A 144179-nucleotide genomic window follows, 5' to 3' on the forward strand; every position below is an offset into this window, starting at 1 on the left:
TATACTCAATGGTTGATAAAGAAATGACGCAAAGAACAAATAATAAACATAATAAAATTTTATCATAGATCTTGTATCTTTTAAACTCCAATATATGTTGGATGGTGATAAAAAATATTCATGACAATTACATTAAATTTTTATATTGTAGTAAATAAAAATTATTTATACAATTATAGTGAAAAACTTAAAGTATGATTGTAATGAGTTAGAAAATAAAAAATAATTAGATAAAATTTATCGAAATAGTATTCTACATGATGAAAATAAACAAAAAAAATATTAAAAAATTAATAAATGTGTGTCTTATAAACAATTTGGAGACTATTGGAAGGAATCACACAAAAGAAAACAAATATATAATTAAGGGTATGATAAGATGAAAAATATCTTAAAGATCTAAGAAAACTTTTCAAATATCAACATATATACTCAATGGTTGATAAAAAAAATGACGCAAAGAACAAATAATAAACATAATAAAATTTTATCATAGATATTGTATCTTTTAAACTCCAATATATGTTGGAGGGTGATAAAAAAATATTCATGGCAATTACATTAAATTTTTATATTGTAGTAAATAAAAATTATTTATACAATTATAGTGAAAAAATTAAAGTATGATTGTAATGAGTTAGAAAATAAAAAATAATTAGATAAAAATTATCGAAATAGTATTCTACATGATGAAAATAAACAAAAATAAAAATATTAAAAAATTAACAAATGTGTGTCTTATAAACAATATGGAGACGATTGGAAAGAATTGCACAAAGAAAAAACAAATGTATAATTAAGGATATGATAAGACGAAAAATATCTTAGAGATCTAAGAAAACTTTTCAAATATCAACATATATACTCAATGGTTGAAAAATAACAAAAATTGTTTTACCGAAATAAAAGAGTTATTGAAATGAAATAAAAATTAATAATAATAAGAAAATATTTTTTTATATTACCAAGTAAATGAAATGTTTATGCTATTGAACACTTAAATTAAGAGTATTAAACATTCTCATGTGAAAGGAAAATATACAATAAATAAAAATATTAAAAAATAATAGAAATATTCAAATGTTAGACATAATTTTTTTTTTAATTGACATACATCATTTTAACATAATTACATAAAGATTATGATAAGATAAAAAATATATTGGAGATGCGAATAAGTTTCATGACAAACCAAATATTTAGAAGAAATAAAAATAAAAAGAATATATAGGGTTACTTAATTAATTGTGAATATTTTAATAATTTAAACGATGATGGAAATATGGCGGGGACGGGTATTATGGCGGGGATATATTCATCCCCATCCCCATCCCCATACCCAATTGAAAAAATCGGGGATTCCCCATACCCATACCCATACCCAGTCAATGCGGGGATTCCCGTCAAAACGAGAACGGGTTCGGGCAATACCCACGGGGACGGGTTTATTTGCCATCTCTATCCATGGATACACACGGTTATCAACGGGTATTTACAAAAAAAATTAAAAATTAAAAATATATTTTAATCGTAAATTCAAATAAAATACAATACATAACATTCATAAATTTTAAACAAAGTTCAAATAACTCATTTAAATAGTGTTGAATGACAGTTTACAAATAAATGAATTTTTTAATACTAATTGATAAAAAAGTAACTCATTCAAAATCAATATATTAATATTTTAATCATGTTTTTTGTTAATTTAAATTAGAGTATATTGGGTACGGGTATCCATGGGTATGAATACTATGATACTCATACTCGTCCCGTGAACAAGTGGATATTAAAAATACACGTACCCGTTATCTGCGAGTATCCATTTAAAATATTCATTTCCTATTCGTTATAAATTTTATCCACAGATACCCGCAGATACATGTTTTTTTGACATCCCTAGTCCTTACATAATTTTCCTCTAATTCTACAATCTCATTATCAAAAACCATGTCACGTGTTTTTGTTCAAAGTTTTCGAATTATAGACTTGGCAAAGAGTATCTGCAAAATACCACAAATCCAAGTTTTAAATTTGAAATATAAAAAAAAAAGGCTTGGTCCCCTAATTTGTTGGTTTGGTTCATTTGGGTCTCCTTATTATTTTTTGATTCAATTTGGTCATCCTCTAATTCTTAAAAAAGGTTCAATTTGGTCCCTGCCGTTAAGTTGACGTTAACACTGTCTCCGTATATTCCACGTGTCATTGTGTGGAATTTTGTAATTTTTAAAATTTCTTTAAATTTTTTTTTAAAAAAAATAAATTGCCACGTGTCACTTTATGGTTATGACACGTATCAATTTGAGATTGTTTTATTTAAAAAAAAAAATTATTGCCACGTGACAAGTCATGATTTACCACGTGTCAAGCTAACATTAGTTGTTTTCAATTTAGTCCTCAATTAAGCCTAAAAAAAATTATCCAAAATGTAAAATATTGTAATAAATTTTAAATCCTTCCCTTATCCGATAAGACAAAACCTACTATCTTAGTGATGCAAGAAGATTAAGGTAACAAAAAATGTTGGAACTTATTAAAAGTTGGCTTAAAGCTTAAGGCTTATAAGGAAAGTTTCATCCCACTTATATATTATATGTTAGAAGTGAACTTAAAATCTAACTCAATCTCACAACAATTAATTTGTAAGGTGAAATTTGCACTCACTTATATATTATGAAATTGTCACTTATATATTATGAAATTGTCTTATCTTTTGTCGATATGGAACTTTCAACTGAGATTTAAAAAATAATTTAATAATTTGTATTTTTAGCTAAAACTCAAGAAGAATCTATAAAGTTGAGTTTCATGCAAAAGTAATTGAAGATTACCAACCAATGTTCGAATGGTTTTTTTTTTTTTTTTTGATGAAAATTTACTCTTTACACGAGATTTGATGTATTTAAAAAAAAATTCAAGTTGTACTAGTCTTCTAATCTTTTTTTCTAGTAGGAATATAAATTCAAGGTTCGTTTTCATATTTTATGAACCAAGGAAAAATTAATCAATAAAAATATTTTTTGCATGCACATATAAAAGCTGACTTATATTTTATTTTATCTTTTGTGTGGGATACCCTAATATTATCAATAAAGATGACAAAATGAGTTTAACTCATGAACCAACTCAACATGGTTAGCGTTATAACGGATTGAAAAAAAATCAAAAAAATCAATTATTTTTAATGTGAGTTGGTTTGAGTTTGACTCACTTACCGTTAAAGAAGTTCTAGTTGGGTTGAAGGTGAATTAACCCATAACCCACCAACAACACCGTTTATAAATATTTTTACCATTTTATATTAATTATTTTTTCTACTTTTAATTATATAGGTTTACAATTTGATCTTTTTAAGTACTAGAATATTGTTTAGAAATATTTAAATAATTTAGATATTTGATTTATTAGTTTGACAAGTTATATATGTTCATAGTTTAATTTTTAACTATTATCTTTATAATAACTAGTGTAACACATGCTTTCTTGCACACATTTTTAAAATATATCAATTAAATTTTAAAAGTAGTAATTAAAAGAGTATATTGAAAAAACAAAAGATGTTTATAGTTATAGATAAAATTAATTTTAATTTTTAAAATAAAATGTATTATAATTAATATTGTGTAAATAATATTATGAGTGATTATTTAAATTTGAAAAAGTAATTAGTAAAATGATAAAATAGTAAATAATTATTTTATAATGAGTAATTATTTGAATTAAAAAAAATAGTTACTAAAATGATAATACTCAAAAATAATTTTTTTATTACAAATAATTATTTAAATTTAAAAAGTAGTAATTTAAGATGGTAAAATTGGAAAAACAAAAATAGGAAACCAAAAAGATATATATAAATATTTGGAGAACAAGGTAAAATCTTTGATTTCACTACTATAAAAACTACGAATAGAGTCAATTGAATATAGTCAATCAACTTTTATTGTACTACAATCAAGATATAAAATAAATTGAAAAAATAAAACATTAGTAAGTGAGTCAACCCACTAACCCGTGATGGGTCAAATCTCGTTACAAAATTTCAGGTTCACTAAAAAGCAAGTTGAGATTGTACTGACCCCTTTTAATTCAATCAGTGTGAGTTGGATTGACTCAAATTGACACCTATAGGAGTTGCTTAGAGTGAAATTTGGTGAATACAAAGCGTGGTTGATTAGATGACAACAAAGGTGATGTTAATTTAAATGTAATGGTTATTTTTCGAATTGTGGTGGTTAAATTGATGAAGCTTATGGATATATTCAATGTATTTTTTACATATTAAAATTAAGGCTTAAATGGTACTTTGGTTACTATTTTCGTCAAATTTGTTTAATGTGGTTCTCTTTTTCCTTTGTGTGTTCAATAATGTCTAAATTTTCGTCAATTTTATTAAATTTAGTCCTATTTGGTAACACTATTTAAATCGTTGATGGGATGTGAATATTGTATGCCACGTTTCCGCTCATGGTTTTTTATACTTTATTTTTTCTTAATTTAAACAAAAAATTGTACACATGTCAAGTAGTATCGTATCACATGTGAAGTCAGTATCATTGCCACATGTAAAATAAGTGTCACAGCCACATGTCAAGTCAATATTAATGTCATATGTTAGTGTCAGTGTCACGTGTCAATGCCTTATATTCGATTCAGTCCCAATTTTCGTTAATTATTTTTAATTCAATTCAAATTTTTTTTCAAAATGGAGCAATTTTGGCCTTTTCCGAATTGAGACCAAATTTAATTTTTATATAAATGTTATACAGAGTTTTTATTAAAATACACATTTTTATTAAATATTTCTTTCATTGTTTTTAAACAAACTCTAATTATATTATTAAAGTATAATTATTAAATTTATGTTTGATTTTTGTTACATGTAAAAAATAGGGTTACAGTTGGTTTAAAAATAATAAAGAATTTTCATTCTAATTTTAAACTAACTCTAATCCTAATTTTTTTAACCAAGTCTAACCCTAATTTTAAACTAACTCTACCCATACTTTTCGCATGTAGAAAATTCAAACATAAATCTAATAGTTATATTATAATAATATAGTTAGAGTTTGTTAAAGATAATGAAATAAATACTTAATAAAAAAGTGAATTTTAACAAAAATTTAGTATAACATTTACATAAAAATTAAATTTGGTCCCAATTTGAAAAAGATGACAAAATTGCTCCATTTTGAAAAAAATTTGGAAGTGAGTTGAACAAAATTAACAAAATTAGAATGAAATTGAATATAAGATACTAACACGTGACACTAAAATTGATAAGTGACACTGACACTAACATGTGACACTGGCATTGACATTGATAATGTCACGTGACAGTGACACTTTCATTATCATGGTCACGGTCTCGCAACACGATACTTTTATATGTAGACATTTTCTAAATTAACAAAAAAAACTCACACATAACTTACATTGTTCAAATCCTTTAATAATTTAAACACCGTTATAAAAAAATAATCAAATTGAATAGAATTAACAAAATTGGGGACTTGGTTAAACACATAAAAAAAATTACATTAAAAACAAATTTGACGAAAATAAAAACTAAAGTAATATTTAAGCCTAAAATTTAGGTTTTGTTCTTTTGAGATGAATGATTAGAGGGAAAGGGAGAAGAAGAGATGGTAAGGATTAGAGGGTGAAGTTGGTGTTATTTCTTTTAAGTGATTTTAGAGTGGATTAGAGAGTGAAGTGTGTGAAAGTTTGTAACTGAATTGACTAATGTGATATATTAAAAAAAAAATTAATAGAAAAAAAGTTAGATTATCAAAATGTCCCTATTGTTATATGTAATATAAAATTATATATAAATAATTTTAAATTATTTTATAAATTTTATTGAATGATTGAAAATAGAAAACAAATATTTATAAAAAATGAATAATACAATATATTTTGTATAAAAAAAAATTAATATATAAGGTGAAAAATAATTAATTTACATGAAAACTTTTTTTCTTTTTAATAGTAATTTTAGAAGTAATAATTTTTTATTATAACCATAATCAATTATTATTACCGTTAACATATAATTAAGAAAGTGAACTAAAATCACCACGTGTATTGATTTTAACTGCTAAATCACATATAACAAAAATTAAATAATGAAGGGTAATTTTGTAAATCCAGTTGTGTCATCCTCTAATCTCACTCTAGATGGTGAGATTTAATTTTTAGTCCATCCTTCTAATCATCTCCTCACATCACCTTATATCACCTTCAAAAACATACACTACTCACCTCCTAATAATTTCTTTCCATTCCTTGTGAATAGTAGATTCACTCAAAAGAACATAGCCTTAAAGATAATGATATTTTGATCAATTTTTTTGATGCACTTTTAACATGTCATTCCAATCATTCTTCATTTTTCACATCACACCACTCAATAAAATCAATCAAAATAAATAATTGAATGATGATTGAAGTAATGGATTATTAGGTCAAAAAATGATCAAAATATCATTATTCAAAATTTAATATAGAAATAAATGTTCAAAATATATTTTTTTGTCGAAGAAAATTTTATAAAATCAATTAATTGATGGGTATTAAACGAGTGTTTATTGAATACACTATTCAAATCTATATAAATAAATTTACACGGACTAATCTTATAGGGTCACATTACAAAGTTGTTTTCCTTAAAAATAAAATAAAATCTAAAGTCAAACGTGAAGACAAGAATTAGGTTTGTGATTACAATGAGCCCTGTATTTTGCTGGTGAAATTGAAGAATCAAACGGAAAAAGAAATCAAAAACAGTTCATTGAACCTGTTTGTTTATCATCACTGAGGATATCATTACATTACGCCTGTATTTTTATCATCAAGATTCTCACGAGCTGATTCACCAAGGACCCCTCCGAATTTCAGGTACCTTATTTGAAATTAATTCAATTCACCCTTTTTGTTTTCAATCTTTTTCCGCACCGTCAATAGCTGAATGTTGTGATCCCCGTGATAGGTTCGGCGATATCGTGTTGCGCTAGGGTTTTCAATCCTCAAAACTTGCTTGATTGAATAGTAACCATCAATGAAGGGGGAAGTACAGCTTCAGCCTCCACCGGTCATGCAAAACCCTAGTGATTCGGACCCTTTGCTCCCTAATCAGGAGGAGGAGGAGTCACCGGGAAGCTCCGGTGAGATCAAGGATGACGAAGAAGACGTTGAGGCAGGATTACTCCCCTGTTGTCGAATTTGCCTCGAAAGCGATTCTGACCCAGGTGAAAATTCCTCCAAAAGCTTTCAAATTTATGCCGAATTTTGTCATTTTCGGTTGGAATTGTTAAATTGTGAAATATGAGCATTTGGGCATTTCCCTGTAAATAAAATAGAGTCTTCACAAGTAAGTGGCTTAGGAGAGTGCAGTTAGAGTCCTCAGAATATGAACCAGTGTATCGTCGTCATTATCAAAATTTGTGACATTGTGATCAAATACGATATTTGTGGTTTTCAGTTTTTTCCTTTCCACTGTGAATTGTATTTGTAGAATTGTAGTGTCTGAAATTGTTCCTTGTTGTAACTTTTGTTCTTTCTGAACAAGCTATGATTTTGTTTTTACTGTACAATCGAAAACTAATGTCATGTAATTTCACCTTCCATTTAATTTTGCTTACTGTCAAACTAGAAGTTTGTGTTTTGACATTTCTTGTTCTACACGCCTTGACAGTGGAGGCTGAAATTAGAAAATTTAGCTGTTCGAGTTCTGTATGATGATACTTGGAATTATTTTCACTTTAATGCTTGAAATCATTTTCTTTTTAATTTATTTTGGTTAATGAAAGGGGATTCGATAAAATAAACTTGGCTAAGGAATTCTGAAATATATTGACATTTTATTTAAAATGTTTGCTGTTGAATTCATGCACGAACTTGTGTCCCATTCCCAAATGCTTTATGCAGTGCTTAAATTTAATAAACAACAGCAAAAAGAACTTTCTGTGCTGCACTTTCTCATTTTCTGTCAATGTTGTTAAATGGCTGTGCCATTGCCACCTTGACAGAATGATGTGGTGATTGTTTGCCATCTGCCATTGATAATAATTTCAGCACTGAATAATGTGATTAGAATTTAGAAGAAGACCAATGATCTTATTTGTCAAGCAAAAATTTGGAAGATAAAATGATGATAGGGCTATCTATTATTGAGACGTGGGCATTTCCTGTACCTTGACTCCAAACCTGGGCAACTCATCAGATTAGTGCTACATGATGTTAGCAAACAACAATATGGATGTTATTGTTTGGGTGGTGGTATTCTTCGCAAAGCTAATTGTGGGTTTGATTTTGTAGAGGATGAATTGATATCTCCATGCATGTGCAAAGGTACTCAACAGTTTGTTCACCGCTCGTGTCTTGATCATTGGCGCTCTGTAAAGGTGTATAATTTGATGCTTGTCTTCATGTATTTTTAACTGCTAGTATTAACTTGTTGAGAGATCATATAATAATCTGGTGAACTTTTATTTTTGTTGCCTTTTAGGAAGGATTTGCCTTCTCTCACTGCACCACTTGCAAAGCCCAATTTCATCTTAGAGTTGAATTGTTTGAGGACAACTCTTGGCGAAAAATAAAGTTCAGACTTTTTGTGGCAAGGGATGTTTTCCTTGTTTTTCTGGCTGTACAGACTGTGAGCATTCTTAGCTCTTCCTTATCCTTCATATTCATGATTATGTTTTCCTTGTTTTTATTAAGCTATCTCAAGTCAGATGTTCTTTGTTTAGAATATCTCATTTTCAAGTCACTCCTACATATGTTGCCATGATGAAATTTTGTTAGTTATATCTTGTAAACACTCGTTTTTTTTAGAAAGAAGATTGTGCCTACACCGTAGGATCGTTAAACTGGACTTTCGTAAATGTTTATTTGCATTGGCGTAGCAACAATAGATATGTAACGGATACTAGTGGAAAGACAGGCTTTTGGTCTACATTTTTTAATTTTTGAATTGGTATAGTTTATGGAGAGAAAAGTAACTGAAGTGGGAGGTTGGAATATAACAGTGAGGTGGTTTCTCTGGTATCAATTGAAAGTGCAAAGAAGTCAAAAAAATGTGGAATCCAAAATAGGATATCACATATTATTATTGTTTTGTATAATTATGGTAATGAGCAAGGTGACATACTCGAGAGTGTACTTAACCTTGTGAAACTTTCATATACTTGACTTGTAGATTTAACTCATAAATTCGTAAGATTTTACCTAATATAAAAAAATATTGATGATGTATAAGATAATACTCATAATACAACAATAGTTCAATATTTCCACTTCATAAGAAAGAAAAGTAGCAAATCCCAACAATAAAGTATGATAGTACAATAGTGCTAAATACGATTAAACTACATAGATGATTATATCGTATATAAATTCATGAAAGCATAAGTTCTTAATGTGAAAATAATTCAAACAAGGAGTTATTTTCTTCAAAAATTGAGTTTTAATGAAACATTGTCATTATGGCTTAAAAGCCAAGCAAAAAACATTTGATTTTAAACTCTTTGTCTCACTTCTTGACTTGAGAGTTTAGTTAAAAAAGGGTTTGATAATGGATTAGTTAATTTTCTCTATCTCAGATCTTAATCTCCTAAAAGTTGAAATGTTAATTTGAGATTTTGACAACCTTGGATGACACCAATTTATATGAGATGACGGTATTTTAGTTTCAAGAGTCTTTTAATTGCTAGGATTTTTTTTTGTAGAGATGAATTTTTGTAGTTCGTATCTATTGTAGTCAAATGCTCAAGCTAACTTGTATACTGTAACGAGTTAAAAAAAACATGTTAATTCACTATCAAACTTTTTTTGAGTAAAATCTTGTAAATCCGCATACACTCCCAAGTTAAGAACAGTGTTGTCATATGGTGGTTCCTGTGGTGCCGTCAAGGAATGGAATGGCGGTTTTGCTAGTCTCTGCCATTTGCTATTCTGAAGGATATGACATCTTTGCCATTTCCATTGTGGTACCAGCTACAGGCATGGCAACTATGGCACATTATCTGCATTTTCGTTTTATTTTTGTTTATTAAAGACATGATTTTGGGCTTGGTCCATTCTAAAATAACCCCAAGCTTTGACATGGGTGAGAACGAGCCCTCTTTTAAAATAGCCTTCTCCGTCGTTGAGTCTCCTTTGAGTTGTCTATGACAATAACTTACTTTGGTGACTTGAACTGCAGCGGACCCTAAGCTCTGATGACCTAAACCTTGAAACTAAGTATTTTTTTTTTCTATTTTTTTCATGTTTCCTCGATTTGTTTTATTTTCTTTTCCTTCTCATTTATTCCTCTCTTCTTTGCTCATCTTCTCGTCTTTTCACATGTTTGTCTTCATCTAGATGTCTGTTTTATAGTTTTCTTTTCTTTTTTCAAAATTTCAGAACCAGTTATTTGCTTGTTGCTCTTATGCTTGCTTGTAAAACATTGTTCCCAATTATTCTCCATTTATAGGATAATGTCAAGTACCAGAAACCCAAGCAATGCATCCTAAAGTTACTAAATGAAATCTCAAGTGTTTTTATGAGTTATGTTTAGAACTTTATGTGATGACAATCATGAGAATTTTGTAAATGTTATAAAATTAGTTTGTCATTATGATTTTCTTAACATATTCGTCATTTATATTTAGTGTGTGTGTGTACATTTTTCTGCCATGACTTTCTTTCTGCCACAGCCCCCGTGCATTCATGATATTTATATGCTGGATATTTGGCTCACCACCATAAAATACATTGACCCAACAATGACAGTGTTTTATGCTTGTGATGCATTGTTCTTGAAGACAATGTAAATGTAGCATTGTTACTATGGGGCCATGTCATTCCAAGAAGTTAACTTTTTCTAAATCTTTTCACTTAAGGAACTTGTGTTTTTATGAATTTGTGTATGATTTGGTCAATATTTAGTTTGATCTTGTTTAGTACTAATGTACTATCTTACTTTATTATTGTGGTTACTACTTTCCCATATAATGGGGTTGAAATGTTGAGTTATTGCTGTGTTAAAGTATCATGTTATAATATGCATACGTGTCATTACTAGATTTGTCGATATTATCTTTTTATATAGGTAAACTCTTTTCAAGTTTGGAAGTCAAGTCTACGGAAGCTTAACGAGTTTATTATGTAAACTCTCTAGTTTAACAATCTTGTCATAGCTGATAAACGAACTAGCTGTCACGGTCAATGTCCATATTTTTACATTTTTTTCCCAATCTTGTGTCAATATTGATAATTAAGGTCTTGTAAATTAACGTTTTTTATACTTTTAGTTTTTGTTTTGAAAATTGGTTGATGTACCTTTATTTGTATGGAACATATTGTCATATAATGCTTACTTGCAAGTTTTGTCTTAAGCTGTGTTCTATTTATTTGATAGGTGATTGCAGCTATTGGTGGCTTTGCGTACATCATGGACAAAGATGGTTCGTTCAGGAACTCATTTGATGATGGCTGGGATAGGATACTGTCAAAGCATCCAATTCCATTTTATTATTGTATTGGTAAGCTTTTTTGGTCATCCAAGTTATTTGTTGTTAACCAATGGCCAAAATTCCTCTGTCTGTCTTATTTATGCTGTCAGCTTTTGTGAAATTAAGTAATCATATTTCTCCATATCGTCATGTAATCCGCTTTGATATTTGCCTCATCCTTAATGTTTAATGTTAATCTCAAAAGAGTTGCTAAGAGATTATTGTTCATACTGTATTTGAGTGGAATTTGGATCCATTCATTCATGTTACACTGTAGTCATGTCGGAGAGACAAAGACACATAACCAGACTAGTTAAGTTTGATTCGAATTAAACTACATATCAAATAACACGGGAGGATCCAAGCCTATTAAAGTCATTAATAGAAATAGTATACTCCATCCCTGTTTAATGGCTTTATGGAGGGGAAAAAGAGGAACACCATGATAGAAAGTTAGTTTTAACGTGTATAACATTGTATCTGGGCTATTTTGTTTGCATGTTCCTTAAAGGGTTCAAATTGTAATATCTATACAAATTTCATTAATGGACCTATTTTCACATTTAGTTAATTAATCCGTCGGTAGTAATAATTGTTTGGAAGCTCTAGCTTTTGCTTCCTGTTTCTCTCTCTCTGATGGTTTATATTTGTATGTCAGGTGTGCTGGCCTTTTTTGTACTGATTGGGTTTTTTGGTCTCATACTGCATTGCTCCTCCCTCAACACCAATGACCCCAGAATGGCTGGTTGTCAGAACTGTTGTTATGGATGGGGAATCCTGGATTGCTTTCCCGCTTCAATGGAGGCATGCTTTGCTCTTGTGGTTGTTTTCGTTGTCATCTTTGCAATTCTTGGTATAGCGTATGGTTTTCTTGCTGCCACCATGGCCATTCAAAGAATTTGGCAGAGGCACTACCATATCCTCACCAAGAGGGAACTTACAAAGGTAGTATACTGATATATTGAATGTCCATGAATCAGCTGCCGGAAATGATTTTTCATATTTACTACATTTGGTACTTTCTGTCTTACATTTATTGTTGTAAATATTTACAGGAATACATAGTAGAGGATCTTCGTGGCTGTTATTTCCCACCAAAGTTGGACCCAGAACATGAAGGCCGCTTGAAAATGCTCAAGCTTTTGTGATTACAAAGCACTTATCTGTAAAAATGCTTTTGAATGATTACGGTATCAAGTTGTTGCTTTATTTGACTTTTACAGTCATCGCTCTCTTCTCTTTTAAGCAAAGAATCTGGATCTTGCCAGATTCTGTATACTTCAAATCTGACTGAAAAATGATAAAAATGATTAGTGGACCTCTCCAAATACCTTATTAGTTTATATCGCTGTCTATATTTCTTTGTATCACATCACATATGCCCTCCTTTTCAATAAAAAAAGCTTCTTGGTATCCACAGATAATTTTTGTTGTTATATAAGGTTTGGAGGGCCACGGCAATTTTACATGCTTACCCAGAATAAGTCTAGTGTGTTGTTGTGATGAATCACTTTATCCGTTTTTATGTTGAGGTGGGGGAGAATGATGGCTAGTGGCTGCAAGAGTGCTCTGATAAGTGATGTACATCTCTAACCAATTCATAACAGTGCACTGGATATAGCTCATGTACAAGAGTGCACTCAGTTTTTAATCCAATTGATGACAGTGCCGTATGTTTTTGTAGTCTCGTGTTTTTGTCTACACAATTTAGAAAACAAGGTGGGGGAACACTACTTTGCGTGCCCCCCTTACATCTTCCCTCTTCACAGTAATCGTAACTTCCAAAAAAGTAAAGCTTTGTGTAAAGTAACAGAAGGGGAAAATATTTTATTCCACATAAGAAAAATTGATAAGAGGGCTAAAAGATTTACATTTGAGATCAAAATATAAGACCGGGAAAAAATTACAGTGATAGTAAAGACGTTTCTTATACGCATACGCATACTCTACACATGCATGCCATCCTAAAGTGGTGCTGGAGTTGGACACTTGGATTCTACAACTCACCAGCACCGAGAAAGACCAGATGATCACCATCTCTAATAACCTCTAAATCTTCAATTTGACCTCCATCTTTGCAAACAACCTTGGCAGGATAGAAACCAAATTTTTTGGCTCCAATCTCAAGCAGCTCTTGAAAGCTTCCAGGTAGTAAAACAAGCTTCCCCACAACCTCACCCCTCTCAGGGCAACTAATAATCACTCTAGCTGGACTACTACTCTTCATGCCATTGCTTCCCGTGTTATTCATGTCAAGAGGCAAAAGCAGGTCCTTTTCCCCATTATGTGCTGCCACCATTATCCCCAAGAGTGAATTATGATAATTGCTGCTCCTACGCCTTGGACGGTTCTGGCTCTGTCTCTGGCTCTGGCTCAAAGAGGCATCCGCTCCATGAAATGAACCCTCAAGGGGTAAAGGCATGGTTGGCTCACTAGTGAACCTTCCAAGGAACCTGAACGCACTCTGCTTCTCGGGAATGGAAAGGGAAGAGTGAACCTTAGGGTCCCCAGTAGAGTCAAAAATGGCTTTTATTTCTGTATGTGATTGCTGATCTGCCAGACCTCTGGCGGTCCAGCCATGCTTGTCCGGCTTGTCAATGCTTGCCCCGTGATCCAAAAGGTATTTCACCATTTCAACGTTGCCCTCCGACACTGCAACGTGCAATGCTGTGGTCCCACTGTTGATGCTCGGAAGGGTGATATCTCCTCCGTACCGCTTTATCTCCTTCAGCAACTTCAAATTGTTCTGCTCAACAGCGCTACATGCAAACTGGCCCACATCCCCGCATTGCAAGTTAGCTCCGTTTTCTGCCAACACCTTCCTCACTGACTCATGTTCTCCCACCATAGCCTCCCATAGTGCCACATTACCGTCCAAATCTGCACGTACCATTATTACCTTCTTCAGTTTTTTCTTTTTCTTTTTCTTATCAGTACTATCACTAAAAGAAACAAACCCAGGAAAAATGTTTTAAATGGTTTAAAGCAACTTGTTGGTCTAATTCTTTTTTCCCACTGCACTCCATGCACATGCATGTCATTTGATAACGACTTCTTGATAAGATTTAGATATTATTGTGTCATGAGGGGAGTGGGTGTTACAAGGTCCACCTACAGCTTGTTTGATTTGCATCGATAATTAATTACTTAAATAATGACATTCTATATTCTAATACGAAATTCGTGATAGAAAATTAATTACAATCCACGAATCGGCTCTGAATTTTTCGCAACTTGTGAATAAGATAACATGGAAAATGCCATCTCTCTATTTTTAATTTAACGAAGACTTCTGCGCACTTCTTTTTCAACGAAATAAAAAATTCAAGTAGAGACGAACACCACCAAATAGCAAAAATTTTATTACTTTTTGGACACCAAAAGAGGCGTCGATCATTCCGCTTTGGTGACCATATACGGCTCTTCGACTTCTCGTAATAGTATGTTGATTTACAATTAGTTGGTTACCGACCATGAGAGACTTTAGTTTTCTAATAGGAGACATGCATAATGCACTCTCTTTCCTATTATTATCAAATTAATAACATCATTTTCTATTATTGGTCATTACATTGCAATTGACCTTTTTCCCTCTTCAACCTCACATTGTTTGCTAAGGACCACTAGAATGTTGACAAATATTAAATATCACAAAGTGAGGACACAGACTATGCAACGATAGATAATTTAAGTATATTAATCCTACACGAAATATGAGCACATGGGTGTAGAAAATTCAAAGATATTAAAATTTATGAGTATGGTGACCTCACACGGCACAACTTGATTGGTTTAGTGGTAATTGTTAAATAAGTTGTAGAAATCCAAATACAGGAAATCTATGCTACGTTTCCAAGAAAAGGAATTATCACACACTGACGACTATCAAAGATAGGCATGTGAGCCATAGGTTATTTATTTAAATGGTGTAACATCATGCTGATGCTAGGGACATTAAAGTTTTGGAAAATAAAGGAAATGATAAACCAAGTTTCTGTTTTTAATTTAGCAATGAAAACATTCTATTTTTGTACATATAATAGCCCTCTAATGTTTAAAAAAAAAATCTTCATTTAAATAATCACTGATTCCGAGTCCTGGGCAGTGGGACAAACGTCTAATGTGGCAGACTTAAAATAATAGGCAAGAATACAAATGCTTATTAGTTAACTTTGAAATCCTGACTTTGTAGGAATTGTCATGCATAGAAGTCTTCATTTTCCACAGTTCTTCAAAATTTTGGTACGTATTCGAATCAAAGTAATTTTTATCGTTTGATCTAAGAACATGTCTAATAGTGTAAGCGTGTAACCAATATAATTTAAGTGGTAAGAAATATGTACCTGTAATGTTAGGATCCGCCCCATAATCCAACAGAAGCAGAACACAGTTTTCTTTCCCTTGAGATGCTGCTATGTGCTGATTTTGCAAAACAAAAAAAAGCACTGTAGATTAGAAGAAATAGAAAATAAAAACCATGTAAAGAAGGTCAAAAACAAAATTATAACTATTCACCCACCAAAGCTGTCCTTCGATTGTTGTCGGATTCGTTTGGATCCATTCCTCGTTTCAGCAACTGATGTAACAACAAGTCATCCCCTCTTGCTGCCGCAAAGCACACACTCACTGGTAGGTCCATTCTACCACGAGCTAACATGGTCTCAATCTCCACCAAAACTCCCTCCATGATTGGATCGTTGAGGTCTTTTAAATGCTGCTTACCATAATAAGTCCACATACATAAATTTACTCATTGCTCTGTTGAATAAGATACTTAATATCTCTTAAAAAAAACAAGTTTTTTTACATTCGATTATTATATTTGAACAAACCTATGTACAATATATAGCAGGGCCCAGGAGATATACTACTCTGATATTGCAAGGCTATTTAACTAAATTATGAAAATGTGTGCTATTTTTCATTGTCAATATGCAATGAATGATCATGATGTTATGCAGACCTGAAGCAGATTATTCATGATAATGGTTCCGTCTCCCACGTTGGCCTGAACAATATTCAAGAAAGTAGTCCGATTTAGCCTCAGCAACTGGCTCAGTCGCTTCGTTCGAACGGTGAAAAGCTGTGGCTTGTAACAGAGCACACCAATCTCACCACAAAGATCACCAGTTTTGGCCTCTCCAACAACCTGAAATCAGTTACTAACATTACTTAGTGTCATACTATGCATTCCATCATTCTTTCTCATCATGTATTAATAAGTGAACTTGCCTGTTCAACCCCATTTTTAAGAACTACCAGTTCCTGTCAAACAATTAAGACATTATTAGAAACCATTTTTTGTAAGATTGCTTCAGAGGAAGAAAAATCTCATATTGTGTTACAATAAATACTAAATTTTGAAAGTCGGATACACTATTCACATAAATAAGTTGGACAATTACCACGGCACCAGTGACCAGTATATAAAAGTCAGTGGGGGCTTCATTTTGCAAGATAACATCTTCTTTGGGTGGAAAATATTCAGCTTTCATCTCTGACACCTTTTATAGTGAGTCAAAAATAGGGCCCTCAGTACAAATTGAAGATTAAAATTAATATTAATATTTGTATCAATTGTGAGCAGGGACAAAAGAATTGCATTTACCAATTGAAAGAGCAAGTCATTCGAAACCCCGTGAAACAAGTAGACCTTATCGATCAGAGAATAGAAAAGATAATGTGAAATGCTGGATCTGATGGCCTTAGGAAGAGAATCAAGTGTCTCTTGCTGCTGCAAACCTTCCGAGTCTGTTCTATACTTCAAACACAAGTGGGCAAGCATTTGGTCTTGCAACCGATGAGGCAATTGATTCCTTTGCGCAAAATTTGAGGCAGCTTGGATGGTATCTCTCTGATAATTGAGAAAAGTCATATAACTTTTACATATTCGTGATATTAAAATTACTAACTGGGACTACATCCTTATACTTACAAATTTTCTGGTTCGACTTGTGCCATGGACAACCAAATTGGTCATATTACCAATCAAATACGCTGTTAACCCCAGATTAAAGAGCATATAAAAGATGTCAAAGGTCATCTCCCTTGAATTCACTGGATGCAAATCTCCATAACCGACAGTTGTTAAGGTAGTAATAGACCAGTAAATAGACATCACGTATCTTGACCACAAGCTGTGTTGAAGGAAATTATCCATCGTTGAACCAATCCACGTCTTCTTTGGATCATGATAACGTGCAGCAATAAGATAATAGAAACACCCAGCACAATGAACAGCGAAGAGGGTAACCTATAAAAATCACTCACACAATCAGTGTACTGTTGAACATGTCAAATTCATCTTCCTTTTTTATAAAGATGATAAATATAATAAGTTTAGAAACTTACAGAAATAAGCTTGGCACACCGAACCCAAAAATAGTTATAGTTTCTGTCCTTCTCAAGCCTACTCAAAAATGTATTATTCATATTCACAGTTACAAGCCAAATAAATGAGAAATTTTTTTTGGAAAACATTGCATCATTGGAAAACAGTCAATATTACCGAGAAAACAAAGCACTGACTCTCCGAAGACGCCATAGGCGAAGCATGTTGAATAAACCGTAAGATTGAAGAGGAGAAGGTGATATCTTTTGTATAAGCTCTGAAGGAATGATGGAGATAACATCGAAGGCCAGCCAAGTCCTTCCATATTTCCAAGCAATCTGTTTCCGATCATCCACGATCAAATAGGTGCTTTTGTCAATGTAAGCCACAAAGAAGGTCAGAACTATATCCACGAAAAAAAATCCATTCACAATATTGTCCGTAATGGAAAGCGGTGGTTCTGGCTTCTTCAAGAATCCGAATTCGAAGGGAGAAACCCAGGCAGTATAAAATACCAGAATAATAAGGAAAGTTTCCCATATCCTGCAAAATCCAACAAATTTTATTTACCTAATACCAGTGTTACTCATCTGCGTTGGAAAACACAGAAAAGAAAAATATTTTTATACACCAAATCTCAGTTTCAATTACAGAGTCAACAACAAAACATATTTATAAGGAGTTTTGAATTATCCCTTGACACTTATTTTCGGTGGAATTCAATGCGAACTCTTCCATTGCATGCACAACAACCACCAGACTCTAGTTGTTTCAAATCCAAAGAAACAAAGTCAAACTTCACAGTTTGACTACTGCCAGATGGAAGCTCGTGCCTCTGCCTTTGAAAACTCAAGTTCAACAAAGTAAACCAAAACCGAAAACATTGTTTTTTTTTTTATATATAGATTGATACGTTAGTCAGAATGTGATTTTTGTAGCCGACCTCAAATGAGAAGGCCGTTGCAATTGGTGTATGATTTTTAATGAATTGAATAGATCTCAATGGAAGCACAATTTCTAAGAGACAAAGCAATGAAACTATTATTAAAAAAAAGAAAATGAAACGTAAAAGAAAATGAAAGGAGCGAAATTGCTCTTTCTGTAATCAGCAGGGATCACAAGGAAGAGATCCAGTGCGGTCAATTCAGGTTATGAACAACACGGAAAACGACACAGTAATAAAAACACAGGAACCCGTCAAAAGAAAACCGACAGATATTACCATTCAGCAATTAGAAAAATTATAGAATCAAGAAGAGGCCACAAAATTGAAAAAAGAAAAGAAAAAGAACGTGAATACTCGACATTGAGGAAGGAAGGAAAGGCCAGAATACTATCAAAGCAGGATTTAAGAATGGAATAGAACAAAAAAATAGCATCTAATGAAAAACAATTTAAAAGTGCAACAAAACAACTCAACAAGCTTCGCTCCGGGGAAAACAAAGAAACAGCAGCAAGTAAGCATGAACGCCATAAGTCCTTGTTTTCTTTCCCCTTCTCTCTCGAGAAGAAAAAAAAAATGTAAAAAATATATTGAAACGATGCAGAAACAAAATCTGTTAAGACAGCATTTAAACAAAGAAAACGCAATGAACATTGAATTTGAAAAATAAAAATTAAAAACCTGTAACGGCGGTCGTAGGGCGATAGAATAAAGCGGCGCAGCTTGATTCTGCGGTTGCTTTTGGCTCCGAGAGACGGAAGTATTCCGGTGGAGAGACTGTAGTGGCTGCCATCCCGTGACAGTTCAATCTCTTCTTGGCCGCAGCCCAACATTTTTGTTTATTTGTGTTTTGTAGAGTTTGGTGGTGGCTGTGTTGAGACCGTGTGTGACTTTTTACTGAAATGTTAGTGAAAAGAGAGTTTTGGTCGGCATGCTATTGGGAAGCGGTTATGAACGTGCTTTTGTTCGGAAGCGATTCTCGGTTGGAGAATGGTGGCAACTGGCAATGAACCACAGCGTCTCGTGTCCTTTATATACACACCAGGCCAACTCAAATCCGGAAACTCTCGTGGATTTTTTTTTTTAACAATATTTATTGAAATTAATTAAATATATTTGTAGTAATCATTTTCAACAATTAGAACTGGCACGTTTTTATTTTGAAAAATAAATTTATTACATTTTTACACTTTTATGTAATAAATTTTACATTAAAAAAATATTAATTTGAATGCTTAGTATCAATTTTAATTAGGATGGTAACGTGCGGTTGATCCGACGAACCTGAATGCTTAGTATCAATTTTAAGATATTTAATTAAAGAGATTGAATCTATCATTTCTGCAAAATAAAGAGTGGTAATTGATCTTGTAAACCTTTTCTTTTTATTTTATTGAATACTCGTGTTATTCCTTCAACGTATATATAAGACTTTGTTTAGAAGATTCTGCTTTTTTGGGGATTATTTTTCTAAAATTCCACTTTATTAAATATTATTATAGAAAATTTTATTATAATTGAAAAGGATGAATAAATGAATACTATTTATGTAATTATTATTCTCTTATTTATTTATTATTATTATTATGGATAAATAATTATTTGATTTTTAAATTAATAAAGCATGGTAGATTTAATTTCTAATTGGTAAAAAATCTATAATTATGTCATTATGTTAAATTTTATGGAACTATTTTATTATTCAAATATAACTTAAAAATTTAATAATAAATTAGTACTATTTTATCCTTAAATTATACCAGTACTGACCAATTTGACTTTTTTTCCACGTTCAAAGTTAAATCAGTTTCTTTGGTTAAACTGATAGAGTCTCACGTATGTAATGACTAAATTGATTATTTATTTTAATAAAATCATTATTTTCATACACATATTCAAATTATCTGTGAAAGGTGACCGTCGGATTATATGACTCTGATTTTTTTTATTTATAAAATTGAAAAATTATCTTTGTGTGTGGAAGTCTTTTATAAGTATTTAATATTTCATATGTAAATACATTATCCTACAAAATACTTATATCTAAGCCGATGAATTTTCAATAACTCCTTTATATAATATACTAGTGAAACACAGACGGTGTTGTTATCTACGTGTTTGTATTTTTTAATTTTTTTATAAATTTGAATTAAGATTAATAAAAAAATATATAATTAACTTTTAAAATAGTTATTAAATATAAAATTTAAAAAATAAAATATGTAAAAAGTAATAATTGTTAAAGAAATAAATAAATTTTTAGAATAATAATCTATTTTGGAATATAATATATATTATGAAAATTTTCTTAAGACACTAATTGAATTTGAGTCTTAAAGGTAAAATATGTGTTATTATATTTCTTAACGATTTTCTATCGGTTTTTTTATTAATAATTGTTATGTATATATTTTAAATTAAATTGAAGTATACTAATTATTAATTCACTAGGATATCACTTTTTCAATTTGTAGATTATCTGCAAAGAAATAATATCTGACATTGTTTAAAAAAAGAAATAATTCACTAATTATTAATTCACTAGGATATTACTTTTTCTATTTGTAGATTATCTGCAAAGAAATAATATCTGACATTGTTTAAAAAAATACTTAAAATATTTTTTATATAAATAAATGATTGGGTAATTCGAAATATATATTAAAAATGTACTGAGCCGTGTTCAATACATATTAACACAATATCCTTAAAACAATATACTCAAATTGATACAATTTTTTAATACAATCATTAAATTTTCTTTTTTCATTAGAGACGAAATAGAACATGTTTAAAAAGTAGTGTACAATAAGTAATCTTAAAAAAAATCATGCAGTACATGTTTTCTTTATCAACGATCAGGATAGTAGGATCTTCACAGCATCATTAGGATCAATTATTACAATATAGTTGAGGTATTGAGAAATTGTCTACTTTAGAACATTAAACTTCGTCATAGTTTTATTTTTTTAAAACTATCTCAAAAAGTAAAAGGAAAAAGAAGTATTTAAAATGGATTTGACCATGATTCCTACACAATTAAGACTATTAGATGTAGGGGAACATAAAAAATTATTAGATATTAATATTTTACATGTATATTTTTATTTTATTGTTTTTCATACATAAAACTCATATTTATTACACATGACTTTTATTTTGTCAAATATTTTGTGTGTTTAAATCATGACTTTAATTAATAAAAAAAATTGAAAGTTGTGTTCACCAAACAGAACTTTAGTAAACAAGAATAGTAAACAATATAATGTTGTTCAATAATATTTGAATAGATTGAATGTTTAATTAATTTGTTTATCAAGTTATATACATTGATATTTTAGTCTTTAACTATTATCTTAATAATAATATTTTAAGAATTAGATGAACACTTTGAATCCATTATTATAAAAAATAATTAAATCAATTCACTATAATTTTAATACAATAAATATAAAAAAAAATTACAAAAAAAAAATCGTAAGTAAGTCAACCCACTAACCCATGCTGAGTGAGTCAAGTTGCAAAATTTATGACTCACAAAAAAATGAGCGATATTGAACTGGTCATTTTTTAACTCAATTTATCTGAGCAAGATTGACTTATTCTGACACTCCTACGTAATGATGATGTATATCACATTTAGATAATCATAAAACTATGGTATTTTTCTTAAAGAACTTTATATTATACTTAGATGTTGATTTGAATTATTCTAATGAAGAATGATTATACATAAAGACACCTCTTTATATATATTAACTCTGGCATCAATCAAGTGGTCTAAAAATTTTATATCTTCAGAAATTTTGGATTATTACGCAAATAAATTACATCTTGCTAATTAATTTTTTTTTCAAATTATGTTCTTGATAAGAGTTATATAATTTAGAATGATTAGAAAGGTTTATGTAGATGAAATTAGATAAAGATTTTGATATGAATTATGGTAACTTTATTAAATGAATGTATATAATATCGGTTGGATTATTGAAATGATATGTTGAGTCAGAATTTTGAATTAAGTGCATAAAATATTACTCAAGTAAGATATTGTTTTACATATATATATATATATATATATATATATATAACATATTATTAATTAGCCTTTTTAAGCATTTTGAGTATTAATTTTTTTTTATTCGTAATTGAGCTTTAATGCATGCTTTGATATATAATAAATAATAGGAACTAAGGGGTGTTGCCACATTAAATTAAATCATGAATGAAAAGATATTTCTTTTTTTAAAAAAAGTTAGAGTAGTTTTTCTTTTCAAAATAATATTACCAAAATACAATTTTTTTTCACTACTTAGTTAAAAAATAGTAGCACTCATACAGAGGTTTTTTTATCTTTAAATGATATTACCAAACTTCAAATTCTTTATTTATTATAGAATATTAGTATTGTCATGTTCCAAGTTCCAACACCTCCAAATGCAACCCATCCTTTTGGCACTTCTGAATTCAGTCTCACCACTAGATGCATTTTATACTTTTCTTTATTAAAATTAAATAATAAAAAACTTATCACATTTAATAGCTTATCTACTCTGGTCAGAATATTTTTTTTTTATTTTAATTAAACCTCCGGGTTGACTTTAACTATTTTTCTTTCATTTATTGTGTGGCACTGATGTTCTGGGTCCCGACTTTCCACACAATCAAAATAGTAAATAGAATCATAGAAGTCAGCGTAAATTTATTACTGCTTTCCCATTCTTTTAAATATAACTGCTTCTATTTAATTATGGTTTTTCAAGTTGAGAAAACTCTTATCTTATTTATATATTTATTATTTTTATAATTTTGAATTTTTGATAGATTTTAAAAATTTTAATTGAATTTCTATAAATTTTTATGATTTATTGACTTTTTAAATTTTATAAAACTTTTGTTATTGATTGTTAATTTTGTGGTTTGACAAATTTATAAAATTTTTTAATTGAATTTTTAAACATTGTTATTAATTTTGTGGCTTGTTAGTTAATTTGTATTATTATTTTCTTATTCTCATCAATGTCGTTATATAATATTTTATTGTAAAAATAAAAAAAATGACAAATTTTTTTCTAAATATTTAATATATTTAAATAAATTTATTTTTAAATTTAATTAAAATTATAAAATTAAAGATAAAAAATATAAAATTATAAAAATATAAAATATATAATTATAAAATAAAAAAACTAAAAAATATAAAAATAATATATTGAATATTTAAAATTAAAATCTCTGATAATACTACAACTACCCGTAACATTTACTTTCATACTACATGTCGTCCATAAACATAGTTATTATCACATAATATCATATGTTACTGTATCACTGTATTTATAACAGTTTCTCAAATATATATATATATATATATATATATATATATATATATATATATAAAAGTTAATTCAAATTTAAACATCTCACACATATGTAATGCGTATCAATTTCATCACATTATTACTAACAAGTTTTATATCATAAATTATGATGGAAACACTCACCAAGATGTAAAATTTATCAACCATATCCTTGATGAAGATTAAAAATTTTCAATTGAAACCTTCCAAAAAAAACCTTGTATACCGTACTTTACCAAGGACCATAACCTAATTCATAAAAAGCATAGTTTCATCGTCACTTGAGTGTTGAATGGTGAGTCACCCTATAAGTGACTACATTCGATATCATAGTTTCTTATTTAACAAACAATTAAACACAAATTCGTAAATCATAATCAAATCTAAAATAAATAATAACTATTCTAATAATAAACTCCAAATGAATTAATATTATTATATAGACTAAATATGTTCTTAGTTGTTAAATTTATATATGTGAAATTAAAATTATTTATTGTTTTAAATTTTGATACGTTTTTGTCTTCAAATTTTAAAAATTAATGGATATAATTTTTAACATAATTGAGTTAAATTATTAGACATGTCAAACACATTTTAGAATGATGTTTAAATTATTTATACTATTTTGACACATTATTTCTCATATGTATGTTTGTAACATTGTTTAACAAACAACAAAAATAATGTCATTAGGTTAAAAATACTATATATCCATTTATTTACAAATATTAAGATAAAAAATGTATCAAATTTAGAAAAAGATACTAATTTTAATTTCGCATCCAAATTTAAAAATTAAAAACATATTTAATCTTATTACATCTTATTATATACACTTCACCTACTCTAAAATCACATATATATATATATATATATATATATATATATATATATATATATATATATATATATATATATCATTTTCTATATACATAGTAATTCAAATGTGTGCCATTCACCATCTAGACAACCACTTTCATTTATGAAATGCGAATACTAATTCCCTTTGCATTGAGGTAAGGCAAAGCTATAAATATTAAAGCCTTCTCATCTACCAAAGTCTTCTCATTTAAACAACATACCCTTTAGCAAAGTCTTCTTATCTACCAAATTTAAGGTAAATCTATAAATATTAAACACCGACAAAATCTCCTAACATTCAAACCAAAAAAAGAAAATAAATATAGTCATTAATGAAATTATAATTATTTTTTAAACTCAAAAATAGTTAAAAAGATAAATCTTAAAATGTAAAATTCTTAATTAAACAGAGAATGAACATCTATATATATACTTTATTTCTCTGTAGATTTTTTATTTTTTACTAATTTCATTTTTCCTATAAAGAAATATTAAAAACTCAACTAACTAAAAAAAACATCAACCCACGAACTTTCTTTTATAAAAAAAAAACAGATAACTTTGATTTTTTTTAATTAGGTATAAAAGAGAAAACTCAGCCCGGCTATGAAGATGAAAAAAAGTTAATAATCATAATATTTTTATTTTTTAAAAATAATAAAATCTATTTAATAATAAAAACATTTACTTTACAAAAAGATTGGCAAAAATATTTTAAAATTATATTAACTTTTGTCAGGTCTTTAAACACTAAATAAAATTTAAAGTTACCGATGAAATTTTATCGACAAAAATAAATTTATCGGTAAATTTAAATTACCAATATATTTTATCAACAGATTTATTAAAGATTTTAAATTTTCATTTATTCGTGATATACAGTTTTCAATTAAAATTTATTGACAATTACATGTCCTAAAATCTGTCGATAAAATTTATCAGTAATTTAAAATTATTATTTTTGACGGATTTCAATTACCAACGAATATATTTGTTAGTAATTACATATCTTAAAATTCATTGGTTAAAATTTTCGATAATTTAAAATTCTTGTTACTGACAAATTCTTCCATCGATAAATTTGTTAGTAAAAATAGAGACATAATTTTCGCCCAAAATTAGCATCAATAATTTAAAATTATTATTATTGATTGATTTTTTCATCAATAAATTCGTCGATACAAAAAAGAACGATAAATTTCTCATCCCAATCCAAAAATAAATTTGTTGTTAATTAAGTAAGTGGGTGTGAAGTAGAAGAAAAGAAAGATAAAAAGGGAAGAAAAGAATGAGGAGTAGTTCCCAAAGGCGGGACAAGTGTGGAGGAGGAGAAAGGAGGTAAAGAATGAGAAACAAGATGAGGAGGAGCAGGAAGAGTCATTAGCAACACCATTAGAAAATGACGGTGTTGGCAACGACAAAGGAAAAGGAGGATTGAAGAATTGGAAGAAGAGGAGGGATGATAGTAATTTTTACCGACAAATTTTACCTATGGATATTTTACGAACAAAATTTTCATCAGTAATTACTCACATCTATTTATTGACAGATTTTTTGTTGGTAATTATTGATGAAATTTTTGTTCCCTCCATATAATTTAACAATAGTGATGGAATCCATTGGTAATTATCCATAGATTTTACCCTTTTTTATCAAAAATTACCCAAAAATATTTTTTAACGAATTTTTTTGTCAGTAATTATTGATAAAACTTTAGTTTTGTCAGTAAAATTTACCGATGAAAAATTATTGGCTGATTTTTTTATCATCTTTAGGTCATCAATAATTACAATTAAGTGACATTTTTTAAGAGTTACATCAAATTTTTGTGATAAATAATATCAATTGTTTTTGTAATTAAACAAGAGTAAAATTTACATAAATAAAGCTCCCTTCAAATTTAAAATATTAACACAAATAAATATTTAAAATATTAAGTGAATTGATATGTAAGTTCTTTTTATGTGTTGCTTAAATTTTTAATTACTATTTAATATAAAACTTTGACTCAAATTTTAAAATTTAATAATTTTTTACATATTAAATGTGAGTATTATTATTGATATCAGTATAAGAATTTGACTCAAATTTAAATTTTTAATATTTTTTTTACATCTTATATGCAAGTATCTTACCATTGAAATGAGTTAGCATATTCTTTTAGGTAGAATTGATTCCCAAATTAAAACTTAATTTCAACTTATTTTTCTTTAATATTTTTTGCAAATTAAATCTTAGTTCCAAATAATTTATTAATTTTCTTTAATAAACTTAATGAAAACTCTTTTCTTTTTTATATCTTTTTACAATCTAATGGTGTCCTTTGTTATCACGCCAGTATGTTATCACTTCAAAAGTTAAGTACTTATATTTCAATTTTATTTATTTTCCCTTTGTTTCTTCTCCCAAACAGAACAATTTACCAATGTCAACACAACACCTAACTGCGGTAATAAGTTGAGTAAGTTGGTGGGTAGGTAGGAAGCGTGCACATTATTTAGTTACTTGAAAAAATTGATCTTCTCAAAGTCAATTTTACAATAATATCTGACATATTTAATGACTAAGCATGCCTTATTCCCTGTCATAAATAAAGTCATTGTTTCAGTAAAAAAAATTTATATAATTTGATTTTATTAGTACAAAGCATTATTGATTTTACTGATAATTAACCCAATAAAAAAATATCAATGGCTTCTTAACAATTAAAAGTCAACGTTTTTTAATAAATTTTAGATTAAATTATACTTTTAGTCCCTATTTTCGTAGCAAAATTTGAATTTGATTCCTAAATTAATTTTTATCTCAATCTGGTCCCTATTTTAGGATATTTGACCCAATCAAGTCCCTTCCGTTAGTGGTGGAGTAACGGTGTTAAATGGGGTGCCACGTGTCAGCTTTTGGATTTTTAGAATTTTTTAGAATTTTTTTTTATTAATTTTTTTAAAATTTTTAAAAAAATTAAAAATTTTGCCACGTGTCAAGTTGACATCGTGCCACGTGGCAGTGACAGTGCCACGTGTCACTATTTGGGAGGTGTCATTTTCTCATTCTCAATTTGGTCCCTGTATTTTATTTTTTGTCTCAATTTAGTCCCAATTTTTATAAAAATTATGCAATCTCGTCCCCCTCCAAATTGAAACAAAAATTATAAAATGTTATACAAATATTTTTATTAAATTTGATTTTTTTATTCAAATTGATATTTTTATTATATATTTTCAATAAAACCAAGTTTCTTTAAATTTGTTTTACATTAAATTTTACTTAAAATTGTTTTCAAATTTTAAATTTATTTGTTTTTTATTGTTACATAAACTAGTTAATTTTTCTTAAATTATATAATTTTTATTTTTATACTAACTAAAATATTTGTATAGAAATTATTGAATTTTACACATTTTAAAAATATACAATTATTTAAAATATAAATTCAAATAGAAAACAATATTAAAGTATAATGTAATAAAATATCAATATAATTTATGAATTTTTTTATTAACATTATTTTCTATTAACAACTTTAAAACAATTTTAAATAAAGTTTTACGTAAAATATAAATTAAAATAAACTTAATCTTGTTAAAACCATTTACTTGAAATATCAATTTTGATAGAAATATTTGTGCATATTTATATAGAAATTAAATTTGGTTTCAATTTGGAGAGGGACAAAATTGCACAATTTTTACAAAAATTGGGACTAAATTGAGACAAAAAATAAAATACAGGAACCAAATTGAGAATGAGAAAATGACAACTCCCAAATAGTGACACGTGACACTGTCACTGCCACGTGGCAGTAACAGTGTCACGTGTCACGATGTCAGCTTGACACGTGACAAAATTTTAATTTTTTAAAAAATTTAAAAAAATTAATAAAAAATAAAAATAAATTCAAAAAATAAAAATAAAAATAAAAAATTCAAAAAATCCAGAAGCTGACACGTGGCACCCCATTTAACACCGTTACTCTACCACTAACGGAAAGGACTTGATTGGGTCAAATTTCCCAAAATAGGGACCATATTGAGATAAAAAAATAATTGAGGGATCAAATTCAAATTTTGCTACGAAAATAGGGACTAAAAGTATAATTTAACCTAAATTTTAATAGTGAACAAAGTTAATAAATGTTTTTAACCATAATATAGTATTTTGTTTTAGATTATACTGGTTAAAGTATAATTAATTATTTTTAATTTTATTATTTTTATATTGGAAATTAAAATAATTAATTTTATTAATTAAAATAATATAAATTTATATAATAAATTTTATAAAGACAAAAATATATTTTAGATTTTTTTTATACAATAATTTCAATAATTTAGACAAATATTTTTTTTATACAATATTTTAGACAAAAATGTGTAAAATTCAATAATTTCTATAAAAATATTTTTATTAAATTTGATTTTTTTATTCAAATTGATATTTTTATTATATATTTTCAATAAAACCAAGTTTCTTTAAATTTGTTTTACATTAAATTTTACTTAAAATTGTTTTCAAATTTTAAATTTATTTGTTTTTTATTGTTACATAAACTAGTTAATTTTTCTTAAATTATATAATTTTTATTTTTATACTAACTAAAATATTTGTATAGAAATTATTGAATTTTACACATTTTAAAAATATACAATTATTTAAAATATAAATTCAAATAGAAAACAATATTAAAGTATTATGTAATAAAATATCAATATAATTTATGAATTTTTTTATTAACATTATTTTCTATTAACAACTTTAAAACAATTTTAAATAAAGTTTTACGTAAAATATAAATTAAAATAAACTTAATCTTGTTAAAACCATTTACTTGAAATATCAATTTTGATAGAAATATTTGTGCATATTTATATAGAAATTAAATTTGGTTTCAATTTGGAGAGGGACAAAATTGCACAATTTTTACAAAAATTGGGACTAAATTGAGACAAAAAATAAAATACAGGAACCAAATTGAGAATGAGAAAATGACAACTCCCAAATAGTGACACGTGACACTGTCACTGCCACGTGGCAGTAACAGTGTCACGTGTCACGATGTCAGCTTGACACGTGGCAAAATTTTAATTTTTTAAAAAATTTAAAAAAATTAATAAAAAATAAAAATAAATTCAAAAAATAAAAATAAAAATAAAAAATTCAAAAAATCCAGAAGCTGACACGTGGCACCCCATTTAACACCGTTACTCTACCACTAACGGAAAGGACTTGATTGGGTCAAATTTCCCAAAATAGGGACCATATTGAGATAAAAAAATAATTGAGGGATCAAATTCAAATTTTGCTACGAAAATAGGGACTAAAAGTATAATTTAACCTAAATTTTAATAGTGAACAAAGTTAATAAATGTTTTTAACCATAATATAGTATTTTGTTTTAGATTATACTGGTTAAAGTATAATTAATTATTTTTAATTTTATTATTTTTATATTGGAAATTAAAATAATTAATTTTATTAATTAAAATAATATAAATTTATATAATAAATTTTATAAAGACAAAAATATATTTTAGATTTTTTTTATACAATAATTTCAATAATTTAGACAAATATTTTTTTTATACAATATTTTAGACAAAAATGTGTAAAATTCAATAATTTCTATAAAAATATTTTTATTAAATTTGATTTTTTTATTCAAATTGATATTTTTATTATATATTTTCAATAAAACCAAGTTTCTTTAAATTTGTTTTACATTAAATTTTACTTAAAATTGTTTTCAAATTTTAAATTTATTTGTTTTTTATTGTTACATAAACTAGTTAATTTTTCTTAAATTATATAATTTTTATTTTTATACTAACTAAAATATTTGTATAGAAATTATTGAATTTTACACATTTTAAAAATATACAATTATTTAAAATATAAATTCAAATAGAAAACAATATTAAAGTATAATGTAATAAAATATCAATATAATTTATGAATTTTTTTATTAACATTATTTTCTATTAACAACTTTAAAACAATTTTAAATAAAGTTTTACGTAAAATATAAATTAAAATAAACTTAATCTTGTTAAAACCATTTACTTGAAATATCAATTTTGATAGAAATATTTGTGCATATTTATATAGAAATTAAATTTGGTTTCAATTTGGAGAGGGACAAAATTGCACAATTTTTACAAAAATTGGGACTAAATTGAGACAAAAAATAAAATACAGGAACCAAATTGAGAATGAGAAAATGACAACTCCCAAATAGTGACACGTGACACTGTCACTGCCACGTGGCAGTAACAGTGTCACGTGTCACGATGTCAGCTTGACACGTGGCAAAATTTTAATTTTTTAAAAAATTTAAAAAAATTAATAAAAAATAAAAATAAATTCAAAAAATAAAAATAAAAATAAAAAATTCAAAAAATCCAGAAGCTGACACGTGGCACCCCATTTAACACCGTTACTCTACCACTAACGGAAAGGACTTGATTGGGTCAAATTTCCCAAAATAGGGACCATATTGAGATAAAAAAATAATTGAGGGATCAAATTCAAATTTTGCTACGAAAATAGGGACTAAAAGTATAATTTAACCTAAATTTTAATAGTGAACAAAGTTAATAAATGTTTTTAACCATAATATAGTATTTTGTTTTAGATTATACTGGTTAAAGTATAATTAATTATTTTTAATTTTATTATTTTTATATTGGAAATTAAAATAATTAATTTTATTAATTAAAATAATATAAATTTATATAATAAATTTTATAAAGACAAAAATATATTTTAGATTTTTTTTAAAATATATATGATACAAAATAAATATTTTGAAATTTCTGCGATCTTACTAAAATGCAAGAAAATATATCTCTAACATTTGAAGAGTCTCTCGGTGGAAGCTTGAAATATTTGAAAAATGTCATCTTTAATTTTTGCAAAAAAAAAAATCTCTTTGAGATTTATAATCCTTTTTAAATTATTCTATGATGAAAATATTTCTCCTTTCTTCATAATATATTTTATCACCCCTTCAAATTAATTTTCTTCTTTTACGTTTAATTATATTTTAATTTTTAATAATATTAAAATATAATTATTTACTTATTTAATTATTTTTTAATTTTTTATAAGTGTAGATCAAATAAATTATTAATTAGAGTTGTATATCACTTATAGGTATCTTCATCCTTTAAACAAAATAAAATTACATTGATGATTACGTCAAAATTCATTTAATATTACAGTTAACTATATAATTTTATAAAATTTAATACATATTAATTATTCTTAATCACTGTCAGGTCACTGGTTAGCAAGACTCCTTTTTTTTTTAACGGTGATCCTGGTGCTTTAAAGACATTGTTTAAAGTATAATTAATGAACATTGAATTTTGTAAAAGTTTATAAAGAACTAAACATATTAAATGGAGTTTGACCTTAACAATTATTAGTACATTTTCAATTTATTCAAAGGACAAAAATGTCCATAAATATTATACATCTATAATTGATAATTTAATTTTAACACAAATAAAAAATAATAAAAATGTTATATTTTAATATTACTGAAAATTAAATTATAATTCAACATAAAAAAAATAAATTAACAGAAAATAAAATATTGTTTGTTCTTCTAATAAAAAAAATAACCAACACAATATTGTTTATATTAAAAAAATAAATAATAAATTATTTTCTGTTAATTTAAGTTTTTTTATGTTTAATAATTTTTTGGCAATATTAAAATATAAAAATTTTATTATTTATTTTTTTTTATTAAACAAATTATCAGTTACAAATATATAACATTTATGAACATTTTTGTCTCTAAATAAAATAAAAGTACATTGATAATTATTTATGATATATTTAATATTATAGTTACTTATAAACTTTTACAAAATTTAATATTTATTAATTACCTTGAACAATGTTGTAAGGGCACCGACGATCTGTATTATCTTCTTTTTTATTTTTTAAGGTCATCTTTGTAGTATAACAAACAATTAATTAATGCGCATTGATTTTACTTATTTTATATTTTATATTGAAAACTGAAATAATTAACTCTATTAATTAAAATAATATAAATACATATAACAAATTTTATAAAGACAAAAATACTTTTAAAATTTCTAAACAATAACTTTCTCGTATAAAATAAACATTTTGAAAACTCAATAAAGTCTTAAATTGATACAGTATATTGTTTTTCAATCTTCTATATGCTTAACACTATTTTTTGTTGTTTTTTCTGTTAATTTAATTTTTTTAAGTTTAGTTATATTTTATTCTTTAATAACATTAAAATATAATTATTTTAGTAATTTATTATTTTTTCAATGTTTAACTGTAAATATTAAATAAAATATTAATAAAATTATACAATACTTATATACATTTTTATTTTTTAAATAAAATAAAAATACATTAATTATTGTTAAGTCAAATTTCATTTAATAAAAAGAAACTTCACCCAATATTAACTTAAAAAACCCTAAAGCCACATTTAAATATGTTGTATACTTATAACTAGTTCTTTAATGATATCTGGTAATATTCATTATTTTTATTTATTTCATTTGGTAATATATATATATATATATATATATATATATATATATATATATATATATATATATATATATATATATATATATATATATATATATATATCCACTTGATAAGAGCGTGTGCTTGAATAATTAGAGGTAGGTTATGTTAATTATATTTACTAAATAATTAAGTTCAAAATAATCATTTGAGTTTGAATTTATTTTTGGTCTTCTAGCTTCAATATTTTTCCTATAGTTTACGAATGTGCAATTTTAATCCTTATAAAATAATTTGGCAATTTCTATTACTCACAAACTAAAATAGATATGTATGTTGAACTTTGTAATGATTATTCCAAAAACTTTGTTATCAAAAAATATTATTATAAATTTATTTTTATTGTTTCGCACTATAAAAAATTATGCCGAAAGTACATGGTTATTTAACTCTAAGTATAGTAAACTAATAGTATAGAAAAAGTAAAACAATTTTATTTATTTTATTCCATGACACATAATTATACTTTTCTTAATTTTCATAATAATTACATTAAGTGTAATATTAGTGATGACTTTTATTGATTCACAATTTCAAACTTTTTAAACTAGAAGTTCATTATCATTAATTTCTTATAAAAAATTTTGCATGTAGAGTTTAGGGTATTGATGAATTAGACCATTTTAATTTTTGATTTTACTATTCAGTTGGTTTGATTTAAAATTTAAGCCTCGTTTAATTTGGTTTAAAAAAAGATTCCAAGAATTAATTATTTATCCTTTAATATATTATAATTTATAAAAAAAAGAAAAAAAGACTAACTATATACAAGTTTAGTTGAAATTGATTCAGGAGAATATAGACTTAATTAAAGAGAGTATGTAATACAAAAGAAAATTAAAACATATATCTATCTATTCAGGAAAGCAATTTCATATTTAATTTTGTCTCTACATCACGTTTTGGTTTTGTCTCTCAATCTGTTTACTCTGATAAGGAAAATGAAGATATTTCACATTTTTCAGGTAATAAAATTTGAGCTCAAGACTTTATTTAAAAAAAAAAATCAAATTTCATTCAACCCAAATAAATTATATTGATGTGTCGTACTTCTGTTGTAGTTTGTATTTCTTAAATAATGTTTTTAAATATAAAACTTAATAGGTACTAAAAATTTGAAAAGCAAGTATAAATCATTAAAATTCAGAGAAAGTGAAACACGTGAAATTGAAAGATCAAGAGTAATTGAGAAGAAGAAGAAGAAAACACTGAATTTGATAAATCTCCGTAGAATCAGTTTCCACTTTGCTTGCCACAAAAAATATATCAACTTTAGCATCATCAATTCATTGAACAATTCATATTAGTCTTCCATACATACACATGTCATTCCTCTATGCGTCTCCAACATAATAATAATAATAATAATTAGTACTTTAACACGCGATTAAAAAAAGTCATATGATTAAACTTTATTATCTCTAAACCTCAAAGTTCAATCCAATTGAAGCAACCAACTCCTCTGACTCTTGTTTTTTTTTTTTTTCTATGGTTGTTTTTTTATTCCTCGATATCTATGTTGCGATTTGTGACATTTTGTTCTTAATTTTTCTTTCTTGTTTTGCCCTTTTTTTATTTGTTTGTAGATAGAGACAATTTTAATATTTAAACGTTGTTTTCGAACACTTAATGGACGGAAATCTAAGAGTTTAGATTCAAATATTCATTATCCACATGTATTCAATTGTAATATTTAGATTAGCCATAAGTGACTATATTTATAAATACGTGTACTTATGCCTTTTAAAAAAAATCCTTACAACTTGTTTAATACAAATATAGAAGAGGAACTTAACAGAAAATTTCCACCCTTATTTAAAGACGAGTGTCATTTTCTTTGATTTGACTAATTTGTGATAAAAACTGAAAAATATATATTGGGTTACAAATTTTGAGTGTGAATTATGCGTATTTAAAGTATGGGGAAATGGAGAAGATATTTTTGAGATGATATTTGTGAAATGTAAAAGTAAAGGTATTGGGTTTACTGAGGTTGACTGCAACATCATAATTGGTCATCCTTTTGAGGAAGTGAAAGTGGTCCATGATCCAATTCAATCCTTCTTCTCTTTCTAACTTAACATGCATCCACTACTACGTAGAGCCAAGAAAGTTTATCCACCACCATGTGTCAGCATAATAACTTTTCTGAATCTTAAGATTTTCCATCCCAAAGTTTCTCAATGTCTAACAATGCACTTCTCAAGAGAGGAGGGAGGAGTGAAAGAAACGAAAAACAGTACTACGGAAACAAATTTAAACCTACCATTATCTTAGAAATCATAATTTTATCGCACTTCTTTGCATTAAAGTGTACGGGTCTTTCAATAGCTATCTAATAACCATTGGTAGGATAGATTTCCTGATTTTAGCTCAACGGTATCTTATTTGAAGTCTTTCTACATCTTTTCACAATATATATGAAAATGAGCATTAAAAATGATAATAACTAATATACAGGTTAAATTAAAATATGCAAAAAAGTAAAACAAATTATACAATTTTAAATTAAAATTGAAAAGTATATATTATATATTATATAAGACCGATGTCATCTTGATTATGATCAAGAGAGTTATATACAAGTAGTGATCATACCGATCAAAATGATCGACATTACCCAGTAATGAGTCTATTCAACATCACAATATGACATTTATTAGTATTTATTTGAAGATTAAAACCTTCCTAAAATAGGATGACATACCTAGGTAGTGTTTATTTATGATGATGAATTCTCATGCGATGCGAATTTGCCATAAAAGTTCAAAAATCAATGTAGTTGAACACAAAAAACGAAACAATTTTATTTTATAATATATTAATAAAAATTAATTTTAAAAATATATTTAATTTATTATATCTATCATATTACTTACAAACTCTCACAAATTTCCCTTTTAAAACCCTTTAGTCATCCCTTCAAATTCCTTAATTCAAAAATACCATATTCCTTTCTTTCATTCACTCACTCACCCTCACAAATTCATTCACTCACTCACCCTCACATCCACTTCCCAATCCAAATACAACCTTAATGTAGAGGGTCAGTCTAACTAGATAAGATAAGATCCAAAATAATGAAGTATATAAATGTGATTTCTTTCTTGCCAAAAGATATCTTAAAAATCTATATTACTAGGTTATCTTAACGACATTAGTTTATTTAAGTACCATAGTATTTGCAAATACCTACTCTCTAGTTCATTCAAGGATTACAAAGAAACATCTCAATCAATTAAACAATGAGAGACGGACATACCAGATCTTACCGGACCGTTCAATTTTATACAAGAACATATATTTTTCGAAAAAAAAAAAAAGAGATTATTTTTCTGAATAAAAAAAAAGTCCTTTATTAACAACTTTTTTACCCGTCTAAAAATCGTTTTAAACAGAAACAAATGCGTTGGTGGAAGTGCATTGATGAAAATTAATGATTACTCGCGAAAGATGAAAATAAAATTGCTTAAATGGTGATTATGGAAAACAATCAAGTTAAATCCAATAATGAATGGAAAGAGAGGGGACAAAAGGGAAGGGGGGAGGAAAGTTGCAAGTTATGGGCCCCAATTTGATTTCATGGCCCATGCACATTCAAATGTTTCACACAACCCTTTTCTTTCCCTCATTATCTGGATCTCTCATTTCCTTCAAAATTCCTATTATTTTGTTTTACTAGTGAGACAAAGCTCCATAATTCATGAATCTTCCGCGATGGGGTTCAGAATAAATAAAATACAAAAGCGTAGAGCTTTTTTAAAATAAAAGTCAAATTAAGTTGAATTGAAAAGTAAAAAATAGGTTAAAGTATAGAGTAAGGGCCACTTATTTTGGACCAGGTGATTCTGGTTCTCTCGTTAGTGCAGTGGTGTTTTGGTTTTCCTTTCCGTGGAATAAACTATAAAGTATACATGTTTTCTTTGCCCCGGAAAACGAAGGCCGTCGCTGAAAATTTCTTGGAACCACTTGAACATGGAGACATTACACTAGGGTTTGGTGGTAGAGTAAACCACAATAAATATTGAAACTAAAAGTTATATGGAATGAATAATAGTATTTTTAATATAAGAAAAATTTTGAAACACTCTAATGGTTCCTTGTTCAATTTTTATTTGTGTGTGAAAACTCATTTATTCATTTGATTAGTTACTTGATACTAATTATTTAAGTGAAATTAATTAATGCTACAATAAACTATAAAAAAAATAGCGGTTAATTAGGGGAACAAAAGTAGAGGAGTGAGTGGGCGTTGGCAAGAAAAAGGTGGTAGCGGTGCATTATTGAGAGAAATGTTTGGACAAACTGTTTCTTAGAAATTAAGAGAGCTAACTGTAAGTAACAAAACCACGTGAATTAAACTCACTCAGAAACAAAGTCATTGTAAAGCACTAAGAGAGTGTTAACTGTAACTAACAAGAGCATGTGAAATGCACTAATTAGTTAAAAGGTCCATGTGAGGTGGACTAGCCACCGTTTTCGGCCAATCTTGGACCGCAATTAGGTGTGAAAGACAAAAAGCCTATGGACATTTGCAGTCACTACTAGGGACAGGACAAAACCTAAGTGTAATTTTTAAGCGTTTTGCATTATTTTTAATTTAAATTAAAGGAATCTTCCACACTTATGAGGTAGATGTTTTCGGGGGAGTACTACTAGCATATTTATATTCGGTGCTAGCTTTGTATAAAAAAAGGAAGTGTTTATTTGTGGGAAATGGACAAAATCTAGGTGTAATTTTAAGTGTTTTATATTATTTTTAATTAAAATTAAAGGAGTATTTAATATGAAAATTTAGACACTTACGATGTGCTTGTTTCTTGGGGAGTAATATTCATACAAAAAGAAAGACTAGTAATTCTCTATTTGTGTTCGATGTTTTGTGAAGAAGACAAATAAAGTTGTCAAAATGAGTTGGAACACACGAGCCAACTCAGTTTATTACGAGTTCAGATTAGGTTGGGTTAAATTTTTTTTATAGATTTCGATACGGGTTGATTTTTGACCTGATTCACGTAGAATCCAGCTTATCCGGATTGAACCCGTGGTGAGCCGAGTTGACTCACCAATCCGCAGATAAAGAGTCACACAAGTGTTTTTTATTAAGTTGAGCTTTGTATTTGGGTCAAGTTAGGTTGTATTTTGTAGCGAATACATAAATAATTTGTATTTTTTGTGATTTTAGTTTGTATTTGGATTGTATTGAAGTTTATTTATATTTTAATTAGAATTATAATTTAGTTTTGACTAAAAAAAAAAATGTACTTTTTTAATTAAGTGAGTCAGTGAGTCAACCCGTTTAACCCACTAACCTGTGGTGGGCCGGATTGGATTCAAATTTTTTTTAACTCGTTAATAAGTGAGTCAAGATTGGTTTGGTTCACTAAGTGATCAATCCATGGTGAATCAAACCAGATCGAATCGGATTATCTATTTTGACAACTCTAAAAACAAATAATGATTTACAAAGAAATGAACTTTGAACTTGTCCTCCCAGATTTTAAGAAACGGGTAAAAGCTAGCTAGAGGGAAATGATTATTCATTCACTTTTATTTGTTTATGAATAATAGTGTTGATAAATGTATATTACTAAAATTTGTGTATATTAATTTAATATTTTTAATTTTATTTTGATTCGTAATAATATCAAGTTATCTAAAACAATGTATTAATTTAATTAGACTGTTGTAGTTTTAAAACAAATGAAAATATCATATTTTTTTTTATCGTAATCGGTCGATAATTAATTTTTCATGTGAGATAATTATGAAGTTTAGAAGACTTTTAATAGTTATGCATGTTGTAATTATATATTAATTTAAATATAAAATTAATTATTAATTATATTATTTTAATCAAAATATTATATTTATTTAACCAACACGGTAAAAATAACCTTTGTGGACATTTATTATTTTTCTATTTTCTTGGTATTGTTGCAATACTCACGTGGTTTGATTCCGCGGTAACTGAATTTATGTTGTGTTTGTTTTGTATGATTTACTATTTCCAATAGTAAAGTATTTTTTCTATAAATTTGATACAAATGGAGTCGTCAAAATGCGAAGATGAAACACTGGATGACCCTCAAGTGTGTGAATAGATTAACAAAAAAAGTCACGTCATGAGTAAATATCATATTTGACCTTTAGTTTTAACAATAATACGCAATTATATGCTTTGATTTGAAAAATATCAATGAAAAAAGGACAATTGATTATCTTCTCTCCAATGGTCGATTCATACCCTCATGCAAAATCACATAATTCATAAATGTAAAAAAAATAAAAATCAATTTGATTATTATTATTATTATATATATATAAAGAATATTTTTTATTCTATGTATATAATATAAATAATATAATAAAATAATAATAACAAAATAAATAATAATTAATTATATTATTTTAATTAATATTTAAATTTATCATATTTATTTTTAATGATAAAATATTAATCATTTAATTTTATCTATTAAAATATATTTTTAATATTTATTATATAGTGTACAAATTTTCATCTCAAATACACTCGTATCACATATTTATTTTAATCTAAAAAATTTCACATTATCCTCTTTTTTCACTTCAATTCACTTCCTCAAATTCATCAAATTATAATTTCTGGATCCTCACCACTATTGCTTTATTCTTCCTCTGAAGCCTTTCTTCCTTCGTGTTTTGACATAATAGGTCAATTGTATTAATAGGTTCTTCATTTACTCATGTTCCATTCATAACGCTTTAGTTTTTTACATAAAGCCTTTATGACTCTTTTGTCGTGTTACTCCAATGTTGTTATGTTTGTTCTTTAGAACTTAAACCTCATCGATTATATACTGAATGTAATAAATTATGCTACAATATAATCGAATATAATTCCATATAATATAATAAAATAATGTTTTAAATATAAATATAGTTTATATATTAATAATATTAATAGTAAACTAAAAAAATAGTAATGAAAGTAAATAATAATAAATAAAAATTACTATTATAATAACAACAATAAAATAATAACAATACTTAAAATATTAATAAAAATAAAATTGAAATTAATATTTAAAAAAATACAACATTTATTTTGCAAAAATTTCGATTAATTTTCTTTAATATGTTATATAATTAAATCATTCTTAAATATTTCCTTCATTTTCTATTTTTTTTCTCTTAATTCAAACAATATCCCTTTTTATTTTTTATTTTTTTTTAATTCTTTCATTATTTATACTCCCTCAAATCACTTCCCAATCCAAAAAAGTGTATGATTCAACTAGTTCTTAGAATATCATACGTGTTTTTACTTAAATTTTATAAATCATTATAAATTTAAGGATTAAATATGTTTTTAGTTTCTTGAACTTTGACGCGAAATTAGTATTTGTTTATGTTCGAAACTTTGATATATCTTGGTTTCAAAATTTTAAAAATGAATGAAAATATATATTTTTAACAACTCAATTATGTTAAATTGTGGCAACATGTCAAACGCATGCTAACATTTGAGTTATTTACATTATTTAACACATTTTCACTTCAATGTTAACTGAAAAATGAATTTGACACATAAAAAAAAATGTAACATAATTGAGTTAAAATGACCACATCTATCAATTTTTAAAATTGAGAAAAAAAATATATCAAAGTTTCAAACAATAAAAAATTTCAATTTTATATTAAAGTTCGAAGAGTGAAAATATATTTAACCCTAAATTTAATTACTTTATACAAAACTACCAATACAACCAATTGGGATCATATAATAATTTCAAGTTGTTTGGTCATAGACTTTAAATTTGGTTAGATTTATTTTTAATATATTTTTTGGACAAAAAGAGGAACTTAAACCTATATTCTTTTAAGAACATCTTTTATGTTTAGTAGAAAGAATTTAAAATTTAAAAGTTAGATTAAAAAAACAAAAAAAATTTAAAAAATATTATGAACTGTTTTCTCTATATTAGTTTATAAGATCAGAATTTTCTCTATGTAAAATAAAAATATATTATAAACTAATTTCTAAAGTAAATATATATATATATATATATATATATATATATATATATATATAAAATAAAGTGGATCTCCAACAATAATATAAACTACAGAAAAAAATGCCGACATTAGGTAGGCAACAGGAAGAAAATGATGTCAAAAAAAGTCATAAACAAAAGCTTGAATTGCGCCTCCTGTCACAAAATCTTGATTTTGTGCTGGGATTAATTTGAGAACATCTGAAGAAGTTAGAGTGTAAAATTTTATTGTATTAAATTAATTTGATAGAATTAAATTAAATTTGAATTCTACTTTTCAATAGAATATTATAATTTATTACAAATTTATCTATTATCGAGTTCTCAAACTTAATGTCTTTCAGGTGGACAAGAAAAAAAAAAAAAAATGAAGATTCGTGCATGTGGAATTGAAGGTGGTCAAAATTTCTTGACCGACATACCGTGTTACTGATTCCAACACAATTCAACTCTTAAAAAACTACCCATAATGGGTTGGTTGGTTGGTCCATCGAAACTGCCTCCATCCACCGATTTTTTCTACAATAATTATTATTTAATTACTTGTTTACAAATTATTATTTAACAGTTTTCATTCCAACTTTACTTTTTAACAAATTATTAAATTTTTATTCTCTGTGTTATTACTCTCTAATTCTATATACTATACTAAAATAAATAATTATTAGTGACAAAAATTAATTAATTATTATAATAGCTAATTCAAATATTAATTTATAAATTAAAAACTATTAATAATAAAAATAACTTTTTAAATTGATCACTAAAAAATTAGTATTTAAGTTAATTATTAATATTACTTATTAAGATTTTAACTACTAAATTAGTTATCTATTTATATTCCAGTCTTATAACCAATTTATCTAGAGACTAATTTAAAATTTATTTTAATTACCAATCCTATATTTTATTATATTTTATAAATTGGTTTAAATTAATTATTATAGTGATTGATTATTTTTTGTTACTAAGGATAATTATTTAAAAAATTTCTTATCGTGGTATCAATAAAAAAATGTTTTTTTTTAAAGACCAGTACCTTTTTTTTTAACTTTTCTAAATATTACTTTATATCATTATCTTTTTAACTAAAATATTATAGTAAATGTAATAAAAGGATTAAAACAAACAAAAAATTATTAAAAAAGAAGAAGAAAAGGTTTCAAAGTGTAAACAATTAAGTGCAATATTGATGGTGCAATTTTTCTTCAACAAAACTTCATGAGTGTTGGTGTGTGTCTTGAGAGTGGAAGGGGTCAATTCTTTCAAGCAAAAATATTATTGCATTAAGGAACAATGGTTGATAGAACTCAACATCTATAATGCCATGCCATGCCATGCCATTAAAAGAGCTTGATTGAGTGGTGGAAAATCTACACATCAACAACAATGGTGATTCAGAGTTGCTATATTGATTTACAAAACGTATACTTATTTTTAGTAATATTTCAAATTCACCAAGTAACTTTTTGTGGGAGACAAACTAATCCACTCACACTTTAACTAAAATGTTTAGATCCTATGCTACTAAGTAACCATACTTTCATCACCTTCCTATTTTTTTCTTTCTTTGGATCATAAATAATGACATAAATTTTTTTGTAAAAAGTTATATCAATAAAAAAAAATTAAAAAGAGGTTCCGTGCAATCAAGTTTGTCTAGGTTGGAAAAAAATATTTCAAAACTGAGTTAATTGTATTAATGTAATTAGAATTTAAAGTAAAAAAATAAATAAATCAGTTATTATTATTAGTATGTCATTTAAATCGGTCAACGATTTTTAATATTATCTTAATATATATTCACTAATTTAGAAAGAGTTTAATAGCTGCTTACATGGCTTTTAAGATAACGAATAACATTTTTCTTTATTTATTATTTTTAATGCAGATAAAATGTTATAATAATTTAAGTTATTTTATTTAAATATAATTTTTTTACATCATAATCCATAAAAAGCTTGCAAACGAGTCGAAAATATCACTTCATTTTTTTCCTTTACCAAATCAAATATACAAACTCTGGCTTAGTTGAAGTGTAATTTTTCACAAATAAGAGTGGAAGTTAATCCAGACTTAAAACAAAGAAAGTCAACGTCAGTTTATTATTTTTAAATAAAACACCTAGCGTTTTTTAAAATTAAAAGTCAATTGATAGCGAATTTTAATTTTTGACTCAAAATTATTTATATTTAAACAATTCTAACATGTGTCATCCAAATAGTATATGTATTTAGAATTACCGTAAACAATGATTATTTTAATATTAATGCTCATCAATTTGTTTTGAGCAAAATATAAATAAATATAATTTATAGTGTTATTTTAAATTAAAAGATTTTTCTTTTATAATTAGTGAGTATTTTCAAATGTAAACGTTCAAAGATAATATTTATATCCTCGATTCACTAGAAAGAACCTTTAAAGAAAAGAAAGAACTTTGGATGAAATTGAAAATAAAAATCGAAGAGATACATAATACCGAAAGTAATTATGTTTTTATTTTTTTTTGTTTTTGGAGTATTATAGAGATTATATATTACAAATGTATATTCTTGGGTTTTAATTCTTCTATGAAATTATATTTACAGAGTTACAATGTAGTACTCACTACTTTTTAACTTTGACTCTATTTGTGCTAATTTTATTTTAGTTGTTATTTACATTTAACATGGTCCTTATCTTTTTGACAACCTCCATATAACTGTTTTATGAAATATTATACATATACTTTTATTTTCGACTTTTTTTAGCGAAACCACTTTTTAAGTACATTTCGTTGAAATCACTTATCATAAAGTTTTGAGATTCGAATTCATTATTAATACGTTAATGAAAACACATGAACGCATGTTTAATTTTTTCTATGATAATAAAAATTAATAAATATATTATTATTATTAATGTTATTATAATTATAAAATTAAATTAAATATTTTTTATAACTTTATTGTAAACAAATTTTATTTATTTTTGCAAGTAGTTTTATAATTAAAAAAATACTTAACTTTAAAAAAAACATAAAAAAAAGAAACTGTTAAATTAAAAAAAATTATGTAAAAAACAATATAAAATCAAAGACTGTTTTAAATTCAATTATTCGGATACATGCATTTAATGTTAGAATCACTTGAGACATGCACATATAGTGACATTTACTGCTCTGCTGAGTCATTTTTAATGAGTTTCATCCTACTACTCATAAGGTTAATCTACTTCGCGTCTCAGACCACTATCATGTTTTCAGATGATAGGACCTCCTACTACTTTAGCCACATAACTCATTTTATCCTATATGAGTATGAATGGTTATTAAAGTGTTAGGATAATCTCCTTACTTGAAATCATACATCAATGCATATACTACAAAAAACACAATAGAATTTTCTCCATGAAATTCCTTTTAATTTCACAAACTTATATATCTACTACAACCTTGTCATTATCAACTCTATCCATCATTAAAACCATGAACAATAATAATATAAAAAAAATAGAACAATCAAAACCAGTTAAAAATACAGCAAACAGTGTGTCAAAACATACAACAAAACTGACACTCAACTGTAACAAGGTGCGCTTCATGCTAAAGCTCACAAGGGCTCATTATCAAAAGAGCGCTCAATAACCAAAACTTAGAGCTCTCTGACTTGAGAATGCTTAGCAGCAAGAATCACCGCTCAACGTCCTATCACAGAAAATGTCACTAATTTAAGATTTTAAAGTTGGCGCTCAGCACCACGAGTGGTGGATCTTGATAAAAAAATTTGAAGGAGCCAAAATAATATACTCAAAATTTATATATTTAATCATTAATACTAATTTAACAAAAGTATATATATTGTACTATTGATATCTCTTTGTATGTTTCTCTTTGGAAAAATGATAATTTTGAAGTTGTATTTGATAGAAAACCCATTTTAGATAAGCTTTCTAATTTCATCACTCATTGAATATTTCCACATTTGAGAACGAAACGTAATTACTAAAAGTAAAAATATATGATAATCGAGTCACATTTAAAAAATAGTTATGAAAAAATATATAGTACATAATTTTTCCTTCTATAGTCATGTAAAAATATACAAAAACTCATGAGATGAAAAAAATATTAAATATCAAACTAATATTTCACTAAGATACAAGAGAGAGTTACCTTTTCAATCTTTAAAAATGAAAGAGCACTGATCAGAAATGAGAGCAGAGAAAAATAAATTTGTATCTAACTTTTTACTTTTTTATTAAAAAATAAAAAAAATATTTACAAGAGTAAAAGATTAATACAATAAAACAATGAGAGAGAAAAAAAATATCTCAATAAATTTAATTTTTCTCTATTATATTTAATTTTATATTTAATTATTTATTAACATTAAATATTATATTTTATAAATAAAAATCTATCTAAAATATTTTTTTTGAAAAAATAAAAAAAAAACTTAAACATATATTTTAAAAAAAAGTTACAAATTTTTTGGGGGGGAGAGGGGGCATGGCCCCCCAAAAACCCTATTAACATCTGCCTCTGAGCACCACTATGCTACTGCTTAGTGCCATGACATCAAAATTATAAAATTGACAGAATTTAGTTTACTCAATTCCTCAAATTAGCACTTCTAACTCTGTATAGTTATTACAAAATACTTCTCAAATAGCACCAATTTTGACCAATTGTTCAACCTAAAATTCTTCAATTCACAAAAAACCAAAATCACTCGACAAATCAAACAACACAATTTAACATCACTTAATTACATGTTATATGACATATTCAACAAACAAAGTGCACTACCATTCCAACCAAAGCAAAATTCCCAATCCAAGTTCACAATATGAAATTACAAACCTTACAATAACACATAATATATAAAATGCGAGAATTAGCTCCCTCACATCACATATAAAACACCTCAAACAACTTTAGATTCTCAAAACACATCTAGGTTCAATGGATATCTATATCTATATATAGAAACATTACAAAATCGATCAAGATATATTGTTTTGATCACTGATTAATATAGACTCATACTGATGATTCAAATAGCACATACAAACATGAAAAGTCCATATGCAAGACAAAACAATTTGGACAATGAAAAAAAATAGAAAAATCCACTTACACAATTGTAGAAATTGATCGGTCCAAATAGAAGAGTTAGTCACGAGAATCACTCATACGATCTAACATCTTTAATCAGATGAACACTAAGCGAGAAATAAAGAAGAGATGTCAAATAAATATTTAAATAAAATAATTGAGTCTCATTATTTTAAAACCACTATCAATTCTAAAATATCATTTTTCTATATTTTTACATGAGTTATATAAAATGTCTCGAAATCTATATATTTACAAATTTGTCAATATTTTTTTTCTGTTTTAGTATTACTAAGATGAATGGATATTTCTATCATGAATGTTTTCTCTTCTAATAATAATACATAAGTTTAAAAGTTTATTTATACATAAATAATGAAAATTTATCTCTAAAACATCCTTAGTGTATCCACTTAAAAGTAATTATTGAGTTAATTATTCTAAATAAATATTTTAAAATATTTATTCTCTCTTCTTTATTAAAAAAATAATGACAAAATTGCAAAAACAAGTTATATTTAACTAGTTTAAATCCACTCTCATCTTAAACGAGAAACTCAAACTTTTTAAAAGATAATTACGTGTTAGTTTATGTTACTTATTACTCGGATTTGATTTATCGTTACTATTTTTAATTCTTATTGATGAAGAGAAAAGTCTAGTCTATTTAAAGCTTAGACTTTGTTTTCCTCGTGATTTTAGAAGTTTTATTTATTTCATCTTCGACCAAAACGACATTCAAATACAACGAAAAAGGATGGATTCCATTTTTCTTGATTTTTCACAAACAAAACTACACCAACCCGTGCTGTTTTGGAAAAGCAAGACAATTCATAGTCAAAGATTCAACTTGTAAATACTAACTCATATTAAGCCTAAAATATTTAGTTATTTCTTGATGAGTTTCTCAAGATCCTATTATTCCAACCCAAAACTTCTAAAGTCTTATAATACTTTTCTCTCTTTCAACTACTTCTAACCTCCTTATTTTTTTAATTATTTATATATTTTTTCGTAGGCCACTTAAAATGATGGTGTTCATAATTCAAAGATTACGTTGCAGTTTCTTTATTTATTTTTTGTTAGGTGCACATTCTAGGTATTCATAAGTTCAAGGAAAGCGTATAATTTTCTTGCGTAAAAGCTGAGACTGGTTGGTGAAATGAAAAAGCACTTTCTCGCTTGAGAAAAATTCATTTAATCTCGTCAGATCAAAAAATGCCTTTTTAAGAAAAGTGGATAATGAGTGCACAAATTAAAGATGGACACTACCAAAAGCGCGTAAGGCTTGGGTTGAATTTGAACCGCACAGGACTTTGCACTTACATGAAGCCTTATTGGTTTCAAACTTCAATTTTTTTTTTTTCTGAGAAAAGACTACTTAACAATCAATGGGCTAAAAATCTGAAAGCTTAATCCGTGGCGTTGAATATAATTTTTTATTTGCATAAAGTAGACCTTTTTAATTTTATTTAACAATTTTCATTAGTTACAATCATATTTTTAAATTTGTTCTTTGGGTGCAAAATATTTCAAGATTGAAGCAACTCTCTGTATATATAACAAAGCTAATTTATAAGTTAAAACACGGAAAGAATTTGAAAAGAGATATATGAAGATCATTTAACTGAAATGTAAAAGCACATAAATGTTAGTATAACTCTTTTAATGTAAGTCTATTCCATTAATTTTTATTTATATATTTGATGCATTTTAGCAATGATCTACTTGATACATTTTATAATTTTATGACTTTTAGAATGCACTAGGTCTAATGGAAGAAAATAAAGAACATATAATGAATATGTTGCAAGAGCAATATAAGAATAAACATCATCATCATCATTTGTATCAAACATTCATCCACGAAAAAGGTAGATCAAATGATCTACACTCTCATGATTAGAATTGGTTAATAAATAACAAGTGGAATGATTAAAGTTTAAGATAAAGTTATTTCCTTTATATATACTTGTGACATTCCATTTAGTCAAAAATTTCAATAAATAATACATCACATAATTATAGTAAAACAGAGCATGCGACAGAAAGTATATCAGAATTAACTATTACAGTTATCCAAAATATACCAAAATTAACAGAAGTACCATGGGCAAAAAATAATGCTATAAACACGTCTTAAAAGTAGAACAGTTTGGCAAAAGATTGCCCAACAGAGCAAAGAAATATGTAAGAAAAGCAGTTCTTCAAAAGATGCTCAACAAAGAGCAAGATTTAACATCCTAAACTAAACGGCAAAATCTCCACGGTCTTGATTATCACTAGGGATCTTCACATATGCTCACACCAAAATTGGTGATCATCGCAAAAAGAAAAACACAACATGGAACCAAACACAGAAAGAAAGAAGAGTAAGCTAGAGAGAAGTCATTTTTTTAACAGACAATAGACAATCAAGTTATTAAGCACATGCAACATGTGATAGCAAACCAACCATCACAGACCCTCCAACTCAATTATCTAGATACACGTAATGAAATCAGATTTACTGGTTACTTGCACTTGTGGTGACTTCTACTCTACTGCTCTGCAGAGCCATTGTCAATGAGTTTCACCCTACCACATATAAGGTCAATCTATGATCATCTAAGACCATTATCCTACCAGAAACTAGGACCTCCTGCTACTCTCACCACATGAACTAGTCTACTCTATGTGAGTCTGACTGATTCATTATAGTGTCAAGACGCAACCTTACTTGAATCCTCATTTCATTACATACACTACAATAACACCACCATAAAATCTTCTTGTGAGACTCATAGAATTACGTCAAGCACATACTATGTATATATTCTCACACATCCATTATCATCACATACCAAGCACAACAAATTTCAGTCTTATTACATCACATAAAATGCACATGACATCATATTTCATGCTTTAAGGGGTAAATCAATCAATTATAGAGGCAATCAAGTAATTAAAATAGTTATGTTGTCAATCTCGCTCATTCTAATAAAGAGTTCTCGCTCAAGTGATAGGAGTATCTCACTTAAGCCATTGGAACATCTACGAGTTCTCTCGCTTAAGCTAACCCATCTCGCTTAGGTGAGATTATTCTCGCTTAGGCAAAAAGTCTTTGTTCAAGCGACAACTCGAGGTAGAGAGCAGCGACAAGTTTCTGCTATTCTGAAAGCTTCTCACTTAGGCGAGGGTTTCTCGTTTGGACGAAAACTCCTCACTTAGATGAGAATAACACATTCTCACCTGCGCTCACACATGCAAAGCCAAAAACTAGAGTAGAAACACTTTCAATGTAAACATCAATCCAACAACAAAGAACGCATAAAAGGACTAAAACAAGCAAATCATTCTGAGAACTTATAAGCCATGCTTCCTTTACCTTGACAGATGCTAACCCAGTAAAAGCCCCAACGGAAGAGTACCACAACAAGACTACAACTTTAGGAGTTGGCAAACAAGAACAGAGGCAGAAAACAATGAGGTCCATGACCAAAAACAGAATCAGATCAGAACTTCAAAACTGAAGAGACAAAAGAAACGGAGGTTTGAAGTTCAACTTACTTGGGAGAATAAGATGTTCGGTTTGATCTTTAGAGAACTCTAAACAATCTCAGTCTTAGCCTCTGTTTGAATGAGTGGAAGCAACTGTATTAGAGAAAAAAGGAAGAACAAAAAATGTTAAGTGGGCTGACTTTGGACCTTTTTAATTTAACTTGACCTATACATATGAATTAAAAATGGGTCTTACAATACTAATGAAAACACATGCGCTACACATATTAATGTTTAAAATTTTTTATGATAATAAAAATTAATTAAATTATAATTATAAAAATAAATACAAATAATTTTTATAATTTAATTATAGGTAGTTTTTATTTATTTAGTAGATGATGTTTATTTATTTACTAAATGATTTTTATTTATATAATTTAGAAAATAGTTAAAATTAAAAAAAAATGGTTAAATTTAAATATCAGTTACATTTAAATAAAACGATAACTTGAATGATAAAAACAAATATAATATTAAATTACTTCTACATTTATGAGAAGTGAGCTTAAAAAATAAAAAATAAAGTTAATTGAAATAGACAAAAGATTAAATCAGTTGGCACAAAATCAACTGTTCAAAAGGAATTTGAGATGATAATACCTTTTATGTTTTATTTGTGCAAATTTATGCATAAATTTTATATGATTTTTTTTCCACATATAAGTTTTTTTTCTTCTATTTAATCTATCATCATATCATATTATTTTATTTATTTTTTAGAAGAAAGAAAGATTAAAAAGTGACCAATGACAAGTACATCAGAAGTATGGAAGGCTAGACTTATAAATAAAACTTGGTTTATTCCAATTAAGAAGAAGTTATGATAAACAAAAGTTTTATTTTAATAAATAAAAGTTATGTTTTTTTCTTGTTAACGTTTAAAATTTGATTATAAATATTTGAATTATGGGTACAAATTTTTTAAGTTGAAACATGTTAAGATGATCAAATATGAGAATACTTAGAGACATAAGTTATTTTATGATTTATTTTATATGTTGACATTTTGAGTGTCATAGTACCATTAAAATTATTTTATATTTGGAATCTTTTTATATTTGATCTAATTATATTTATAACACTTCTATTATACTATTATGAAATATTTCAAATATTAATTATTTTGTCTTAATATTTTGCATGATAAATTGAAAAAATGTGAATGTAATAAAGAAAAATATAGATAGACAATTTGTTCAAACTCCATGTAGAATGCACAACAAAAAGACAAATGATTTTAAGTTAGAAGTGCAAAAGTTGAACAAACCTATTCAAAAACAACAAAAACAAACATTCAACTTTCAAGATCAATTAATTGAAGTTGCAAAATTTGCTATAAAAACTAAGCACGATCACATAAAACAAGATATCAAAAGAGTTAAAACACCAAATGACTAGAAAGTTTATTATTTAATGATTCAAATGTTCCTTCAAATGAATATGGAGTAAGTTATAATATTAATATTTATTGTTTTTATAATTAACATATATAATTACATCTTTACATTTCTAAAATATTATTAATTATTTTTTTATTAACATTAATGATTTTTTTACAAGGATTAAAATCCTTGAAGATACCATATTTATTATTTATTGTTATTTTTTAAAAGTCTATTTAATTTAATTATTTTAAAGTATAATTAGATCTCATTTTACCTATACAGTTTGTATTTATTGTTTAATATTTTAGTTTTTCATTTTAAATGCAATGGATATTTTATATTTATATTTATATTTTATGTTGATTTATTTTAATTGATATTTATTTTTAATTTTTACATATTATTGCAATTTCTAATAATAATGATAAAATATTAATAATTAAAAATAATTAATAAGTAATTGTCACATAAACTTAACTATTGTCACAACATATTATTAATTTTAGTGGTGAATATTTATATTACTATAACTAATTTTTTTGTAATTGTCATATACTGAACATATTCTTAATTTTAATGATGAATATTTATATTACTATAACTATTTTTTTTTTCTGTATGAGAACTCCCATATTTTATACAATAATCTAATAACCATATTATTGAGCCCCCAGCAGGACACAGTAGGATAAATTATTAGTTGGAATTTGTGGTCCTTATAAACTTTTACATGTACATTAGTAATTTTATAAAAATAAAAATATATAGTTGTTTTTTATGCAGGAATTGAGTACATAACTTGGAAGTGTATAATAATTTATTGAATATGACTTCCATACAATGGAAATTGGAAGGTTGGTGTGAGAACAGGGAAATATGAACACAACTTTGAATGGGTGGAGCTTGAGGGAGAGACAAGATTTTTTCATAAGAACAGGATGGGGTATTTTCATTAATGGAAAGTATGAACAGAAATGGTGATGAAAAAAAAAAAAATCTAAGGAGCAAGGATGATGTGTCCCAAGATGTTAGGAGCTTTTGAAGTGAAGACAAAGGGATAGGGTTGCGGTTGAAAGATAAGGTCGCACGTGTCATTTAGAAGCAAAAGAGGAAGAAGAAAATCTGGTTTCTCACTCTTAAGACGCTCTTCCTTCTGTTTTGGCATATTCTTAGTTCCTTAGTCGGATGCGATGGTTGGGTTGATGGAGTCAAAAGTTGTCAATTAACGTTCCAAGCAATGAGACATGTGTAATTCGTTACTGTAGATTGCAGTTCCACGTTATCTTCGTGGTCGAAGCTGTTCCAGATGCATTTTCCTTTCCTAAAAACGACAAACCGAGGAAGGGGCATGGCAATTGGCAATGACAGCGAGTGGGATTGTCATCCTCGGTTGGGTTTGTCTAATTTTAATCAAAAAGCCCAGGCCCAAGGCCCATTCAAACACGTTCCTCGTCACTGACACGCGAATCCGTTATTATCTAAATAAAACTCGTTAGAAAAGCGTGTAAGTGTAAGGAGACAACCCTACCGGCAACTTTCCCTTTCCTATCACGACGCCACGTGTTCTATCTTATCCTTTTCTTCTTCGCACACGCTATAAATACCTCCCGCGGTACCCCATCAAACCCTAACTGTTACTCAACTGTTTACAAACAGAAATCCAATACAAAACTCTAAAAATGGCCGCCACTTCGATCCCCATCCGAGTCGCCGGAATCCAAGCCTGCGCTACTTCCGGCCACCGCAGGAGCGATGCAGATCGCCGGAAAAACTCCTCCGCCAACTGGTGGATCCCGCTCTTCGGCTGGTCCTCCGAACCGGACTACATTGAGTCCAGCAGCAAAGCATCGAGTACGCAGCCAGCCAAGCTAGAAGCTGTTGTGAAGGATTCGAAACGGCCTAAACCGCGCTTCGCCGGTGGCTTCACGGAGGAGAAGGCGAAGCAGTTCCGGATGATGACCGCGGAGTCCTTTCACGATACTATGTATCACTCCGCGATCGCTTCTCGACTAGCCTCAGACTTCAAAGCCCGCACCGATCTTTAGCATTTCGCATAGTCTTTTTTCAGGCGGATTGTATGTAGGCAAATTATAGGGTTTCAATGTACGTAACCCTTGGTGCAAAGTGATGAAAAATGATTAGACTACGAACTGCTACAGCTATGGTGTATATGTAACAAGGATGTAATATGAATATAATTGACTATTACTTGATGAAGTATGATTCGATTCATTGCGGTGATTCTGGTTTTGCGAGTTCAGTTTTATTTGTATGATCGATTTGTATTCTTTTTTTTTTTTTTGCGTGGAGTATGGAGGAAGTGTGTGATGGCATCAGCAATGGCTGTTGGTGGGGCCAATCTGACTCGGATGCAGCGATAAGCAGACAACGGTAACTAGTTAAGCAACGTTGATAAGGAATAAATTATTAGTTAATTGAGTTCTTGGGTGCAACGCAGTTAGTGAAGGTGCACGTAGAAATAGGAGTGGAATCTTTGAGAAAATAAAATGATTTAATTTTAGGAAAATGCTGCCTTAAGCATCCGTCCAGGGAATATACTCAGGCTCTGCCTCCGGGTGTCTCTGTCTGTTAATAATATTGCCATGTTAGTGGGATGTATAAAACAAATTAACCTTGTTTGGATTTACTGTAGAGGCAAATTGCCAACGGGATCGTTAAGGAATATTTCCACTTGCAGTTGCCGTGAAAAAAATGCTGACTGCAAAATAGGGGGAAACGAAAAAAACAAAACAAAAGAAACGAATGATGAAAAACATAAACTGGCAAAATGTCACGACGTCAACTTGTATTAGCGTCAAAATAAGGCAAAAGAAAAAGCAGGAGCAATGTGGAACGAAAACTTAGACAGAGACTCATACCAGAAAAGAAATCGTTTTTATATGCATTATGAACATTTTTTCAGGCTGCTGCAGAAACATACAAAGTGGTGGAGCCATTTACTTTCTACACCTTATTTTCTATCTACTCCAATTTTTTTCAAATATCCATTTTACCTTTTGTAATTTATGCATCCATACTTGAACATGGCACCTTGTGAACACGCATACTTCAAATTATAGTGCATGTTTTTGTCCAAATGCTTTACTCCTTTATAGGCCAAAGAAAATAAACTTCCGATCCAAGAAAATTTTGATATTTTGACATTTTTCACAGTAATGTGTAGAAAGGAAACCTGAAGGTGCAGGAAGCAATTGTCAGTGGCCTTAAACTTGAAGGCCCAAAAAAGTCTAAGGGCCAGCAAAACTGCAACCACCTACGTTTTGGTTGAAGATGTTAGGAAGGCTCAAAAGAATCATGAAATCTTTGATATAATTACCAATTTCCAGTTCGTGTTTTTACATTTAAATTTAAAAACAGAATAACGTTAGCATAAAATTGAATTAGTTTTTAACTCAATTTGAAAATACTTTTACCTCAATTGTTTGAGAAAAAATCACAAGAATTTTAGCTTAAGTTACCAAAATAAATCATTCAACTGTTATTTCTCATATAGACATGTAATTAATTACTCTCTACATCACCACTAAAAATTAAATGTCGTACAACTATAAACACGACTTACCATGACTGGCCAATGGGCATCATCATGCCCACTACTCTAGCCTCATCGGTCTTTCAACACCATTGCCACCCCCTTAACATTGTCATCCAGGATCACAACAGTAGTCAACCATGGTCATTTCCGTAGTTAAACATGTTATTCTTATCATCTCTGTCATTATAGCATTCGTTACTATTACCACAACCACACCAACTCCATCACGACAAGTCGATTATCATCATATCCCCACCCTCAATTGTCTCTTACCTTTATTATAAACTTGAATTCAGAAAATCGATCTGTTTAGTTTGTATTTAATTTTGTATAGTTTTAAAACTATCAATCATATCAAATAAGGACTTGACTTTACACTCTCAAACTTAAATGTAGTGATGAAAAAAATAAGGTTTAATTACTCTTTTGATCCCTATTTTTGTTCAAAATTTTAATTTGATCCTCCAGTTTTTTTAAGTTTCAATCTGGTCTCAATTTTTAAAAATTTGATGCAATTTAGTCCTTTTTGTTAAATTTCTTAAAATGAATCAATGATTTGTTATCAAAATTGACACTATAATTATATTAATTACATCAATAAAGCAAATCATTCTTATTAACAACTTCAATTTTGATGAAAAATCTTTGATTTGTTTTAAGAAATTTAACCAAAAGATCCAAATTGCATCATTTTTTTAAAAATAAGGACCAAATTGAAACTTAAAAAGATTGGAGGACCAATTTGACATTTTTGGACAAAAAGAGGGACCAAAAGAGTAATTAAACCAAAAAATAATATCTTAAGTCACTCAAAAATGAAAAACTTAATCCAATTTATCCTTTTTTCTAATATCTCAATCCAAACATAGCTTAATTTCGATCAATGTGTTGTTTAACCAACGTGTAACTCATCTGTTCCACTGAAAATGGAGGGGAGAATCAGTGCAGTTAACCAACTTGACAGAAACACCAAGCGATCATATATATTCACACTAGACACTAGTTTACTGTGATTTGTTAAATTGGTACAGCAGTGACAGACGCGGTGCCACTTAAATAAAGCACAAACCAAAATTAAATCCGAACAGTAGCTAACCTACTCATCTCTTCATGTAAAATGATGACACAAGACATCTAATCCAGCATTTTTTTTTTCATTGGACAAATAAATCAGATCCAATCCAACTACAACTACATGAAATATGAACGGAATTCACGGTGATAATGTTATCCATAATGATCCTCAAAATTCACTTATGCCATCTTATTATCCACAAATCAACATCTAGCTGACAAGAAATAGCATTGATATCAAAAGAGACAAATGGGATAAGTTTGTTTCATTCACAACACTAGAAGATCAAAGAAAGGTCTCCTGAATTCCATATTTATTCTACAGAAAGTAAAATCCGCAAGACAAGATGCAATTTTTAAAGCGTAAAGAGCATAATAATTCCAAACTAATGACACATGTTGAAAATTGGCCTATCCAACTTAAGATATTACCAGGATGTTGAGCCGCAAAAGGTGGTCAAAAAAATTTATTGAGGACAAAGAGTTGTGATATAAATGATACTTATGAAATGTCTGAAACATGCTCTGCATAATCACTTGCTCTCTTTATCATAGAGGTCTGTTCTGGATATATCCATTAGGGAGAAACAAGATAAGACAACGACAAAGTATGTTTATATCATTATGTAAGACTGGCTACATGAATCACACAACACCATTCGGCACAGTTACAAACAAAAGGAAAATATAAAAATCAAGGGAGGATGTTTCTCACACCAATTAATGTAATTACTAAGGAATTCAATAGTTATACAATTAACAAGAAATTATAGCTTGGGACTTTGGTAAAACATGTATGCGGAGAACAAAAAGTCTTCCGCCCAAACATATTGCTATTTAGTAGTTACTATACTCTAAGAGATAAAATCTTTTAAACTCCAAACTTGACAAAGAACTAACATCTATGTATTTCTCTGGCTTGCACATGTCCAATTTACTGTCATAATTTCATAAAGGTTTGTTTGTGGTTCTAACAACAAAATTTTACATTCATAAACTGATCCTTAACTTCAATGTAAAAATGCCAAACTAGCATCTTATTTGCCTTTGATCTGGGAATGCCCTTACAGTACAGATAGGCTAGTTCGCCAGAACACATAATCCGCATCTAGTGTTGATACCATAACCAAATAAAATGGAGTAGCCCTATAATGTTATTTGTCCCTTCCCAGTTTTCTGACACGAACTAATAAATCTGAAAGTTAATTATACCCACAAGAGATACTAAGGGAGTGTTTAGAAGAGTTTATACAGAGCTTATTCGGTCTTATGAAAGTGATCTATGACTCCATAAGTTCTTGTAAGATCATTTAGCTCATTGAAAAGTTTCCTGATGAAGCTTAATCAAAAGAAGCTCTTCATAAGATCTTATGACATACGACCCCATTGAATAAATACTTAATTAAGCTGCTCATCCAAATTCGCCATAATTCGTTAGAAGCCTTTGCTATCATAATGACTCGACCAATACAATCTCTAGCACTCTCGGAAAAGAAATAACAACTTCAGTTTTTTTTTTAAAAAAAAGAAGCGACATTAAAACCCTAAAATGCATACAATCTAAAAATACAGCACACCCCATAACCATGTTCAAATCTTCGGAATCATTTAGCAATCCTACATACCAAACTCCAACCATCAGTTTCTTAACTCTTGCTGACATTTCCAAACATGCAATGACCCAAATTAAATCACACAAAAAGTCACGATGGATATGGTAAGATTAAAAGTAATGAAAGCATTAAAGTATACACAACAATACCATTGTAGCAGGACCACGAAGATCAAGAAAAAAGGATACATCAAATAGAAACCATGAGCAAAACCCCCAGCCAACACAGCTGTAAACAAGCGATCTCTCAAGACGGGTTTATGCCGCAGCGTTAGGCGAACTGAAAAAAGAAAAAAGAAATAAAAATAACCCCGATAAGAAAAAACGAATAAAGAAAATGTTTGAAAGAGAAGGGGGTGAAGGGAATGTGAAAAGTAACATACTTAGAGGGAGCACAGGGGCATATATGAGAGGAATAAGGAACTTAATTGGGGGTCCGTTGTTCTTCCTTCTGACAACAGCTTCTCTGTGGAGGTTAAAGTAAAAGGTGAAAACAGAATTGAGGAGATGAAGTTGAAAGTAATGTTAGAATATGAGAGTGAAAGGGGCAGGGCAAAGGCTTACTGGTTTGAAGGATCTGACGGCGTGGCCATGGCGGAATCGAGGGATTGGAAATTGGAATCTGGGTCGTTTGATCAGAGGCCACCGCGTAAAGAAAATTTCCAAGTTCAAAGAAAAGTCATATAACATAACCTAATCAATCACTAATAGTTTTATTCTTTGGATTGGTAAAACTTAGCTGCAAATAATTAGGTGATTTCAGTGATATATTATAACTAGAATTTTAATTATAATTATATTTTGATAATATATATACATATATATATATATATATAATTAATTGTAATGTACATATTTAAGACCAATGTATCATACATAACATGTTAAATGCAAGACAAAATTAAAATTTTATTACCCTGATTTTATTGTTTGTTTTTTTATTGTCCTTTTAATTATAATTAATGGATAATATAAACAGGGATTTAGAAAATAATTTAAGAGTATAAATAGTTTAATAAATGATACTTAAATATTTTATTAAAAAGTTTTATTTTGTAAAATTCACCTCAATCTTTTTATCTAAGATATTTTCTTAATCATTATTTTGTTTTTTTAACTTCTGACTCCATTCTTTGTGGTATTAATTTGTACCAACGAGAATATTTTGTTTTTTTTAGACTTCTGACTCCATTCTTTGTGGTATTAATTTGTACCAACGAGAACAAAAGCTATCATGATTATGTATTTGTATTTTTTAATTTTTACAAAAATTTAAGTTAAAATCAATTAATAATATATAATTAATTTTTAAAATAGTTGTTGAATATAAAATTAAAAAAATAAAATATGTATGAAAAAAAAAATTAAACTAAATGTTAAAATAAAAAAAAGGAATTTTTAGAATAATGATTAAAGATAACTTATTTATAAAATAATTAACAAAAATATAGGTGTTACTACACGTTTGTATGTTTGCATTTTTTTAATTTACATAGAAATTTGAATTAAAATTATTAAAGAATATATTATTATTAAAATTAAAAAAAATAAACATATATAAATAATAAGTTTTTAAAATAATGATTAAAGAGAAAATAAGTTCTTACAATGGTTACAAATAAACTATTTATAAAATAATTAATTTTTAAAATAATAATGTATATGCATTTTTGTTATATATTATATTATATTATTATATTATTATAATATATTATATTATATTATTATAGATAAGAAAATGTATCTCTTTATATATTATTATACATATATTGTTATAGATGTTCAAATTGGGGTAACAAAATGGGTCAATCCTATTCATTTTTGTCCATCCATCCTTGACCCACCAAAAATGGACTCAAACGAGTTAGCTCACCACTGCAAAATGGGTCAAAAACTTCAACTCGTCCCTTGTCCTACCACATGTTCCTTGTTCCACCACATAACAGGTCAACAGGACGGAACATGTATCATTAGGTATTGATCTAACGGACTGGCCACCATTTTTTTTATTTATAAAATTGTTATATATATATATATATATATATATATATATATATATATATATATATATATATATAAATATTTAAAATATATTTAATTATATAAATATTTTTTAAGATTTTAATTGATCAATTAATATATTTAATTAGATAAATTAAAATAATTATTATATTTACATGTTAAGTTACTCTATTATAACTAATAATTGAAACTTATTTGGTAAGTGTCAATTATTTAAATTATAATAATAATGCATATTTATATTTATACAAAATTATAATATAGAAAATTTAATTTTTTTAATTATTTTTAATTTAAGAAAAATGAAAAAAACAAAAAATAAATAAAAACGAGTCATCGGGCTGAGGGTTGTCCTGCCAGTTAGCATGGTAATTAGTTTTAAACTCATGAATGCATGCATTGATGTTTATTTATGTGTGTTTTTTATGTTAGCAAATATATTAAATTAAAAAACATTTAGATATATCATATTTAGAGGTTGACAAAAAATTAATAATATATATTTTTAAGTTTATAATTAAATTTTGAATAGAATAAATGTGAAGATTATTCAAAAGTTTAGAAAGTCAATATATAAGTAAAAATGTAAATAGTAGATTTTGTAAAAATATAAAAGATATAACATGTGAAAAAATATAGAGTAAACTCTCTAAAAATATAAAGGATAAAGACTATGCAAAATTACGTAAAGTATATTCGTTCTAAATACAAACTAGTGTATGGACATATTGATCTAATGTGTATTGCTAAACTTGTAAAATTAGTATATCGACATATTCATCTAATATTTAACGCTAGACTCATATAATCATATATGGACACACTTATCTAATGTGTATGGAGAGACTCGTCTATTGTGTATTGTAAAACACGTGTAAACAAAGAATGGATAAAATTATTTAATGTGTATTAATAGACTGGTATATTATATGTATAAACAGACTCCCCTAATGGATATAATGTCTAATGTATATTGATAAGGTTATCTTATTAATGTATGTTATCGATAGAGTCATCAAATTCGTGTTTAGACAGACTCCTTTTAATGAGTATTCATAGACTTGTGTAATCAATGTATGAGATGTCTCGTTTAATGTTTCTTGCTATACTTGTTTATTGATTTTATGTACAAACTCGATTAATGAATATTGTTAGACTTGTTTAATCAATTCATCGACATACCCATTTTTTGTTATATTTGTTTTTTTGTTATATTTGTTTAACTAATGAATGAGTTTACTCATCTAATATTTTTTGCTATACTCATCCAATTCCTACATGGACATACTCATATAATTATATTACTATACTTGTCTAATGTATTTTGTTATACTAATCTAATCAGTATATGGACATATTGGGCTAACATGTATTGCAAGACCCATTTAATAACTTTTGTTATATTCATCTAATTAATGAATAAAACGATTCATCTAATGTTTTTTGTTATAATCATCCACTATTAAAAATTCTCATATTGCATGAGATTTTCTTGCAAATTTGTTAAAAAAAACTGCAAGAAAAGACTTTTTTCTGTTATTTTTGTTAAGAATCTTAATTGACATGTAATTCTTTTGTGTGTAATTATTTTCTACAAAATTATAAAATTTGTAAGTATTTCTTACAAAATTTGTTGTGAAAAGTGTTTTATACAAAATATTTTGCAAAAATAATGGCAACAATTTTTTGTAATTTCTTTTTTCATAACAAAATTTATAAGTATTTCTTTTGAAAAAAAATTCAACAAAATTGATAGGAAATATGTATTTTTTTAGTAGTGATCTAATTAGTATACAGATAGTTTTGTCCAATGTATACTACTGGACTTGTCTAATTTTTTTATAATCATTTTAATCAATGCATGAATATAAATTACCATGTGCATTGTTAAACTCATATATATTTTTTTTCTATACTCATCTAATGTGTGTTTCTAGACTCATCTCAATCAATGTATGTTTGATGTATGTTTTGAGACTCATTTAATAATAATATAAATACATAGTAATATTTTAAGATAATTAGTTTGTTAACTTTTATCTTTTGATTCGGTCTTACTAGAATTATAAGTTGTTATATTTTTTAAGTTTAAAATTGTAAAAAAAAACTAAAAATGCAGAATAAAAATTATAATTCGAGGAAGTCTGATTTTTTTATTACAAATATATTTTTATAGCTTTGAAATGAATTGTTGAGTAAAATACGCATCGTATATTATGTCGTGTAACTTTTTAAATATATTTTTTAAATCACTACACTCTTCATTAAAATATTATATGCGGTTATGATTGAGATCTTATATATTTAAGTTTTGTTTTATAAATATTTATAATCTTTCAAAAAAATAAGAATTTTTAGAATTTTTTAGTAAGAAGTAATATTAATATTATTTTGAAAAGGGATAAGTTAACCTTTTTAGCATGCTAATAAGGTGTCAAAATGAGTTTAAGTAGGTATTTAAATATATATATATATATATATATATATATATATATATATATATATATATATATATATATATACCGGTTTCCAAAAATAACATATTTTTATTTTTAGTTTAAATATAATTATTTAAAATATAAATTAGATAACTAATTTTAAGTTAAAATTAAAATAAAATTTTATAATAACTTTTAAGAAAAACGATTTAGTTGAGTTGCATTACAAAATATTAACTTTAAAAAATTGAACTTCAATTTCATTAGTTTAAATAAAAAATATAAATACATGAAATTAAATTCTAAATAATTTTTAATATTTAATATTTAATATTTAATATTATTTGTACTAATAAATTTATTGTTTAATTTAAAGAAAATTCAAATAACATCAACATGCTGGAAACTATAATAGTCATGTTCATTATTTGAAGTATTCATATATATATATATATATATATATATATATTATCAATTTTTCTCTTTAATTATCTTTTATTTATTAGTCAACTAAAGTTTTCCTTCTCCAAAAACGTGTTGATGAATACTTAAGATAAAAGTAAAAAATATTTTAAGCGTTGATTTTTTTAATAAAAGTAGAATTTAAAATACATTAATTTATAATATAATTAAGATTTGATTATGGCTATTTAGATTTATAATCGACGGAAGAGATGTGAATAAAGTAAGAGAGAGTTTGAAAAAGCAAAGGAGCGCGTAAATCTTAAGCCGCGATGTAGTTGGTGCTTTCTCCACATAACTGAATAATGTAATGCCAGGGGCATTTATATGGCGTGAGATTGAAGCCAATTGTGCGTGATTTTCAAGTCCAAACCCCTCTCATAGCAAACTTTATAAGCATCAACATTCCCCTCCTAACTCCATCTCACACACATCACCCTCTCCTTCTCTAACGTTATTCAGTCATCATGGTATCGAGAGTTTGCATGCTTCATTTTCATCTTCGTCTTCCTTCTATATATCTTTAACCTTCTTACTTTTCTCTTCTGTATATACACAGGCTTTGCCACAGCATCAACCGGTTGATTATCCCAGTTTCAAGCTCGTCATCGTCGGCGATGGAGGAACCGGTCATATTTCCCTCTCTGCAATCTCATCAATCACTTATTTTTCTATATAAATTGGTTTTTCAAATGAAACTTAACATACATGTGTTGGTTATGCAGGGAAAACCACTTTTGTGAAGAGACACATAACTGGGGAGTTTGAGAAGAAATATGAACGTAATAATAATTCTTTCCCTTTTTCTGCTCTTCTTTAACTTTTTACCATGCCTAACATTTCTTTTTTGGATGTTTATTTTATTTTACAATAGCAACCATCGGCGTGGAGGTTCATCCACTAGACTTTCACACCAACTGTGGAAGAATTCGCTTTTACTGCTGGGACACTGCTGGCCAAGAAAAATTTGGTGGTCTCAGAGATGGTTACTAGTAAGTTTAAACAACGCTCCATGGGATGCGCTTCTTTGATCTCAATCCTCATTTATTTCCATCCAATTTCAATTCGTAATTATTAATTTCATGATTCATAATTGTTTAAACATTTTCTTGTGTTTATTATAACGTTATCTTCTAACTTCAACCACCTAGTACTTTTAATATTCTTATAAGCGAGCATATAGAAAGTAATAGTATGGATATATGAAAATTTTACCAGATCGCTATTACAATATATATTAACTCATGTACTGAAATGTGAAAGAACAGAGGAAAATGGAATAGTAGAAAATTGTTTGACAGGTTTATATAATTGTGTTGAGGGTTTCTGATGTTATTAGTCAATTCCGAATTGTGTTCTTTTATTTTGTTTTCCTAGCATGTAACCTTCAGCGTGTTCTAAGTTCTAACCCTGTTCAATAGTTGTTAAGTTATTTGGCTTCATTGCTAACAGAACATTCCTACATTTTGTTTATAAATTTATTGGAAGATTGTTTTGATTTCCTAATGAAAACCTTTGAATTATGTGTAGCATTCATGGTCAGTGTGCGATCATTATGTTCGATGTAACGGCTCGCTTGACGTACAAGAATGTTCCTACATGGCACAGAGATCTCTGTCGGTGAGCTGAGTATATTTTTCACAAATAGCTTTGGCGTTGCAATGTGTTTCTATGTTGAGTATGTCACTCTTTCTTGTTAATCATCCATAGGGTGTGTGAGAACATACCTATTGTTCTCTGCGGAAACAAGGTTGATGTGAAGAATAGACAGGTTAAAGCAAAGCAGGTTACATTTCACAGGAAGAAGAATCTGCAGTACTATGAGATATCTGCAAAGAGTAACTACAATTTCGAAAAGCCCTTTTTATACCTCGCCAAAAAACTTGCAGGGTACGTAACAGAATGGTTGATTGTTGTTTATTTTATTGTTAATACGTCAATCTCACGAAATTATTGGGTTTGTGATTCCAGGGATGCTGGTCTTCATTTTGTGGAGATGCCTGCTCTTGCTCCACCAGACGTAGTCATTGATCTAGTTACACAACAATTGTAAGAAAACTTGATGTGTTATATGAATGATTTATTCACATTAGGCAGTTGTGCCTCACTCTAGTTATTTTTTCTTTGGTTGATTCAATCTCATATGCAATACAGGAATGAAGAAGAGCTAGCTAGGGCGGCTGCTCAGCCTCTTCCAGATGACGATGATGAAACGTTTGACTAAAGTTTTAGGCTTTCCAGAAAATAGCTGATGAAAAAGAATGATATTTCCTCTGGTTTGATGCATTGCAACCTTGGGGGCAGTTTCATGAAATAGAAAGCAGGAGTAAGGGTGGGGATCTGTTTAGCAGAGGCATAAATAAGCAGTAGTTCTTAGTTCTGTTCCTGCTGTTACGCTATGGATTATAGTAATGAATTGCCTTCTTCTGTCTTTAAACTTTGGAGTGATATAGATTCCATTTCCTAATTTTTAGCTCAATGTTCCGTGGATGAAAGGGAGTATTAGACCTCATTAACCACCGCAGCGCAACAGTTAACTAGTATACAATTAAGTGTTAAATGTTTAATTGCGATGGAATATGAATCCACGAATTACCGTCGAATGATGTTATCTCAATTTTAAAAAATTTCAATCACCCAGTTTAATGCCAAACTTTGAGGTTCTATGTATTCAAGGTCATAAGAACAAACAACATCAGATTTAATGGTTTATCAGTGCCAATCTTTTTGTATGCATATCATTGAGATCCTATTAGATTTTCCATTTTTACTATGATTGATTCAGTGCTTTCCCTAATTACTGTAATTAGCCTACCTGTTATTATATCTGTAACAAATCTGTAGTTATGTCTTAAAAATATTTAGCGATGATTTGAATAAATCTAAGTCTACCATCTGTAAATTTGGTGTAAATATATATTTGATCTATACAGCAAGGAAAAGGCAATATTTGCATTTCAAATTCTTCTGTACATATTAAAAAGATTAGTTGTGGTTCATGAAGTCAAGGTTAAGACTGCAAAACTAAGATCAGAACGAGTTCCAGAGAAAGTTGATGACAATATAGCGAAAGAAGAAGGGAAATTTTGAAAACTTCTGTTGTTCAGATGGGTAAAGACACTATGGTGATTCACTCCTTTTCAGTCATGTTGCACACGACTTGCAGTTCTGATGTAAGGGCATAGTTTATCGTTTTACAATGCTTAAGGGACATTTCTGATGATTTGATGCTTAACATTTAATAATACTCGCTAACTTTTACTTTAAAAGTAAAATCTAACCTGAATTCTATAAACTTATTTTTAACATGACTCACAAAAGTTTAGAAAATAGATTTTAAATTTTAAGAAACCTTAGTGGTACGTGGTGACTGGTATAAGAACTTGTACGAAATTTATAACAGCTCATTTTGTCCAATGATGTTCTCAAGTAGCTCAACTTTAACAATCTAACTACGTAAGTAACCAATTGGAGATACCCTTAGAGGGATGCAAACGTACACTGCAAATAATTACTGCTGGTTACACGTAAAAAGAAAAAAAGAACAAACTGAAGAGAAATATCTGGTTAGTCTTAACCAAACAGGCAGCGAACAGTTTCTTATGTCTCACATGAAAGCAACAGGCGCCTAACCGTTGCAGCATGTAATTTGAAACATTCCAGTTGTAGGATGTTTCACTTGGTTTGGTTGTTGAAGGAGAAAAAGGTGACGTGTATATTTAATTTTCGATGGTACGGCAGCACCTTGCATTCTGTGTTGAAATGTGTTTTCCTGCAGCTTGGTAATAAGTAGTAAACCCTTGATACAAGGCAATAAATGATGTGTTAGATTAGGGTAGCAGTGTTTCGGTGGTTACTGGTAAGTAATGATTGGAAAAGAGTTGATTTTTATTAGGTGTTGGGATGAAAAGCTAGAAATCTGATAATACATTGAACCTTGAGTAATAGAATAATAGGGGTGTTGATTGAAGTAGAAGAAGGGTTTCCTTGTTAGTTAACTAGGTACGACCGTTTAGGTTGTTTGGTGAAAAGCAGGGCTGAAGTGGGAAATCCCATTTATGAGTGTAGCACATGGTCAATAAATTTGTGGCTTATCAGAGTCACGTGAATCTGAAGAGCGTAACACGAATTAGCACATGAGCGATGGCACCACAGCACACAGAGGAGAAAACACAAGACAACAGAGGTCACTATATATGATTATTATGCAGTAGTAGTTTCATGAAGACACACACAGAGAAACTTGGCAATTGCCATGTCTCCATAAGTTGTTACCTGGTGCAAGGTAGGCGTGCCCTAATGGGCCAAAGATGTTGATGGCTCCCTCCCTCACGTCCGAAGCTGAGGGTGTTGAGCTCCATTTGCCACAGGAGTTGTCCCTTTCCTTGTCGGTTCTAACCCACACCTACAGTCCCATTTTGCCATTACTACTCTACATACTGTAGTCACACTATGTGGCCACTAAGCAGGGGTAGGAACCCACCGGTGGGGCATGTGAAAGCTGGTCTTGACCATTGCCACCAGCAGCAGCAGCAGCATGTCTAAGAATGAATGTGAGTGAGTGTGGTGATAATAGAGAATTTTGACCAGTGTCCAAATTTTCAGGAGCTGGTTAGTGGTTACCTCTTACAACTTGTTAACTAGGCCCCAATGTAAAATTCATCTTTAAAAGGCAGAGTCAGAAGGGTGGCTTTCGATGTCGGTTGAGTGGTCGAAGTTGGGCTAGCTAGGGCCTATTTAGTTGTTATCTATTCCTCTTTCTATCTATCTATCTATCTATCTATCTCATATTCATATCATCATATATCACTCCCAGGCCCTTACTATTTCTCATTCCATTTTTCCCTTTGGTTTTGGAACTCATCTTTTCTCTTGCTGTTCCTGAACGGGGCTCACTTTCCCATGTGGCCCATCCTGTCTTCCATCCTTTTTTCTCACTGCCTATTCTTTTCTCTCCTGTTAATGCTCTCCATATGCACCTGTTCTCTGTGTCTCCTAGTTTTCTTCACTATCATGCATTTTCATCACCATTAAATACTATCCCCATCACTTATATCCTTACAGCTGCCCACCTTAATCCTCAAATCATCAATTCTCTTCAAATCAATTAATGTATGTCTACCCTTTTTATAATACCATGCATGCATGTATCTATATTCATTCCACTCTATATATTAACATTCAACGTATCCAATCAGATCTCAATTAGTCTAAACACTGGTAGGTGAGGATGAGGGATTATTTTAGGGAATAGGAACATGAGTGGTGTAAAAACTTAATAATGTTCTCTGAATTGATTATGGATAGACGTAACATAAGATCCTGGTTAAGTTGCCATAAATTTGCCTGTTAATGATAAATGTAAAACAGCAGGAGTCCCACGTTTACCCTAACCCCCAACATGAGAGGAAAGCTATAAGTGGGAAAACTGGAATGAGGAGCAATAGAATAGTAATAAGAATGTGACTTATCATCACATGGGCTATGAAGTGAGGATACATATTTACAACAAATATATATGGGGAGCCCCTCATGGGTAGGGTAGGGAGAATGGTAAAGGGAGAAATAAGACTGATTATAGCTTATTTTCATGTAAATCTGTAACAGGACATGTTCTGCAAAGGAACCATGTGCTTACACATAAACGGTAGGGGCATCAATAGGAGGATAGGTAGCAAGTGTCACTGTCTATGCCATATGCACCTAGTGGTGATGGGAATTAGAGAGTAGGGGAAACCTGAATTTATTGCCACTTCATTTTTTGCCTCTCACTCTCACTCTCTCTCTCAGCCTCGTTTTGATGATTTCGATTCTCTTCCTCTAGTACTTTTCACTTTCATATCACTTCAAAACTCATCTCCCTGTACTCTTCTAATATCATCTCAAATACACACTCATTATTGCTCCGCTTTATTTATGTTCTATCTATATTAACAGATAATCAAGTGCAGTCTGAGTTCAACTTTTGTATTAATTCAAAACTCAAATTACAAGTCATATGTTGTTTTGTATGTCCTTATCCAAACACAGACTGTCATTTAAGGGAATAACGAAACCAAACAACCCATGAAGGATACTTTTCCTGCCCCTTTATTAATTACATTATGCCACTCGAGAATGGAAAAAAAGGTAGAAGATTCCACTGTCAAAAGTTGAGGGCTGAAAGTTAGTTGTTACAAGCTAGAATTCAATTCATAAAGGTTAGCCACCAAAAATTGAAATTGGAAATATCAGTCAAATCTGCTCCTCGTTTTTTTAGCATTAACGTGCGTCACATAATTCAACTCCACCTTTTCTTTTAATATTTCAACGTAGAGTTTTGAATTCGTCACCATTAATTATGTTAAGACTACTTCACACAGTTTTAATCCTCCTACCTGATGGTCAAATCTCATAAACTACTTTTTTGAAATTTATTTCATATATGTTAAGTCTAAAAGGGTTTGAGACAGAAAAAAATGAGAAACAAAACTGAATAGGATTATTTGAAAATGAAAAGGATAATTCAAAGCTCACATATATTAAGATTTGACGAGATTACATATCCACTTTATGCATATAAATTCAGTATATATACTGTTATAAGGGTTAAATAACTATGAGTTCCATATATTTAAAACAGTATTGTGTATGTTTTTGCTGTTTAAAATGTCTAACCATCCATTGAAGACAATTTATCACGATAATTTATTTTGTCCAAGTGCCATTGAAAGTTTTTTTTTTTTTTTTTTTGTTAACAGTGTATTGGAAGTTACGAGACTTCAAACTAGACAAGCTATCAAGAATTTATCCTTTACAATACCCAGCCATCGAAAATATTATTTTCAAAGAGTTAATATCAAATATGACTTTAATGAATAACTTGAAGTAGTTTCCTTTTATTTGTGGTAGAGTAACTCCTCAAGATTGTTTTTTTTTTTTTTTGAAGATTTTCGTTTTCACAAATAGTAAAGTTTACTTCGATTATTATCGAATGGCATTTTTTTCTTTCTCATATATAGGTCAACTTCAAACTCTAAATTAGTCAATAAGAGAAAGGAAAATAAATGGTATAATAAGGGACGAAATTTAGGTGCAACTTTAAAAAAAACAGTTTAGTTGTAAACAAAACTAAGTTTTGTCTTTATATTGACAGGAATTTTATTTAACTTTCATTAAGTTTATCACACGTGAACTTGTCAATTTGAACACACGTAAGTTAAGGTTAAAAAAGTTCACAAGACTAAAATGTTCACATAAAGAAAAATTCATATGACTAAAACAATCTCAAAAGTTTCATAGGTGAGGACCAACCCACGGGTTAGTCTATGTGAATTGGTCTAAGATTAAGATAGATAGTATTGGATTAGACTTGTGTTGAGTCGACTTTATCCTTGATGCAAGCCAACTCAACTATACCATTCAGGTTGGGCCAATTCACATTGATTCTCGATCCAAGTTGACTTGGATAGACCTTTAGACAAGATGACTTGACTCAACCTTCGTCCTGTGTTTGGTTTAACCAGATGACTTGGTTTATATCGTGTTTGACATTCATCTTGGCCCGTTCGATTTGACCTTTGACTCGAGTCCTACTCGACCTTTATCATGGCTTGACTTGACTTGGTCATACTTTGAACTTCAATTTGGACAAATTTAGTTTAAATTTTGATCTGGACAAACTTAGGTCAACTTTGAAGTTAGGATGAATCTTTTCTATCTTTGACCCATGATGAAATATTTAGGAATTAATTAAAATCTTATTGTTGGACCAAATCCACTTTGATTCTAACTCTAATCCACTTTAAGAGGAGGCTTTGGGAGTTTGGAATATGATTTTGGCCCTCTTATTTGGTGGTTCTATAAAAGAAAACTTATTTATAAGTGGGTTAAGATTGACCTATAAATTATGAATCAAATTGATACCTATAGGTTGTTGAGGATTACTTAATAGAAGAATAAAAAACAATATTTTCAAGTACAAATCAGAGCATAAAATTTAAATTAAAATATACAAGAAATTTAAAATGGTTTCACACCTTAAGACCTACCTCTATAAATCTTTAACATGTATTTTTTTTTTTGGAAAAAACGGTAAAGTACAATTTTCTTTTTTTGCAAAAATTGCAATATTTCTCGTGGAGCAAACCGTCTCTTAAAATTTTTTTGAAAAAATTGTTTTACAATTTCTTTGTTAAAAAACTTTGTACAATTTTTCTCGTAAACTCTCAACAAAAATTGCAAATTCTTACACAACTGCTCTGGTCTCTGTGACGACAACTCAACTACCCATACCCAATGTATATAAAAGAGAATTGTGGTAACAACTAAGAAATCCATTCTTTTATACTTCAAATATTTATTTTATTTCAATATGACTCCATGAATAACAAACGCTGAAAAAGTCTTGAAATAAATAATAGACACTGAAAATAGTATAGTAACTTTTTTCATTATTACTTTATTTTTTGTATATTCTGACAAAACTAGTATTTTTACTAAATTATCTTCTTTCTTAAACAACACTGGTTGGAGCCGAAGTGCAAACATTATTTTATAAGACAAATTCATGAGTTGAAATTAAATTCTTAAATAATATGATAATTTTATTGTAGTTATATTTAAAGGAAATTGATATCGTAATAGGATAAAATTGAATAAAGGATAAGTGAGGTGGATTTGGGGTGAAGAGAATGCAGAAGCTTGAGGATTGTGGTGTAGGGGGGGCCTGATTGAACATTGGAAATGGAGAAATCCTGATGATGCATTGTAAAAATCCATTGACATATAAAAGAGTACAATATTATTGATTCAATTCAATCATTTAATTTTTAGAGTCCAGTTTGTCCTTTTGCGGCATAAAATCCTTCGTTGCATCAACTCAGGTCAGGTTTGTCCAGTTCCACAGTTTGCTCATAACTTGTTTGTTTCTTTGCCACGCATCTTTACCATTTTGACCTATCACAGATAGTTAGGAATTCAAGGAATTCAAGTGTGAGTCTAAGTCTCATATTGACCAGAAATGAGAAAGTAAAGCACTATATAAAAATAAAGACCCATTACCTTAAAGTTTTGGGTTGAGAGTGATGTCAGTGTCTTATGAAGTTAGACTCAGATCTCATTGGTGTTGTTCTCCCCAGTGAAACCCCCTCTGTAAAACCTGACAAGTGATATCAAAACCAATGATTACCAATATAGTTGAAGGGACTCACCCTTAAAAAAAAGATTGTTAGGAATCCAAGTATGACTCCTCTGTAAAACCTGACTCAGATATCTATCATTCTGAAAAGAAAATATCAAATTTGATCAGAAATTGTTGCAACAGAATAAACAATGGTAGATACTGGTATGAAAGAGGGTAAATATGGAAATGAAAGGGGTCCAAAGAAAGAAAAAAAGGTATTGAAGTCACATGGTCCCAAAATGTAATAGTATATAGTATTTTGATGGCATCCACAGGGAGAGAGAGAGAGAGAAAGTACAACAGAGGAGTGCAGAGTGAGGTTTGTTTTGGAGTGCACAAAGATAACAACCTCTGGCAGTAGAAGTGATATATGAGAATCACAGACAGAAGGCAAAAATCCGTACTATGAATGGTAGCATATTTGTGCAGATAATGTAGACAGACCAATAATATAATAATAGTGGTGTGATGTATTGTATATTTCGACTCATCTTAACCCTCGTGAATCGAGGGGCAGTGTTTGCACTTTTTCAGTTAAAAACAGTTATCTGTGGTGACCAACTTTACTTTTTCTCCACCATCCCCAAGATTTTATTTCTTCGCACCAAGCAATACAGTAATTTATTCAACTTCTTCATATGCATGTCTGCTTTTATGCACAAATGAAGAAGCTGAACACCAAGTACTACGTTTTATGCTGTGTGTTTTGTCCCATTAAAACCATCCTTGTCCACTTATGTCTCTTCCCAATGCCCCCTCATCCTATGTTTAACATTTACTTTTTTTTTTCTTTCTTTATTCCATTAATTAACCCCTTCCTTCTTTCCTTTAACTATGGTAAATAAAGTTAGTCTATACAAATCTTATCGTTTCCGTAGGTTTGCTTGCTTCATCATTTTGCGGATCATGGCTTTTAACCTACTCTCACTAATTTATGATTATTTAATTTAAATGTATGACGCTTTTGTTTTTATATTCTTTGCTTTTAACTTTTCATTTTTTGGATTTTTATCGGGCCCACTCATTTTATTTATTTTTTAAAATTTGTATTTCATGACTTTTATATTTAAGGCTGTTTCTTTTTTTGTCGATCCTCGTTTTACTCATTTATTTGTTAATACATGATTTTTTTTTCAACAAAAAAATCTAGTTTAGATGACTTTTTTAAATATATAAAATAAACGTCAATTAATATGTTGCAGTCGAATAATTAATATAAAGTTACAAAGACGTAGAAGCTTAATTAAAAGAACATTTGGAATGTTATGATTTTATTTTTCATCTTTCATGAACTTTTTTATTTAATGAATTTTTATAAATAGTTTTGTAAAAGGGTTAGAATACCTCAAATACTCTACTATTAATATATTTTTTGATGATAAAAAAAATGTATTGTTTTGAATTAGAAGGGTATACTGAAACCTTTGAGTTTGATAAGAAAGTTGAATTTGATATATTGTAGTTATATTGATTAGATGAATATTTACAAGTGATTGTATTGTTGATATTAAATTATATAGGTAATATTGAAAAGAATGTTTTGTGTAAATGTTTACGTTGATGATTGGGCAAGGTTTATATAACCCTTTGATATTATATTTGTGTGGAAAAATTTAGCAAAGATTATATAAAATGATAAATTTCTATTTTTGTGAATAAATTGAATATTTGTTTTGACTTGAATTAAAGTAGATATATTTTTGAGATAGACCGGTGGATAAATATTTTCTTTTTTTGTCAAATAAGATAAAAATTTATCTTAGATAAATTGTTTTTAGTAATATCACTCGAGTCATATATAAATGATGATTTTAATGTTTATGACATAACATTATTTTTTAAGCCATCGTTTGGTGATTAAATGATAGAGTTTTTTGTTCAAGTGAGGAAGATATTGATTTAATTCTCTCCTCATTGAGATTTTATATGTTTAAACACTCATTTGCACATTCAAGTTATGAAAAGAGTGTGTCGATTCTCTCATGCAAGGGTCAAATTATTTTTTTCTTCTCCAAAGATATATCGCTCAAATGTAATTGAATTAATATTCAAGTTTGACATGTCCTACCATTTAAGGGATGGAAAAATAACCTATACTAATTTTTTTTCTCCCCTCAGGAATGTCACTTGAGCAACATAAGACACACCTCTCGAATTTAAAAAGCTATATACAATGAATTTAAATATTTAATTGAGATAAAGATGTGTAATAATGAATGAGTATGACATTCTTGATTGAATGTGTTATGTTATGTGGTGTGGAGAAAGCTCCTTAATAAAAGAGATATGTTGACTTAACTCATTGTTTAAATAATATATCAAATTATTGAAGGAGGTTGTTGTATTAAGTTTTCTTAAGCATGTATAATGAACTACCTTGATTGTATCGGGGCTATTATCGTAATAGAAGATTTTGACATAAGTTAGATATTGGTCTTTGGTAAAATTTACGTTATATATATATATATATATATATATATATATATATATATATATATATATATATATATATATATATATATATATATATATATATATATATATATATATATATATAATATTATACTCTTCTCACTTCAATTACTTTATTATTTTTATTATAATTTTAGATATGTAATCATTTATACATATATGATAATATAGTTGAAATTTCATTATATATTACACACCTAAATTATTAAAAATAAAATCAGCCAAATTTCATTCAGCTCGTTTTGTTTGTCTTAAATACATACATTATGTTAGGAATAGTCCAAGTCTGAGTCAAAAAGTCCCACATTGGATATAATAGACAAAGTTAAACACTATATAAGAATAAAAACTCATAACACCATTATCTTAAGATTTTGGGTTAAAGTGATGTGAAATGTTTTATATGTGTAAGACTAATGTCATATAACCATGTGGAACCACAGTCTCTAAATAACTATAACCATAATCCATATATAACAAAAACATATGAAATAATATATAACCCAACCCATTCTAATGTCAGTCTGATATGAACAAAGACATAAGAATTGTTTAGACAATGTTTTCTATAAATGTTTTTAAATAAAGAAGAAATAAAATAAATTAATATTTTTTATAAATTCAAATTAACTTATAGACAAGTAATTGGTTTTTTAAATAATTAGTAAATTAAATATGTTTTTACAAAGAATTAATAAATAATATAACATATTTAAAACATTTTATTTGGGTTGTCTATATGTGCATAAATATATACACGTACGTGACTCAATAGTTGACATTTTCCCCATTTGTTTAGTTGTTTAAAATAATTGTATTTTATGCATGAATGATAATTTATTTATTTTATAGATTCTATTAAAAGTAAAATTGATTTATTATTTGGTTATAATTTTTTTTATGAATAGGGTAGAAGCAAAAATTGTTTAATTACGTTTAGAGCTGTCAAAATGGATTGGAATCCGCAAGTCAATTCGGCTCACGACGGATTTCGGTCGGGTTGGGTTGAAAGTTTTTTATAAATTTCAATATGAGTTGATTTTTGACCTAACTCACCTAGAACCCGGCTCACCCTTGTTGAACCTGTGGTGAACCGGGTTGGCTTACCAACCTGCAAATAAAGGGTCACACAAGTGTTTCTTGTTAAGTTGAGCTTTGTATTTAGGTCAGGTTAGGTTATTTTTTTTAGTCAACACATATATAATTTGTATTTTTATGATTTTAGTTTATATTTGAATTGTATTGAAGTTTATTTAGATTTTAATTAGAATTATAATTTAGTTTTGACTGAAAAAAATAAAAAAATAATTTTTTTTAATTAAGTGAATCCGTGAGTCAACTCGTTTAACTCACCAATCCATGGTGGACCAGACCGGGTTTCATTTTTTTTGGCTCGTTAATAAGTGAGTTGAGTTGGATTGACTCACTAATCAACCCCTAATGAGTCGAACCAGGCCGAACCGAATTATCCGTTTTGACAGCTTTAATTACAATTATATCAGTCACTTTTATATTAACAAATATGGGTTATATTTAGCAAAACTATTTCAGTCTAAAAAGGAATATTTTTCAGTTGAAAGTTATTAGCTAAAAATCTTATCCCGGCTTATCAAATTATAAATGTTTAGTAAAATTAACTATTAGAATAATTTATAAGTGTAATTTAAAATATACATTGTAAGATTACAGAGAATGGACTGACCTTTACTTCATATATGGTAACTAAAATAAGTTATCCACAATTTCAATTTTGTTTTTCAAAGTTGCTTACAAATTTAAAAATAATAAAAACTTTTTTTTTTCAAATACTGATTGTTTCAAGAAACTTAGGATTGGGAGTGGGTGAACAATGAAGGGAAAGTTATGAAGTCGTGTTTGGTGTTGATTTGTTTTGATGTTTTAAAGTAATATTCTAACTAAACTTTTTTTCCGAGCCTTGTTTGGACGTTGAAAAGAAAAATGTGAGGATCTGACAAGAACAAAGAGAGTATTTTAATGCTAAAAATACAGTGCATTGGTAACATATGATTTGAAAGATGTAGACTTTTTCATATGTATTACCAATTTGTAAGGCATGCGCAACCGCATGCTACTCATCGTGAAATAGAACTTCAACCTTTTCCCAATTGACCCTTCAAATAAGTGCGCATTTTCTAAACACCAAATATTGCCATTCCTCTCATCATCATTACTCACCAAAGTTCATGAATTTCATTTGGCCATTGAATTTGGATTCTTCGTCCTTGTCTTTTCTAGATGTCAACAAAACCAAATAGTGAGGTTGACGCAACAAGTAATTTTTATGGAATCACAAGAATAAAGACGAATCAAGTATAAGGGGCAGAGATTTGGTACCAAATCCCTCCACTAACTCTCTAGTTATACCTTGTTTAATTATTTTTAGTTTATAAAAAAATTGTCTATGTGTAAATTCAGTATCGTATCACGTATCAATGTCAATAATACGTGTTACTTCATGGTTGTATCATTGTCTTTTTTTCAATTAGATCCTTATATTTGTTATTTTGATTTAATTCAATATTTTTTTAAATGAAACAATTTTATTTCTCTCCAAATTTAGATCAATTTTTTTTGGTATAAATATTATACTGATACTTTTATTACAATTGATATTTTTATTAAATATTTCTAGAATTCACTTACAAATTATTAGATTTAATTATCATATGAATATAATTCTCATATTCAATTATTAAATAGAATATAATTATTAAAATATTTTTTAATATAATTATTATATGTTTTAGAGAAAATGTTAATTTTAGAAATATTAGTATAATTAGAATGTAATTATTAGATTTATGTTTGATTTTTACTACTTGTAAGAATTTTGGTTGGTTTAAAAATAATTCAACAAGTATTTATAATTAAATGTAAGACTTTATAATTCAATTTTGTAAATATTTAATAAAAATATCAATTTTCATAAAAATATTAGTATTAAATTGATATAAAAGACAATAACATGTCAAGAAAATGTAAGGTCATCAGGTTAAAAGAATTATATTCATTTATTTATAAAGTTTTGAAAGTGAAATATATCAAAATTTCAGATATAATGAATTCTAATTTTATGTCAAAATTCAAGAATTAAAAATATATTTAACTCTTTAATTATATAATAATAATAATAATATATTTAGTAAAATTAATTAGTTGTTAAACTAGCCACAAAAATAAAATTTATATAATTATTATAATTTTTCCCATGATAAAATACTTATTAAAAGTAAAATAAAAAATGTATTAACTTTTACAGTTAAAATAATATGATTAAATATGCTAAAAGTATTTAAAAATTAAAAATAACTAAAACCGTTTGTCTTTTTTCCTCAACTGTTATTTATATTTTAAATTGAAATATTTAAATAATTTAATATTAAAAATATAATACTTAAAAAATTAAATTATACTAAAATATTAATGATAAATATAGTAAATAAAAATAAACTAGTAGCTAGAAACTCAATAGTTTTTAGAAACACTTAACATTTAATTATAAGTTTTTAATTTCCCCTGAATTTTATAATGCACTCCATGAACTCAAGTAAAAAGACCAGGGAGATTATTTTCTAAAACTTCAATTTTGTGCCATGTACATGTACTCGGTATGGTTGAAGTTTTGATCTTTAACAAATTGGTTAATATTCTCCGTTTTAAATAAAATATTTTTTATATATTACTTGTGAATATATACATTACGAGTACATTAAAGTAATTCACTAAAATTACATTCATCAAACAATGGAATTAAGAAAAAAAACTTAAAATTTTATTCAATAATTCATTACATGCTATGTTTAAGCAATGTGTGAAAAATGTGAATAAATAATAATAGATAAGGAAAACATGACTATTTATGAAGAGAAAATCTATAATTAACGAAAAAAGTGATTTTATTTATTTAGTAAAATTTGATTAATTTCTATCATTACCTCTTTTTATCAAGTTTAAATTTTTTTCATTATAAGCTAACCATTTTTTTTTTAATTTGTAAAATGACCTGACTCTTATATTAAAAATATCAATTACTGATATATTTATCGACAAATTTTGAAAAAAGAAATTCTGTTGACAAATATATCAACTAAAATATCAATTAATAATAAAAATTATAATATATAGAGAAAATTTATCAAAAGGTCCGTTGTAGATAAATTTTTTTGTTAATTAAAATTTGATTGACGGATGAAAATTGTTGATAAAAATGAAAATTATAAAATTCGATAAATTTTATTTTATTACCACATTTGTTTTCTTTGACAAAATTATGTCTATAGTTGATAAATTCTTCTAGTATCAATTAGTATGAATTTTTTGTGTGTATAGACCAGTACATAACTTATGGTTCGTAACAAATAATGAATAATTAAGTGTCAACAGATGAATCTGTAGTTGATATTAGATAGTTGATAATGACATTTTTTTTAATAAAAAGAAACTCTAAATTAATATCTTTAGAACACTACTATTAAATTAATATTTAATTATAATTTAATTATTTAGTTATAGAAAAATTAAGCTTCAAATAAAAATTTATAAAGTGTAGATTTTACAAGGAATTACCGTTTAAACAACACTTGTGAAATCTAATTCAGTTTTTTTGGACATAAATTCTTATTATACATTTAATTTCTACTAATAGAACAAAGCGCAGTCTTTGTATGTTGAAAATTTATACGAATGTTGAAAAATAAAAAAATGATTATAAGCTAGTGACACAAAGTTGAAAAAAGATTTCAGGTAAAGAATTTACTTTAAGCTAGCAATCTGAACTTTTAGAACAAAGTCTAAAAAATATGATAAGATTAGACATGAAAGGTTGGATTTAAATTATGGTTTAATGATGGTATTGATGTGTAACTGAGAATGTTAAGAATGATTGGAAAAGTATTAATGATTGAGAGAAGAGAATTGGAAAATGAGAGTGAAAGAAAGGGTTTCCTATTTTGTGGAATCTGGCTTAGGAACATAAATTGATTGTGGAATGAAAGTGATGAGGCAGGTCTAAGCCGTTGAGTTCTGTTATAAATTTGTAGGACCCATGAGGGGCACATGGCCCCAAGATGTCTTGGGTGTATTAGGACAACATTAGGGACGGGTGCCTTTGCGTGGGTACCCCAGTGTTGGGTCAACTACAGCATATTTCCCCACCTAATGCACACAAGGATACCCTAACCTAGACACCCTTGTTCCCATGTGCACAAATTTAAGAGCAACATTCCAAAACGACAACCTCCTTTGTGCTTTGCTTTCTCTTCCCCTCACTTTCTCATAACACCCATCATCTTATTTTTCCACATTAAGGAACATGGTAACAACAACCCTAAATTACCCGAATTAATATAAATTTATTATTTATCACTAAGTAACACATTCCCCTCATCAATTGAGATTACCTTTTTTATGGTAAGTTATTTGGATTAGACAGCATCCATGTGGAATGACAACATGTTGACTTTTATTTGAAGGGTAAACTTATAAATAAACAAATTTGTATTTATGTATTTGATTATTAATATGATGAATTAGGGGTTATATTCTAATTGTGGGTATAGGGTAGGAGTCCTTTGTCACTTTGTCACTTTCTCTTTCCCCATTTTATAAGTAGTCCAAAAAGAAAATTTACATTTACATACAAAATTATAAACAAGATGTAGATTTTGTTGTACACAAGGTGACATATCTATAACTAAATTCCCTTTTTCTCTGTCAGCGTTTACATAAACGATGCATCTGTTGCTTATGTTGCTGCTTGATTGGGGGGAAAAACCGTCTATTCACAGGCCATTGGGTCCCTTCCATTTTTAAGTGTGACCATTGCCAATGATTCAATTTCACTTACCAACACAACTTATTATTGGCCAAAATTCACCTCTCCTCTGCATTCTTTTTATTCCTTAATATTGTTTTCACCAAAATTTCCATTGCAGTGAGAAAATGTGATATATAAAAATTGGATAGATTCAAATTTCAATTCAAGGTTGACGGCAACACAAGGTGGCGAGACATTAGTTGTGAAAAATGAGAGAGTTGAAGGATTAATAAGGAATATGATTAGACTGAGACTTGGGAAGACTTTGAAAGGGATGTATGGGATCTGGCTTTTCAAAATTTCGGAAATATTTCTGTCTTATTTTACATATTTTTATAATTTTTCAAATTTCAAAATCAAAATCTGACCTTTCTCCTATTCTTTTCTCAAAATTCTTCAATGATACCTTAAATAACTATTAATGACATACATAAGTGTGCATGTAGGGTAGAAATCACAGTGTAGAATCTATAGTTCTTTTTATTAAAAATAATATTTTTTTTTATGAAATACTTATGTTATATTATTATAATTATTTTAAAATTTCGCTGCTGCCTTAAAAAAACTTACTATTAATATGTTTCACTTTCATTTTATCTATTTTGATGTAAAAAAATAGTGATAATTTTTTCTTTTGTGACTCTGATAAGGAAGATAACTTGTTTCACACCTTTAGTAAGGACTCTGGAATGAAAAAAAAATTATGAAAAAAAAAGTTGATGGTTGCAGTATTTTAAATCTCATTTCATACTCAATTTTAAGATGCAGAAAATATACGCTCATTAAAAAGATGCAATTTTCCTCCCTACGAAGATGTATTGTTCAGAAATGGAAAATTGTTAGCAAATATTCTGTTGTTAAGAAATAGATAATTTTTTGTATGTAGAATGATGATAATAAATTTTGAAACTAAAATATCGTACAGACTACACAAGTTATACGCTAATGAATTAGGTAGTAAGAAAATGCAATATTTAATATTACTTATTATTTAATGAAAAAATATTTTTATTAATCATTTAATCAACTTCTTAAAAATAGTTAACAGTAGAGTTCTTTAAAATTAAATAAAAGATAATACAAATTATAATGTTTATGTTTTTTCTCAGTTTCAATAAAATTAAGAATCAGCTGTGGTTTTGGTGGTCCTTATACAATTTTTTTATCCATCTTTTGAATTTTGAAATTACTTTTTACTTTAAAAAAATATTTTTATTCCTTCACTATCTAAAATCGTTGTTTCTTTCGTCTAATATTTCTTTTATTGAAAATAAATAATATTAATTTATAAATGCAGAGTTATTTTTATTCTCTATATAATGCATTCGACAATTCTAAGAAAAATATGAGCAGAGTCACACGTGACGATAAAGATACAATTGAAAAACATTTTCTTTATAAAAACTTATTCATTTTATTAGAACTAAACACGTTTAATTTTAAATACTTTTTTAAAAGGTGGTGCATGTAATTTACCTTAAATTAATCATCAGATGTAATTTACTTGATAAATTATTTCTCAGGTTGACAAATTCTGGACGTAGTGGAAAGTTGAAAAACGTGTTTATTAAAATTATGTTGTTTGTCTGACCCACACACTGGAAATATTATGGACATTTTTGTTGTATCTGCGTTTGATTCATTTCATTGGAGATTAAGTTGAGTAAAATTATTAAGTGGTATAAAGTGTTTCGTTTATCAGATATATATATATATATATATATATATATATATATATATATATATATATATATATATATATATATATATATTGTTTGGGTTCAGGTTTAAAATTCTTAATTTATGTACTCTTGGTGATATTTCAATTAATTAACGTGCTAATTTCTTAACGAATGAAATATTTTTGTATAATCAAATTTAATAATATATGCATATTTTAAATTATATTAGAATTAAAATTTATAATAAATAAACTCTTTAAAATATATAAATCATCTTTTAGATTTATAGTAAATAGTTTAAATCATGATAACTTTTGAAGTTTTTGAGTATTTGTTTTCAAATATGAAGATTAAGGTAAGAAATATAATTTTAAAATAAATATTGAACCTAAATTTGATATTATGAAGACAAAGATATCAATTTTTTAGCCAATAGATATAATAACCTTTTTTGTTATTTTTGTATTTTCTTAATCTTATAACTTATAGTTTTTTTAACTAAAATTAAGGTTCGTATTTCTAATTTTTCTATCTTATATCAGTATTTATTCTCTCAATAAATGATTATTTATGCATCCTGTTGAAGTACCAATATTTGCTCCATATTACACACATATATATTTAATAACTTTTTTTAATACTTATATGTAACATATATATTTAAATTTTTTTATATTCGTATCTCAATATTTTTAATTAATCTTTTAACAATAGAATTTGTTCATGCTAAAATTGTATCTATATATCAATACGCCGTTACAATAGTACTATCAACGTTTGGAGTAAGAAAAGAAAAAAAAAAAACACGTCGAAATATCATCTAAATTTACAATATAATAATAGATTTTATTTGTTAACGGAAGAAGAATGTAGACTTTTTAAGTCTGTGTTTCGCACAAAAAAAGAAGACAAAATTGGTTGACATAGAATCTAATTGGCATGCAAATCTAGAAATTTGTACTCAGAACTAATTATGAGTTAATTTTTGTAAATTATAGATGTTGGATGGGTTGGAAGCGTGACGGAGAATGATTTGGGAAGGTTGAAAAAATTGTTGGGAAGGCAAAGAGAGAATTGAAGTAGGAAAAGGTGTAAAGCGTGTTTAAGGAAAAATGTTAGCAGTAGAAGAAATAAAAAATAGATGATGGATTTGGTGTAAAATAAGAAAAAGATGTGAGTGCTAAAATCCAAAAGAGAAGAAGGGCAACATGGTCTTGTTATGTTTAAAATAAGGTTCACATTGGTTGACCCTTAGAAATGGAGTGGCGGCCCCTACGGCGTTGGCCTTGGTTAACTCATCTCTCTCTCTCTTTGTCCATGTCCTTCACTCTAGTATTAAAAACCCAAGCCACTAACAACCAACATAACAAAGCAGATAAGAAGCAAACCCAACCCAGACCCTGCTCTCTCTGCACCACTCTGTCTCTGTGTGTGTGTGTTTGTGTGCTGTGTCCACACTAAGGAGAAGCAACATTTTTCTCTCATTCCCTCAACTACAAAAACCATTTATGGACGCCCTCTTCTCCTCCCTCTCCTTCATCTTCCTTCTCTTCCTCCTCAAGCTCACCGTCCTCCTATGGTGGCGACCCAGAAAAATTCAAGGCCACTTCTCCAAGCAAGGAATCCGAGGACCCCCTTATCGTTTCTTCATTGGCAACGTTAAGGAACTTGTCGCCATGATGTTGAAGGCCTCCTCCAAACCCATGCCTTTCTCCCACAACATTCTCCCCAGAGTCCTTTCCTTCTACCATCACTGGAAGAAAATCTATGGTATATACATTCTCCTCCACTTTTCTCTTTTTTCATTTCTCAATTTCAAAACTAATGCTGCAGTTCTTTTTTTCAACTTTTCAGCCTTTTCTTTTTCTCACTCACTCACTTCCTTCCTTCCCTCCCCTGCCTCAGCTACCTCCTCCTTCCTTCTTTTCTCCCTTTTCCCTTCTCTCTTCATCACTCCGCTCCTTCCTTCAATCAATCCTTTCCTGCCTTAAATTCCAACAACCCTTCAGCTTGATGTGCAATGTAATCAGACGTTTGTTTCCCACTCACTGCGTCCTCTGTAATGTAAGGATGTCAGTAATACAAACATTGTCCATATTCTTAACTTGTTTTCACACACAAACATATATCTAGCTTGTTGACTAAGTGCCGTGAATGCATACGGTGGTAATAATTTTTATGATGTGTAAGTGCACTCTGTTGGCATTGCGGAGTTGTCATCTGCTTTTCCATTGTCCTCTTTGTTTTGTTTTTGTATGGGAGGAATTGAAATGTGACAATGTTGTTGTATATGTTTGGTAACCGTTTTAAAATTGACTTGTCTTCTTCCCACCCCCTGTTATCTCTCTCAATGTCTCTGTGCTGTAGGGTCTACACTACACTATCCATGCCCCCTCTGAAACTAATGGCTGTCATGTTTCCTGCTCCTTCCTCTTTTGCAAACTTCACACTTACTACTTGCGGGACTGTGCTACTCCCAACTTTGTGTTAAAAATCAATCCCTTTTCAAATCCTACTAAACCAAAAATTAGTAATTTTAATATTATTACTCACTTAATTATTAATTAATACTACTTTTTGATCCAGGTGCAACATTCCTAGTTTGGTTCGGACCCACCGTTCGTCTCACCGTCTCTGATCCAGACCTCATCCGGGAAATCTTCACATCCAAGTCAGAATTTTACGAGAAAAACGAAGCTCCACCCCTGGTGAAGCAGCTGGAAGGCGATGGCCTCCTCAGCCTCAAAGGAGAAAAGTGGGCTCACCATCGAAGGATTATCTCTCCCACTTTTCACATGGAGAATCTAAAAGTAATTAACTAAGCCCTACCCCGCCCCATTGTTATTGTTACCATTATTAAAACACGTATACGGATACTGAATCGTTTTTTATATATATAAATGAGATTTGGGTGTCTAAAGATACACGTTTTTTTAATTAGTTGCTGATACCGGTGATGGCAACAAGCGTGGTCGAGATGTTGGAAAAGTGGTCGGCAATGGGTGAGAAGGGTGAGGTGGAAATCGAAGTTTCGGAGTGGTTTCAGAGGCTGACAGAAGACGTGATCACGAGGACGGCATTCGGAAGCAGCTACGAAGACGGGAAAGCCATATTCCGGTTACAGGGCCAGCAGATGGACTTGGCCGCCGACGCCTTCCAGAAAGTATTCATTCCGGGTTACAGGTAATGGTCGATTAATAAATATCCATTTAAGCGGGTGAGTGAGTGAGTGAGTGAGTGCGGTGGGATTTGTGAATTAATCGGGAATGGGGGGGTGTGCAGATTTGTGCCCACAAGGAGGAACATAAAGTCGTGGAAGTTGGAGAAGGAGATAAAGAAATCGCTGGTGAAGCTGATAGAGCGACGGAGGGAGAATTCGGAGAAGGTGGTGGAGAAGGGGGCGAAGGATTTGTTGGGGCTGATGATCGAGGCGTCGAACAGGAATTCGACGAATGTGACAGTGGATGACATTGTGGAAGAGTGCAAGAGCTTTTTCTTTGCAGGGAAACAGACCACATCGAACCTGCTGACGTGGACGACCATTCTCCTAGCTATGCATCCACAGTGGCAGGTACGGGCACGTGAGGAGGTTCTGAAGATGTGTGGATCACGTGAGCTTCCGACCAAAGACCATGTCGCAAAGCTGAGGACGGTAAGCAAATGGGAATGGAATGCACAAAAATCTTGCTTTGTCTGTTTGGGAACATCTGCCGGTCCAACAACCGCCAATAACGTGTTTTGGGTGTGGTGTGGTGCAGGTGAGCATGATCGTGAACGAGTCGCTGAGGCTGTACCCGCCGACGATCGCCACAATAAGACGTGCGAAGACGGACGTGGAGTTGGGGGGGTACAAGATACCACGAGGGACGGAGCTGCTGGTTCCAATCCTGGCCGTTCATCACGATCAGGCCATATGGGGAAACGACGCGAACGAGTTCAATCCTGGGCGTTTCAGCCAGGGGGTGGCCCGCGCCGCGAACCATCCTCTGGCCTTCATACCCTTTGGGGTTGGTGTTCGCACATGCATCGGACAAAACCTGGCAGTGCTACAAACCAAACTGGCCCTCGCAATCATACTCCAGCGTTTTAGTTTCAGGTTGGCCCCTAGTTATCAGCACGCACCAACGGTCCTCATGCTACTCTACCCTCAGTACGGCGCACCAATCATTTTCCAACGCCTCTCCACTCCTCCTACTACTCTTCCCGACGCAACTGTATAGTATAGCTACCTTCTTCACCTCACCTCAACTCAACTCAACTCAACTCAGCCACCAAACCACCACCTTCCTCTCTTTTTTCTCTTCTTTTTAAATTTATTCCACTCAACCTACTGACTCTACCACCATCGACTCAAACCAGTACATGCCTAACAATTTCCTGCTTCTCTTCACCTCTCTATCCTCTGTATATTTTCCTTCATTTTTTCTTTTCTTTTTTACAGGGATTTGTAATTTTGTAATGAATTTTTGGCCCTTTTCTTTTCTCATTATTTTCTATTCTTCACTCTCTATCTCTCTCTCTTATCCGTCAATATTAAAATATATTTGGTTGAATCAATATTTCTTGCGTTACGGTTTCTCAACCTTTACGTTATACAATCGCTCGTGAAAAGTACAGAATTGTGTACCCCGATGGAAGGGTCACGGGTAAGCAAAAAACAACAATATTTGAGCTGTTAATTCATACATTTTGTTTTTCGATCCTCTCCTCTGCTCTTTTGTTTTATTGGGGCGGTTTTGTTATTTCAAAGTCATACATACATAAGTGAGGAACCTTTTCTCCAAATCTGATAACTCTAAATAATGCACTACACACCACCCAGCACGACAGGCCAAACTTTTTCTAACAGGACAAGTCAATGCATCATTCGTAATCAACTCCTCTCATCTTATTCACTTGCGAATCAAGTGGAATTGGACTATTCGGATATAAAGACAGACTACATGTAACATCGAATAAAATCATTTTGTATTTTTTTATACACATACAAGTTTTTGGTGTGTGGAAGAAACTATTATTATAATGTTAAAAGACAGGCAACGGGAGGGTATGGTTATATGGCAGCAGCTATAGGTAGGAAGTAGAGGAAGGAACATTGGAAACCGAATTTCTAAAGCACTTCTACAATCTGCCACTGACTGACATCAATACCCATAAATCTTTATCACTGTTTGACCCCAAAGAAGAAGCATCGGTTTAGATTTTATTCCTGGTTTCACCCCCCATGATGAAGAATCATGAGCTTTTCAATGCGCTCTGCACTTTTGCAATCTCCATAGATGTAATTCCCCGAGTTCTAGAACGAAACTCATGAGTGGTAGTACTAGTAAGTAACCGGTTAGGAATTGAAACTCTACCGTCCTTCACTTTCCGAGAAAGACATGTCATGATATCCCTTTCTTAATTATATTGCACTGCATGGTATAGTTTAGTAGTGCCAAAACCTTTCTTGAATTAAGAGTAAATGGTATACAGGTAAGATTCCGAAATCCCATGGTTGTTGGGTTTCTAAGTTCCTTCCTTCTCATCGCATTGTTTATTCAGTTTGCACTAGTGATTTGTGCAACCCCCGTTTTCCAATTTCGTACGTGTTTGGTGGCTAATACTGCCATAGCAGTAGATAGATCGGATTAATAATGGGCAAGAAGAAGAATACAAATATAGAGAAAATAAAAGGTATATATGTAATGAAGAATTAGGATAAGGACGTATTTGGACAGTGTGAGTTATTTATTGTTTGTTTATTAAACGATATTGAAGGGGAAAGTAAACTAGTTGGGTAGCTTGGTTGTATTTATTGGAAGTGGTGTTTGGCAGGAGCATGCAGGAGAGTGTTAGATAGTAGTTTTGAGACATAAAATGTTGTTTTGAAGCAAAGGGGACATTGTTTATTGGTTTTGAGTTGTAATTTAGTAAGAAGTAAGATTTATAGGAACAGGGTTGTGTACTGGTTTTTGGGATCTTCTCATCCTCTTCCGTGGAGAGTGGGGGAGAGAATTCTAGTTTATCACCCTTTGCTGGTCCCCAAGATGCATGTGGTTAGGGGAGTTCTTCTTGTCCTCTTAATTTCAGTTTTCTTTTTAGCTTTTATTAAAGGAACCAAACCATGCCATGCCATGCCATGAACCACCATGTGGCCCCATTGCATAATTACCTCTCCATTCTTTTTTTTCTTTTCTTTTCTTTCAATTTCTTCAACTGCAAACTCGCACACTCCTACTCCTGGACGTGCTTGCCACTCATTTATTCCTCTTATATATGTGTTAATCTTGAGAATTGTGTGAATGTATTATATTATTCACGCCACCACTGCCATAGAGTGTTTTTTAATTTATAATATCATGATTCGGCATTCTACCATGTAGCAGTAGATGGATGATAATGATAATCGAAGTATAAAGCAGTAAGGTTTTTGGTGAGAAAATGTGAATGATGGGAATCGCAGATTACGCCTTGAGCATACCAATCTCACATAAAACAAGAACATAATGTTTCACGTATATATATTTTTTATCCCATATTTTTGTTGTAATTATCGCTCTGATAACTAGTCCTAGTAATCCGCGAAGAAATTTGATTGGGTGTGTGTTGGTGTTGGTTTGTGGTTTGTCTCAGCATTCTTCCGCGTTAACATCTAAGCAGTGTCCCCTGAGGTTAGCTACATGACAAAATCTACATTCCAAATAAAATTTAGCTCTGCATGGCTTGAAATTTATGTTTCTACTTTCACTTTCGACTACTACTTTATATGTTTCGAAGTTTGCACTTAAATCAATGGTTGTGTTGTTGAGTAGCCCAGAATTTAAAAACCCCATTATTCATGAGTGTTTGTTCTTAATGGGGATACTAGTACCAGGTGGCCCTCAATAATAGAATTCTTTATTTTAGTAAATGGACAGCTCATGTTATTTTAGTAAACCTAACCTGCTGTTTCATAACTATTTTGCTTCTCTGCCAAAAATTAGACCATACTTTTAAAATCCCAAGTAAATGCTCAAGATCTATGCGCACTGCTAAGCACAGTATTTTTGCAATTATAACAAAAACTGTACTAAATTAATCTTTAATGTCCCCTAATTAGGCACTAATGCCAATGCATTTGAGCTGGCTAATGTCTGCCCTTGTTTAATGACACCTTGTCGGTCTGTCACGTAATTCCAATATCAAACCACGCAGTATACCATTTTCCTCTTCTTTAACATCATTGCCTCAATCAATAATATCTCATCTCACTGCATAATCATCAACTTTTTACGATCTTTCTGAATTGAGAAATTAATTAGCAGAATGAAATGCATGGCAGTGTTTAATTAGATTTGTTATTGATGTTTTGAGAAGAAGGAAATAGAAGAGGTGATAACAGCACCCAATGTTTGAAATGGGGGTGTATATTGGGACCAATATATGAAAGGAGTTGTCCCATATAATTTGTGACAATTAACTTTGGTGTTGAGAAAATACATTTTCATGTGATGTACAGATGTTGAGGGTGACCCTAAAAACTTGTAGGCTTCATTCTCTTTCTCTCTTAGCCAGAGAGAGAGGCAGCATCACATGGGAATACCAATCATGAAGGAAGCAAATGAGACAATGGTAGAGGATTTGGTGGAGCCACATTAATGCACAACTCATTTGTAGCTTTCCTATCCGTCAACCCTTTCTATAACATTTTTTTTTCTCTTTTTTTCCTTTTCTTTTTCTTCTCTTTTTTCTTCTCTCCACCTTCTTCCACACACCCCTTTTCACTCATGCTGCTGTAAAAACACTGCTACTTGAGAAAATTTTTAACAATCACATCAAAAAATCTATCTCACCACACAAAAAAATGTTTTTCAAACACTCTCTCTTGTGTTGTTGGCCTTTTCCAAAAGAAGATCTTAAAATGGCCCAACCTAAGGAATGGCAGTTACACAATTCACATTAAACTTTGTTGGTCATATTGGTGACAAGCCCACTTGTGATGTTCTGTACTTACAAAATGTGCAGGGATCTATTTTGTAAACACCCTTTTAATAATAATATATAAGAGATTTTACTTTTCTCAAAATAATTCACTTTTTTGAAGTTAAAAGCTGCTGTTCTCTTCAAACAGGCAGATCCAAATTGAAAAAGAAAGGTTTTTTAATAAAATGTTGGTAAGAATGAGTTGGTGAGATTGATGAGAATGCATTATAGCATTCTTTGGAATAGATGAAGCTAAAAATGGATAAGTGGGGGCAACCAAATAATTATTGTGAGATGAGGAGCATACACATCAAAGTTTGAAGCAAAGGTTGGGTTTGAGTCATTTAACCAAACATTTATGCCAATCTCATCAAACCATCATCCTTTTTATCCCGTCTTCTAGGCCAAACAATGTCGTGTCCCTTATCATTGATAATCGGGTAAACTTCGTGTCAAACGTTAAATCACTTCGGTAAGTACAATTCAATTTCTTTTTTTTTTTTTTTCATTTTAGTACACTTCAAATCAAATTATCAAACATTATTCACATACCTCACAATCTAAAACTTTAAACGACGCCCATAACATTTCTTCTTTCTCTGTATAAATCATTGGGTTAATGAAGTGAAAAACTATTCCAGAGCTGAACGACTGTTTCTTTTTTATTTTCTCAGACTTCTCTCAGACTGCACTATAGCTCTTCAAATTTAAGATAATTAATCTAGTATTGTTTTCTCGAATTTTAAGAAATTTATTTTAACATCACAGATTAATTTACAAGGAAAAAACTACCATGTCCAAAATTATACCTTCATTATTTAAGGCTTATAACTTTATATAAATGTTAAAACTAGGTTTTAATGACACTTGTTTATTTGAATAATGAAAAACTTATTCAAATAAGGAACAAGACTAGTAAAGGGAACATGTCATACATTCATTGTAAATATGATATTAGGAAATAAAGAGTTTTATTTTGATAAATAATGCGTAACTTCGATCTAAATTCTATACCCTAAATCTTAAACTTACTATAAATTCTATATCCTAAATCTTAATTCCTAAATTCTAAAGTCAATTGTCAAAATTTGGTGCATCAAGTTGGTATTTTTATTTTTCTAGACGAGTCTAAATTGTTGACCCTTTTTCAAATTAAAAATAAAAAGAAAAAGAAAAAGAAAATAAATTTTTAATATATTATATATATATATATATATATATATATATATATATATATATATATATATAAATACTCTTGAACTCATCTAATGAGTATATTAAGATTTCCAACTGGTCTAAGTAATACAAAGCAATATACTTTGAAGTTACTATTCAAATTCACTATGAAAATGATACTTTTTAACATTTTGTTGATGTAATTCTTTTTCTTTTAAAATTAATGTATACTCTGTTAAAAATTTCACATCGATTATAAACAAAATAAATTTATAATTATAAATTTATAAAATCTCACAGACTAATTTTTAAAATTAAATTAAATTTAAAATTTACTTTTTAACATTATATCACATCATGAAATCACCATAATTTTACTCTTGTCAACGTTTTTTTATCAAAATAAGAATATTAATTATTATTCACGTTTCATCTCACGCGGTTGATTTTGATTCCAAAACAAGTTTTGGGGTTTAATCAAACATTTAAACTGCAAAATAATTTTGTAGGTTCAAATTAATTTTAACATGCGACTGTAATATTTAAAACGTGGTTTATTTCTGTACTGCCTCTTTAAAACTACTAGTATATGGTTAAAGGAAAAAAAAAATACTGTTGAAGCATGAGGAAAAAGGAATTGGTGAAGTAATTGTGCAAATGGAAGAATAAATATCAAGAACTACAAACAAAAAAGAAAATCTTTAAATATGAAATTATTTATTTGATTACACTTAAGAGAAAAGGACAATTTTGTTTTCTTATAGAACATATTAGTATTTCGGGTCCATCAGACAGTTTCCTTTAAATCCTAATTAATGTCAGGTCCAAGAGTTTGGGTCAGAAGGTCCACCAGAGGTCGGGTCAATTTGGCTTGGCTGAAACACACTGTTGCTTTTTCGTCGGAAATCAGTCCAATGAAAAAGTTGTTGGAACAAGGTCACGATTGGCTCACTTCTCTGCCTATAAAATTTAAAATTTGGAGGAAGAACTCCAAAACAGATGATGCGACTAGTTTGTTTGAACTTAAAAATAAAAGCTTTTAAGAAAATTGGTTTACCTATAAATAACTCTTACTAGTGTTCGCATAGATATTTTGAATTAAAAGTGATAAAACGTTTAATTGTAATGTATTTTCGGTCAAAAGATCTGGCTTTAGAAAATGTTGGACATTGCAAAATACAAATTGTGGAAGTATTGGGAGGTAGCCATTTCCATAAACATGAATTGAATTTCCCCAAAAACAGCTTTAAAATATAGTTTAATGAACCTTTCTCCTTAGGAGACGCGTAGGAAAAGCAGTGTGTTGTTCGCACAGGATTTGGATGCCATTTCTCTCCTCATAAACAAACCCCCACCATATGTCGTACTATTTTTGTTTCAAATAGGAGAAAGTAATGTATGAAAGTACAAGTGATATGTGTCAATAACTTTATATTATCATTCATTCACAAACATATTGTGTGTTAAATTTATTAAAATTTATAACAATTTGTTAAAAACTATACTAAGAATCACATTCAATTAGTTGACCGAATTAACTTTCACATTAGCACGTTACTATTAAATTCAAATACCTTTGAGATTGTTTGATTTTTTTTCATTTTAAAAACGTAAAAGATATTTCAGTTGTAAAAGTACTTTTCAAATCCTAATTTTATCAAACCAGTTTTTCTCTCTTAAAAACAGAAAACGGTTTTTAAAATAAGAAACAATATGATTTAAAATTTGATATTCTTTCATACAGGATATACTAATGCCGGAACCCAGGTTACAACATATTTAGATTTAGGTAAACTGACAGTTTGCATCAGTCAACGGCAACAAAAAAATCTCCAACTAAGGTATATCAGAATTTTTTCCCCTCAATACCACTGTGTTTGCATAAGCTAGCCAACAGAAACCCATTTACCCAATCTTTCACATATTGCGACAGATAGTTAAGAAATTTTAGCAAAATAAAGCGAGTGAAATAAACAGACTAGTCATAGGTTTGGAGGTAGTAAATGTCAAATTAAACATGCACTAACAATGGAAGGAAAAATATATAAGAAAAAAAAATCATACTTTTAAGGAAGCTATTCAGCTTTTCAAAACTCAGGTTTTGACAAACAACGGACATGCTTCAAAGGGCACCGGATTCCACATTGATTAAACATCAGATTGAAGCCAAAAGTTTCACAAAGAACACGCAGGTATCGTTGCCCAACTGAAAGATATTAGGCCAACCAAAATCAAATCCAAGGTCTTGTTGGGAATCTGGAAAATTGAGCTCTAAAGATAGTGATGTAGAGGACACCGATAAGAGTTGAAATAACGATAAATTAGATTCTCAATTAGAAAGCAAGTCAAACATGCCGATGAAGTGCATGAAATCTATTTACTTACTGTATATGGATCATTGGAATTGTGGAATGTATGCATAAAACGAATATTCCGTTCATAGCCATACCTCGTGTCATGCCGGCTTTATTGTGGCCATGTTCTTCCAAGAGCCATTTGGACCTTGTGCTAATTGATCATTGCTGAGCATTGATGCACTAGCCACAAAGCAATGACAACTTTCTTGTGTTAAGCTTACAACCATAAAAGGAAAAACATGTTCACGTAACTTGTAAAGTAGCAGGTGCACAAGTACTAGAACAGCATTGTTCAAAGCAGTTATGTCAGGTATTAGATGAACTGAAGGATAATCCAATCGACAGATAAATAACACAAATTACAAAATAGCATGAGGAGTTGCTAAAATTTGGAAGAAAGTGAATACTTTCCATACGTATCCACATCAGAAACTAAAAATCCTTTTCAATAATGTCTACTGCATAGGGCCCTGAGGTTTTCTGTCAAAATTATCTTTATCTAAAGTTGGTGCTTCTTTAAACATTTAGACATCTTAATTATGTTTCTATTAATTAATATACGTGATTAACAGTTGTTTAGTTATAGCAAAATAAAATGGCCATTATAACCATCATAGTGCACCCTTCTTCTAACTTCTAGTTACAATTCAATTAAAACTACAAAGCTGGACATTCGACATTTTAACAAGTAACTAGGAATTGACATGTAAACATCCTCTGCATGTTATGCACGCGCAGTAACAGTGATAATTTCATTAGTAATTGATACTGAATCATGCATCAGCATGCAAAAGATATCACAATTGAACAAGCTAAGGTGAAAGTTTTCAATTGTACATTCACATATCAGGTCACCCCATTGTAGCCACAAGACTCTGAGCATGCATCCTCCGCAAAACATATATACGAGGCTCACAGGTGGCCTGAAATGGAAGAATGCGAGAACTCCACAAGCCAATGGAAGTGTTGGCTTATCAAGAGCCATATTAGAAAATCCATCCCTTGTCTAGAGCAAGAGAAAATCTGTAGACATCTGGAAGCAACACCTACATGACTCCTCAGCCCTGGAAAACGCAGGGGAAGTATTACTGGTATCTGCAAATGACTTTGTTTGTACTTCCAAATTATGGAGAGCAGAGACAAGTATTACACATTGTATGTCCCCTACATGACATTGCTTGTATCGTTGTATGTAACAAACTAAGAAAGGAAACAAAAGTTTCTCCGTTCGTTCTAATTTAAGAGCAATGATATGAATGCAAAACAATCTTCTAAAATCACCATGAAATATAAAAAAAAATTATGCAAAACACAAGTCCTATAAAGCATGTTATTCATTGAGCCTCAATATATAACAGCATTTTAGTATACCACATAATTTTAAATCAGTGGTCAGATTATGTCTTCCAGGTGTGCAAAATCTAGAATGTAACAAAGGTTCCAGGAAGATCCTGATGTTGTATTTTTACCAGAAGAAGTCCAAAGGAAATTAAGAGGATATATCATAGAACAGATTGACAAGAGTTCAGAAATTATTACTTATTCACGAAGTTTAGCCATATACATTCACATGAAACTATACCACTAAGTCATAAAACATAAATGAAGGACTGAAATATTTCATCTTTCTTACAGTTGAATGAGGCTGAGATCAAACTGTCATGAAACTCTATCCTAGGGAAAAAGTATTAAATTGAAGATGAAAAAAATTTCCTGTCATCTGAAAGGAATGCTATTTTCAGATGAAATCAAATTTCTTAGCTCCGTTAAATGTTCATCATTTGATATGTGGAGCGAAAGACGTAGATTTGTCATTAATGCTTCCTGTTCCCAACTTAAGGGTCCTGATGCATGCAATGCCTCAATTGTACAGCGATAGGCATGCAACTCTAACCTATGAATTTCTGCTGCCAGTTCCTCTTGTGTAGGAGGGGAACAATTTCCTTCCTCATAATCCCTCTGGCAAACAGACTCAGCATCACTATATGGACCATCTACATCTTCAAAAGGACCTGCAGATACAGGAAATTGCAATTTATAGGAATTCCTGCTAGTGATACTACAACTACCAACAGAGCACGTAACACTATCAGCATGATTTGATTCTAAGTTTTCTTCAAATGAACAACCCACAGCGCCAGTTTGCTTCCTCCTTCCTATCTCCACCATATTAGGAATTCCAGTTTTTCTGTTGTTTATAGAAGCAGGTAAACATTCTTCAGCGAGCACATCTCTTGGAAAACTGACACCCTGTACCTGGTTGAATGGTGTGGGTGAATTCCTAACTCTTATTCTGTGACATCCACCTTCCTTTTCAAGTGCTCTAAACTTTGGGGGAGGTTTAGCATATGCCTCAACTTGTGAATGGCTTCCTCTTTTCAATGTTTTAAAAGAGACAAGTCCGGATTCCAGAATACTCAGGTTTTTCTTTTCAGGATGGTAGTAAGTGGAACCTGACAGTTTTGTCTTTGTGGCCGTCTTCTGAAGTTGGCTAGAACGTTTTCTATTCTCACAGCTGGCAGAACCCTGAAGATGGGAGAAGGATAAATAACTATTCATCCATAAAACAGCAAGGAGGGACCAGAAGAAAAATAGGACAAAGAAAAACATGTGAAACGAAAAGAAAACAGGAAAACTGGAGAAAACGTGAAAATTAGACACAGGCAATATTGAAAGTATAACAAGAAAAACAACCTAAGAAAAATTCCTTTTTATAATTTTGTTAGTTACTTTTAGCATAGAAGACATGCTCTGAATAAATGAAATTTGAAAAATTCAATCAAAGGTTAAACCCAGCACAACAGATGTGTTACTATATTCACATCAGGAAGCCAACAGCACTAGGAAATTACGTACAGGGGAAAAAATATTCAGAAGGAAAAAATGAAGGTACCTTTCCTACTATTATCCACTTGTTGTCTTGCCAAGACTGTCTCAACCGAATGTCAAATTTGCTCACTTGAAATTCCAAAGAAGATCCAAGTAGCCTGACCAAAATGTAGTTTTTCCCCAAAACCTTCAAAACTGTAGCCATCTTCCAAGAGAAGTTCTGGAAGACCTCTACAACATCACCTGGAGTCCAATTCTCCATGAATACAGGTACTGGCGGACATGGCCTGATGTCTCTCCTGGATACCCGCTCCACAATTGCCTCACCAGCATCATCTTGATATCCATCATATTTCACAGTATAGTGGTGGCCATTACCACAAATGATCTCTGCAGATAGCCAGGAGCCGCAAGGCACCTCAACTTTGCTCAACACTTCCACCTTATTACCTTTCTTGAATCTCATAATTGCTGATATACTGCTCTAAAATTTCAACCTGAAACCCTGCTCTTCAATAACAAAAATCAAAGTAAGAAACGGAAATAAAAATACAAAAATAACACACTTGTCAGCTGCTCAAAACAGAAGAAAAAAAAAAGGATAAAGATTAAAGCAACCCATCATCAACATGTAGAAACGACTGAATCGATGGTGATAGCAATCAATAAATAAACATAAAACAAACAAACAAAAGAGAAGCCAAATAACAGGTCACAAAAAAAAATCCGAAACTCTTACATTTAATCAATTTAGATCTTGACTTTTAAAACCGGGAAAACAACTAATCATAAAGTATAAAAATTTGATCAGAAAAAAAAAACGGAGGCCAAAAAGAAAGCTAAATACAGAACTCGTTGCAAGTTTATGTTCAGAATAGACAACGATAGATAACAGTAAAATTTAAAATAAAAACGCAAAGATAGAAAAACTGGGAGAGAAACAGACCAATCAGTGAGGACAAAGTCCAATTGATCAGAAGTAGAACAAATGCCGTTAAACCGATTTCACCTCATTTGAATGCTAAACCCGATCGACAGTGCTTTACGCCAGTGATTTGCTGAGTTTCAATGTTCTTTCTTTTTGTTATTCTGGCTCTCTTTTTTTTCTCTCTAAATTTTATTTATTTTGTGAAATATTATAAGGCAAAAATAAAATAAAAAAACTAAATAATACTAAATCAGGTAACAACAGAACCTGAGCGGAGAATTGTGATTCTATTTCCATTTCTCAGCAACAACAAAAAAAAAGAGCAAAAGAAACAACAACAAGAAGAACAAATCGTGCAGAAAATTGAAATTGAAAGCTCATTGATAAAATCATGAACAAAAATAACAATCCATTAATTATGCAGAGAAAGTGAATTAGTAGATGGAAGGGGAGGAAATTGTAAGAAGGGAGGAGAAGAAAATTCACTGACCTTGTTCCGATTCAGAAGACGATCTTTTCGTCTCTGTGATTTTCACTCTCTCCTCCTTGTTATTGTGATTGCGGTTGTTGTAGAATTTTTCCCTTTTGTTTTTATTTGTAAAATTATCATATTCATTGTGTGTTTGTTCCTCATAAATTTATTTAAATTAAATTGATTTAATTACTTAATTTATTTATTTATTTTAAAAAATAAGCTGAATTTTCATTGCCAACTGCCCAAGAATAGCTTGTTGAGTTGGGAATTAACTGTTTCATCTTATTGTAAACATTCCTTGTGTCAACCATTCTTCTTCCTCTTTCCTTTCTCTCTGTGTTCATATAATTCATAAATATATATATATTACAAACAAAATTATTATTCCTTTTTTTTCTATTTTCAAATTTTTAATTTTCAACAATACCAAAACTTATTCTATCTTTATCTTTTCTCTATAGTGACATTCTTCATAAACTGCAGAAGATTATTTATTTAGTATTGTGTTGCCATTTTCAAACTAATTCAAACATTCTAGCAGAAATGTTTGTAGAAGAGATTAGAGGGTACTACCTGCTATATGACAATAACTTTATTAACATTTGATAGAAATAAATATAATATTTATTTTTTTGAAAATATGTATAATATTTTTATCCTGCCGGAAAAAGATTCCTATCATGAAAATTCTACTCCTTCAACACAAATTAGTTATTGTTCATATATATATATTTTTTTTACTCTTAGTTTTAACTTGTTTTAACAAATTTATTACATAATAAACTAAAGAGATGGACGCGTGTGTGTATATATATATATATATATATATATATATATATATATATATATATATATATATATATATATATATATATATATATATATATATATATATATATATTAAGCGTGCTTATTTTATGGATATGGAAATAGATAAGAAAATCAACAGTTATAATTAAAGATACGAATGTTTAAAGTTATAAGTTAATTTCATTAGATAACTACTTAAAAATTTGTACTGATTTATATTTAAACTTTAACTAAATATATTCTAGCACATTTTTTCTATTAATAACAAATTTAGAATCAATTAGCTGTAGTTGAATATTACCATTTCCGCTATCATATTCATATTTTTTCAAGAAAAATACATTTTTAATATAAGAAATATAAAAGCAACTTTCAAATAAATCAAATGTTAACTTATTTTTATATCCTCAATTTAATGTAAAATCTATTAATGAGATATGCACTCATTTCACGTGAAGTGAAATCATTTATAGAGTTATTAACAAAAACAAATCATGCTTGTTACTTATTGATCGAAAATTTATGAGTAATGCTATTAAATATAACAAAAACTTAAATTATGTCATTTTATGAGTACTTTGAAATATAATTTAATAGTATAGTAATAATTAAAATTAAATAACTTAATTATTTTTGTAAGTTAGACATCTGTCTCTTATATAAGATAATATTAAAAATGAACCATTAGTTAAGTAATTTTGTTTTTACACCTCCATTATTAGTACAAAGGTGATAAATAATCAATTCAATCAATTTATTCATTATAAAAATATAAAAAAATTAATCAATTCTATCCGTTTAATTTTATAGATAAATAATCATTTATTATTATTTCTAAAAAATTAAGAAATTGATCCTATTAACATCAAATAGAAACTCAAAATTCTAAACAAAACTAATCCAATCAACTTTTTTACAATTATTTTTTCTTAAGTTTAGTTTTTAAAGTTTGTCTCACGCTTATTTTTAATTATAATTTGTAAAATATTTTTTAATTTCTGAAGAAAATTACTTTTATGGATGGATTGTATATTTATCAATATACAATTGCTAATACATGGATTAAATTATATTTTTAATAAATGGATCAATTTTTTTAATAAATCAATTTTTGTTTTCATCCATCTAGTTTGTCACCCCTAGTTAGTGTAATTGTTATCATATCAACAATTAACACATGTTTAAATTTAATTTTGTCAATATATATTAGGATTCAGATTAAATTTACAAAGAATAAAATTGTGTATAAGATGGTATTAAAGTTCAATAATTGAGCTCTAATACATATTTTTCCTATCATGTCTTAACAAATTTTATCCCATGGTTTTAGTGGATCCTTTCAAGCTTTCATCTAATTTGGTTGAAATCCATGAAGAAATAAAGAATCTTGCAAAATGGGAGAACATTGAATAGTAGAAGAACATAAGTGGTTGTAATGAACATGTGTGAAGCCATTGTCGGATAATAGGATACTCAATGTTACTGCAAACATGTTTTTCCATCTACTTCCAAATCAAGAGTAATGGTTGAGTAACTACTCTCATGTGTTGTAACACTTATTTATAAAAGAAAAAATAAAAATTGTTATTTTTATATTTTGTTGTGTTAGCTAAAATCATATTTTACATGTAACTAAGTACAAAACAACAAACACACGGTGGATAAAATATAACTATAGTTAAATTATATCTATTTTTAATTTAAACAACAAATTTACTAAAACAGGGCATGATCAGCTCTTCATGCCTATTCACGATTACATTTCATTTCAGGCATATACAGAAATGCACTCAAATAAAGCAATTATTCTCAGACGAGTTTTTCATAAGCTCTTAATAGGAGAAAAAAAAATACAAAATTAACTTTCGCATAAGCTAAAGTTTGTCTATATCCACAATTTCAAAATAAAAATACAAAAATTATATAAGAAAACTTCTATAACTTGACTGATGCACGAGCTAAATTTAGTTTATGGAAAAGTTAATTTTAATTTTTCTCTATAAAATTAAATTTAATGCTTAAATATATACACTGTGATCTTGACACATACTATTCTCAATAAATGGCCATTGGAAAGAAGATTATATGATATGATGAGATCACATGTTTGCTTGTTTAATATAGACAAATGTATCACCACTTTACCAACATTCTTCTTAACTTTTACCGTAAAAATCTCGGTATCTTTAATTTCTTTAACGACAATGATATTTTAATTTATTTTATTTGACTCATTTTTAATTCACTACTTCAATTATCATTAGATCATTATATCACATCATATTACTAAAAAGAATTAAAATAAATAGTCTAATGGTGATTAAAGTAATGGGTTAAAAATGAATAAAAAAGTTCACCTTAGTACTCTTGGTGTAAAGGACTACTCAACCAATCAATCAGTTTTGTAAATTAAGAAAGTTCATTTTTTTTTCATGGTTTGTTGTATTTTGTCCATGTGACCTCTAGGGCTTGCATGTGATCAAATAATTATGTTCTTTTGTAACATAAATGTGTGTTCAAATAATTAATTTGAGCTTTCTTTGTATAGTTAAAGCTACATGTGAGGATTGAACTGTGTATAGCCGCTATAGGTGTGAACTCTACTATTGAGGTAAGAAAAGTTATAATTTATAATGTTCGGAATTGTGCTTATGGTTTCAAGTAAAATAAATGGGATGAATTGTTGATTTGGTATGCTAAATCTTAAAATGGGTGTTAAGATTGATTTGTTAGTTTTTGAAATGCTTGAAACATGTATATGAATGTATCCAAATTTTGTAGTCATTAAATTAGTTAATTGGTACTATAGTAGAAAGCATTCAAAGAGGCCAACAAATCAACTTGATGTGTATTTTTTAGGTTTAGAAATTTGATATGTCATCGAGCGAAAACTCATAACCATTGGGTGCAAGTAAAAAGAAAAAAGATCACAGAGCTCCAATAGTACAGGCACCGGGTGCCAATTAGGAACCATTGGACACCATCTAAAAATTTTATTATATAGTTCCAAGGGTGAGGGTGTTAGGCGTCAAGTGGCTGTCTCTAGGCATTGAGTATGGCGCAGAACGTTGGTCCCTTCCGTTGGGTGTGAGTTGGAGCTTATGTTCCAAGGAACCTCTGAGTTATTTTTCATTGGGCGGGAAAAGATAACACTAAGCATTAATAGCTTAATTTCATAAAATTAATTAATATTTTAGATTTTATAATACACACACATCTATATATATATATATATATATATATATATATATGTATATATATATATGATTAATTGTTAAGAATGAAAATATGATGCATGTTTTATGTTGATGATGAGAGTGTAGGGATGAAATGTTATTATGAGTTTGAGGTGTATTGTAGTGTGAATTCAATGAGATTATTCTGACTCTGCTAGCATGCTCACATAAATGAAAATATATAATTGTAAGAGTCAAGACAGGTTCCTAAAATTTAGTGTTTTGGTATGAAGTAAGATCGAACCACACAAGTATAAGAAATTTACTCTATCATACTAGAGAGAGACATTAGTTATAGTTTATTGCTTTGTTAGAGCGGACTCATTAAGAGTGTGAGATAATATCATAGATGCAAAATCTAAGAGTTGATTCAATACACATGTCTTCTGGAAATAGAGTCAAATATTTAAGCCTTGTAGGCTATGAAAGTTGAGGTTTATATCTTTGTGCTATCGATGACATATTTTTGTGTGCACATTTTATTGTTGTTAAATTTGTTGAAGTTGAATTGATTATAAATTTGTCTATGTTATGAGACGATGTTGTAAAAAATTTATGAGTTATTATAATAATACCAACTTACCCTATTATTGGTTTGATTTGTAATTTATCCTCTTTTATGACTGTATGTTATATGTGAATCATGATGTAAGTGGAGCAGTAGAAGTGTGTTTTTTCTGTTGGAAATAGTAATTGTCCTGTTTATATAATTAGATTTTGTAATTTTTTTTCCTAATGTAAAACATCATATTTGAAGGATAATTTTATTTATGTTTTAAAAAACTTGAAGTCCACCTTGGTGCTTGTTTTGCTTAATACCCTAATGACAATACTCTAATTAGTAGTGGCATCATACTAATGTAGGATATTACATTTTACGTGTTGCTTAAGTAAATTTGTTATTAAGATAAAGAGTTAAGTTAGTTTGATCTCCTCTGTTGTTAATTTGGAGAAATAAGGTTGGATGAGAGAAATTGTAAATTCAACTTATTTATTAACAAAAACTAACAATTAACTATTGCTGATAAAAAAAATCATAAAGAGTTAAGTAAATATGAGAAAGATAATTATGACCATTTATTTGAATTAATCAAATGTTTTTATTTTTGTTTTTTATTTTCCAAACCACTGTGATAAAATAAGTAAAAGTGAGAAAACTATTTTAAATTAAATAAAAAACTACTATTATACATAAATAAACTGGTAGCATTTTTATTACTCAATCTTATATTGTCTTTCAATAAACCATTAAGGAATGCGTGAAATGACTAGTAGAATAATATTTTAATTTAAACTTATTAGGAAAATGTTATTTTAATATAAAATGTTTAATCTTTCATGTGATAAATTTTTTTGAAGACATATATAGATCATTTTCTTTTCCTTTTCTATTTTGCCATGGGCGTTGGATCCTTCAATATTAACCAACATACTCACTATTTTCCACGTACATGTATAAAAACAAAAACCTTGTCTTAACGTATCTATTACAGTTCACTAAATATTTTAACATATTAAAACTTATAAATTTATTATATTAAAATTTTGAATTAAAAATAATGTTATAATTTTTTAAATGAGTCATTCATGACTTATTTGATTTTGAATCTCTCGATGTGTATCTTGAAAAGACTAAATTTCTTTGATTGAAAGAAATTTCTCTCATTAGTTTTCAAAGAAAAGGTCTTTTATTCAAGTTTTACCCATACAAAAAAAAAAAAAAATTGTTCGGCAGATTTTGATTTCACAAAGTGAAGCTCTAAAATAAAATTAACTTTTATTTATTACTAATGTTTTAAATAACTTCATTACGTATAACTTTTATTTATTTTAAAAGTTTAATAAACAGTTTATGAATGTTATATGAATTTAACTCATTTGTTAGTAAAAATTGAGCTAGGAATTGATGAAATAGATGTGAAATGAAATCATACTGTGTGACGAACGATGAGATATACGTAAATGAAATAAAGTTGTGTTTTGTGATAAGATGCTGATTGAACATTAGTGAGACTTATAAACTACCAAGAGATACCATTGTATGATGGTGTATAATGTAAATTTTGAATTGTGAAACATGTTTACGGGATATCCAAACTTTTAATGATAACTCGAATTACAAAAATAAAAACATCATGTGATAAAAAAAATTGATAAATAGTCTTACCACTTATGTTTGGATGAGAGTAGTTGAACTATTTTAGCACGTGGGTTTCCACTTGGGATTAATGATAGTGAGCAATCCAATGGCTAATTATATTGTGAACATGTTATGCATCAATCTTGGACGTTCAATTTAATTGCAATTATTAAATGAATATTGTTGACTTCATTAGATTTATTTTTTCCTACCCTAAACCCTTTTTTTCTGTTTAATAATGTTTAAGAATTTTTCTTAACATTTTATATGTTTTAGTCTATCCTTAATCATTGTCAACATTTTAATTTACATTCATGATAAATAAACGTTTTTGAATATGTAATCATATTTTAGACGGTAATAAACAAGTTATATGGTGATATAAAATTGTTTATAAGTATAAGCAATTATTGAAGTTGAATTTAAAAACAAAAATGACAAGGATAGATTGAAGAAGATGATTAAGAAAATTGAGTAAATGTGTATAAGTTTAATAAGAGTGATAAAAACTCCTAAAAAAGCGTTTCATAAAATTTGTTAAAAGTATCATTAATCTTAAAACGGGCGGTTTAACATTAGTAGAATTGAGAAATAGAGATGGGTGTAAATGAAAATATTGCTAATTATTGCATGAATTTGAAGACTGTGTTACATTGAGACCACCCATTTGTCCTACCCTCTAGTCCCCCACCCTCCACAAGCCAGATAGACATACTTCTCTGCCGCACATTTTTTTTTTTTTCTTCTGTGTTTCTTTCTGTCCATACACTTCAGGTTCGTTATATATATATATATATATATATATATATATATATATATATATATATATATATATATATATATATATATATATATATATATATATATATATATATATATATATATATATATATTATCCCATTTAAGAATCTCTCAACCTCTTGGACCAATCCGTCTAAAAATTGGAAAAAAAAAATTACTGTGAAAAATTCAAAAGCTTAAATCTAACAAAACAATTAATCTTATGTTAACTTTTAACTAATATAAATTTAAGTATTATAAAGTTCGGATATATATATATATATATATATATATATATATATATAAAATATGGGTTGATTTTACATAAAAATAATATAAAAAAATAGCATAATAGTATTATAAGAATAAATAATTATTTTTTTCTAACTCAGTTAGTCTTTTGGATATATAGGAACTCATATAGTTATACGTTATTGAAGGTTTGCAGTTTTATCTATAATAAATTGTATGAATGTTTCTAATTTTTGTCAGTAAAATTGCATTTTGAATGATAATATTTATGTTGAGTATTGGTGGATGTAGGTCTTGAGGTATCAAACCAAACCATATTAAATTTTGTAGGGTTTACAATTTTGTTCATAAAATATTGTACGCAGGTTTGCAATTTTTGTCAGAAAAACTATACTTTGAATGATAATATGTATGTTGAGCATTTGTGGATGTATGTCTTGAGGTGCCGAACATGTTAAATTTCTTGTGTGCTTTTATGCAATTCTATAGTTAAGATTATTTTTTTCACATAAAATATTTTTTCATTTACATCTTGTGCTTAGTTGTTTTATAAGTTCTATTCTTATATTGGAAGAGAGAGATAATTAAGATAAAAACTCCTATGATTATTGTTTTATGATTTTGAATTGAGAGATCAAATCCCTTGTATAGTTTAAGATATTATATTCATATCTTTTGAACTCTTTTTATTATGTTAATACAAAAAACATGGCATTTTAAATAAAAAAAGTTTTTAAAATAAAACATAGATTATTTTAATAAATTAAATGAGAAAGACAATTTTAGTTGAATGTATTCGATGACGATTTCTCAACAACTATTTTTCAGCAAGTGTATAGTGTACTGGTACGCAGTAGTATTAACAAATATCGTATCCACAAGAATTTAGCAAGTATATTGCTAGTTTGATTTTTAGGTTGTTGGTTTTAATAAAGAGTGCAAGTAAAAATAAATAGTAGTAATTAGATAGATTGAGTGGAGTAGGAGCTATGAATTGATTTCATCTCATCTTCTTTTACTACACCACTACCATCTTATTTACTTATTATGCAATTCATTCAATGTCCTGGGAGTACTCTTTCTATGTAGATCTAGGTTATCCTAAATACATTAGAACCTAAGGACTTCAAACCCATTGTGATTCCTCAACTCCTAGTAGAATGAATCCTTACTTTATTGTGTAAGACTCCTTGAATGAATCCTTGCCATGTTTACGAACCTTTCATCCAGAATCCCCTTTAGCTACTTAAATAAGCACTAGTACATGTATGAAGATTTGATTGGACCACAGTTTGAGACCAGTTTCCCAACTCAATCCAAACCAGTTAAATAAATGAGTGATCAAGTCATCATTAAGCATAAATCAAACCACAAACAATTAGATGAAAGCAAAGATAAATACCCAAAAATTAGAAGTGAATATAATCATAATTGATTACATCAAAGCATCTGTACACATCAGATCTATACTAAGAGCATCTCCTTTGTGTCTCAAAGACCCTATTAGATCATATTGCTACTTTTTTAGCCTCCACTCAATGCCTAGAATTAATACATATGGCCTTTTTATAGGAATTTTTTGGATGGTACTTAGCCCAACTTTTGGTGCTTAACCATAGGGGTTTTCTCACAAGTGGGTTTTCTTCTCAACTCAACCTCTTGTCATGGTGCTTAGCACGTGACATTTACCTCTTGGGAGAGTTTTCTTGGCTGCTCAGCCTCATGGATTTGTGCTTCAGGTTTCCTTGCAAAGAAGGTTTTCTCACGAGACTCAACTTCATTCTATTCTGATCAGTCAGAAAGTCAAAATATGTTGTCCAGTCTTTTCTATTTCTATTGCTCACCTCCAGTACTATGGTATGGTTTTCTTTCATATTTATTGTAAAACAACAAAATATCATTAGAATTCATAAAACCCCAATTCTCGCTACATTGTTTTGTATCTTAAGCTAAGCATGCTTGTTTTATACATAAATAGAACCATTTTATACATGATAAGTGTAAATTTCAAAAAGAAAATTTACTTGTTATTGACACTTATCAATATCCTACTGAGTAATTTGATTTTTGAATTTGATTTTATCTTAAATAAAACTTAGTTTGTAAATATAATAGGAATATTCACGGCTTAAAAAACTCATATGATCTGCAAATTTTGTTTTAAAAAATTTTCATAGAAAATATTTACAAATTTGGTTATGAAAAAAAGATGTAAGAAATTGCTACCACTTTTTTTGTCAAATATTTTATATAAAATACTTTTCGCGAAAAAATTGTAAGAAATACTTGCAAATTTTATAGTTTTGTAAGAAATAATGATTACAGGAATTACTTGTCAATTAAAATTATTAAAAAAATTGAAAAAAAAGTTTTTTTTGCTATTTTTTTATCAAATTTGCAAGAAAAATCTCATATGTAATATGTAATATAAAAAATTATAGTAGCAATGATTCAAATATTTAAATGGTATCTATAAAATCCAATATTTATATTAATAATCATAATCATATAAATAAAGTTAGAGAAAGTTGTAAAAAAACTTATGAAAGTTTTTACTCATAAATTTCATCTAGATAAGTTTATAATTATTTAAAATAAGATTATTTATTTAAACAATAGTAATTTTAAAAAGGCTTAATTAAGATTTAAGTATATGATAAATTTTAATATTTTCAACTTAAATGATATTAAATTTTGTTGTTTTATTGGATATTCAAATTTTGTATGTTTTGTACTTAATATGCAAATGATATTTTATGGTTAATGTAAAATGATGAATGATTTTTATTGTTCTCACTACAAATGTGTTATATAAAGAGATCGTCATATTTTTCTATGGCTTTCACATCATCACCTACATCGATCAAGAGCAGTGGCGGAGCATACTTTAGGCAGGGAGGGGTCATAGCCCCCCAAACTTTTTCATTCTTTTAATATTTTAAAATTTTTAATTTTTTTTAAAATTATATATATGTTTAAAATTTGTTAAATTATTTATTTTTAATTTTTTTTAAATATATATATTTTTAAATTAGATAATAGTATATTGAAAAGTTAATAAAAATAAAATTAGGTATTTTTTATTTCTATATTATAGAGTATAACATTTATTGTTAATAAATTGTAAAATATAAAATCAAATATAATAAAGAAAATAAATTATTAAGATAATTTTCATTTTCTATTTTAATTGTCTTTTTAGTTTTTCACATGTTATATTTATCTCTCACCTTTTTCTAATTTCATTTTGTTATTTTACGAAAAAAAATAAAAGTTAAGAAAAAATTTATTATCTCTGCCCTCATTTTTTATATCTTCTCCTTTCATTCTTAAAAAAGATAAAAAGTAATTTTTTTCGGTCTCACTTGGTAGTGAAATATGTTTAATATTTACCACTATCTTTTTATCTCATGACCCTTGTGTGTGTGTGTATATATATATATATATATATATATATATATATATATATATATATATATATATATATATATATATATATATATTATAGACAATTTTTAATTTTTATTTGTTTATCATAATTTTTTAGTAATTATGTCTCTCAATTATTGGTTATATTATGATAAATTATTTTTTAAAACTTGTTTTTTTAAATAGGTATATTAATAAAAAACAAAAGGATAAATTCATTTTTTAAAATTGATAAAAAAGGAGTGAAGATTAAAACATGACAACATGGTTGCTCATCGCATAAGATGGACAATCCGTTAGATAGTGTAGTTTGTTTTATAGTTATAGTTATACTAAAATATTATTCATTTTTAATGAACGGGTGACAATAATGTTAAATATATAAATTTTAAGTATATTATTTTGGTTCCTCCATAAATTTTGATCAAGATCCGCCACTGATCTAAGAGATTGTTCTCGTTATCACAATTGATGGATCATTCTTATTATCCAACATGCTTTCAATAAAAACAATGAATGTTACTCGTCGTTTTATATTAATTTCAATATCTCATTGTGAGAGCCTAGAAAATTGTATTTAAGATGTAACAATGTTTTAAAATAATGAAACTTTATTATTTTACTAACTAGCGTACACACAGGCGTTGTCGCACCTGTACACATTTTTGAAATACATGTGATATTATGATGATAATATAATGTTATTAAGTTAATATATGAAATAAAAATATATTTATTAAAAATAAAGTGAAATATATAAGTAAATATGAGAGAATAATTGTTGATAAATAGAGAAAAAAAAAATTTATAAAATTAACGGTCAATTTTCAAAAATTTAATAAATAATTATATTTTAAAGGGTAAAATTAGTATTTTGAAATGTGGACACAAAAGAGGGAATCATCTTTATATATTGTTATAGATAAAACACTTAAATTTAAATAGAGATCTCATAAAAGATGTCATTAGTTAAAAATACTTCACCTCTCTAAAAACTCTTTTCTATAAGTTCTCTCCCCTCTCTAAGATATCTGATCCCATGTTTATTTGATTGAAGATCGGAGACCACTATGGTAATTCTCTTGGCGAGCACTTCCTTTCTACCCAATCAGTGTCTTCAAAACATGTAAGTGGTTTTCTATTCATTTTCTTAGGGGTCTCTTTTTTCTATGGTTGCATGTGATCCTCTCTTAGTCGCATGTGAGGTATTAGTCTTCTTTTTTTAGTCTTTGTTTATCAGTGATCATGATGGTATGGTCTGATCATGTTTATGATGTTTCTACGAGTAGATAGAACATCCTTTGAGTTGAAAGGTGTGGTTGTTGTTCTAGAGCTTTGAGGTTGATCACTCAAGGTAAGGGAAGTTAGTTGTTATCTATATGGTTGAATTTGACAGGTTTTTATATTTTTGCATGCTTGTGTTTGATTGTGATTTGGTATAAAATCATCAACTTCACAAAAGTGCATATGTTGTCATGTGATATAGCGTTAAGTGACATTCTCCACCCTTGAGCGTCATGTTTTGCGAGTTAATGGGTGTTCAACGACGTCTAGGCGATGCTAAGCGTCAACTTCATTGCAGGCATCGGAGCAATTTGACTTCAAGGCGCTAAGCGTCGGACTTTGGCATAAGCGCCAGTTTGTTGTGTGAAAAATGGCGTTGAGCGCTAGCCAAATGCCATGTTTTGCTTGTTTGAGTGGTTTTGGACGTTCTATGACTGATATGAAGCATAATGTATGTTTTGTTATTATAAATTGAATTGAATGTACTATGGAGAGCATGTATGATGGATGTTGAAGGAATTTCAAAGAGAAATTATGTGGTTATAATTGTAGTGTATTAACATACAAATTCAATATGGGGGTATCATATACTCTAATAACTATTCACACTCAAGTATAGTAGAATATGTTATGTTGTGAGAGTCGTCAGAGATCCTAATCACTAAACTTGTTCGGTCTTAGGCGCAAAGGGGATTTACCTTGTGTGTGGTGATTATCCCTTGATGCCAAGTTCTAAAGAGTTTGGGAACCACCACCATCAGTAAGTCTGATATCAAGTGAACGTATCTGGATAATTGAGTTTAGTGTCAACTACATGTGTAATTATATGCATAAATATGTTCTATACCATGTTTTATAGGTTTTTGATATGAATTAATTATATATGAATATTTATTTTATATACTAGCTCACCCTATTGCTTGTTTTGTATGACTTGTGTTTTGTTTGTCTCTTTTGTAATGATCACTTCACTGTGTGAGTAGAGAATGACACATGCAATGATGCTCCCCTGGTTGAGAATAGTGAGACCATGGATTAGTGCTTTGGTTTTCTATAGTTGTATAGGAGTTTAGTTGTTTTAAAAAACTCTTATATATCTATATTGGTCATTTATATATATTTTATGTTATTATAGTTATTATTTTGGATAACTGTATTAATATCTTATATATATCTATAATTACCTGTTTTGTCTTATCAATATTTAATGTTTTATTTGATAATTTATATTATTAAATGAAATGTTACTGTTTTGGATGATTATATTAATATCTTATATATGTTTATAATTACCTATTTTCTTATCAATATTTAATGTTTTATTAGTATTTCTATATTATTAAATGGGATGTTACACTCACGTCCAATCCAATTATAATGATAATATAAAAATCACTCATCTATTTAATATAAAAATTAAATAATGTTAACTTAATTAATGAATATAAAAATTTCTTAATATACAACAAAATTTAATAAAAACTCAATTAAAAATATTTAAATTTGTCAAAAATTTGAAACTTAATTATGTTTTTAAAATTATTCGTTTTGATACTAAACAGTCTATCAATCGAATGCAGATTTACTAAGTTAACCCAGTAATTATATGCAATATAAACATGCTTTTACTTCTATAATAACATAAATATATCATATTATTCAACCACTAAACGTATACTTATTGTATTTAAATCTAACACCATTACTGCAGTTGTTTTAATTTCTTATATCCATGTTTAATTTACAGAAATAAATAAAAAATGAGACATTTGCTTACTCAAATAATTGAATTATTTTGCTAACCGTGCTTCTTGTGTTGCGGTTGGCCCATATCACAATCAACGACCAACTTGTAAGCGAAGACAACCAAATCCATTGAAGTTGCTTATGTTGTACTCTGTTTCATCCATCTCCAGCTTCAACGTATTTCTTCTTCTGGAATCCAGCTTAAGAGTTCATTTCTTTTCATCACTGCGTTTATAAGGAAAGAACAAAAGAACTATTTATATGTATATTCATTTTAAAGCTGATTAAGCCTACTCATCAAGCTACATCGAATCCAAGCACACGTTCCTTACAATTCAGACAACCAAGCAACCTTTGCTATGCTTTTCTTTTTGACCCAAATTTCAATTTTTGGTTTACATATGAAATATAAGGTTTAGTAAGTAACATATGTTGCTGTCTTCTTTTCTTTTAAAGTGAAGTGCACGTTTAACAAACGTGTACTTTTTTAAAAAAAATGAAAAACTGGAAAAAAGAAAAGAAAAAAAGAAATAGAATTAGGCCCCTCTTGGCATATGAATAGTATGTTTGTGGTTCGAATTCAATGTTCATAAAAGATGCGCAAACTACTTCAGAGTTTCCATCTCATGAGTTTTAAAGTCTGACTAAACATTAGTCGCTTGAACAAATACCCGTACAATTGGAGTTTAAAGCTTTAGGAATTAAAAATGTACTACTCTCTCACTTCATTTTCGTAGTTCTATATTTTTTATGTCTCTATAATACATTTTTATTGTCTAAGATGGAGAAAAAATAGGTAAATTAAGATAGGTAATGAAAACAGTGAGTGATTATATAACATAATTGTTTATTTTCACATATTTAAATTTATAATATATTAATATTTTTAATACTTAAGTTATATTATAATTAAAATTCACATATTGATGGTTTATGGAAGACATAGTTGTTAGACTATTATCTTCTTCGAGTCTCAACTATAAACAACCAGGAAGATTATTTGTTTATATAAAGATATATGTTTTTATAAATTTAAAACTAAATATAAATAATTATATTTGATTGATTTGTTGTTGTATTTTAATGGGTTATATTGTTTTAGGATGTTTAATGAGATTTATGAAACTTGTATGAATTTTAAATTATATATTCAAAATGATGTATGAATTATTGTTTGAGTTGTTAAGTAAGTATTGACACATATTTTATAATAGAGATCATATTGTTTAATTGATATCTAAGTCACATGACTAAAATATCAACGGTAAGAAAAAAGATGGAAGAGTTTTCACATGTGTAAATATGTAGACATCAAATATTGTTAACTTACCTTTATTTCATAATTTATTAATTCAGTTGTAAATTCATGTCTTTCATTAAATTAGATGTTAGTATTTCGTAGACCATACTTACTAATTTTTGTTGGGAAGCGTAATTAATATTTTGTTTGTTAAATTTTTTTGCCGTATAGATTTGTATGTATTCTAGATGGTTTTTCAATATTTATTTATGATCGATTGAAATTGAATTGTTTGAGTTATTTACAGTTATTTCTTTTTATAAATGTACCTTACATTTCCAATAATAATGTACCTTACATTTACTGTCTGATGTTATCATTGTATTTAGTGAGAGACCCAGATATAGCTTAAGGTAAGCTAACATCTCCCTCTTTTTTAAAATTATTATCAAATATTTGGAAAAAAAATATTTTGCTCCCCTAATCTCTTAATTTTGCCTTTTCTAATTTTACTCTTCTTATTTTTTTAATTATTTTATTAATATTCAAATAATTTATAATTAAAATCTGAAATCGAAACTCTTAATTTTTAATTAATGAAAACACGGGTACAGTTGTATATGTGTTTGTATTTTTCAATTTTTATAAACATTTGAATTAAGATCAACAATATTTATTTTTAAAATATATATAATAAATTTTAAAATATTTTTTAAATAAAATAAATGTTAAAAAAAAGCTTTTTAGAATAATAATCAAAATAAAAGAGATTTTTAAAATAAATAATTAAAAATAAACTATTTATAAAATAAATAATTTTTAAAATAATAATTAAAAATAAAAATAGAAAATGAAAAGTTGACAAAAACAGAAATTTTTTTATATATCGTTATAAATTATAAAATTCAATTAAATTATTATTCTTAATTGTCTCACTGACGTAGGATTTTAGCTCTGCCACTGTATGTATTATGTCATTAACTGTTTTATGTACACAAACAAAACGAGCAAAAACACTACATGAAGGACACTGAAGATTATATTTTTATGTCTTGATATATATATATATATATATATATATATATATATATATATATATATATATATAGTAATGTTATGTAATTTTTTGAAATATGGTATGCTGTTTACATGTCTTCTATTGTATTTTGTTGGGTTATGTTTTATGCTTTTTTTTCTAGTATGTTACATTAAAGATGAACAAAATTAAAAATAAGAGAGCAAACCTTAAAGAGTATGAGAAGTTAAACAAATTAATACTAATATTTTAGTAATATTTATGAATAATTAATTATATTTAAGAAGCAATTTATAATTTATAATATTATTAATGTTTTATTGATATTTATATTTCTATTATAATAAAATAGTAATTTAAAGGTTTAAATACTATTTTTTTTCTCTTTTAGTCCATTTTATTCAATTTGATCTTTTTTTTAGTGCGTTCAATTTGGTTTCTGATTTGTTAAATTATATTTAATTTTGTCCTTAATGATAGAGTGTACAGGAGAACATTGTTTACATGATATAACAATATTCACATTATGATTGGTTGTGTTTTATTCAAATAAGTCCCTAAATTAGTTAAATTTGTTCAATTTAATCCATATTTTAGTTAAATTGGTTCAATTTAATCTCACCGTCCATTTCATAACCATTGATCACTATCACCACTACCACCACTACTGTCACTGCCACCACCATCACCGTTATTATCACCACCACTATCACCATAACACTAATAAAATATGTATTTTTTAAACAATAATTTCAAAAGGAATTATTGTATAAGTCAAATTATTAGTATTTTTTTTTACTATTTTTTATAATTAAAAGAATTATTTTATTTTCCACTGTCTCGCTGTACATATTTGATCCCAACATAACATTAGAATTAGAATTATTGTATAAGCCTTCTTTTGTTTTCATATGTATATAAAAGGAATAAACCTTTTTTCTTATTTTCATTAATTTTATTTCTCACCTAAATTTGACTATATAGCTGGCAAGGTGCAGGCATTATTGACGGAAAAACTGAATTTAAAAGTTGTTCCTTTTTTTCCATTGTTTGAAACATGGTTTTGTTGATTGAGATAAATTAAGGGAAGACAGAAACTTAGAAAATTAAATTTTAAATTTAAAGAAGAAACATAGAAATGAATGAAGCATAGGTCTAAGTTGATGATGCCTAAAAAGACGGTCACAAAGTGTTTATGAAAGACAATGAGTGACACTCCACTTGTCAGAACCATCATTACTTGCAACCCCAAATTCTTAGACCTAAATATTGTCAGTTCTGATTAAGTCTCTCTTTCTATTTCCAATGTAAACTGGACAACAAAATCTAATTATTAAAGCATTGTCGCACATTTGTTATTTTCTACATTAAAGTATAACATATTGATTTTAGAGTGTCATATAAAATTATTTTAAATGGTTTTTGATAAATAATTTTCTATATTAAATTATTTAGACTAACCTAAATTACTCAGATTGAAATTTATTTTGGTTGGACTTTTTTAATGTTTTATGCCTGAAATTTTTTTTAGTTAATGTTTGAAAAAAAAAATTGTGATCAACATTAATCGAAGTTTTTTCAATTAATATTTTATTTTATTTTATTTATTATTTTTATTGATAAAAAAATTAAAAATTAATCGAAGGACAAAATATAAAAATTAAAAAATAATAATGACAAAAGTTAATTTAAAAAAAAGTTTAATTCACATTTATAAAAGAATAATCTCATAAAAAAACTTAATTAATTTTGATCGGAGAATAAAGATGATCTTCATCAACAATATAATATTAACAAAATAAATGGAAAAAAATCCTATTAAAATTAAGTGTTAATAAAAAAGATTAGTCGATGTCAACTTAAAATATTTCTCCTAATATTGGTAAAAAAAAAAAAAACTTAAGTAACAGTGATCAATAAATAATATAAGTCTAATTGATATTTCTAAAAAAAACCCTTGATTATCAAAAATAATATTTGTTAACAAAGATGGAAAAAAATATTCGTTTCACATTAATAAAAAAAAAACATCCATAATATTAAACACAAAAACTCTTATAAACATTAGATGAAAAATAAATTTGATTTACATCGATAATAAAATAATTTGATGATATTGATTAAAAAAATAAACATGGTTTTAACCCGAAATAATATTCAATGACATTTATTTTTGAGAATAATGTTTAGATTGTAATACCCGAATTTTTAACAAGCGGAACAATCTACACTAATTAAGTTGTCACAATTTTTCCACTAAAATGAAGTTGTAAAAAACATTAGAGAAAAACATATATAATAAATTTGATAATATGATAATCCCAAATTTCATCAATTATATTTTTAAAATTCTAAAATTTCAATTTTTAAAACATTTCTTATTCAAACAACATATTTTATCATAAAACAATTCAAACTATTTCTAAAACTAAATTACCTTTACATTTTTTCTATTCAAATATATAGTATAGTGTCATTCAATCTATCGTTATTACACACTCATACACACACACACACATATATATATATATATATATATATATATATATATATATATATATATATATAAAATAATAGTAGCAGTAGGATTAACAATTCTCTCAACCATTTGTGTGGCTTACAATTTTCATTTCTAAATAAAAGATGGAAAAAAAAATCACTTTGTACAAATTACAGTATAAAGTTTTTTTTTTTTAAGTATCAGATAACACTGTTGGGGAAAACTCTATCTTAGTGTGGTGGGCAGAAAGAATGTTATAGTAATACAAATCATAATGCATGTTTCATGGAGGGTTTGGTCCACTCATCAACTTGAACAATTACATTTAACTAAACTCATAAATGATTAGTTAGTTTAAGTTTGTAGATTAGGTTAGATCTAAAATCAGCCACTTCATTAGCGAGTTAAAAAAAAAAACTTTATAGGCATAAGAACTAGTGCATTTAGGTTTCAGACACATCACTAATATAAAGATAGAACATCCCTAAAGTATGGTTTTATATGTTCTGTTCAATTTTCCAATATAAAAAAAAATCCAATAATTAGATGTTGCATGATAAAAAAAGAGAGTGAACAGCTGTTATGAGAATTTTAATATGAACTATATAACTATAGTTTGGGTTGCGAAACAGGACCAATTTGCCATAATCATGCGTATCAAATGATTTTAAGATTGCTATAACTGAACGTAAGACAACATTTGAGACAGAACCATAAATAAACAAAGTGAATTTTCTCTAAAGAATTGAAGAAAGTCGCTTTGTTTCTGCATCTTTTTACATTACGTTACACCACCTTGATTAAATAAATCAATGATACACATATATCAGACAATGTTGATGAAAATGAACGAAAATTTCAGTCCTTGAGTATATGATTAGTATACGCATCACATACATGAGCATGATTTTATCTGTAAACAACAAATTTCGGTTAAGAGATAGAATTGAGCAGTGTTCTTATTTTCTCCTCTTTGAGCAGATGTCTAATGAGAGAAAATCCAAAGAACAAAACCGCAAAAGATGAGCACAAGAGGTATGAGATGAACAGCTTTCTGTGGAGGTGGCTTACCATGGAGTGTCATTTCTTTCTTGTTAACAACATCGGAGGCAGAATTATGATGAATTGGCAAGCCCTGTGAATCTGCCATTTTAAGAGATGGAAAAGCTAAAGCAGTGGCTGAAATGTCAACCAAGAATTCACCAGACGCTCTTGAGATACTCGAAGATCTATGCATTTTTAAGAACAGAGAATTATATATAAACCGAATTCAAGTTTTGTCTCATATAATGTGTGTGTATACTATATACTATGTTATAAGGATTCCTCTAACTCCAAGATTGAGAGACGTTTGCGTACCAACCAACCAACCCTTTGCTTTCAGAGCTGAAAAGGTTTTGTTTTAATCGAGGTTGCCATTTACACGCTACTTAGCTGTGCTTGCAATTAACAAATGAAATCAAATTAAAGTCAAACGTAGGAGGTAAAACGGATTTCATTTTATAAGAACAATGTAGGGGTTGAAAGCTTGGCTAAAAATGCAGCTTGTAGAGTATTTAAAGGCATGGCATGTGCATGCACTTGGTTGGAACTTGGAAGAACCAAATCCCTTCATAAATCAAAATATTATTGGAGTTCATCTGGTATGGGATGATTCATTATTACATAAGGTGTTATCTGTAACTTATTCTCCAAGAAAATTTGGAGTTCGAAATTTATAAATTTGGTTTTTTGAGAACCCCTGATCATAAATTCTAAAAAGAATAATTATATTATTCTAGTAATACTTTGTTTTCTTTATTAATAGCATATTTTATATATTATAAAATAATTAAAAGGTTTTAAAAGGGGTTTTATTTTCATCAAACATAGGTCATTCTATTAATTTTCAGTTCTCAATCTCTTTCGTTCCTTTTTAATAAAATGATCACATTCATTCTTTTTTCTTGAAGATCCAAAGTCATGGAAGCAATTAGTCTCATGAATTCTACCATACAATCAATTTTATATTAGCGAGCAATTTTAATTTTTCAGATGCATGTAGCTTTCTCTAGCTATATGTGATTTTTTTGTTTTTGAGTTATATCTTCATCTAGTTGTAGTCCTTAAACCATTATTCCATTGTTGATTTTAGTCTTTGGGCTGTGAATATAATACCATTGTAAGTGAAGATGTTGTGTAAGGGGGAAGAACAATGATAAGAGCCTTCGTCAAGATAAGAGAAGTTGATCATTTAAATTGTTCTACAATGATAATTTATAATTACATAACCTTTAAATGTTTTTGTGAAGTTTGATTTGATGCAATTTTTCACAGTTTTTAATGATCTGTGTTCTATTTTGAGGTGGGTATATTTTTATGGTTGATGAATTGTTGGGTGATGACATGATTGGGTTGTTTAATGGTATGAATGAGAATTATATTTATAAGTGCTAAAAGAAAATGATTCTTGGTGAAAGGGATAGGTGTGTGAATTATGTATCATAAAATGTGAGGAATTAAGATGATAGAAACTGCTATATTAATTTGTTATGGATTCTTGTATTATTGTGACCAAATGTGATGTTGACATTGTTGAAAAAGGAGCAAATTTGAGAGGTTGGTATTATAGTAAATAATAATGTTGATAATGAGTATAATATTTTGGTAAAAGGAAAAATTCAATTGTTTAGAAGCATTTTTTTTACTAGTGCGTGTCCACTCCTGGGCGGCTCCAAATATCTTTAGGGAGAAGGGGAGGCACTCAGCGGCTGGTTTGGAATTTAGAAAAACTCTAAATTTTTGTTTGAATTGTTTGTGTCTTCTTTGGCTTAGAAATGAAAAGGTTGGTTCTCAGTGGCTATTTTCAAGGAAAAATACCACTATCTAAGATGTCAAAGTGTATTGAAAGAGATTTCGATAGTGAGACTATCCTAACTCTACTAGTATCTATCATAGAGTATGATATCTAGGTGGTGAGAGTCGAAGGAGGTTTCACATGACAGACGATATGATATGAAAGAGAATCATACTTAGGGAGTCAGTGAAGTTAACCATATCATGACTTGTTAATTTAGATTTTGTTTCATCTTAATCCCTCTTTAATGATGGCCTCAAAGAGTATGACAGGTGCATAGTCTTACAAGTCCGTTCAAAACACTAATCTTCCGAAAGTAATGTGTGTGAGTATAATTGTGATAAGAGTTGGATGTGCTAATGCTTTGTAATGATAAGTGAAAGCCTAACCCTAAATCATTTAGTTTGTCTTTGTAGTAAAAGATTTATTTAATATTCTTGTATGCATTAGCTTTTGTTCTATCCAATTAGTTTTTAAATGCATTAGCTTACCATTTTTATTCTCTTTTCTTGTGTTGCTTATTTTTATGCGATGATCATATATAAATACATGAGTAGAGGTCGGAACAGATGGGGTCAGTAGCTCAAGAGCAAGAGCCAATCACCAATAATTTAGAACCGTGATTAGTTCGAAAGATTTACTGTATGTTTTGGAACTGTATCAAACATACTTCTTATATTTTTGAAGTACTTTGGGATATTTAGAAAAAATTCATTTTGAAATAAGACGTTAAAAGAGTGTAATAGTCTTTAAACTTATTTTATATCGATATGTATGACATTTTTTTATTGATGTTATTAAGTAATGACTTTTAAGTTTTTCAGTTCAACTCTTGAGGTGTTACAATTTTTCCATAGATTATCGAAATTCACTTAATAATTATTAAAAATGACTTGTTAATGTTAATTTTTATATATTTATTATGTGAGAGTTACAGACATTTAAATAATATTAATTTTAGTTTTAATATTTTTAACTCCATTTTATTTTTATTTTCTTATGATTTTGGTTTATATTATTCTTGTCATATGTTTTTTAAATAAAAATTAAATATTATATGATTGTTTATAAATTAATACTCCAATTAAGATTTTAGTTATGAGAGTTGCATTAATTATTTTTAATGAGATTATTTACTCCTATGATTTTTAATTTAGATAACTTAGGAAACGTAATAAATTAATTTGAATTTTATAACGTTAAACAACAAAAAATCATGCTTAGTGAATTTTATTAAATAATTATTATCAAAATCAACAAATTTGTCATACTAAATTGTTTTTGTTCCTTATAAAAGAGGTTTTTGCGTTTTATCTTTGGTGCAGCATAAATATCTATTAATAAATTCAATATTTGTAATTAACATAACATATAAATTATTTGAGTTTTCTTGATACATATTTAAAAGGAAGATAAGATTTATTGATGTTAAAATTACAAATATCATTCTTTTAACATAATAGTAATATATATAAAAGATTATAGTATCAAATGGATTATAAACTTTAATTAATAAATGAATTATATCTACATGAGACTTAGACTCACATTAAATTCCAACAATCTCTCTCTTCAAAATTTTGACCAAATTTAGTTCTTGATCGTTAGATATACTTAATTTAGTCGTTTTAATCAAATTTGATTAAGTTTAGTTAACGTTTCATATGTGTTTCTCAAATAACATTGAAGCGGAAATATGTGAAACGGTATAAATAATTCCAATGTACCATAAAACACGTTCGAAAAGTCAGATAAATTTAACAAAATTTAAATTAAAAATGACTAAATCCATAAATTTTCAAAGTTGGGAGCTAAATTAGGTTAATTTTTTTTTTTAAAAAAAGACAAATTCCATTTTTTACTAAAAATTATGAGAGAAGAAAACATATTTAAATTCAAATTTCACAAAAAAAAAAACGGTCTCCTTAATTTCTTACTTTTTTTTAATTTCCTCTTACATATTTGCGTTTTAGGTATGTTTTTTTTTTTTACCTTAATTGTTATATATACCTTACAAAAATAAACCAGATATCAAAGTACTCTCAAAACTTGCCAAGGGTTTCAATGCTTAACTATATTTATAGACGTTTATCTTTTTCTAATGGTTCTTAGTGAGTGATAAAATTTATTATAATTTAATATTTTTTTAAACCTAATTAATGTAATGACTCATTTTATGTGTGTATACAGAATAGATGACTGTGATAATTTAATTTTCTTTATGACTAAGCTTTAAATTTTAATTATATATTTAAGATATGAAGGTGGTTAATGCTTAAGGTGAGAGAAAGAGAGGTGAAAAAAAAAAGAAATTTAATCATAGATCTATTAAAAATGGGTTTGGGTTTAGCTTGTTACTTGACAATTAGTGATATATTTTCGTTTTAATACAATAATAAAAAGTTATGATTTAAGTATAAATATTTGCATTCTATTAATTTTATTTAAATTTTATTAATAATTAATATAATTAAAATGTACTTACTCTTTGATAACTCTTACATATATGTTTATTGATCAGAAAATTAATATGTAATTAGACTTTAAAGAATCACTAATAATTTTAAATATAGAAGAAAAAAAAACAAAATCTAAATTGCTAAAATTGTATGGTAACAACAAAAACTAAAATGCTAAAATTGTATGTTAGACATCAATTTTTCTTTTGATAAATACATTAACAATTATTTTAAAAAATGGTGTTTAATTTGCATTCAATATTTTTATTTTTTTTTCGTCTTGCGAATGTTGCTATTTTTACTTTTTAGTTTCTATATGTTTAATAATTGCTATATTTTGTTAGTTCCTAACTATTTCTTTGACGTGCACTAATTAACATCAGTAACGATTACTCATATCAACCGATTTAAAACAAACAAATAAATAAATATTAGGAACATTTTAAAAAATAATTATTAAAATAAATAAAAAACGATTAAATTGTAGAGATAACAATGTATTTCACCCGTTAGTTTATTGCTTTTTCTTTGTTGGTTTGAATACTAAATTGTTAATTATGTTCCAAAAGTTTGGATCTTTGCATTTGCTGTGGCATCATCGTACAAGCTCCATAAATAAGCACCAACTCCTGCAGACTTCAACGATCCACTTTCTTTAATTATGTTAAATGTTGTTTTCCTTATATTTAAATAAATTTCTTTACAAGTAGTTTGAAAAGCAATAGAATTTAAATTAGTTTATATCTAAATTAAAATTTTGAATTTAAACATTAGTTAAAAGTTATTTTTGTTAATTAATTTAAACATAAATTAGGTGAATTCTAAGATGAATGATTGTCTTATGTGGTCCACCATGTTGCATTACTTTCAAGCGTTATATCAAATTAAGGTGTAAGATCTTATCATACACTTATTTTATCAAATCAATATCTCCTCTAATTATTTCTCTTCTTCCCTTCCTCTTTCTTTTGAACACCCTCCGCCACCACCCAACAACATTCCTTCTTCATTCTTCCTCCATTTTTGTCTCTCTTTTTCTTTTGTTGGTGGAATAACTTAACACCTTTTCGGCCTATCCCACAAGATAAAAGTTCCAGCATCGTAAAATACACTTGTAAAACACTTATTTTACATCTGAATTTATAATAACTTTTAAGTTATTCCACAATTTGAAATTTGAAAAATTCAAAAACAACAAAATAGGAGTAAAACGTATATAAAAAAAACAAATATTATTTTTAACTTCAAATCTTAATAATAATGTGTGAACATTATTCTTTATATGATGTTTAATTTATTTATACTATAAAATCCAGACTTCCATTTACATTCCTTTACATTCCTAAAACTATTTCATGAAGTACTTGTTGTAACTCTATTGTCACATTAATTCAATATGAAAAATCAAAAGTCAAAACCTGAGGTTTCAGTCAAAGTACAAAAAATGTGAACTAAGTTCAAACCATTCCATACGCTAGTAAAATGACACTATAAATAGCTCTCAATCAAGTGATGAAAATCACTTCACAACGTGGATTTGAAGAATCGCAAAAGTAGGACACATCAAATTATAGAAGATAATTACTAATGTGGTAAGTTGGAAGCAGTACTAAAAAATTATTTAACCCTTTTATAAATATTTATAAAGAAGTTTAAGTCTAATTTAATTTTTTTAAAATTATATATTTGTATATTATAAAGTTGTTTTATTTTCAATTGATGTAGAAAAAATAAATTTTATATTTAATTTAATATTAAAAAAATAGTTTTAAAGATAAGGTTTAAATTACTTATACATTATAATTTTATTTTATCTCTCTTTAATATATGAGTTATGGAAAGTGAAAACTACTTTTGGAATGTTTAGAACTAATTCAGTTTTCATATGAGTATTTTTTTTTATAGGCGTGATATTGGTATTATTTATCGAATAGTCTAATGAATGTGTAACTTTGAAAGATCTTTCTTTAATTTTTTTATTTATTTGCACTTGCCTTCTACGATTATAAGAAAACTGATAATCGTGTTTTCTTTTTTTCAGCTGAAGGATCGAGTTTAAAAAAATAGCTATATGCTTTTTCAAAAACATCAGGCAAGGCCCAAGATATCATTTGTTTTGAAACTTTTCCTTTCTGCACCCCATTATTACTAACTACACCTTCCTATTTGTGCGCCGTGTGTCAACCTTGCACCTCCATTCTCCTTTGCAGAAGAAAAGAAAAAGAAGAAAAATAGCTCATTTAAAAATTAAAAAGAAAAAATCATTTAAGAAACTTTCATCCAGAAAATATTTCACATTTTCCACAAAGTTTATTCTAAAGAGTTTGTACTAAAAAACTTGTTCTCAAATATATTATATATTGTTAAAAGTTTGTTTTAAGAATTCTCTTCTAATAAGCTGGTTACGAAATGCACTTTAAGCTTTTCAAAAAGCTTTTCTGAAAATCATATTCCAGAAAACTTATTTTTAGGATTTGGAAGTCACCTTTACAAGAAGGTGAAAATGGTTATTTCGAAAATTACTGAGGTACCAGTAGAATTTATCGAGGGGTTGGAGGCTTGTTTTGGTCATTCTCTCTTTTATGGCATCTTAGATATCTCATTGATAGTTCTGGGTTTGGGCTCAGACGTCTCGTAAATTTTGGGAGCTTCTCCCTGCATCCCAAACATTCTTATGAACCCCAAAAATTACATTTATGACCCTAATAAATTTTTTACCTATCACGATTGTTGAAAGAATTAAAATGCAATTTACTGTGGTTGTTCATGATTTTATTATTGAATTGCTGCAACTCACATATTTTTGTTCCATTGTTTCGTTCTTTCTTCTTCTTCTCTCTGTTTCTTCTTCTGCTTTCTCCAGTAGTCCCTCTCTGCTTTTCATCTCTTTCATTTGAAGATACTCTCTCCAGTGGTGGTCCCTGCAGTAGTCCCTGCTTTGTGAAGCATTAAGGCCATCAACAAGTTCATCTGTTCTCCTGCACCACACTGTAAAACAGGGATCAATACAAGGCAATTGAGTAGTTTGTTCTTACAGTCTTGCACAATCATTTGACAAAAGATAGGTAATACAATACAAGATAAAGCACAAGCATGGTTGCTGTCTCTCCGCTAACTGTTTGTGGTACGCGCATCGAAACAAACCAGGATGCATGGTTGGAGAACACATGCCCTTCCTCTTCTCGCTCTCACTCTTTGACGACGACGAGGATGTCGCCTCCTCTTTCTTCGTCTGACTCGTTGTTGCCACCGTCATTGAGCGCCGCACTGAAGACTCCGCACTCACTCTGCTCCACTACCAAGAATCTCACCGACGACGATGATGAAGATGATGGAAGGTGGCGCTGCACTCCGGAGTTCGCGGAGGAGTATATTTTGGGAGAGAAATTCATCGTCGATGTGGACGCGAACGCTGAGGAGTACGAGCGCAACCGCAACCGTCAACCCGCAACCGTGGCACCTCTAGTGACTAGCTAACACCACCGCCATCGCTCTGGTTCATCGGGGACAAGTGACGCACAACATCTCTTATTCTTCTTCTTCTACTCCATTGGTGCCTAGGAGGTTCTTCTCCACCTCCATTTCCAAACTCTACACCATGGACCTGCATTTTTTCCAAAAACGGGCATGCGTAATCCGTTTCTTTAAAGTATGAAATGGATCTCGAAATCTGGTTCAGAATTTTCAATGTTTGTTTTTATGAAACGGCTTTCGGGATCCATTTCATACTTTTCTGAAATGGATCACGAATTCCGTTTCACAAATTTTAAACTTTTTCCAGAAATGGAATTCGTAATCTGTTTCAGAAAAGTATGAATCGGATCCCAAAATCCACTTCATAAATCTCAAAATCCGTTTCTGGAAGTTGTGAAAGGGATTGCGTAATCTGTTTCATATAAAAAACGCAATTTTCACAAAACGGCTTTCGAAATACGTTTCTAAAAATCATGAAACGGATTTTGTAATCCGTTTCATATAAAAAACGCAGGACAGCTTTCGGAATCCGTTTGTAAAAATCATGAAATGGATTTTGTAATCCTTTTCGTTAACCTCTGTGCACCTGCCATTCACGAACCTTGCTGGAGAAGAAGGAGGAGGTACGAAACGCATCTTCACATAACCATTGTCCCTGCACTTCACACTGTCGCCTCCTACATTTTCGAACCACTATGACACGTCGGAGAAAAGAAGGATTGAGGTGCGAAAGGTGAGAGAGAGGGAGGGTTTGGTAGAGGAGCTGAGGTATCAGAAGGTTTGGTAGCTCCGAGAAACTGAAGTGGTCGAGACGCTGTTGGAAGTACCTGGTTTCGTAGTGAAATTCCAGTGGCGCGAAATGGTTTATATAGAGCTTCAAGCAGTTCGTAAGTCGTTCGTTTTTTACCAAAATGAAAACATGTGATATTTCTTATCCCCTGCATCATCTTCTCGTAATAGTTTTTAATCCAATAATAGTTAGAAAAAGTATTTTTTTTGTTGTTGTTACGCGAATTTTAAGAGACCAGAGGTGGAGAATTGCTGCTGCCACACAAAGGCCAGATCAAATGAGATTCAATATTGGGAGGTGCAGGAGGTGGAAGCTCTAGGAGGAAAGATAAATTTTACTCTTTAATCTTTATCTTTTACTTTAAAGGGCAAAGCAGGAATTAAAATAGTTTTTGGAGGTATTGAAGAACCCTTTGGAGGTGCAGGGAGAAGCTCCCTAAATTTTCTTCTATTTGTTTCCGGGGCTTTCTTCCTATACCTCCAAACATTTCTTTTGCACCTCCAAAATTTCTTTAAATTCCCAAAAAACCCTTTAACCATTTAAGGAAACTCACGGACATCACACCCTCAAAATTATTTCCGAATGTCAACTTTCGGAAGTTAAAATATATCATCGGAAGTCGATTTCCAAGAGTAAAAAATCATTACCGGAAGTCAAAAATCATTTCCCTAAAGTCAAAAAATTAATTTTATTTTAAATATTTTTAATTCTTTTTAAAATTTATGTTTTCTATCTTTTATTTTATTTTATTTTTTAAAATACGTATTAAAAATATTAAAAGTTATAAAATATATAAATTTTAAAAAAATTACTTTAGAAAATAAAAATAAGTAAAAAAAGCTAAATAAAAAAATTGAAAAATAATTTAAATTAAAATAATAAAACTTTAAATTAAAAAAAAAAAATATATATATATATATATATTTCTGTTTTTAGTTAAAGTTTTACTATTTTAATTTAAATTATTTTTCTATTTTATTTTTAATTTTATTTATTTTATTGATATTATTATAATTATTTTATTTATATATTTCATTTGTATAATATTTTATATTTTATTTGAATTTTTTAATTTCATTTAAAATTTAAATATTTAATTTGAATCAAATTTTTTCAATTATATATCTTTTTATAATTTTAAATTTTAATTTATTTTTATATAATTTATTAAAACTTTAATAAAAATAAAAAAGAATTAAAAAAAAGTCATATTTAAAATTATATATATTTATTTGTATATATATATATTTTTTAATTTATATTTATTTTTCAGTATATTAAATAAAAATAAAATTATATATATAGATATTAATAGTTTTTTTAAAATATATATTAAGAAATATGAAAACGTAAAAAATAAATAAAATAATAAATTAAAAAACAATTAAAAGTTAGAAAATATAAATTTTCAAAAGAATTAAAAATATTTAAAATAAAATTAAGTTTTTGACTTCCGGAAGTCGACTTTTGGTAATGTTTTTTGACTTCCGGAAGTTGACTTCTGTTGATACATTTTGACTTCCGAAAGTCCACTTCCCGTGATATATTTTGACTTCCGAAAGTCGACTTCTCGTGATATATTTTGACTTCCGAAAGTTGACTTTCGGTGATACTTTTTGACTTCTAGAAGTCAACTTCCGGTGATACATTTTGACTTTCGGAAGTCAACTTCCGGTGATACATTTTGACTTTCAGAAGTCAACTTCCGGTGATATATTTGGACTTTCGAAAGTTAACTTCCAGTGATATATTTTAACTTTCGGAAGTCATATATTTTGACTTCCGGAAGTCGACATAATTTTGGGGGTGTGGTGTCCGCGGGTTTCCTTAAATGGTCAAAGAATTTTTTGGGAATTTAAAAAAATTTTGGAGGTGTAGAAGAAATTTTGGAGGTACAGGAAGAAAGACCCTTTGTTTCCTCTCTTAATCATGTCCATTTATTTACATTCATCCTCCAATTCATATAGGTTACATCTTCTTACATTTTCATATTTTCTTGATGCACCTCCATAATTTTAAGGAAATGACTTTATCATCCTTTATTAATAAATTATTTAAAATCCTAAAATCACTTGGTCTGTCCCACTCATATTTCACACTCCTGCACCTCCATTGTCTCGATTGATCGAAGATGTCAGTTGCATTATTTCTTCCAAATTGGGGTTGGGATGGAATCGGTGTTTCAGAAAGAAAAAATTTAATGTTTTTGGAATACTATACATCCGAAACCTATTTTTCTGAAATGCATTTTTCAAGAATAAATTAGTTTTATTTGATTAATTATTCTGAAGTAATTTGATCCTAATGATAAAATGGTTATATAATATGATTATGGTTCTCATATTTTGTGAACAGGTTTAATAATTTAAAATATAATCACATTTTTTTCTGCTAATTAGATCAATACTTATCTCTCATTTCATAATCTAACAACACATAAGTCTTTTTTTTTTTTTTCTATTATTCATTTGTCGTGTCACACCTTAATATCATTATTACAAAACTAATATCAAAGGTCATATGCGGTCCTAAATACCTATCTACACAAATAACGTAACTATATTTCCTGTTATTACTTTTTTCATACACTAATTAAGTTCTACTAACCTCAGTTGTAAAAGGTAAAAGACAGCTCACTCCAACCAATTTATCTTCATTTTTCATTGCAAAATAACAAAATAACCTCCAATTTCATCATGCATTAATAATAGGACATAAGAAAGCATGATAAGGAAAAACATACGAAAAATAAATTTGTATTTTAGATTGTACAATTTAATATGTAATTTCGAAATGTAAATTAACAAGCTGTACAATTCAGTATTCAGGTTTATATTCTTGATTGTATAGTTCATTATGCAGAAAGCTAATATTTTTTTATTTAAGATTGCGTAATTTAGAATATTTACGAATTACACGATCTAAATTATTTACGAATTGTATAATGCAGAATTATAATTCAAACACACACAAAAAAAAAAAGCTTACCCACGATAAATCAAAACGAATGGAATGCAGATTCCTCCCACCACCACCACCAACCACCATAGATCCCAGCCAGCTACCAACAAGCACCAAAGCTAAACCATTCAACATACTTTCCATTTTTATTAATTTCAACAAGGGATATATTTGGAATTTTAAAAATATGGGGGTGGAGGAAGAAATGCCCATTCATATATATATATATATATATATATATATATATATATATATATATATATATATATATATATATATATATATATATATATATATATATATATATATATATATATATATATATATAAACCACGGATCTCATGATTTAATTTATTTGTTTTATGTTTTGCAAAATTTTTATTGGAAATATGAGCATAAAAAACGTTTTTACAAGTTATAAAAATAATATGCTCAACATCTCTCATTTTTAAGAATCTGTACTGCACATGTTTTTCTTCTTTTTATTCTAACGTAAAAGGGTGAAAGTATTATGTTTTCACACCGTGAAAGTTATTTTCTAAAATAATTTCTCAATCTCATCTCACTTTACCCTTTTTAAATATTTAATTTGGAATTAAATAAATTTTAAAATAATCCAAGAAATGACTCATATTTGCCAAACGTGTTTGTGAAACCCAGAATTAGTAATCCTAGGAATATCATTTTTGAAAACGTATTTAGGTAAAAAAAAATGATATCTTAAGTAAAAGAAAAAAAAAATGATGTTGTACTGAAGACAGATGAATTTGACATCCCAAATTGAATTCTCACATGGTTGGAGGGCCATGTTATAAACAACCACACATGAGAGAGCATTGAAGTTTTCTCTCTGCCCTGAAGAACAGTTGGAGCATTTGTGCTAAATTTTGTGGAAGAGAGGGAAACAACAAAACAAAAAGTTTTGCATTTACTTCCCAACACGCCTCAAGTGCCCTCCACCCTCCACTGTTATGAGAGGAACCCAATTGTTGACCAAATTAAACCTCATCAACTTGTCCTCATTCTTCATTCCCCTTTGTCACTACATATGTTGGCATTGGATTTGGAGAACTCAATCATTGACCAAATCAAACCCCGCCTTTTACACAACAATTCTGAAAACTACAAGACCATGCATTTTTCTACGGTCTTCGCCCAATAACTTTGAGACTCGTGTCGGTTTTAATTATATTTCTTGGTTACTTCTAATGTACATAAATAAATCTTAAAACCACCCAACATTAAGGTTTTTTAGCCGTTTTTGACGATAAGAATGGTCCCCCTCACTAAAACTAATGAAATAGTTGTATTTATTTAAAAACAAGTTACACATTTTTTTTCTTGCTGTCACTCATCACAACCTAATCTAACCTCCTTAGTCTTGTAAGAATACCAAGCTCTCGAACCATAAAGAGACCCTTTTGCCGTTGGTTTACTCCTTCACCAGAAAACAATGAAGTTCTAATGGAGGACAGAAAAGCCAACACAATCTCTGCGATAGCGGTGATTGCACTGATCATATTCATCATCGTTGCACGCGTCTCCCTGAAGCTTTCACACGCCTTCTTCCTCATATGTGGCGCTTCTATTGCTGTGATAATCGCGGTCTTTTCATGTGCATTCATAAGGCACCGTTACCACCGCCGGAGGAGGTTGTTGGAGTCACAGTTGAAGACGGAAGGGCGAGAGCTTCGAATAGAGTACAGTTTCTTAAGAAAAGTTGCCGGGGTTCCCACGAAGTTCCGTTACAAGGAGCTTGAGGAAGCAACGGATGGGTTTCAATCACTGTTGGGAAGAGGGTCCTCGGCTTCGGTCTTCAAAGGCATTCTCAGCGATGGAACTTCGGTTGCGGTGAAACGGATCGACGGAGAGGAGCGTGGGGAGAAGGAGTTCAGATCAGAAGTTGCCGCCATTGCTAGCGTGCACCATGTCAACCTGGTGCGCATGTTTGGTTATTGCAACGCCCCGACATCGCCTAGGTACCTTGTTTATGAGTACATCCCAAACGGGTCTTTGGACTGTTGGATCTTTCCCTCAAGGGAAAAGCGTGCACGTAAAAGTGGGTGTTTGCCGTGGAAGTCGAGGTACAAGGTTGCGATTGATGTTGCGAGAGGGTTGTCTTATCTTCACCATGATTGTAGGAAGAGGGTTTTGCACCTTGACGTGAAACCCGAGAATATACTGTTGGATGAGGATTATAAGGCTCTTGTTTCTGATTTTGGTCTCTCGACGCTTGTTGGCAACGACGTGAGTCAGGTGATGACAACAATGAGGGGGACAAGAGGGTACTTGGCTCCTGAGTGGCTTTTGGAAAGAGGGGTGTCCGAGAAAACTGATATTTACAGTTATGGGATGGTTTTGTTGGAAATAATTGGAGGGAGAAGGAATGTTCTTAGGGTGGAGGATCCGAGAGACAGCACTAAGAAAAAGTGGGAGTTTTTTCCTAAGATTGTTAACGAGAAAGTGAGGGAGGGGAAGTTCATGGAGATTGTGGATCATAGGTTGATTGAAAGTGGGGGTGTTGATGAGAGTGAGGTGATTAGATTGGTGTATATTGCATTGTGGTGTATACAAGAGAAGCCAAGGTTGAGACCTACCATGGCACATGTGATTGATATGCTTGAACAGCGTGTGAGGGTGGATGAACCCCCTGGTTCCAGAATGATTCTTGTTGATTTACTAGCCGTTGATGAAGACCCTGTAGATCATCGAAATCTTGCAAGGTTGTTGACCTCTGTTTCCAGCAATGTCGATTGCACATCTACTTACTCACTGGGAACAACTATTTTATCTGGCAGATAGTAACTTCTCTTTCACCCTACTTTTTGCTTCTCATTACTTACTTCAATTGTATAAATTGGGACACAGTTCTAATATTTTCAGTGTGGAAATTATATACATATACAGAGTTTATCCTTTTTTTGTTTCTCTATAATCTATTTTTCTGGGTTCTTCTGCAAACACTGCCTGTATCTAAAATGCCATGTTCATAAGTCAGTCTTGGCATTACTATTCTGCGTGTGATTTGGAGGTTCCTTTGACTAAGTTTTTGCTGATCTAGTCTTCAATTTTTTTACGCTAATCAGTCTTTTCTTGCTAAGGTAATAGGAGTGAAATAATACAGTAGAATCAATAAAGAAAAAGTGGTGGGGATATATGGAAGAAATTGTCAAACTTAAAAAAAAAAAAAAAAAAAGTAACTCCAGTTTCACTTATTGTTCCTTCTTTCCTAATAACTAACGGATAGTTTAGAGTGTAAAAAAGATAACTTTTGTAAGTTTGTGTATGATAGCGTCATTACATTAATTTATTTAGTTTACTATGAACGAGGAATCGGTTTTCTCACCTTAAGGAGCATATGGTTAAAATTTAGAGTATGAAAACAATTTTGGCTCACAAAACTAGTCCTATTATTTATTTATTCTGGATGTTTTTATTTTTTGACAAAATAATAAAGGGTACTTTCTGACAAATTAACTTTCTTATTACATGTGGAGACTTGTAATACAATGCAGATAAATCTGCAACCTCTGACTTGTTCATGACAAAGACAAATGTTGATATTCTTGATACTTCGTTTTTAACAACATTTTTAATTATAAAATGAAGTCTCATATGTTGACTTCAATGATAAAGCGCGTGAGCTTAAATACAAAAGCAGAATTAAAATGAAATTTCACCAAAAAGAATACGAATTTTTGAATAATCAAGAACTCTTTTTAAAACAGCATTAAATAATTTCAGGGTATTTTCCATCTAAAATGACCAGTCAGTTGATTATTTTCTCTTCCGAATAGTAAACGGATATGGATATATTTACATCCAAAGTGATTTGGTAATTACAATTTTTTAATTGAAAAAGAATATTATTCGATTCTCAAGTTATGATTTTCTTACTAGATATGTATCATACTACTGTCGGTGAAATTCTGAATTTTCAAGCAGTGTATTGAGTCATTGATCTTAAGAATTTGGGAAGGATTATTCAGAAAAAGTAGGCTATTTCCATTGGATAATAAATAGGAGCATTTCACGCCACTAACTCTGTTGTCAAGTTTATTTGGAAGATTGAATAATTTGTCAAAACCATGGAAAATAAGTTCAAGAGTTGGGAGGAATAGTATTGTCATGATAGGCTGCTAAATACAATCACAAACAACTAGATGTATCATGATAGTTTTAAAATGCGGAATTATTGAATAATATCCTCTATTAAAAATATTAAAAAAAATATCCACCATTTCATTTGTCTGAAAATTACTTTATTCACAAGCAAAAGTACTGAATATCAATATCACTCATGTCAAAATATTAAGTATGATAACTAATTCTATGTACAAAATGTTAGGTATGGTGAAGAAATTGTCCTTTTTTTATCTTTGAAACTTATGGGTATGGGACGTACAGAAATTTATAAGAAAATCTAAAAAAATGAAATGAAATAGCTGTGAAAATAAAAATAGGTTTAATTATTTTTTTCTATTATAATATACATATTTTTAACATTAAAAAATTATATTTTTTATTTTGAATATTTTAATTTCATTTTAAAATTTTATTTACTGATATTTCTACATAGTCATATTTAATCTATCTTTTGAATGCGTATAATAATGTAAAAGACTAATTACTATTATATTTAATACTCTAATTAATAGAGGAATATATTAAAGATCTATTCAGAGAAGATGTAATAAAATAATAACTATATCATATTTTAATCAATTATTTAGTGTACTAAGATTTCTTTATCATTTGTACATTGTAATATGCTAATCTAGCGTATATTTTATTTTAAAGGTAGTTGCTTTTAATATATTGACCGGATAATTATAATTTATCTTTCATCTTCTCATCACTCGTACTACTGTATCATATTATTGACCACCATATAAGTCCTAACGATACAACGTTAAAAAAATTACAGAAAATTTATCGATGAACTAAATTTTAGAAATATGGCTAACAAAAAACAATTTTAATTTTATAATTTTAAATCATACCGGTATGTCTTAATGATGTACATTAAGCACGTGACAATTTATCTCTTAAATGTAAATTTACATTTTTTCTTGACACTACGGTTTAACTCAAAAGAATTCTATATGGAGACCCGCACATATACGATATACGAGTAGTAGTTTTTTCGTATCTTATCCATTCAATAAATATTCGTTTAATATATGTATTTATATTCGTATAAGTATCTGTTATGCGGGTATTCGTATATTTTTTTTTTAAATCAACGAATATTCACGGGTACCCGCGGATACATATAAATAGAAAAATTTAATATTTAACAACAAATTTTAACTATAAATTTAAATAAAAATATAATGTATAACATTTATAAATTTCAAACAAAGTGCAAATAATCCATTTAAATAGTATTGAATGACAGTTTACAAATTAGTAGAGATTTTTTAAACCAATTGATAAAAATAACTCATTCAAAATCAATGTGTTAATATTTTAATAATTTTTTTTAATTTTTTAATTTAAATTAGAGTATAGCGGGTACAGATATCCACGGGTACGAATACTATCATATCCATACTCGTTCCGTTAACATGCGGGTATAAAAAATACTCATATTTGTTACCTGTGGGTATCCATTTTCAATATTCATTTCTTAACCGTTGCGGATTTTATCTGCAGATATCTGCAGGTACGGTTTTTTTTACATCCTCGTATATAAGATTTGTAGTAAGTAATTAGTACTCACAAGTATTTATTATCCGCAAGAAGTGGACGTTTGAATATCCGTTCATAAATGGATCAGTGAAAATACCATATTATCTACAAATCGTTACTCGCAAAAAAAAAATCTATTTTATAAAATTAAAGGCTTAAATATGTATTTGGTCCCTATTTTTGTTGTTTTTATTCAATTTGACCCTCATTTTTGTTTTGTATTAGATTAGGTCCTCCTTTTCGTCAAATTTTGGTCAATTTGATCATTTTTACTAAAGGTGTTTAAATAGTTAACGTTTTGTAAAAGAATATGCAACGTGTCAGCTTCTAGTTTTTTTTTTTTGAATTTTTTGAGCTTTTTTTTGAATTTTCAAATTTTTTAAAATTATTTTAATTATTTTTTTTAATTCCAAAAAAATTGTCCACGTGCCAAACCATAATTGTACCACGTGCCAATGTTAGTGTCACGTGTCTGTTTATGGTTATATTATTTATTTTTGTTCAATTTAGTTATTCATTATTTTTGTTCAATTCAGTCCCTCTATCCGTGATTTTTGTTTAATTTAGTCCCAATTTTTATTATAATTAAACATTTTTCCCTTTCAATTTTTTTATTCCCAAATTTAATTTTTTTATGAATAATATATATATATATATATATATATATATATATATATATATATATATATATATATATATATATATTTAAATTGACATTATTATTAATTATTTTTGAAATTCAATTATAAATTGAATACAATTCTTGGATTCAAATGTTAAATAAAATATAACTATTTAAAATATTATTAAAATATAATTATTAAATGTTTTAAAAGTATATATTAACATTTGTAAAATTGACATTCAAATCTAAAATATCTAATATTTTTATTGCATTTTAGATATTAAATTAAAATAATTTTTTATATTTAAATGTTAATTTTATAAATATTAGTTTATTTTTCTAATATATTTTAATATTTGAAATATTTTTAAATATCAATTTTAAAAGTATCAATATTTTAGAATATAAATATTAGAAAGAAAACATTTAATATTTATATTCTTATAATATTTTAAATAATTGTATTTTTATTTAACAATTAAATATAAGAATTTTATTCAATTTATAAATAAATTCAATAATTTATAATTGAATTTAAAAAAATAATTAATAAAAATGTCAATTTAAAAAAAAATATTAGTATAATTTTTAAAAAATGGTATTAAATTTGGTGTCAATTTGAAATAGACAAAATTGATTCATTTTAACCAAAATTGGAATGAAAATGAACAAAAAAAATGAATATAGGGACTAAATTGAACAAAAATAACGATTATAGGAACAAAATTGATAAAAAAAATAATACAACCACAAACTAACACCTGGCACCGACATTGACACATGACACATTATGACTTGACACGTGGACAATTGTTTTAAAATTAAAAAATTGAAAAAAAAACAAGAGTTGACACGTGGCATGTACTGATAAACAACGTTGACTACCTAGACACAGTTAGTAAAAAGGACCAAATTGACCCAAATTTAACAAAAATAAGAATCTAATTGAACACAAAACGAGAATGAAGATAAAATTGAATAAAAGCAATGAAAATAGAGATTAAATATATATTTAAGCCTATACTAAATTAAATTAAAATTAAAAGTTTATATATATTTTGTTAGATTAAATTTAATTTAAACTAAAATTTAATTTTTATATTTTTTTTAATTTTATCTTAAAAATTTATAATATATATATTTTTTAAATATCACACGGTTATCCATGATAATATGCAAATATTTTTTAAACAAATATCCAATTAATGGATAAATATTTTTAGGATTAAATATGTTTTTGGTCTCTTCATTTCCAGTAAATTTTGGAATTAGTCCATTTTGAAACTTTGAACCAATTTAGTCCTTTATCGTTTGAAATTAGTATATTTAATCCTTCTAATCATTTTTTTTATTTTTTTTAATACAAATATTGGTTAAATATATTTTTAGTCTCTTAAATATCAACCTAATCCATTGTCAGATCAGATCATATAACATTATGTAAATTTTTACCATCTTATGTAGCCACCGGCGTATCAGATCATCAACAATAATAACTGAACTACGTGGAAATTTGAAAATATTAAAATGATAATAAAATTGTCAACGTAAAAATATCTAATAATAAAAAGTCATTAGTGCATTCTGTTGTATTAATGTATTTTAACGATAATACAAAATGTCACCTTCTAATTTAAATATCAACATGTTGTCATGTAAAGTCTTCATTCTCAGGCGATTTAAATATTTATCTACAGTAGTTTGATATTAATTAGCCAAAATGTTCGGTCCCTAATAATTGTTACGATATACTTTGTATAGTTTGTATTATGAAATATAAAGTATATTAATAACACAAACTATATCCTAACCTTAATTGACATAAAATTTTACTCATTTGAAGGAAATATTATACACAATCATAGATCACAATAAGTATTTTTATCACATTAGATCATGTCAATCATGTCGAAAGCGCACGGCATTGCTATCAAGCATGCTTACAGTGATCATTTCATCTTTTACTTTTGTGCAGGATATGAAACTCATAAGAAAAACAACATTAAACCCTCGTCCTCCTCCAACTGGAAGATGTTTTTGGTACCATGTCGTCACACAAACTAATATTTCATAGCTTACAAGACAGTTTCAAACATGACAAAATACTCATAAGCCTCAAACCTCGCCCCACTTTCCACCCCTAAAAAAAATCAAACAAATAAGCCCCATTCGAAAATCTTTTGTACATAACAAATACTGGATTCTCCAGTTTCAATGAACCCAAACCCATGGATGAATGAGAAAATCTAGAAAAAATAATTACTGCAAACAAATGGATAAATTTCAAAGCGAAGCACCCGTGTAATTTCTAACGTCAAAGATACCAGTTATTTTGCTTGGCTTTCTCTAACGAAAGTAACATCCTCAGTTACAGTTGATGATGAAAGAAGGTGCTTTTCTTGCTCCTCATCTATTTCTGTTGACTCGCGGGGTGTGGCAGGTGAAAGAGATTCAACAAATTCATCTTCTGCAAACATTCGTAAAGACAGACAGCAAAAAAGGATGCAGATATCATTAGTAAGATGGAAATTTAGTACATGCATCATCTGTAATACATGTTGACTCGGAAGACAAAAAGAACATGAGATATACACACCTGAGCATTCATGGTATTCAGGTAGCTGTTTAACACTTGTTACTTGGAGACTTTCAGGAAGTAGACAACTGCATAAAGCACCTACAATTTTTACCAGAGGCTGGACTTAGGACTATGCTTATTGTATTTGAGGAGGAAAATGACATAAAATGTATAGAACAGAACTAGAAGAGAAAATCGATGCGTTCGATTATTACTCTCTGTTGATGAAATTACAATAGCAGATATCCAGCTAAAAGCAACTGATGTTTGATATTTTCGAAGTAGTTTTCTTTGCCAAGAATAACTTGAAAAAGCTGATGGAGTGAAGTTTAAAATTTATACATTGGCAAAACATGATATCATTGTCAGATTATATTCTAGACAACTGGCTTGAACTCGATTCTAATATTTTGTTATGCATAATAGAGCCTATAACTTGATGTTTCAAGACAGTATTTTCTCTCCTTGTCTATTTCAAGCATGTGTTCAGAAATATGTGAGTCCTATAATGGGCCTAAACTTTGTATGATGGGTTGGGTTGATAGAAGCATGATGTTACAAGTGTATCCCTGAAGAGATGAAAAGAGACCAGAAAGCAACTACCATCTAGTTCACAATAAGAATTCAGAAGACAAATACAGAAGAAAAATGATAATCACGCATCAAAGTGTAAAAAATAAGCTTACAAGGAATTTCCTAGTACGGTTTTACCTAGCTTTGCAAGCCGATTCACCCAACCTGGGATTTGTTTCCCAGTCAATCTATTGGAGAGATCCTCTGTAAAATGATTGCAGTTCTTAGTTATAAGGTGATAGGTATCTCCATGATACTCAGCAGCCATGTTTTCAATAAATGTACGAAACTCAGAAGCACTCATATTAGTTTGACCCAAAGTGATGGAACATCTATATATGAATCCAGGGCACTTCCTTGGCTCCACTTCAAAAACTCCACTTGCTGGGAAATCATGGGCTCCAAATCCATACTCCTTACCATGCACTGTTTCAGAATAAAAGAAACAAAGCAAGACAAAAAGCTTTAGAGCATTAGATATACAAATCAAAACAAGAGTTACAACAGCATGAATGACAAAAGACTTCTTCTGGGGTATCTTCAGAACAATTCTGACAAAATAATGATTGTTTCCAAAAATCATACAAAAATGAAATGTTTGAGAACTCAAAAGCTATTAATAAAGAGTAGTGTATCAAAAGGATCAAAATGAGTAAGTTTAAATATTCTAATTTTCGTTTTATTTATTTTATTGAAAACAGATTCTAAATCAACCAGGAAAACCACTTCTAGATGCATGAAACCTCTTATACACACAACATACAACATATCCAGAAAGGACTCTAATATGATATAATGATTTTGATGATAGCAAGGTCTGTATTGCAACTGAAGATGTATGCACGTTAGCTTACATTTGACAGTGATATTGTAACTTTTATTTCTGGAAAATTAGGGAAGAACGAATTGATTTCATTGCATTAACTCCGAACATATACATAAGAGGAGTTGTATTCTATTTTTGGAAATAAAATCTCTCTATTCCACTCTAGAATCCCTTAATTCATGGGACTTTCCTAATCTACAAAATGAAGAGATTACAAGAATATTAAGCTATTTTATCAAACAAACTGGTTTTCGACAAACCAGCTTATAAGTTGGTCGACAAGCCTATAAGTCACTACTAGAGTAGCTTGCCAACCACACTCATAGTTTTACAGTAGCTTTCCAAACACACTCATACTTTTACATCCTCTTGCAAACGGTAAAATACGATTTAGAGTACATGGGTTACTCTGGTTTTAAGTCTTTGGACACAATAACGTGGATTAGGAGAGCCAGACATGAAGATTGCAAATATACAAAATCTGCCACCATAAGCATAAGATCAAAGAAATTGAGCTGCATTTGAGCTATTTTAAGTTCAATAGATGTTTCAGTTCTCCAACTTGTTAGCCTTACTCCAGCCAACCAACCTCTGTCATATTGTAAAATAAATACTGTTGGTACTGTTTCTGAATTCAAAGTCATTACTGAACATCATAACGTCATTTGTCTTTCTCATTCCAGACATGTAATCTGGATTATTTATGATTGTTGCTGTCGATGTGTGAAATACTTGGGAAGCTTGAATCTAGGGTTTCCCGAATGGTAAGAGCTTCCTTTGGTTTTTTGTAGGAAAAAAAAAAAACGTAGGTAATGTTAAACTGTATAGTTTAAGGAAATTTGTAGAGTTTTTATAGACTCAATTTTTATTTACTTAATAAAAAATACTAAAAATCTATTAATGACTTGAATGAACAACATAATACTCTTAACACAAATATAATACAGTGTTTCACATTTATAATAAAGTCAAGTAGCAAACAACAATACTAAGATTTGATAATGTAATAGGACTACGAGAGATCAAATTATATAAATGTCGTAATCATGTATAAATTCATAAAAACATAAGTTAGTAGAGTAAAAAGATTTCAAAATCTAGCTAATCTTTTCAAATCATTTTGAGCCCTTAATTAAAAACATTGTGACTATGGAGTTAGTGAGAGGGAAAAATTATATGTGATTTGGAACTTGGTACTGGAACCTAGTGTTTGTGCGGCAAAAGTTATATGTAATTCCAAGACACTGTCACTAGTCTATCTAGAAAAGAGTTTTCCAATGAGATAACTTATTTTCTCTATTTAAAATAGTAAGAATATAAGAGTTAACTTGGAAGTAAGAGAATCCTAACTGCAATAACTTGATTGTAAAAATGTTTATTGATTATGGTGGAAAAAAATTACCAGTTTAGCAGCAGAAAGGATGCAGAACTATTAATCATAATATCACCTTCTCACTATTAAACTACTCAATATTTTTTGTCTTACTAAGCATATCTTTTACCCCTTTGGATTAAAACTAGTTTCCCTCACAGTGTTTCGCTTATATTGATTATCTAAAAGAAAGTTGTGAAAATTTAGTTTCCATTAACTAATATTATCTAAAAGAATTTCTTCATCTCTTATCCCATTAAAAAATTTACCTCAACTTACCTTACTGAGTTTAGTTTATAACCATTGAATTGACATGTTTGTTTTTCGCACTTATGAAGTTAGCTCTCGAATTCAATATCTGAGAAGCCACAAGCTGGTAAGGTGTTGTTAATCACACATTATTCAGTAACTCAGGGTTATACTCATCTCTCTGCTCTCTCAATTTATGGAGAAAAGTTGCAAACAAGCACTCAAATAAAACATACATGATATCACAGAATCGTGAATTAGGAGCCTTCTCAAAGCAATACAGAGATAGAAAAATTGAAATAGAAAAACTGTACACTAAATCAGATCTGGTACAAACATAAAAGCTAGTTAAAAAAGTTAAAGGAAACAGAGAGAGACCTTCAATGCCAGAATGAAATATGCCAAATCCAAACCAGTAGACGTAATTATTGACAGGGGTGAGATCGTAGACATTCAAACGCACGAGTGTGTTGATTTTGCTGTTGCTAAGTTGGTCATCGCATTGTGAGGTGGAAATGGACTTCGAGGCATTCTCCACACCCATATTGTAGCAGCAATCTGAAAATTACCGAACCCAACACAAACAGGACAACCTTACAAATGAAATTACCAAAAGAGGAAAGTAGTTACAAAGGGAAACACTCATTCCATGGACATGGAGCGAGAAGAAGAAATCATACAACACAGATCCATGACCACGACATACCACGCTGAAGCGACCAATCTTATGAAAACATTAGACTTCGAGTTGATTGAGATAAGCGGTTGGTTACTTTTGAGTCAAAAGACGTGTTTGGCTCTCTCTGCTATTGTTGGGTTGAGACAACTCTTTTTGTTTTTTTTTTTTTTTTCTCCGTGGAGTTCCACCCTTTCAGTTTCCTCAATTTTATTCCCTGTCTGTTGCTCTGCACAAGACCAGTTGTTGGTCTGAATTTTAGTTTACTGTACAAGTAAAATTAATTTAATCCAAACAATTATACAGAATTATTTTGTTACTAAAATAAAATTTTAAAAAAGTAATTGGACATATAAATCTAGAACTAATTTATGTTTTTTGAATTTTTAAGAATCAAATATCCTTTTATTTTTAAAACTAAATTCACTCAAATGTATACTTAGTTTATATATTTTATATTTATATTTATATTTGTATACTATTTTTTTTTTAATTTCATTCTCTTTATAAACTTATTTGAGGACTAATGCTATTGTCTAACCGTTGGGAGGAAATTTTTTTATAAAAAGAGTAATTGTAATTGTATTTCTATGTTTCCAAAATAAAAAGAAAGTAAGAGAATTATCAGGAAAATATTATAAAAGAATTTAAAACTGTGTTTAAATTAAACTAATCAGCATCTTATATATATATATAGTTTAAAATCAACTTAAATTATGATGTAATATTATTCTAGTAAGATTATATGTAATAAAATATTAAATTATAAAAGTAAACCATATATTACTTACATAATGATGTATCTTAAATAACAGGCATTATATTTTATAAAAAAAATTGTCGTATGAAAAAATGTCAGATTATATCCATATTCTTTCCTAAAAGTTTATCAAAAATTTATTTTATTCTAGAATTTATAAAAATTTTACATAATCGTATTGTTCGGGATGGATTTGGATTCCATTTTTAAGAGATTTAGGAACTAATACTAATTTTTTTCTACATTGTTAAAGAAGAAAAAGGTAAACAAATTATTAATACAAATATATTATTTGTAGAAACGAGAGGACCATTCATTATAATAACATGCTAATGAACTAAAAAAATATTTAAAGTAAAGAAGACCAAATATATTATATAATTTATTTAGTTTTAATATTTTGAAAATATTTTTTCATCAATCTCTAGTTGATAATAATTAGGAAAACTTTTATACACTTCTTATACTTTCAAAATGAATAAATATTAATGAGACATGAAACTAACCTACACACAAGTGATTAATAATACCTCTAACTCAAAATCTTAAAGTAATGAATTTATGGGTCTTCATCCTTATATGATGTTCAACTAACTCATTTCTACTAAATGTGAGACTTAGACTAACATTTTGGATTCTTAATAGTTCATGCTAGCATTTGAGTTATTTACATCGTTTGATATGTTTTTGTTTTAATGTTAGTTGAAAAATGTGTTTGATGAATAAAAAAATATAACATAATTAGATTAAAATAATTATATTCATTTTTAAAGTTTAAAGATCAATGTATCAAGGTATAAAACATAGACGAATCTCAGTTTCGTGTCAAAGTTAAAAGAGAATATGGATGTGTGTATGTGAGAGAGATTTGAAAAGTGATATTTTTAGTTAAAAATGGTTATATACCGATAAATATGTATTTGTGTTTTAAAATAAATGTTGATTATTTTTTACATGAACGAATAATGAATTTCGATATTAATACAAGGGATTAGTTAAAGGAGATGAGAGTGAAATTTTTACAACAAACTTAATAACGAAACATGTCATTATTTGTTTAAAGTTGGGAAAAAATATATAAGACCTAAAGGAACTTTCATGTACACTTCCTCAACGAAATCACCATGGAGAACCATGTCCTGTGCATTCATGTGGTGAACATGACATTTTTTTAATTATTACCATTGTCAAGAAGGTATGTATGGTCACCATTTGTGCCACTGGGGTTCGTCATAGTCTATTTCCTTTCTATGATGATATACAAATATAATATGTCTCACTATTTCCTATCTTTGATAATATACGAATATAACAAGTCTTGTTTTCAATCGATTTATGCTTTCATCTGAATAATGTTTTATTTTGTATACCCATTTACTTTTGAAAGCTTTCTTTTTGAGCAATCCATATTCCATGTCTCAGTCTCTTTAAAGTCTCTATTTCATTACAACACACCAATTAGAATCAATCCTATGCACAGTTAAAATTCTTAGGTTTTTTCCTTGTTGTTGCTACAAAATTTTGATGTTTGACAGAAAATTTTCATTATTTACAAAGTCACCCAAATTCTATTCTAGTAAAATTTATTATTTGTTGGGCTTATTATGCCCCCTTACGCTACATTATCATTCATTAATGTTTAGTTCTACGTTCAAAATTCAAAATGTATATACCTGGATGTGAGGGGTTGTGTTGAAAATCTCACGTCGACTAGAGATTATAAGTGAGTGTGAATCTCATTTTATCAAAATTGTAGGTCAAGTTAAAATTAAAATTCACTTCTTACGTTGATATCAAGATCCCAGAAAAATTCTAAGGAAAATTCAACCAATATTTTTAGAATCATAAGAGATTATGACGAGAAACAATGGTGGTTAGTCAGATGCTTTATCAAACTCAGGTAAGCCAATAGAAATATTTGGCATCACTCGAGCATAATTGCAATAATTTTTTCATATCTTAAATATTTTCAAAATCAAGGATTGTCTTCGTGAAAGGAATGCCATTCTTTAGGCTATTAACACGGGAGTGAAACATTATATGACAATTTAGTTTGACAAATGTTAAAAAATTATAAACATAATTGTTAGAATGGAAAATATGTCACTACTACGAAAGAGGACAATATGATTTTAGATGATAATTTGCAGTTTGATAATGTCATTCTTTTACCT

The 144179-nt window shown here is 28.6% G+C and overlaps 9 protein-coding genes across 16 annotated transcripts; 5 read left to right on the forward strand and 4 right to left on the reverse strand.

Annotated features, from left to right (window-relative positions):
• Positions 1-6639: 6639 nt before the first annotated feature.
• On the forward strand, positions 6640-12914 carry LOC114175887. The gene is made up of 7 exons (XM_028060729.1): positions 6640-6900; positions 6992-7250; positions 8320-8405; positions 8510-8656; positions 11402-11525; positions 12154-12440; positions 12551-12914. The coding sequence occupies exons 2-7, from the start codon at positions 7061-7063 to the stop codon at positions 12641-12643; spliced, it is 927 nt and encodes a 308-aa protein (XP_027916530.1). The 5' UTR covers positions 6640-6900; positions 6992-7060; the 3' UTR covers positions 12644-12914.
• Positions 12915-13301: 387 nt separating this feature from the next.
• LOC114175886 (potassium channel AKT1-like) lies at positions 13302-19768 on the reverse strand. The gene is made up of 11 exons (XM_028060728.1): positions 19451-19768; positions 18004-18369; positions 17847-17904; positions 17431-17748; positions 17104-17349; positions 16901-16999; positions 16728-16760; positions 16459-16644; positions 16015-16209; positions 15839-15914; positions 13302-14375 (listed from the first exon to the last, which is right to left on the reverse strand). Exons 1-11 carry the CDS (start codon positions 19600-19602, stop codon positions 13492-13494), a joined length of 2613 nt encoding a protein of 870 aa, XP_027916529.1. The 5' UTR covers positions 19603-19768; the 3' UTR covers positions 13302-13491.
• Positions 19769-53252: 33484 nt separating this feature from the next.
• Positions 53253-53894, forward strand: LOC114178259. Its single transcript, XM_028064067.1, has one exon. The coding sequence runs from the start codon at positions 53333-53335 to the stop codon at positions 53696-53698; it is 366 nt and encodes a 121-aa protein (XP_027919868.1). The 5' UTR covers positions 53253-53332; the 3' UTR covers positions 53699-53894.
• A 2524-nt stretch (positions 53895-56418) lies between these two features.
• On the reverse strand, positions 56419-58624 carry LOC114178260. The gene is made up of 4 exons (XM_028064068.1): positions 58460-58624; positions 58279-58361; positions 58085-58175; positions 56419-56847 (listed from the first exon to the last, which is right to left on the reverse strand). The coding sequence occupies exons 1-4, from the start codon at positions 58486-58488 to the stop codon at positions 56817-56819; spliced, it is 234 nt and encodes a 77-aa protein (XP_027919869.1). The 5' UTR covers positions 58489-58624; the 3' UTR covers positions 56419-56816.
• Positions 58625-63106: 4482 nt separating this feature from the next.
• LOC114175818 (GTP-binding nuclear protein Ran-3-like) lies at positions 63107-65420 on the forward strand. Its single transcript, XM_028060634.1, has 8 exons — positions 63107-63287; positions 63377-63446; positions 63543-63599; positions 63692-63809; positions 64348-64437; positions 64528-64707; positions 64789-64866; positions 64972-65420. Exons 1-8 carry the CDS (start codon positions 63285-63287, stop codon positions 65039-65041), a joined length of 666 nt encoding a protein of 221 aa, XP_027916435.1. The 5' UTR covers positions 63107-63284; the 3' UTR covers positions 65042-65420.
• A 17827-nt stretch (positions 65421-83247) lies between these two features.
• LOC114176423 (cytochrome P450 734A1-like) lies at positions 83248-86470 on the forward strand. The gene is made up of 5 exons (XM_028061466.1): positions 83248-83740; positions 84557-84780; positions 84912-85153; positions 85253-85622; positions 85729-86470. The coding sequence occupies exons 1-5, from the start codon at positions 83479-83481 to the stop codon at positions 86188-86190; spliced, it is 1560 nt and encodes a 519-aa protein (XP_027917267.1). The 5' UTR covers positions 83248-83478; the 3' UTR covers positions 86191-86470.
• Positions 86471-93027: 6557 nt separating this feature from the next.
• On the reverse strand, positions 93028-97857 carry LOC114175961. Of its 6 annotated transcripts, none has more exons than XM_028060826.1 (6): positions 97695-97845; positions 96341-96781; positions 95342-95973; positions 94285-94511; positions 93540-93627; positions 93028-93296 (listed from the first exon to the last, which is right to left on the reverse strand). In XM_028060826.1, the coding sequence occupies exons 2-4, from the start codon at positions 96740-96742 to the stop codon at positions 94454-94456; spliced, it is 1092 nt and encodes a 363-aa protein (XP_027916627.1). In that variant the 5' UTR covers positions 96743-96781; positions 97695-97845; the 3' UTR covers positions 93028-93296; positions 93540-93627; positions 94285-94453. The 6 variants fall into 6 exon arrangements, with proteins under 6 accessions (XP_027916627.1, XP_027916625.1, XP_027916626.1 ...); XM_028060824.1 differs by having other exon boundaries at positions 93028-93361; XM_028060825.1 differs by having other exon boundaries at positions 93028-93361; positions 93476-93627.
• A 32127-nt stretch (positions 97858-129984) lies between these two features.
• LOC114176687 (probable receptor-like protein kinase At5g20050) lies at positions 129985-131587 on the forward strand. The gene has a single exon (XM_028061799.1). It carries the CDS (start codon positions 130117-130119, stop codon positions 131452-131454), a length of 1338 nt encoding a protein of 445 aa, XP_027917600.1. The 5' UTR covers positions 129985-130116; the 3' UTR covers positions 131455-131587.
• A 5248-nt stretch (positions 131588-136835) lies between these two features.
• LOC114178662 (deSI-like protein At4g17486) lies at positions 136836-141463 on the reverse strand. 3 transcript variants are annotated; one of them, XM_028064696.1, is made up of 5 exons: positions 141250-141451; positions 140948-141127; positions 138261-138548; positions 137568-137648; positions 136836-137438 (listed from the first exon to the last, which is right to left on the reverse strand). In XM_028064696.1, exons 1-5 carry the CDS (start codon positions 141260-141262, stop codon positions 137299-137301), a joined length of 702 nt encoding a protein of 233 aa, XP_027920497.1. In that variant the 5' UTR covers positions 141263-141451; the 3' UTR covers positions 136836-137298. The 3 variants fall into 3 exon arrangements, with proteins under 3 accessions (XP_027920497.1, XP_027920498.1, XP_027920499.1); XM_028064697.1 differs by having other exon boundaries at positions 137023-137438; positions 141276-141463; XM_028064698.1 differs by having other exon boundaries at positions 137023-137438; positions 140948-141162; positions 141276-141453.
• Between the last annotated feature and the right edge of the window lie 2716 nt (positions 141464-144179).

The sequence above is a fragment of the Vigna unguiculata genome, chromosome 3, assembly GCF_004118075.2.
Source record: "Vigna unguiculata cultivar IT97K-499-35 chromosome 3, ASM411807v1, whole genome shotgun sequence".
Taxonomy (NCBI): Eukaryota; Viridiplantae; Streptophyta; class Magnoliopsida; order Fabales; family Fabaceae; genus Vigna; species Vigna unguiculata.

Excerpts from the sequence above, each read along its gene's own strand:
- LOC114175887 (XM_028060729.1), top strand. The coding sequence starts at position 7,061 with ATGAAGGGGGAAGTACAGCTTCAGCCTCCACCGGTCATGCAAAACCCT. Across the intron at positions 8,406-8,509 it reads ATCATTGGCGCTCTGTAAAG|GAAGGATTTGCCTTCTCTCA; the intron begins GTGTATAATTTG and ends GTTGCCTTTTAG. Across the intron at positions 8,657-11,401 it reads TTTTTCTGGCTGTACAGACT|GTGATTGCAGCTATTGGTGG; the intron begins GTGAGCATTCTT and ends TTTATTTGATAG.
- LOC114175886 (XM_028060728.1), bottom strand. The coding sequence starts at position 19,602 with ATGTTGGGCTGCGGCCAAGAAGAGATTGAACTGTCACGGGATGGCAGC. Across the intron at positions 17,000-17,103 it reads ATGACTTGCTCTTTCAATTG|GTGTCAGAGATGAAAGCTGA; the intron begins GTAAATGCAATT and ends TCACTATAAAAG. Across the intron at positions 15,915-16,014 it reads ACAATCGAAGGACAGCTTTG|CACATAGCAGCATCTCAAGG; the intron begins GTGGGTGAATAG and ends TTGCAAAATCAG.
- LOC114178259 (XM_028064067.1), top strand. The coding sequence starts at position 53,333 with ATGGCCGCCACTTCGATCCCCATCCGAGTCGCCGGAATCCAAGCCTGC.
- LOC114178260 (XM_028064068.1), bottom strand. The coding sequence starts at position 58,488 with ATGGCCACGCCGTCAGATCCTTCAAACCA. Across the intron at positions 58,362-58,459 it reads CCGTCAGATCCTTCAAACCA|AGAAGCTGTTGTCAGAAGGA; the intron begins GTAAGCCTTTGC and ends TAACCTCCACAG. Across the intron at positions 58,176-58,278 it reads TGCCCCTGTGCTCCCTCTAA|TTCGCCTAACGCTGCGGCAT; the intron begins GTATGTTACTTT and ends TTCTTTTTTCAG.
- LOC114175818 (XM_028060634.1), top strand. Across the intron at positions 63,600-63,691 it reads GTTTGAGAAGAAATATGAAC|CAACCATCGGCGTGGAGGTT; the intron begins GTAATAATAATT and ends ATTTTACAATAG. Across the intron at positions 64,867-64,971 it reads GATCTAGTTACACAACAATT|GAATGAAGAAGAGCTAGCTA; the intron begins GTAAGAAAACTT and ends TATGCAATACAG.
- LOC114176423 (XM_028061466.1), top strand. The coding sequence starts at position 83,479 with ATGGACGCCCTCTTCTCCTCCCTCTCCTTCATCTTCCTTCTCTTCCTC. Across the intron at positions 83,741-84,556 it reads TCACTGGAAGAAAATCTATG|GTGCAACATTCCTAGTTTGG; the intron begins GTATATACATTC and ends TTTTTGATCCAG. Across the intron at positions 85,623-85,728 it reads ATGTCGCAAAGCTGAGGACG|GTGAGCATGATCGTGAACGA; the intron begins GTAAGCAAATGG and ends GGTGTGGTGCAG.
- LOC114175961 (XM_028060822.1), bottom strand. The coding sequence starts at position 96,742 with ATGAGATTCAAGAAAGGTAATAAGGTGGAAGTGTTGAGCAAAGTTGAG. Across the intron at positions 95,974-96,340 it reads AGTGGATAATAGTAGGAAAG|GGTTCTGCCAGCTGTGAGAA; the intron begins GTACCTTCATTT and ends TCCCATCTTCAG.
- LOC114176687 (XM_028061799.1), top strand. The coding sequence starts at position 130,117 with ATGGAGGACAGAAAAGCCAACACAATCTCTGCGATAGCGGTGATTGCA.
- LOC114178662 (XM_028064696.1), bottom strand. Across the intron at positions 137,649-138,260 it reads GAATCGGCTTGCAAAGCTAG|GTGCTTTATGCAGTTGTCTA; the intron begins GTAAAACCGTAC and ends TAAAAATTGTAG. Across the intron at positions 137,439-137,567 it reads TGAATACCATGAATGCTCAG|AAGATGAATTTGTTGAATCT; the intron begins GTGTGTATATCT and ends GAATGTTTGCAG.